Source organism: Anguilla anguilla, chromosome 9 (assembly GCF_013347855.1).
Source record: "Anguilla anguilla isolate fAngAng1 chromosome 9, fAngAng1.pri, whole genome shotgun sequence".
NCBI classification, from domain to species: Eukaryota; Metazoa; Chordata; class Actinopteri; order Anguilliformes; family Anguillidae; genus Anguilla; species Anguilla anguilla.
Window position 1 is genome coordinate 28,901,797 of NC_049209.1, and position 138,817 is coordinate 29,040,613.

Genomic DNA, 138,817 nt, shown 5'->3' on the forward strand with positions numbered 1-138,817 from the left:
GGTAGCTTGTGTGAGTTCAGACAATTGCAGACCTTTGAATGCAAAAATGTGAGCAAAGGTTGTGCACTTAAATTTCTGTGTGTTACTAAAAACCAAAAATCCCTGTGATTCAGGGATGTGTTTAAAAAGTAGTGCTGCAGGAAACAGATGTGTGAAGCTAACTAAAGACTTAGGCTTGAGGAAAGTTTTTGGCGTGCATGTGTGTGTGCATTCTGTAGAAGATTTGGTTGTTTTATTTTCTTTGCCATTAATTAAAATATACTCGTAAAGAGAGACTCTTAAAAAAGGCTTTGATTCTTAAAAATATTAAAATATTTTAGATGAAACCTCAGTTTTGCTAGTTGCTGTTTTCACCACTCCTGCATACAGGATGATTTTATTTTGTGAGCTAGCTCTGAGCTCTGCAACACAACTTGTGTTCCGGACAAGAACACCATTAGGCCCTGAAAAAAAGCCAGGCTTCCCCCTTGTAATGAACCTTACATCATAAGGGAGTTTTTCCAATATACTGGGAATTGCGTTTGTTACAAGGTAAGCCACTTCATGCCTGCAGATGGAAGATTCCTAGTAAGCCTGAGGTAAAGAAGTCAGTTTTGGTAACTTCTTAGTAACTCAGTACTGCAAATGTTTGTCAGACAGTGATGGGAAATTGAGTCTTCACAATGCCAAAAATGGGAAGTGCTTTGATCTGATCATTTATTTTGAGCCAGCCACTATATTCTGATATGGAAGAAAAAATGACTTTGGTTGATTCTAACAAGTTGATGATTGAGAGCTCTATGTAACCACCAATTATGGGGTTTGTGAAACACTCCCATTGCTACTGCCGGTTTCTATTGCATTACATTACATTACAGGCATTTGGCAGACGCTGTTATCCAGAGCGACGTACAACAAAGTGTATAACCATAACCAGGAACCAGGAAGTGTGTTGAAAACCCTAGAGAGAAGTATCGTTCCAAGTGCAGGGAACAACCGCATAATTCAACTTGGACCCTGTAGGTTAAACTGATTAACACTAACACAAACGAGAACAGCAACAACGCAGTCTATGCAAAAATACAAGCACTAGTTAAGACGAGTGCATTAACTAAGTCACCTACAAAACAGCTACCTAGTTACAACAAGGTTTCTATAAATGTATACCTTTTGTTGAGATACAGATAACCTAGATCAAATATTATTGCAAGTCCTGATGGAAAAACTAGACTAGAAGCTTGGTTCCAGCCTAGTTTTAAGCTGGTTCAGATGGTTTGGAGATGGACAAGCTGGCAACAAGATGGATGAGATAGCAACCATGCCAGCAAGACCATTCCAGCTGGTGGAGCAGCTTGGTACAGACAACCAGATGGTATTCAGCTGGAGCGGTAGCTGGTTCCAGCTGGACTCCATCTTAGGCTGGTAGCTGGAATTTCCACCAGGGAGATATTTAATAACCTATGACTGTATATTTAAGTCATGTTTACAGTATCCAGTGCTGAATAAGTATGTTTGATACACCAACGTAAAGGCTACAAAGAGAACTACAAAATGCACACCCCTAAACTGTGAGAGTGGGAGAAAAAGATGACTAATGGATGGATTACGTAGCTAAGGACCCTGGCATGGAAAAGATGATTAAGAAGAAAAAGTACCACACCGGAGACTTGCACATCATCATCATCAGAAGGAAAGCAGCTCCATGTCTGCACCTGTGTCTCATAAGAAGGTAACAGCTACAATAGCTAACAGCAATAAGATTTAAGTAAGAATGGCCTCAAAATAGGCAAAGGAAGAAGTGCTTGAATGAAGGAGTGCAGAGGCCACATCAATGAGTGAGCAGCTCTCTAGCTCTCTATGGGAAATATAAATGCTCAAATGTACCAGAGCAAGGCTCAAAATAACAGTAATGGAGTCGAGAGACACCACAGTAAGAGATTCTGCATCCACATTTTCAACAGGATGGAAATGGGTTCCAAAAGAAGCAGTCCAGCAGGCAAATCAGCCCTCAGACATGAGGACATTGCTGTGAAATGGTTTCATATTTACACTCCAGGATCTATAACCCACAAGCTCAACGATATCATGGTGACACATCAATCCATGCAGAAACTTGGTAGAAATATTTTCTGCTTCTTGAGATGCAATTTAAAGTCTGGCCACTAGATGTAGCTCTTGTCACAGACCTGTGACTGGGCACTCAAAGGCAGTGCTCAAATTTTCATTTAGCTGTAACTGCCTTTCAACATAGCAGTAGTTTTACAGAAGCTGCTAAGTGATTTTACCAAATATATTTCCCCAGTACCTTCCAACAGCTGAATTACAGATACATGTGTATATATCCAAATATCCATCCGTCCATCCAAATATCCATCCGTCCATCCTTATTCGTCCTCATATCCATCCGTCCTTATTCCTGGTCGGGCTCGCAGCATGCATTGGGCGAAAGGCAAGAATACACCCTGGACAGTTTGGCAGTCCATCGCCGGGCGCACACACCATTCACTCATTCATATCCAGGGCCAATTTAGACTCTCCAATTAGCCTAACCTGCATGTCTTTGGACTGTTGGAGGAAACTGGAGTACTTGGAGGACCTGCGGACATGGGGAGAACATGCACAACTCCACACAGAAAGGCCCTAGCTAGGATTTTAATCAAGGACCTTCTTGCTGTGAGGCAATTATCCAAATATGAAGTTATTATACATGTGTGATGTGTGTGCATGCTGTTGAGAGGAGGGTTGCAAAATTCCATGAATATTCAAAATGGGAAATTTTCCATAAAACTAATGGGTATTTATGGAAACTAACAGGAATTTCAGGGCATTTATGGTAATTTGTCAATTTCTTTGCACATAGCTTTTCCCCTCCCATTAATTGAAATATACTTCTAAAGCCAGACTCTTAAAAAAGGTTTTAAAAATATTTTATTTCATAGCTTTGAATTTTTATTAAGTAAAAATACTACTTGACCATTTGTAAAATTCTTTCACTTGTTGTATATCCTCTTGACTGTTTTACAATTGTTATTAGGTAAATAAATAAAAAAAGTAAATGTACTGCAAAATGAAAATATCTGAAATCAAGGGTTTTAAAAGTAAAACGAAACTTTAAAAATGTGAAAGAAATTTCAGTTGCTTCCTGGCTACAGGACCCCTCAGGAACCCAGTCTGTGATCAGGGAGCGATGATTACTTTCAGCATCGCCATGTCAGTGGTTTAATCCACCCAACTGTGCTACCTACAGATGGGAAATTTATATATATATATATATATATATATATATATACACACACACACTCACTGGCCACTTCATTATGTACACCTGTTCAATTGCTCGTTAACACAAATATCTAATCAGCCAATCACGTGGCAGCAACTCAATGCATTTAGGCATGTACACATGGTCAAGACGATCTGCTGAAGTTCAAACCAAGCATCAGAATGGGGTAGAAAGGTGATTTAAATGACTTTGAACGTGACATGGTTGTTGGTGCCAGATGGGCTGGTTTGAGTATTTCAGAAACTACTGAGATTTTCCACTTTACAGACACTCTGCCAGTGAAGCAGAGAACACAATTAGCTTCTGTGGTGTAATGTAACTGGTTGGTTCAATTTAAACTATTCAGGCTAAGTAACAAAACATATTTACATAGTATAGATATTGATTATCTTATTACTTCAAAAGTTCGCAGGACACTGCACAAGCTTGTATTGAAATTTTAAAAAATGTTGTATGGGGGAGGGGGGGGGGCGGGGGTTGGGGCTGTGGTATGACTTGTGGCCAAGATAGGAAGCTTATCATAAGGACAGTTAGAAGCTTTTCCGCCATCAGTTCCTTTCTCTCACAGATACATTTGTCACACAGATTTGGTGCACAAGCAAAAGTAAAAGGTAAGAATGACACTATTTTCCTTTTCCTCTGAAAATGTTTCCTTCCCTGTTCAAATGCATATTTTGAATTTTTTAATTCAAAACATTTTTACAAACTGAACAAATCTGTGTTTGAATGTATTAAAAAATTACTGCTGACCTCATTCTTAGGACTACAATTAATTTCACCATTATTGGAGTTACACAGTGTGTCTGAGTATTACAGTAGCGTTCTCTGTATTAAGACATACATCGTCTATGTGAGTGTGGAGTTATGTTTTAGTTAACCTAAATACTGTTTGAAATGGATCTATTAGTTCTGAATCTGTGGGCAAATTGATCGTTGAAATAGCAGGCAAAAATGTATTTTTTTCCCCAATCCAGCTCTCCGATCAAGATTGATATCTAGAATTAACTTTCCTAATTGACCTGCTGTTTGTTTACTACATACTCATACATGTTAGTTATGTATACATACATACATATTCCAACATATTACAACTGATTGGGTTGTCGTAGACATTGATTCAGCTTTGAGCTCCTTGTGTTAGTGCATTAAAACCACTGTCTAATTTAGCTCTCTAGATTTCTAATTTTATGATCAGAGCCAGTGTTCAAGAGCAAATAAAGGCTCTGCTGCTGACGAAGTTGAAATTTTGAAAGCAATTGTTCATATTTCCATGAAGCATAACTCCAGCAGTTTAGTGTGTCTGTGTCATGAAGACAGTGCCTCCTTTACAAGTTCTTACTGGCATTCATAAGTTTGAATTCGAGAACACTCCTGGCCTCTTTAGACAGAAGCATGATTTAATGAGTTTATGGATGTGTTCACGGTGCAAGACCCGTGATGCATGACTAACCCATCACTGTCTTGGTGATTCACTGTGTTAAACCACACATTGGTTTGCAGAAGTGGTGTTTTTTCCCCCAAGAGAGCAGTCCAGATGGATCACTGCATACATATGCATATATAGTGTAGTATAATGAATTTCCGCCCCTGTCCTGCAGAATGCTGCATTTCCCAGTAGTACCGGGACAGTTTGGTCCGGAGGCTCGGGAGCTGGGTCTCAAAGGCTGGAGGGTGGAGAAGATGAAGGCCGTTTCATTGGACCCCTCGGACCTGGGGGCTTTCTTTACCGGGGATTCCTACCTGATTCTGAGTAACCGTGGAGACGAAGGAGCTGACCTACACATGTGGATCGGTAGGTATGATGCCTTGTATGATGGCATTGCAGAACAACTAAACGTATTTAACTCATTTCGGAATGGCCCGCTGAGGGCTAGGATATCCCATGTGAAATCACTTGACTAGCTAGACAATTATCCATCAAATTTGCCATAGAGCCTGGCCCCACCCCTTAGAAAGACTGGATTTTTATATTATTTTTAAAAAACAAAGCGGGCATGATCAGACAGTATGATACAGAACATTGTGGGTCTACCTGTGAAAATCATATCAGACACTTGTATAGTAGGTATAGAAAATTCAATTCAAACCTCAGCCCCACCCCTCCATAAAAGTCTGTTTGCACCTCATCTACATAATCCCCAGCCAACAATTTTGCTTTTTGGGTGGATTTTGAGAGAACATATCATTTATGAAATATTTATCTGACCTGGTAACACTGTAATCAGCCTCTTCTATGTCTACATGACTGGTCCACTTGTATACTCTGGTCTGTTATTTGTTTCACAAATACTATACACAGCTTTTCTTTAAACAGACGAGTATATGGTATCAGAATTAGTCTGAAATAAGTATGCTTATTTTCTTTCAGAGCAATATCCTGTATTTCACAAGTGACTTACATCACTTGGTCCTTTGAAAGCAGAGAATCAATGAGTGGGAAGTTTGCATTAGGTGATTGGCCAATTCTCTCAGTTCCTTAATTCATTAGCGATGGTAAATGCTACATGTTTGTGTGCCAGTTTTCGTAGATTTATACGGGCTTAGTTTACTCCAGAGGTTCTAGGTGGTGAACCTTTGCTTGTTCAAACTGTGCACGTGTTCTGAGAAGAAGTGTCTGTATGGAGCAGAGCTATAAGTCTGCCCAAACAAGTTTGCTTGGTGCATGTGTGAGCCACTTCACTTCAGTTTAGTGGTAGGAATAGACGAGCAGTGTTGTGCTGAATGGCCTGTTCTCGTCTTACGTTATGTTATGTTATGTTATGTTATGTTATGTTATGTTATGTTATGTTATGTTAAGTGTTGACCTATACTGGGTGGAGAATGTGACAACTGAAGCATCAACACTATTGACAGTTTGTGCAAAAAAGGAGAAGTACTGAACTGTATTGAACTGCAGTTTGCACTGTACTCCTAGCCCTGCACCTTTTTCAAGGCTGTCTTCTTAGCAGAGACCTTGCTGCTTGTTCCATCCAACAGTGTGGTAATGATCACAGGGGGTATATCAGGGTGATTGTGTTGACTCTGACCCATGCTCCTGTAAGGAGATAATAGTGGAGTGCGCTGACTGCCCACATAATGGCTCTCCGTCCAACCTCACACTTTTTTTGGCTTGGCAGTGAGCTCTGTGTACTGCTTCGAGATCTTCTGATTAGGCAGCAGCATATGCATAGGTGGGGCAATGTGCCTGGTCTATGAGGTGCTGGAATGTGTCAGGAGCCCCAAACAGCAAAAAAGATCACAAATTGGCATAAACCATACAGAGAAGAGAAGGACTTTTTTTCCTTAGATTCCTGAGACAAGGGAATCTGCCAGTATCCCTTGGTCAAATCTTTTGGCATGGCTGTCAGGTGAAAAGAATATTAATTTGAACCTGCAACCAGTTATAAGACCAGTTTCCTAACCATTTTACTACACTGTCACCCCTCATGCCTGCACCTACCCTCTCCGTCCCTCGCTGCCCCGCCTGTTTTTGTACAGGTGAGAAGTCCTCTCGAGACGAGCAGGTGGCCTGTGCCATGTTGGCCACACAGCTGGATCACTTCCTGCGCACAGACCCCGTGCATCACCGACAGGTGCAGGGCTATGAGTCCCCTGAGTTTATGAGCCTCTTCCCCAGGGGAGTCAGCTATAAGGTGGGTGGAGAAACAAGGTTTGGAGGGGGCAGGGTTTCTTAAACAGGGAAACTGCCAGTGATGCTATCTTCCACCTGGTGACAGACACTTTCTGGCTATGCTTTGGTGATTCATTTGGGAATTACCAGAAACTATCCATCAGTCACCATTGCCATTTTCTATTGTTGCAAACATGATTTGTGTTTGGTGGAGCTCCTCTGTTCTTCTATATCAGTAAGGTGACATTTGTTTCCTTATTTTATCCCCACAGGGGGGTGCCATGAGGGAGAGGAATGTCAGAATCTTTTCATTTGTTCATCTCTTATCTCTCATTCAGTTACATTGCTTCCCCAAAACTGCCAGAAAATAAGAAGCTTGAATATGTTGAAGAGTTGGTGCAGCTTTTCCCTTTTTGTTGATGAGAGAACCTCTCTCTCTCCCTCTACAGCTTCCATTCAGCTAAAAAAGCTCTCTCTCTCTCTCTCTCTCTCTCTCTCTCTCTCAGGAGGGTGGTGTGGAGTCAGGGTTTAGGAAGGTTCAGTCTGGTTCTGCTCCAATCCACCGGTTATACCAGGTCAAAGGCAAAAGAAACATCCGAGCCAGGGAGGTAGAACTCAGCTGGAAGAGTTTCAACAAGGGCGACTGTTTCATACTGGACCTGGGAGAGGTAAGGGGGTGAAGGTGTGAACAAGGGGACAAAGAGGAGAAACAGGAAAGGGTTTGTGTTTGGACCTCCACATGTTGTTCTGTATTCTGTGAATGCGATTTGCAAAGCTAATGTGTATATCTTAATGTTTTCAATTATTTAACCAGCCACAATCCTTAGTCACTTTCCAAATCTATATATTGATGCTCAGAAAACCTGGCCTTTTGAAACTCTGTTTTGGTTGTTTTAATACAGACCACTCCAGATTATTATTATGTTTTACTTCAGTACAAGCCCAGTGTAATAACCACAAGTGTTTCTCCCGGTTCAGACAATATTGTCCTGGGTCGGTTCCAAGGCCAATATGTTTGAGAAACAGAAGGCACGGGAGATTTCCATGCTTATTCGGGACGCGGACAAACATGGCAAGGCCCGCATCTTTGACGTGAGCGAGGGAGAAGAGACGCCCGAGATGCTTCAGGTAAAAACACCTGGCACAGGGACAGAAACCAGGGCAGACTTGGCCCACCATACCAACTCCACTGTATAGCTACAAGCTCCATCTGTAACAGGGCTTAACTGCTGTATTTATTTTCTACTGAAGTAGTTTACATTAAATACTGAATTCATTTGGCTTAGCATTGATTTCTTCCAAGTCCAAATTGCTGAACACCACACTAAAATTAATTGTGGCGATGTTGTCAGACAAACCAGAATAAAGCAGAAATACATTTTTTTTTTAAACATAGTTATTGTTTGTTAGTCATTGTCACGTCTCACTACTCTGACAGGTTCTGGGCCCTATGCCAGAATTGAAAGAGAGCATCCCAGAGGAGGACACCCAAGCTGATGTCTCTAATTGTGCCTCTTTATTCAAGGTGAGCGCTCCACACACATAAATAGTGAGAGAGAGAGAGAGGGAGAGTGAGAGAGATTCAATATTTTTTATTCTTCTTATAGTAGTGGTGTGGTTGCCGCCAACGCAACGTCGACTTTGTGCTGAACAGAGCGAACAGTTTCTGTAGTATAAGCAGAGACAGAGTATTGTGTACATGCTATAACATCACGGAAACGAGTTTATTTGCGACACATATATTCAGAGCTAATTGATCCTTTCATCAAAACTTGAGATCTCAGTGTTTTACTTGCGGTATGCGGTGACGAGTGACGGCGAATCATAAAGCTAGCTGGCATGTTCAGAGGGTCTTGGAAAAACCCTACGTCTACACTGCGTGATCGCACCATTTAAAAAAAGCAAGACGGGGCTAGGGAGATTAATTTGATTGATTTATGGTTTTGCGTGAATTTCAGCTCATTTTTACCACACAACTAAAAACATTTAATTGGGCTGTAATTCAGAGTCTAATCTGTTATCTCTGAGACCAACTCGAGTAGCCTATTACGTGTTAGCCAAGCTGAATTTCCAAGAATGAAAATGAGGCGAGAAATATGTGTTAAAAGATTTGCATTTCATTTTAAATACAGCTTCTGTGAATAAGTATCGGCTGGTAGCCAGTACTACTAGCTTCTGTAGCAGCAAGGGGTGCATCAACAACATGCAAGTGGAGTTGTGTACTTTAGCAAACGCGTTGGGGTGAGAAAGCGTTGCTTTCCCTGCTACAACAGACTGAATGCGTAATGCAGCTCTAATGAGACCAAAGTTGCCAATGCACTGGGATATTAAACGGTGTTACAAAATTAAAATTTGACATATTATACATAGTTAGAATGCTTATTCTATTCATTTTAAATACAGCTTCTGTGAATAAGTATCGGTTGGTAGCCAGTAGTACTAGCTTCTGTTGTAACGAGGGGTACATCAACAGACAAGCGGAGTTGTGTACTGTAGCCCTGTGGTGAGAAAATGTTGCTGTCACTGTTACAAAGAATGCGTAATGCATGTATAATGAGACGAACCTTTCAAATACGATGGGATATAAAACGGTATTACAAAAGTAAAATTTGACATATTATACATAGTTAGAAAGCTTATTCTATCACCTGTTGGATCGATGAAGTGTAGATCAAGCCAGTTTGTACTACAAAGTTCGAGAACACCCAAAGCAACATGTGTGGTATTACAAGCTGACATCTTTTTCTGGAGTAAGACCGGACCAGAAGCTGCTGCACACATTTTGTTGACGGCACTGTTGCCCTTTAAAGTATAGTCTGGCTTGATTGAGAATTCATTTATTCAGTAGGTGAGAGCATAAGCTTTTTAACCATGTATAACACGTCTAATTTTGGTTTTGGAATATCGTTTTATAGGTCAACCGAAAGTTTTTTCATCGTTGCGTTCAATGCATGCACTCTTTGTTAGCACTAGCATAGACGCTGCACCTGACGAAATGTTGTCAACGATTTTGCGTAATATGTTGTGAAATACTATTATTATTGAGGACTTCTGGGTATGCCTAAGCCATATGTTTGTTGATATACCTAGCTGACAGCGTTTTCATTTGTAATTTTTCATTTGGAATACCGTTTTTATCGCGTTCACTTCTGCATTCAGCTATATCCACTCTGGTGGCTAAGCCGCCAGGAAACCTCGGTTGAACAACACAATCCGTGCATGTACGTCTTCGTCAAGGTTTTATCTACATTGTGGTATAAATCATTTGAAGTTTACGAATGTGTGTTTTCTGTAATTACGACGAAAATGGAGATATGCACCGCATCTGGATTCTACATTTCCTGTAGATGAAGCCGGTTAAAACCTACTGCGTCACGTGTGCTAAGCCGACCAATGCTGTAACTTCACCGCTCACATATGTATGAGGTCACATTCCCCATTCATCTCTATGGGAAAAAAAATGTCCATAAAAAGTCATATTTCTCAAAACCCGTGCAGCGAAACTTTTCACAAAAAAATAATAGCCTTCGATTCCCAAAGAAGCCGGTCAATTTGACATATGGCACGTGTATGTGGTGTGAAAACTTTGGGAGGACTAGCGGTCCAAAAAATGGGTGGAAAGAAAGAAATAAAAATAATAATAATATGTGAGATAATAGTAGTGTGGCTGCCTAAGGCAACCACACTAATAATAATAATAATAACAACAATAATAATAGTAATAATAATAAAATTATTATTATTGTTGTTGTTGTTGTTGCTGTTATTATTATTGTTATTAGTGTGGTTGCCTTAGGCAATCACACTATTATTATCGCACATATTTATTATTATTATTCCACCCATTTTTTGGACCGCTACTCCTCCCAGAGTTTTCGCACCACATACACGTGTCAAATTGACACGTGTCAAATTGACAAATTTGACATATGTCAAATTGACCGGCTTCTTTGGGAATCGAAGGCTATTACTTTGTGGAAAGTTTCGCTGCACGGTTTTTGAGAAATATGACTTTTTATGGCCAATTTTTCCCATTGAAAATGAATGGGGCTCTGACGTCATAAAAATGTGAATTATGAAGTTACAGCATTGGTCGGCTTTGCACACGTGATGCGGTCTGCTGTACGTCCTCACCAGCCACCAGAAAGGATATAGCTGAATGCGGAAGTGAACGCGATAAAACGGTATTCCAAATACAAATGAAAACGCTGTCAGCTAGGTATATCAACAAACATATGGCTTAGGCATACCCACAAGTCCTCAATAATAATAGTATTTCACGAGATATTACGCAAATTCGTTGACGACGTTTCGTCAGGTCCAGCGTCTTTGAATGCTAGTGCTAACAAAGAGTGCATGCATTTAATGCGATGATGAGAAAACTTTCGGTTGACCTAAAAAAACGATATTCCAACACCAAAATTAGACGTGCTGTTATACCTGGTTAGAAAGCTTATGAAACGAATTCTCAGACAAGCCAGACGGTACTAAAAAGGGCAACAACGCCGTCAACAAAACGTGTGCAGCAGCTTCTGGTCCGGTCTTACTCCAGAAAAAGACATCAGCTTGTAATACCACACATGTTGCTTTGGGTGTTCTCTAACTTGGTAGTACAAACTGGCTTGATCTACACATCATCAATCTAATAGGTGACAGAATAAACTTTCTAACAATGTATAATATGTCAAATTTTACTTTTGTAATACCGTTTTATATTCCAGCGAGTTGGAAACTTTGGTCTCTTTATAACTGCATTACGCATTCAGCCAGTGAAAGCAACGCTTTCTCACCCCAACGCGTTTGCTACAGTACACAACTCCACTTGCTTGTTGATGCACCCCTCGTTATAACAGAAGTTACTAGTACTGGCTACCAGCCGATGCTTATTCACAGAAGCTGTATGCAACTATTTTAACACATATTTCTCGCCTCATTTTCTTTCTTAGAAATTTGGGTCGGCTAACACGTAATAGGCTATCCTCTGTCTATGAGTTGGTATCTAAGGTAACAGATTAAACTCTGAATTGCAGCCCAGTTAAATGTTTTTAGTTGAATTGTAAAAATGAGCTGAACTTAACATAAAACCATAAATCAATCAAATTAATCTCCCTAGCCCTGTCTTGCTTTTTTTAAAATGGTGCGGTCACGCAGTGTAGATATAGGGTTTTTCCAAGACCCTCTGAAGTGGCCAGCTAGCTTTATGATTCGCCGTCACTGGTCACAACATACCGTGAGTAAAACACTGATCTCAAGTATTGATGAAGGGTTAATTTAGCTCTGAATATGTGTGTTGCAAATAAACTCGTTGCCGTGATGTTATAGCATGTATACCATACTCTGTCTCTGCTTATACTACAGAAACTGTTCACTCCGTTCAGCACAAAGTCGACTTTGCGTTGGCGGCAACCACACTTCGCAATTTCTGCAAGAATTGTCTAGTTATTATTATTTGGGTTACTCTGTTAGACAGAATACTCACATGCACAACAAACTGACTGGCATTGTGATTCGGTCCACAGGTGTCTGATGCCACGGGCAGAATGACTCTGACCAAAGTGTCAGAGAAGAGTCCGTTTGGGAAGGACCTCTTGGTCCGGGATGACTGCTTTATCCTGGACAACGGGGCTAACGGCCAGATCTTTGTGTGGAAAGGTGAGAGGCTGGAGGGGCCAGAGGAGTGAGAGAGGATATGGGCGGGAAATGGAGAAGCAGAAGGTCAAGGAGAATGTAATGGGCAAAAGGAGGGAAATCTTTGAGTAAAAGGGGCAAGATTCAAAAAGAGGCATTGAAGGGAAGAGCTCAAATTGGGCAAATGAGGAGAAAGGTATATTTGTTTAAGGATTTATGGAAAAAAATTATGCCACTGTTTAAGCACCTGTTGTGTTATATTATCTTCTGTTCAAATCTCTAGCATTTAAAGAATGAGCCAAGAACAGACTGATTATCAACGTTAAGTTTGTTCAGATGAATATTCATGCACGGATTGGGTAACAATATTGATTGACAGGGAGCGGAGCCAATCCAGAGGAGAAGAAAGAGGCACTAAAGATGGCAGAAAACTTTATCGAGCAGATGAACTACCCCAGAATGAAGACACAGGTGTCTGATGTGCACACACACACGCACATACACAAGCACACCCATGCACACATGTACACACACACACAGCAGAATATTACTCTTATAATACTCCATCACTGATGAAACATTGTAATACTGCGAGTCAATGTGTACTGATTTTAAACCACTGAAAACTCCTGTGTGAAACGCAACACAATACTCCATAAATTCTCCACAATGAAGGAATCAGATTTGTGTTAATTGGTATATTGTTGTTAAATACATTTGATTTGTCCTGACTCGCTGCCAATCTGTACAGCACTGAATTGAATGATAACATCTTCATGTGGTAGTGTGTAGTAAAACGGCATTATTTCCTATGCAGAGTATGTAACAGCCTTGTTAGGTGGAGAGTGCTATCCTGAGTGTGATATTACATAGCAGTGATTTTATTTCACAAGTTAGCAGACACTCTTATCCAGAGCAACTTACAAGAAGAGAACATCATTGTTAGCCTCAGGAATACAAAAGTGCAGTATCACCAAGAAGGCTCTGGAGGCACAAAAAGTGTAAAGTTAACAGAACAAAGCAACAATTATTTTTAAAACAAAAGTAAATATCACTATATAGATAACCTATCTTTGCACAACTGTATCTATTACATTCACATGTAACATCTCAAAAGGAAATCCAAAAAATTGACAGACAATAACTGAAGAGGAGCAGATTTGCAGTCTGAAAAGCTGGGTCTTCAGTCTATGCCATAAATTGGGCAGGGCTTGGTTTAATTTAATAAAATCCTTATTTATTGGTGCTGTGAATTTGTGGGAAGGATCCAGGAAATCAGTGTGGGAGTGTTCTTCACCCCACCTATGAAACTCTCCTGTGTGACTCACCTGGGTGGACTCCCTATACACCTCACCTGTGGGTGACCTGTGTAACTCTGCTGTTGCAGGTGAAGATTTTCCCCCAAGGACGAGAGACAATGATATTCAAGCAGTTCTTCAAAGACTGGGACTAACCTTACTTCAGAGGTCAAGATTACTCAATGGCTGACCTGGAGACATTGTATGTCTACCTCAACAAACAGCATACTTTGCATACTGTAATCCTAAGGTTTATCATTGTAAAATCTAATTAAAGTAATAAAATGCAAGTAAAATGGTCACTTTCCACATTACTGCAAGTGCCACTGCAAGTAATAATAATAATAATAATAATAATAATAATAATAAGACACCAGAAAAAAAGTTGCTGGTTTCATACAATATTTTGCAATGTAATACTCATACCTTCGAGAACTGATTAAGAATGGCCTCCAGAGTTTAGTAGTTCAACATAGTGCAACAAATTAGTCTGTTTTGACAGGTGACAACATGCACGAATCAAACACTGTAAGTCTCCCTGGATATAGGCATGTGTGTAAATAAACAGTCTTACGTAATGGAATGATAACGTAGGGAAGAGATGGCTGGTATATAAAACTGGGTATCATCCAGTTAGCCAACTATGCATAGATAATGGTGTTGAGACAAATATAAGATTTATATTATATTATGACAAGGCTGGGTTCATACAGTGGGTCAGGTATAGAGGGAGGATTGATTAAATAAGGGTGTGGTGTGTGTGTGTATATAAACATATGAACTTTATCTGGGCAAAAGAGGGCAAGGTTGGAAAGTAAATATGGTAAATAATGGTATTTCAACTGTAACATACAGTAAAATGACATCATATGGTATCATAGCAATGTAAGGGCAGTAAGGTACAGTGATATTGTTGGATGGTGCTTTTTAAGCATGATGAGACACCATCAGTATGACACAGTGCAACTGTTTGCAAGATTTCTTTTTCAAATTCAAGAAAACCATGTTAAAGCCACATTAAATATAACAGCAACACTCAATGCAGAACTCATTGTCTTGCCTAGTCCTAACAGTAGATACATGCACACACAGACATAGCATATCATTGTTGTCCTGACTGTATTGACAGTCCCGCATTAAGATGACGTCCTCATGGTGATTTGTTGGGTTATTTTAGCAATGCTGGCACCCTCAGTTTGACAGTCCAACATTCACAAGATTTTTTTTCAAATTCAAGGAAAGCACAAATGGAGCAAAATACCTGTATAAATATAACAGGTACAATAAATGTAGAGCTCATTGTCTTGCTACAGAACTGTCTGTGATTTTTGGTGAAGTTTGGTCAGAGCCTTTTCTCAAGAAGTTTCAGTTCCTCAGAGAGATTCATAATTCATGGCTTTTTTTTTAACAGACCTTTTATCTTTTTACAACTGGCCTTTAATGAAGCAGCACACTTCCTCTTTCAAAGGGGAACATCTGACTTATAATTTGTGTATTCACTATATAGTTATTTTTAAAGCTGTGGTGTGAAAAGTACACCCGCTTTCAATTCTATGGTTTTACTCAATAGGATATAACTTTTATATAACTTTTATTACATAACCCTTTTCTAGTCTTCACCATTACGCATACATGCTCGGTTTTTACATCTTTTTTCAACCTCAAAATATGCCAACATGCAAAAGCCATGTGTGAAGCTTACTGCTTCCATATCAATTAAGATGGTAATTTGAACCTGGTGCTGATGATCAAGTGTACATTTATCAGAAGCACTAGCACCTGTATATAAAAGCAGAAACTTTGACAATTTCATCTTGAACATTAAGGTTTGTGCCAACACAGAATGGCAAGGACAAGGTTGGTTCAAAAAGTAACAAACAACTAGACAATTCCTGCAGAAATTGTGAAGTGTGGTTGCCGCCAACGCAACGTCGACTTTGTGCTGAACAGAGCGAACAGTTTCTGTAGTATAAGCAGAGACAGAGTATTGTGTACATGCTATAACATCACGGCAACGAGTTTATTTGCGACACATATATTCAGAGCTAATTGATCCTTTCATCAAAACTTGAGATCTCAGTGTTTTACTCGTGGTATGCGGTGACGAGTGACGGCGAATCATAAAGCTAGCTGGCATGTTCAGAGGGTCTTGGAAAAACCCTATATCTACACTGTGTGATCGCACCATTTTAAAAAAAGCAAGACGGGGCTAGGGAGATTAATTTGATTGACTTATGGTTTTGCGTGAATTTCAGCTCATTTTTACCACACAACTAAAAACATTTAATTGGGCTGTAATTCAGAGTCTAATCTGTTATCTCTGAGACCAACTCATAGACAGAGCAGCCTATTACGTGTTAGCCAAGCCGAATTTCCAAGAACGAAAATGAGGCGAGAAATATGTGTTAAAATAGTTGCATTTTAACTCATTTAAATACAGCATCTGTGAATAAGTATCGGTAGGCAGCACTACTAGCCTCTGTTGTAACGAGGGGTGCATCAACAGGCAAGTGGAGATGTGTACTGTAGCAAACGCGTTGGGGTGAGAAAGCATTGCTTTCAATGCTATCACAGACTGAAGGCGTAATGCAGTTATAATGAGACCAAACTTCCCATACGAGGGGATATAAAACGGTATTGCAAAAGTAAAAATTTGACATATTATACACAGTTAGAAAGCTTATTCTGTCACCTATTGGATCGATCAAGTGATCAAGCCAGATTGTACTACAAAGTTCGAGAACACCCAAAGCAACATGTGTGGTATTACAAGATGACATCGTTTTCTGGAGTAAGACCGGACCAGAAGCTGCTGCACACGTGTTGTTGACAGCATTGTTGCCCTTTTTAGTACAGTCTGGCTTGATTGAGAATTCATCTATTCAGTAGGTGAGAGTATAAGCTTTCTAACCATGTATAACACGTCTATTTCTGGTTTTGGAATATCGGTTTTAGATCAATCGAAAGTTTTCTCATCATCGCATTAAATGCATTCGCTCTTTGTTAGCACTAGCATTCAAAGACGCTGCACCTGACTAAAAGTCGTCAACGAATTTGCGTAATATATTGTGAAATACTATTATTATTGAGGACTTCTGGGTATGCCTAAGCCATATGTTTGTTGATATACCTAGCTGACAGCGTTTTCATTTTTAATTTTTCATTTGGAATGCCGTTTTTTCGCGTTCACTTCAGCATTCAGCTATATCCTTTTTGGTGGCTGGTGAGAACGTAGTGTGCTTAGCCGACCAATGCTGTAACTTCACCGCTCACATATGTATGACGTCACGTTCCCCATTCATCTCTATGGGAAAAAATTGGCCATAAAAAGTCATATTTATCAAACACTGTGCAGCGAAACTTTCCACAAAGTAATAGCACACGGTCAAAGAAGCCGGTCAATTTGACATATGGCACATGTGTATGTGGTGTGAAAACTCTGGGAGGAGTAGCGGTCCAAAAAATGGGTGGAAAGAAAGAATAATAATAATATGTGGGATAATAGTAGTGTGATTGCCTAAGGCAACCACACTAATAATATGTGCGATAATAGTAGTGTGATTGCCTAAGGCAACCACACTAAATAGCAAACACAGGAATAACATAGCATGTGGAGACCCCAGTCGACGCGAAACAAGTGTTCGAACAGCCCAAGTTGCGCCATATTTCTTTTGTATTAGTAAATCTGGGCACTGATCTCATGCCAGGGTATAATATATCCCCAGGGTCTGAGCAAGAGCATCATATAATCACGTGTTTATACAGGACAGTCATAAAACAGTCTAAAGATCATGGTGATATCATACCACTAGAAGAATCACTGCACACGAATATCTCGCTGGTAATTTCCTTCTACCCTGCTCTCCAGCACACGGGTCTGTCTTTTCAGCCCTCAGCTGTGGTGAGTGTAATTTATTTACTTAAAAAGCCAGGAAAGTTGTTCTCATTCATTTAGAAAGCTGTGTTGAAGAATTTTTTTGGGGGGGGAACTTGATTTGACTGGTTTCTAAACTACTATATGAAAATTAGTTTGTGTTCTTAACTACACGCTACTTATTTGTTGCTTATTCATTTAAACACCTGTTTCGCAGTAACTTCTTACTGAAACATTTTAAAAAGAAAGAATAGTGTATGTATTTAGGTATTTATGCATTTCAACATGTTTATATATGACTATATATATATATATATAGCTTTACTTGTGCTGTTTGCAGATACTTCATGAAAGACATTGAGGACTGACTACACTGTTTACAATGAAGAGTATTCTGAAAGACAAAAACATCAGTGAGTATTGTGGTTCCAGTTTAAAATAAAAATGCACACCGATTTAAATCAAATGTTTCAATAAAATAATTTATATATACTATTTGTAGACACGTGTGCACGTACGCACACATCACCCCCGATTGGATTCAGATGTGTGCATGTGTCCAAATGAATGACCGTGTGTGTTCTCGCATGTGTAAGTGTGTTCGTGTGTGTGATGTGTGTGCATGCGTGTGCGTGTGTGATATTTGTGCATAGCTGCATGCCTGTTTATGCACTAGCTTGCTTTCCCCAGAGGACCCCCGCATGCGGGTGAATGTGGAGACCGCTGGCCAAAGCCACTCCATTGGGGCCGTGCGCTGGACACACCTGGAGGATGACCTACAGGCACACAGCAGCGTCCCCAGCACCAGCAGCTCTGCCTCTAAGACTAAGGTGCCAGTGTGAAGGGGGGAAGGAGATCGAGCACGGGACAATGTGACGCAGTGAGGACAGTACAGGGCGTCAATGAACAGAGATTATCTGTATTTACACAAAGGGTAGAGTAAAATGGTGAAAAGGGAAGGAAAGAAGAAAGATGTGAAAGACAGGGCTGTAAAATGTGAAAGATGTTACCCTAAAATGGGGGCTATGTATAAAATATGCTGTCATTTCTACATAGTGAAACAAAAACTCCCTATAAACTGAGATTCTGCACTTTAACCACATGTGAATAGTTTGATTACAAATCTAAAACTGTGGAGTACAGAACCAAATCAAGAAAAAAAATATGACTTAGTCCCGAACATCATGGTACCATACATGTCAATCTCACAAAAGGAATTTTCTTAAAAATGGACAATAATAGAAATCTTAATATCAATCTTTGAGGTGCAGGTCAGTAGTCACAGCCATGATGCTGCTTATGTTGGCTTATCACGTGTGGCACTGATGATTTGGAATGGGCTCTGCTCATTGCCTAAACCTTTGGGTTTGCACTTACTGTATTTACAGTAAGTGCCTTGGGATTTGAGCTTCTCCTAAATTACTAAATGTAAATATAAGTGCACCTCTTTTGTCTATGTCTGTAAAACACAGGATCTGAGAGACCTGCGCAATCTGCAGGAGTGTGTTCAGTTCATTCATCAGTGGAAGAAGGAGGTGGACCAGCTTTGCAAGGTGGGACAGGGGTTAAAGGCCAGGAGTGGGCAGGGTCACAGGAAACCTTTTTGGGTTTCAGCAAAGTGATGTGAGTGAGGGGGTTATCGAGAAAGTATTCCAGTTGGGGTGTTGTTGAGTTTGGACAGAGAGCACAGATTTGGAGGGAAATTTTGGTCCTGGAATATTAGGAAAGCTGGGGTAAATATTCCCGTTCCATTTGATCAGTTTTCCTGGACTTTCCTTGAATTGTATCTTTAAGTCTCAAGGAACATCACAGGAATAGTCTTAGAACTTCATTCAACTTTGTAATTCAAGTTCAAAAAATAATTTCAATAACTTCAGGCATTAATATTTGGTAAATGGACTGCATTTATATAGCGCTTTTATCCAAAGCGCTTTACAATTGATGCCTCTCATTCGCCAGAGCAGTTAGGGGTTAGGTGTCTTGCTCAAGGACACTTCGACATGCCCAGGGCATATTTAAGGGGTGTTGACCATTCTCAGTATCAGGGGGTATTATTTTACAGAAATAGTTCACTTTCTTAAAATCTGCTGACTTTATAATGGCTGGTTTATAGGCAAAAATAGCAGCAACTCTAAATTATCTTGCAAACTGAGATCGCTGCACTCAAGGAAGGAATAGTATAAAAATGAATGTTTATAATTGGGAATAAATGCTATAAAATTATTCTGTACATATATCCTGTACATCAGAGTTACTTTATGTTTTTGTGGTTTTCTTTCAATCTTCAATTAAGGGCTTGAGCACAAGGTGTGTGTATTTTTTAGCCAATAACTTAAATGTTCTATGTCTTCACTGTGTTCCCGCTGGTTATAGGCCACAGACATGCAGTAGACTAATCAGGGAGTCTAAATTGTCCGTAGCCATGAGTTTGTTAGTTAATGGTGTGAGGCCCAGTGATCGACTGGTGACCTGTCCAGAATTCATTCCTGCATCTCGCCCACTGCATGCTGGGATGAGACCCAGAGTAGAAAAAAGGTGTTTTAGAAAATGGATGGATGGATGGATGCATTTTGAGTTAATGTTTCAATGTTTCAGTGATGTGGATTATTTTCATTTGAAGGCTAAGACAAGGTGTGGTGGTTCTACTGTTTAAAAACTAGCCAAGTCTGTGGAGGGAATTTTAAAGAAACAGAAACTGTCATTACAATATATTGGGTGGAATGGAAGTCCACATACAGTAGAATAAGGATTTTATCTCTTCTATGACTGAATTACAGTTTTGTTTATTGCTTCCAATTACATTTTAGCTTGGTAAGCACTGGGCAACAGTTCAAGCATGTCATAAATATGACAGTTATATCAGATGCTACAGTAAGTATCCAACACAGGACCTTTGAGTTGACACTGTTGCCTCTTGGTTATCAAGGAATCTACATATTGCTCTTTGTACGATGGGTGTATCAACTTATTTGACCTGTAATAACAAGTAGCCTTTAAACACCTGGCTTGGAGTTGGGAGGAATTAATATGGCTTTTTATTGTATTTTTCGTGCAGCTTATTACTACTTGAAATTCTATCTCAGCTTAAGGTTCCCAGGTAAAAGAATCATGAAATGATTAACATTTATCAAAAATAATTCTGGCTCTCTTCTTAATATTTATGGACCTCTCTGGGCACTGTCATGGTAACCCACTCTGAGAAAACTACTGTTTTTAATAGAAACATTTTATTTTATGTGCAATGGACCCTGGGTCATGAGTGCCCAAGCTATAAACATCCGTGTAAGTCAGATGGCACAAAATCGTTCATACAAATATCACCGTCCCAGCTCAGGATCAAGTGATAAGATGTATTACTTTTAAAGCAGGGCATTATACTGGCTGATATGATTTTGCAGTAGGACTGGCACAAATTAAACCAGTGGTGCATAACTCTGGTCTTGGAGGGCCAGTGTGTTTGCTTGTACATTGAACCACAACAATACATTTGTACCCATGGGTACAGCCTGCAGCAAAAATGTCAAATAAATTATTGGGGTAATTAAAAAGGAGCACGAAGGGAAATTGCCCCAGTCTATTTTTTTTATACCATTGTTAGGCCATTGTTTGGCTGGTTTGATTTGTGTTACCTGTTTACTGTTAAGTGACTTTCTTGTGGTTATTGTGGGGCTGTGTAATTTTATACCAACATGTGGAATGCTATGTTGAAAGCCTGGCAGTAACACAGGAAAAGGCAGTAAGAAGGCAGAGAAAACAGACCCTCATACTGAGCACAGCAAGGAGGACTGCCGAAAACTCATCCTGAAGTGGGCAGACGAGCTCAACAATGTGGACATGGTGAGCATGCTGGGAAGCTTCAGAGAGAGACAGAGAGAGAGAGAGAGAGAGAGAGAGAGGGGTGGGGGTTTAGAGAGTAACACTGTTCAGTAATGGCAGAATTCATTGAGCAGACAATTGGATTTTGATGCTGCATTATCTTGCTGACAGTTACAGTGGCTTTGGTGATCTCTCACACTGTGTGGCAGCTGTTTCAGCAGAGTCCATGGAGACAGGAGACCGCTGCAGCAGAGGAGCAGGAGAGCAAGGCTGAGGGCATGGACCCCAACCAACAGGGGCAACTGAGGATCATGGAGTGGGCCAAAGAGTTACAGAGCCTATCCAAGGTAAGGGGTGGTGCTGTCTGCATATTTATGTTTGTGTGTGTGTGTGCACCTGTGAGTGCATGTACAGCACATGTGCATGTGTTTGCATGTATGCTCACATGCATTGCGTGCATGCACATGTAGGTGTGTATTTGCTTGTGGGCACATAGGTCAACGGTGTGACAAGGGAGGATCTGGGTCTGATGCTGCACCAGCTAGAAGTGAGAAAGAGGAAACTGGCAAACCTTCTTCCCTTCCTGGAGTTCATCACATGGTCCTTGCTGAAGGATGACAATAAGGTAATTTTCCTCACAAAATTACCTCAACCACACCTTAGCACAGTGATATTTTGTACATTGGAATAATAAATGAGAAAGAGAGGATGTGGGGGAAAGCTGAAATTAAACTGAAGCCAAACTGAAAATAAAATAAAGTTTTTCATGAATTGCTTTTAGTTTCAGTTCTTGACCCGGTAAATAATTTAGCAGTGGGTGGTGATTATGTCACAAGATGGTGATACCTGAAGCCCTGGCCTGCTTCGATCCCTGCTGTTCTTAACGCAATTGCAAGGATTTAACTGCCACCATAATGGCTAGTGGGAAGGCCTGTTTCAGCTACTTTCAGTGTAATGCGTTGGCTGACCAATGTCCAAATGCATTGCTGTAAGCAGTGAAGTATGTGTCATGCGAGTTAAAGGAAAAATAATAAAATGAATAAAACAAAAATAAAAACTAAATAGGTAAATGCAAAAGGACTTGGCCAGTGACACGATTTTTGTTGTTTTCATGCAGTTGTTTTCTGCACTTCAGCACATTAGATTTGAAATAAGATTTGAAATGGATATAGTTTAATTTGAAGGTGTTTACATCCATATCAGATCATTAGTGCAACACATTTACATTGACATTGCAATTTAAAAGCTGATTAATATGCACTGTCCTTGTATAATAAACTGTTTAAGTGAAATAAATATCTTTAGGGAAAAATATGATCTTGTTTGTGATTTTATTATATGATACAATACCTTTGATGTGTATTTCCATGTTAATTAATTTAGTAACTGTGAATATAAAATGAATTGTCAGTTCATTTTATGCTAAATTTATATAGCCATATTAACATTCTTACACGTTAGTGCAAAGCAAGTATTCTGACTATGAGTGCTATTTATTAAAAAGATGGTCTTTGTCTTTCAAAGTCTCATTCATACGTGCAATTCTAACAAAGTACTGTCAAGTATGGTATTTGCAGGAAAGATTAATACTGAATTGCATACTGTAGATGTGCTCTGACTTGTAAACATTTCCTTATTTCTGGTTGTCATGAATCTCTTTTTGTCATTAAGGGTGTTGTACCCCAGCTGTGGTTGTTAACAAAGCAGCGCTCATGGAAATTAGGTAAATATTTTCTTTTTTCTTAGAAAATGTTTTGGACTGACTGGTCTCTTTCAATTCAATTCTATGTAGTTGAATTCACTCCAATGCTTTTACTTAATCGTCTAACCTCAAAACACCACCTGCACAGTTCTAAGGTATCTTACCAAAAGTCAAATTTATTCATTTTTTAAGTTTAATTTTAATGTATACAGACCAACTCAACCTTTCTTGCAATTTAAATGTGATTAAGATACTTTATATTTCACGCTTGGCAGCACAGTACAGTGGGTAGCACTGTGGCCTCATAGCAAGAAGGTCCTGGTTCAAATCTCGGCTGGGGCCTTTCTATGTGGAGTTTGTATGTTCTCCCTGTGTGCGGGTGGGTTTCCTCTGGGTGCATCGGTGTCCTCCCAGAGCCCAAAATGCAGGTTAGGTTAACTGGAGAGTATAATGGATGCTAGGATGGGTTCTGGTGACCCTGATCAGCAATAAGTGGGTTATTAAATAATGGATAGATGGAATATTTCACTGTTTTGTTTCTATGTTTACCTTTTGTATTCCATTTGTATATTTATTTTTCGAATTTTTTTGTTGAACCTGTTTATTTGAAATATTTTTATCCTTTTAAATATGTATGTATATATATATATATATTTATTGATTTAAACTGCCCCTAAAAGACAATCTAATCCAAAAAACTTTTGGTTTTTATTCCAAACAGGAATGCCAAAATACATCCCAAATTCAGGTAATTATTTTTTTCTCCCTGTTTAATGATTTTGTTATAAATATTATAAATATATAGTTAATAGATTATCAGTTTAATTTATTAATGAAATTTATAATACATATAGCATATAATTATATTATATACAACCTTATATATAATATATATTTTGGTGTAAAATACTTAATTTTTTAAACATTATTCTTATTTTGCTTTGTCCCCAGTCTGGTGCTGGATCTACAGCGCCAAAGGTAATTCATTTCCCTCTTGTTTGCAGAAGAAAAACAGTTATTTTGTTCTTTTTTTACCATGATCATTGAGGCTCCTCCCACTCAATGACTTTTTCAGTTTAGCCAGTGTGAGGACATTTAAATGCAGGAATACTAATTGCATGTGCTTTATGAGATATGTAATGTCTATGCTACCCTACTCTGCTAATATAAATGTCTTTGTGAAAAATCCTCAACTCTGCAATGGTACAATGGTGAGAAATCCAGGAATGTTTAATGGAGGTGAATGAGGGCATTAGAAGTTCTTTAAAATAGATTGTATAAATAAATACAAATATAAAATAAAGTTATACCTGTAAGTCCCTCTGAACAAGAGCATCTACTACATACTTAAATACAAAACAAAACATATATGCATTTTCCTTCTGTGTAGCGAATGTAACTCTGGACCCCATGACCAACCACCCCTGGCTGTTGCTCTCTGATGACTGTAAGAAGGTCCAGGAGGCCCTGGCCGAGGCAGAGGTGACCTACAGCAAGCAACGCTTCGACAGCTGGCCATGCGTCCTTGGCTGGGAGGGCTACTCCAGCGGCCGGCACTACTGGGAAGTAGACCTGGCCAACAACGGCTACTGGAGGGTGGGGCTAACCACAGGGTCCTCCAAGAGGCAAGGTCGCTTTCCCATGATCCCCAGCGAGGGCTACTGGACCCTGTGGCGAAGCACTCGTCAGTTCTATGCCTGCACCAAGCCTGAGACCCCACTCCCCCTGAATCAGGTGTCACGTAAGTTGGGAGTTTACCTGGACTACGAGGAGGGCCAGATATCCTTCTACAACATGGATGACAAGTCGCACATCTTTACGTTCACTGACAACTTCCGCGAGAAGCTCTACCCGCTCTTCGCCCCGCTGGATGGGCGTACCCTCATCACGGTCTCTTCACCCAGTTCGGATCGCTCTCTCTCATAACCCAATGGCCTGAAGCCCATAACCCCACAACCTCTCATGTTGTGTCTTGATGCACCCCTCCCTCTGGCTCCATGTAAAACCAAAGAAAAGGAGCAGCCATGACATTTCAGAAATCATGATTTCATATGAGCAAACAAAAAATAATGGCAACCTTTCAGTCAACCTATTTTCGTCAGGCTGTGTAAGAATGGAAATGTACTCTTGCATCATATTCACATTAGCATTCATTTAAGCAACTGGTTATAATGATTTTTAATTAGTGGTGCATGCAACTTCAAGGAAACTCCCTTGCTGAACCAGGCAGTAGTGCAAATGTGTGCAACAGTGAGATGTATGTCATGTGGTCAGAGGGTACAGTCACACCCAGAGAGAGGCGGTGCACATCTATTCATGTGCGTAATCACCAGAGAACAAGGTTTAAGGTTGTGAAACCCCCACCTAAATTTAAATTCTTTTGCACTAAAAACATTCCTACCCTCTATTAGTATGCCTAGCAGAAGGCACAGCAAAGTGAAAGTGTAATGTTCTCGCGCTATCATAGTTTCAAACACAAGCCACATTACCAAACACTGTCTCGATGCAAAGAACAGGCGTAGGTGCATTTTGATCCTTAACCATGGGGCCATTGTTAACTTTATTCATGCAGTGGATGGGGTTTGGGTTTTCCCCTACAGGGTGGAATGTGATGGGGTTTGGGTTGGAATTGGGATTATAATCGCCGTTTACAAGGCCTTTGTTCAATGTTTTCCTATTACCTGTAACTTTCATATGCCATCAAACAATTACTATGACTCAGTGCACAGATCGGCATAGTAGTTAGCACTGTTGCCTTGCAAGAAGGGTATAAGTTTCGGCTGGCCGAATCCATCTGTGTGGAGTTTGCATGTTTGCATGTGATTCTGCCAGATACTATGGTTTTCTCCCACACCAAATGACATGGATGTCAGGATAGGTATACTCCTGCCATTGCTCTTGTCCAAAGCACTGGCCTCAGAACTGGAGTTGGTCCCAGACCACTGCACTGTGGCTGCCCACTGCTCCTAAGTACTGGGTTCAATGCAGAGGACAAATTACCCCATGGGGTTAAATAATGTATTGTCTTACTGCAAAGCAGGTGATGTGCGAACGACGCCAGCGCCAATTCTGCATACTCCAGCCTAATCTGGATTCAATCCTGGACCGTGGAGGGTCATCGACGCACGAGAATGAGAACTCTGAGTACTCTGAAACCCAAACCAAGTAAAACCAATGGCCTGTGATAGTACTAGAGGAAATTACCTGTTTCTAATGGGAGACCAAGATTGTGATTCACTGCAGTCAGCAAAGGTCCCTCAGCAGTTAACTGAGGTGGAAAGGATGCCCTTGTACCCTGGTAAAATTCCAAATACTGCTGGTTTGCCTTCCAAATAAAATCTCTCCCTTTATAGCTGATTGTACATGCAATCATTTTCAATCCCCACTTCTTGTTAAAACAGAGCACAGAGCAAAACTAAAGCTCTACGACTATAGAGCAAAACTAAAATAAATAAAAGGAATACATCGTCTCTGAGATCATTATTTGAGTTGACGTTGTGTTTTCTTTCCATTCAGAGGTGTATATTTTTGGTCTTATATTATATATGGCAAATTATTTTTTTTCTTATCTGAGAAAATAGAAATTTATAGATTAGATGTTCTGCTTAACTGAAATTATATTGTTAATTTTTTAATGAACTTTAATGAACCAATTTAACGAACCTGGAAAACCCTCTAGTGGAACAACTGTCCTACTGTTATCTGATGAAATATGCTGACTGGGTAGAATGCATGGCTCCATCCACTGTCTGTATTTTGCACCTTTGCACTTGTGTACTTCTGGAAACACCAGCAAGGCCTCATTTTCAAATGAGCAACATAAAGACAAATAAAATCTGCTCATCAGAATTATTGGTCAGACCCAAGCAAGAATTTAATGTAGAATGTTTGTGCTATAACTAGCGTTTGTAGCATAAGTTGAACATACTGTACGCCTAAACTTCACTGTACTAAACAGACATTTCATAGCTATATTACTATAACTCCATTTCTATCTAATGCTGATGATTTTTTGCAGGAGAAAAACGTACTTCTGATCATATCATTTGCATATACTTTGTTTGAATAATCTGAATCTCTTTCTCAGCTGGGCTCACACAGACAAGTGGGTTCACCATATCTTGCAATAAAGTTGGTTATCTATGGCAGAGCCAACAGCTGCATGGGGCGGAGCAAGACCGATGGGGCACAGCGCACAACAGGCACAAAAGCTGAAATGCTGACACTGCTATCTCTTACTGGCATCAATATGAATGGTTGACTGAAAGGATATTTAACAATCATGGAAAGCTATGAGAAAATATTGTAGGAAGGAAGGATTGTATAAAAGAAAAAATATTCATTACTTGAGGGCTCCAATGCATTTTTGGGAGGTGAATTATTGCATTATATTACATCACATTTATTTTGCAGACGCTTTCATCCAAAGCGACGCACAATAAGTGAATGCCGAAGGTCATTGGAACAACTACAAAACACAGGTCCGATAAAGTACAATACTCATTATGTAAAGGTTATCCACAGCCATGAACACACTAAGTCCAGTTCACACAGTAAGCAGCATTGCTTTCATGTATTGTGTTCAAATATTGCAAGTTAAAAAGTTGACACTGGCATAAACAGCAATGCAAACTAAAAAGGATATTTTTCTACACGGTCATTCCATATTTTTCATGAAGGATATCACAAGGACACACTGTTTACACAAAGTATAAGAGAATAAAAAAACAAATACCTCAGGGCTCAAAAGTGGCGCTTCACACCAGTGCAATGAGCGGTTGGACATGGACCATGCTGGTACCAGCTGTAGCCAGTACTCGTGTGGGTCAACACTACTGGCCACAGCACCAACCAGTGGTGCAGTGGTTCAGCTTGCAGAGTATGCAAGCTCTCTGCATTTCAGCATGCAGTCTGGCGCTCTCCTGAATGTACAAATGATATTACAGCAATGCAACAAGTTGCAACCGGGGTGAAAGAAGGAAGAAGCCACAGGTTATCTGCTATATTTGAAACCCAGGTTCTGTTACTGGTACCCGACTAGCTTTAGTAGGCAATTGAGGCCAGGGGCACCATTAGAACAGAGACATTTCAACCCTTCTGCAAAATGGCAAGAGATTTCTAAAGCACTGTTAGACTGTGGCCACGATGGTTGTAACGGCTCAGTCTCTTTTTTAAATGAAATATACTACAATATAAATACTATACATTTCAACATATGGGAAATATACTAATTTAAGACATTGCAAAATATACTTACAAAAAACATTGTTAAAAAACATTTTCCCAAATCATTGGTCACTGGTTGAAAACACACAAAGAGCCACATATTTTTTTCATAAATTTTATTTCTAGTTTTTCTATTTCTTGAAAAAGACAACAGTGTTACCGCAATGAAGGAAAAAAAGTGTGTGCGCATGTGTAAATGTTTTGTTAGTGCGCCTGCGCATATAGCAGTGTATACTTATAAAAAATACGAAAATAAAATGAGCTTGTGTGCACCATCTGTATGTCTGTGTGGTGTGGTGTGTGTGTGTGTGTGTGCATGGGCAAGAACATTTTATAATGGGGGGGAAAAAATCTTTAAAAAATCTACAAACTAAAGTTTTTTTTTAAATGTAGGGGGGGAAAAAAAACTGTACTACAAGAGAGAGTTCAGTCATCTCTCAATCGGCATAAACGCTGATAAGAGCAACAGCAAAGATGATCTATGCTCTGACAACATATTTGGTTGAAGGACAACTACTCGTCCTCTATCCTCTGCAGTTCCTGGTCTGTGGTCCTCCATTGACGACTACATTGCCAAGACCACAGTGCTGTATGCCTGGTCAGTATCTGTGTATATTAACAGACTGTGAGATTCACTGGTATATTAAGACTAGGTGAATCTGAAGACAGTCACTCCTGGACAATACAGCAGATTTTAAAAATGACAGATCTTCACAAAAGGGAGAAGAACAATGTCTTAGCTTTGATTTGGTATATGAGGATATCATTTTGTACAATAAACAGACAGGCAACATCCTTAAACGATCAAATCAAAGCCTTTCTCAAGGTGAACACAGACTTTGTCCTGAGTTGTAAAACTTGACCACACTAATAAAAAACATGCAAATGTTTATCCGAGGATATCTAAGAGGAACTGTTAGTATGCGTAACTATAGCTATACTGTTGAAAGTTAGCAACTATTTACTAATCGTATAAAAATGGCAGTGTACAGTACGGCATATTTTCAAAGACAGATGCCCATAGTAATTCTGAGGGTAAAATGTATTACATAATGCTGGAGAAGTGTTTGGGGGGGAACAAAGTGTTGACGAAAATCAAAATGCCACAAAACGATTGGTCCAGCAAGCAATATACCCGAATCCCCCACCAAAGAAAAAAAAAAAACAACAAATAAAAATAGCTTGTGTCATTAGAAGACGGGACACATTTGATCCAGATACACCATATGAAAGAAATGTCTAGATCTGGGAAAATATGGCAGTGAAACAGTACACTTGATTAGCCTTACTCTGAAGAGCTGGGAAAGTTCTCATAATACTCCAAGGATATTTTGCAGACTACAATACAGAAGGGAACTAAAAAGTATGCTAATTCAGACTTACGAATAACGCACTAAAAAGTAATGTGTCCCACAACCCTACACCCTACATATCAAACTGGGTTGGAGTCAACTCAGTTTCAACTAGGTCAGATCAGGAAATTCTGTTCACAAATTCAAAAACATGCCCACCTTGCTCAATGAGAATTGTTCAGTCAATTAGCTGAATTTCAATTAATCTTCGGAAATGACTGAATTGACATGGAACTGACCCCAACCCAGAATAGCAAGTCAAAGTTGTTCTTTAGAAATCAGAGGCAGTGGAACAGAATCCTCTCCCCCTTTCCCAGTTTCCATTTCTTCCCCCCTTCAATCAGAGTCGCTCTTCTCCTCCTTCACAAGAAGCCTTTTCCCTTTCTTGGGCTCCACTCCTTCGCGTTCCCTCTCTCGCTTGCTGGTACTCTTGGAGTGCCTGAGAGAGGGGGGCATGGGGTATTTGTGAAAAGACCATTTCCCAGAGTGTCAGATCAGCGGGCGGGGCATGGCGAGGCAGCTCTGCGATCGCTGGAAAATTCACGCCAGTCCGGAGGGGACGCCAGATCAGGCACCTGAAAACCAGCTTCTGCCAGCTATATAAACTGGGAATATTAAATAAAGATTTGAGAGAGAACCTTTCGCACAGTATAACCCCTTACCCCGTGTTCATACAGCAAGCAACTCTGTGATGGATCACTCAAGTGTACTAGGCAGAGGGAGGGGCAAGACCTTCCCGTTGTACCCTCTTAGTGGTCTCACGCAGTGACACAGTTTTGAAGAGATATTGGCACCACAGAGTGTATCAGATGTATACTTGCCATATAGGCTGTGTGTTAGTTTCTATAATTACGTTGTGAGACTGATAATTATTTGTTACTGCAATCTCGCTAGCTAGCTAGCGATATTGCATCTCTCAATCGCTCTCACTAGCTAGCTACCCAGTTAGCGATCACTATCTCTCTCAATACTTACTATTATCTGGCTAGCTAATGAGATATAGATAGATAGATCGCTAAAAATAGCCAGCTCTCTAGTGGTGTATAAAACTCTGTATTTTGTTGTCAATGTGACTGATTTTGGTAAAACAAGTCACATAATTACCATATAGACTGCTGCCTGTCCTTTTTTAAGTTTTTAGCTGCAATGAGTGAAGTCAGGCAGAACGATTATTCAGGAAATGGTATCATATTGGTAGGAGAAAAAGGAAGCCCGAAACTGATTTGTCACTGATTTTGTCACAAGTAGCCCAGTTACTTGGGTTTCTGGCAATCACTCATCTACAGAGAATGAATGGACTTCCAGCAACTGCTCAACCAAATCACTCGCTGTGTGAACGAGGGGTTAGCCTATTACTTAACCTGCAACACAGGTTTTCCCTTGAGGTAGAACTCACAACGTATTTTTATTCCCAAATCCACCATCTCTCCCCAACTCATCTCCACTTTAATTCTGTTTCAATCTGTCTTCTCCGTACTGGGGAAGTTAACAGCCTTGTCCTCAGGACCAGGTGTGGTTCCATCACAAGAATATATTCAGAAAAACAGAAAATCAGAAAATATTCAGGTGGTGCACAGTGTCTTGATAAAATCCCATTTCAGATTAAACTTATTCTACTGAATTGACAAAGTGGAAAAGATAAAATGTTTGTGCATGTGCGTCAGTGTGAGTGCCTGTGCTAATTGGACATTTGACACAGAGGAAGAGGAAGACTAGCACTTACAGCTTCTGCCGGTACTTGTCCTGATCAGCAGCTGGCACCAGGTCTTTCAGCTCCAGAGAGTCGTTAATCATCTTTAACATCTCAAACCTCTTCTTCCCACGAACCTACATCAGGAGAAGTTCAATTATACGCACATAAACACACATGCATGCACACACAAACATGCCCACACACACTTCAAATTCCTTCAGACATGCACAGTAGGACACAGCGTGAATTTCCTCTAACCTGTAGGGTGAAGATCTCTTCCTCATTGCTGGAGGTGGTCTTGGTTTTTTTGCTGTCTTCCGGCTGTGAAGATGGCAGGGAAGACTCTTTGAATGCTGGGAAGACAGGAAGGAAAACTGAGGGTTAGTGTTCAAAGTCACACCTGGGACAGAACAAATAGAAGAATATTAAGTTAGAACATTGTAAATACAAGGACACACAGTGTCATTAATGTTAAGCACCACTCTTATGCAGCACCCCAAATTTCAGCAACTTGAATGCCCCCTTGTGGAGAATCTTCAGCCTGCTAAATGTGAGTGAGTGAGGCATTCAGCAGAAGCTCTTATCAAGACCAAATTGTACAGATAACATTATTTTACATAAAATCAATTTATACAGCTGAATATTTACTGAAGCAATTCAGGTTAACTGCCTTGGTCAAGGGTAAACCAGCAGCATCCAACCGGAGACTGAAACCCATAACCTAACAAGCCCAGTGATTTTTTTCCCCACACTTCTGTTTTTCAAACTATGTTGACTTTCTCATACTGTGTTATTAATTCGTATTTCAATATATAAACCATTCAAAAGAAGAACAACAAAAGATAGAGAACAAAGAGAACAAAACCAAACTAGGTTGTCAGACTTCACTCAGTGTCACTAAAGCATGAGCCCAGAGTAAAGGAATGCGGTGCTGTGACTCCACCCGTGCCCCATCAAGCAGCCCCGTCCCTCTCTTACTGCGCTTGGCGCCGCCGCCGGTCTTGGTGCCGCTCTTCTCCTGCTGCTTCCTGTGGTTGTCCTCCTCGGTCTTCCTGTCGCGACCCGGACAGGCGCAAACACGGACCTCAAAACTGCGCCGGCCCAACACCTGACCTCTACGGGACGACAGAGGTGGGAGGGAGAAAGGGAGAACTTTCTGGACTGTGCATAAAGACATTTGCATTGGTTAAAAAACGTAGACCCGGATAGGTATTAATAATACATTTTTTAATTGTACTGTGCTCTGCTTAAAAGTTGTAAACTGGAGTATGCATACACGCATATAACCAAATTTTCACAATGTGCCGACAACTTATACAGCATTACATCATCTAGCGATTTCTAGCGTCATATCCACCAATAATTACATACAATGGAAAAACATTTGGCAACGCTGCACACTAAAGGGGATGAGCGTCCATGACAGACATACAGAACTCTAGCTGAAAATACATCATTACAAACTCACTCCTGTGTCTCCAAAGTGATGATGGTGAGGATGGGCCTGCGATTCATCCCGCCCATGCAGCTGCTGTTGCACATGAAGTTGTAGAGGACAGTGGTGCACTCTGAACCCAGCTGTGGAGTGAAGCAAATGTGCACATTACTTTTTTGAGGCCCCACAAATGCAGAAAGGTCCTATCAAAACTGCCCTTTTGATTACAATTCCAGCAGCAGACAGCATGTCCAACCGCACATTGCACTAGATATTCATGGTAGAAATTCAAAGCCTCCAACACAAAATGGAGGTGTTTTGAAGTTTCTGGCATGGCTCTAGCCTGTCTGTAGGGGGTGGGGGGTGGTGGGGGGGGCTGGGGGGTTGGAATAACCTCAACATGTAGGCAGTACACACTTTGACCTATCCCTTTGCCAGTTATTTCTTTAAAAAAGCTTACAGCTTACATACGGATCTGCTGGCAAGAGCTTGTTTGAGTAAAGTAAAGGGTCCCACCCCTAACTTGACACAATTTGCCAAAGCAAATTTCCGCTTGTAACAATAAGGATGGCTGACTGTCTAAGTTGAACATCTTGAACAGTCAGGCAACTTCTCCAAGTGTTCACTCAACACTAAAGTTCAACATCTTAGACAGTCAAACACCTCCACCAAGGTGTTCACTCAGATCTGGCATAGATTCACACAGATGTGGGGGGATACCTGTGGAGGCTCATAGGGCACCAGGACGCTGTGTCTGAGGGTGTTGCTGTCCTCAGTGTACCAGGCGCGCTGGCTGCCCTCCACCCGAATCAGGTGACTACGAGGGGTGGAATCTGGCAGGGAGGAGGGGGAAAGGAGCGCATTTCAGGCAAGTGTTGAATGATTCCATTATGAGTTTCTCCCATTCTCCTTCCAAATGACATTGGGACATGTTGCTTTCTCCACCTCCGTCTATGCACTCTATGTACAGTGTTAAATTGACTAACATTTATGTATCCAATAGGGACAACATGTACTCAACTGCACTCTTCACCAACCAACAACAATGAGCATTAGTGTCAGCATGTCTGGGCATTCAAATTTTGGGAGAAAAAAAAAGTATTTATTGTACATTAAACCATGTAAAATATCCTTCAGCTCTTGGTTTCAAATGTAAAAAAGCAATCATAAATCTGTCAACAAACTGTTCAGAAACACAGCATTCACTTCTGCTAGTCAATGTTCATTACTCGTATAGCTTCCCACGTCCAGAAACTGCAAAGGGCACTCATAATTTCTTACAGCAGTAAACTCACCCCAGCATCTCCTTACCACGATTACCAAAAAGAACAGACACTTATAATAATGATGTTACCCTATTGTGCTGGTCAAAGTCCTAATTCAGGCTTATTTAATCAAGTCATTTAATTAAAACTCCTATGAGATTAACGGCCATCTCAGCCACTGCTGCACTGAAGTTGCATTGCCACAAAATGGCTACCGAGGACTGCTGAAGATGGTGAGGGTCTGCAATTCGCTGGTCTTCACAACGAACGCGTGCGCATGCGTGTGTGCTTGTCTCCCTCTCACCAACTTTACCGTCATTGTTTTCGGAGGTCCTCTCGTGGTGGGGGCAGCGGCGCACCACCTCGGCCACGTGCTCGGATTTCTTGTAGACGGCGGTGGCGCGCAGGACGGCCCCGGGGGGAGGGGTGTGGGTCACCTGCATCTGCACCGGGCACGTCTTCGCTAGCTGACAGAACAGCTTATTCAGCTCCGGCGAATACTGGGGGCAAGGGGGGGGGGGGGGGGGGGGGGACGACGACAGCAGAACAGCCTGTTCAATATTGAAGAATTTGTTCTGAGATGATTAGTAAGCACTGCACTTTATTCATTATACATGAATGAAACACCCCTGAGCCCCCACTCCCACCCACGCAGCAGAAAAATTAGTAAACTTCTTTAGACATAACCAGCGCATTCAAATGGCCTGAAAATTGGCCTCAACTCTCCAATCATTTCCACCCTAAATCTTACTGCCTGGACACGAAGAGCAAAGGAAAATGGCAGCTAGAAGACAGGAGCCCCCAAATCTGCTTGTTACATTCAGCTTGACTTCAGCACTTTTATTTTAGACTTCCAGAACGCTTAAGACAAATCTCATCTCTGAACTGTTCAGCCTCACTGCACCCGCTCATAGACACCTGAAAATGCATCAGTGAAATACAAGCATTATATGAAGAGAAACCAGTGTACAGCAGCCAAGCCAACCACTGCTTACCTTCTGAAAAAGCCTCAATATATGCATTAGCCAGCGCACCACGCAGACTTCGGTAAAGCAACATGTAGGCACCATAGCCCAGCTCTTATCTGCATGCAAAACTGTCATCTCTACTTATTCCACATCAACAGGGCAGTCCCTTGTACACTTTCATCTGAAGGTTCCTTTTGGTCATATCCTATTCTTATCCCACTTCCTTTACCATCTTTCCTGTAAGGACATCCCAGGATTATGTTCTTTTAAACATCCCTGCTCCAATCCCAGCGCTCAAACTGGACATGTATGTTCTCTTCTGGGAAGTCCCTCCCCCATCACATTCAAACAAGTCCTGGCATGCCTTATAGCAGGGCTCCTTTAAAACCAGCCGAGTCACAGGCTAGCTAATGAATGATTTGTCATGTGTTGAAATAAGGAATTACAACAACAGGAACTTGTTTTGTACATATAAATACATTATTCTCCAATATTTCAGTTATTATTCCCTTATTGTGTGATCTTAATGCTTTAGTGGGGCATGTCTTGTAAATATCACAAGTCTCAATTTTCACTCAAATTATGCATATTTGTGAGCATACCCAATTGTAATTTAGACAGTACAATACTTAGACCTCCCCCCCAAGACTCAAACACAGTTTGCGCACATTAGAAAATAGATAACCATTTAACTTTACAATTACTTCTGCTGCTAAAACAAAAAATACATTTAGTCCAATTGATACAAAACCTTTTTTTTACATTTTTTTTTTTACCTTCAGCATTCTTTAGGAATGTATCACGTTCTGAATTTTATATTCCCATTGGCTACACAGAACTACAAAATAAAATGTGATAATCACAACCTACAAATAATTCAAGATGGACAAAGTATCACTACTGTAATTACAATAAATTATTTTTAAATGTACTGTTAAATACTGCTTATTGTTCAAGCAACTAAAACTGATTGTGCTTATTGATCTGCATTTATTTTAAAAGGAATTTCCTGTTTCCTATCAGTCAGTTTGGACCCACGCTGTCCCTGTCACTTGCGCTGAAATATAAACTAGCATGTATGCATGCACACACACCTGCATTTTTATTTATCCTTTCTTATGGAATAGTCTGCCCTCTTTTTGTTGTTTTATTTTTGCCTTATTCAGACAGCCAGAGAAGGACCCACAGCCGAGTGCCATAGTGGAGAATCACGCCCCTCCCCTCACAAAGAGGAAACTGCATATGGCTGAGAGGGGGGCTGCCCTGCGGACGGCGCCAAACATCCCACCACTGCGTGTGCGTCTGCGTCTGCGCAGTTTCATCTCCAAACAGACATATCTGCAACTTTGCGAATAAAATATTAATCTCTCCATTTCGATGAGTAAAGAAAATTTAGAAATGACAAATGCGACAAGGAAATTAACCGAAAGAGAGAGACAATGGAACGCACATGGAGAAACTGCATTGGCAAAGGCGTGGAGGGGGGAGGGGGCGTGGCACTTTATTAACCCCCTCCTTGCCGGAAAAAGACAAAAAAAAAATTTGCAACTGCAGGACATGCCCCGTCATGTCTGCGCCATGCTTTGCTAAACGTCATAGGCTGTTAACGAAACGGCGGGGGGGCTGGACGGGACCTTCCCTGGCAATACCGTCCATCCTCCAAATAATCAATGTCCCATTATCGCCCACCTATAACCCTTCAATCGCCATGGAGATGTTAACGCAATCCAAAGCCACGTATCATGGACTTTGGCTATGCTACGGCACACAGACAATGGACAGAACAGGACCGTATCGCCATTGGACTTCTGCCTTCAAACAGGTATTTCCTTTTGATTTCCATCTTTTAATTTTATATGGAGACCATGCGGGATGTGTGGGGGTCTGTGCGAGTGGTTTTTTAACAAAATCAACTAGTTAATGCTAATAGTCAAAAAAAGAAAGTAAAAAATCAATAGTGCAGCTTACTAAATTTATGACCTAAAACTATTTTTTAAATTATGATGAGATTTGTAGTGAACATATTTTCAATAAAGTATTACGGGAAATTCTATCATTATTTCCTATTTACTTCACACATAGAACTGGTTTAAGAAAAAGATCAAATTAAATACGTGGCATAGGAAACCACAATGAATGATGCTTGATTCAGATGACATGAATTATGGTCCTACACTTAATGTACATGTTTAGAAATATTGCAGTAATGGGAATTACACATGTCTAACACATTTGGCAAACCATTAGTCTAAATGTTTCTTTCCAATATTATTCAAATATTTATTTTAAGTGATTCTAAAAAATAAAAAAAATCAACCGTACAAAATGATAAAACAGTAGGAAGGAAAAAAAAATGAATGGTTAACTCTGCCATACACCAAGTTTATATTTATGCTCCATTACAGAATTCTGAACTTTGCTGCAATTTAGTTTTGAAACATACAATTAGATGTATTTACTCTCCATTTGGAGTAGCATGCAAAGTCTCTTTTTTTTGCATTTTTTTGTGTGACAACTGATGGAAAGAAATAAAACTGGTGTTGAATAATGAATAAAACACTACTATTGTGACTCACATATACACACGTGCGCACGCAGACACACACATACATGAGCGCGCACAGACACACGCGTGCGCGTGCACACAATTCAGGTGTCCACGTATCTGCAAGACAGAGGTGTGGGGACTCACGGTGCACGTCACAGACTTGGCAGTACTTGACTTTTGAAAGCGCAGCAGGAACCCAAACTCGCCGGGGTAGTCCGTGGTGGTTGGGACGGTGGAGGCAGGGGGGGCCCCGCTGTCCAGGGCGGAGCCCGAGGGCTGAGGGGGGGCCGGGGTCGCTGGGACGTCAAACAGCTTCTCATCAAACCCGTCCTGCAGAGGGCTCCCCACCAGGTACTGCTTTTCAAAGATAGGGTCCCCCTCCAATGTTAGCGTTAGCATAACTCTCATATCTATTAACCAACAAGCAGTCACTTAGGAACCCTGCATTTCCTAACTCCGGAGAATGGGTATAATGAGGCATGGAGGAATGTGGACAAATGTGGGCCTAGTGAGCCATCCTTGATACAGTTCCCTGTACTTAAATGCTCTGTGACAACATCCGGTTTTGCAGGATAGTGTTAGTGCAGGTTCAAGCACCCCTTACATGGTTTGGGAATGGATTAAATAAACTTTCTTCCAAGTGAAGTCATATACATGTATGAATCTGTACCGCTTCTGCCACCTAGGGGTATGTCCACATTATACATTTACAATTTGAACTGCACACATGGAAGTCAGGTACATGAAAATCCAACATTGTTTCAGCTAGTTAGATGGCTTACAAATGAACTCATTTGATAATTGTGAAGTAAAATCTATGTCCTGTAATAATGTAGCAATTTGCAGACAAATAAATCTATATACTGTAAGCTGATGTAAAATATATGTACACCAACTAGGAATGTGGGCACATTTCCCGGTTGTTTTAGCAGAATCTGCAAACAGTTGTGTAGTGCTCAGCGGTCATTTCTAGCGTTTACTTATACCAGGGGTCCTCAATTTTATCCAGAAAGGGCCATTGTGGATGCAGGTTGTTGTTAAAGGTAAAGACAGTAGCAAAAGTAAAGACAGTAGTGATTGACTAGTAGAATGAGGTGTGTAACTGCTTGGTTGGAACAAAAGCCTGCACCCACACCGGCCCTTTCTGGATAAGATTGAGGACCCACAACATATACTTTACGATGATTGGTAAGCATCACATAGACCATCTCTGCAGCAAAAGGCAGTTTGGTATATATGCTCTTGAATAGATTTGAGAATTCACACATTGGTGCGATTTCAGAATCCAAAAAAAGCTCCAAAATGTTTTTTTACGAGAGCATGACAAAGACGGTACAAATGTCATAAATTATGAGAATATGATCAAAGATGCATCGTTTTGCCAATAGCTTTCCAAATGTTTACGTACATAAGACCATCTATATGACCATGTCGCTAGAATCTCATGTATATCACAAGGTTAAAATCTTGATGCCAGGCTTTTATAAATACACATTTTCTAGCCAATGAAGAGTTTTAAATTGAATATTCACTCAATATCTCGGAGTACAATATCACTTTATGCAAGGTTATGGTGGGGTTTGCTTTTGTAGTTGTACTGCATTCAGAAGTAACACATAACCAACCCACCAATATTTAATCAAACAAAGCTGAACAAAAGAACTGATTCTGTGCTGATACATTCATATTTCAGCAGACGGTTTGAGACTATTTCTACACAATACAAAAATAGATTCATTTTCCAGATATATACTTCACCTGGAACTGCAAATGGTCACAATTCAGTGCATCAGGCACACTTACATTATCCAGACTTCCCCAGCCCTCATCTTCAGTGGGAACAGTCCTAGAAAGAAATTAATAAAAAAAATAAAAATAAAACCATGACTGAGAGCAAAACCTGCTTCACACACCCGATAGCAGTGGTGCCCAATCATATGCCATAGAGGGTCGAAACTTGAAAGTACGCAGGTTTTCGTTCCAGCCAATTACAACACCTGCTGATTTCACCAATTAACACACCTTCAATCAGAGAGGAGGGAATTCAGTAGTGTAATCAACAGGTGAAGTGATTTTTCAGGATTTCTTTCCAACCACTCTCGGCCCTCCATGACACATGATTGGGCACCACTGCCCTAAACACTAAGGGATGCGATTTCTCTCGATTCACTCAGGGATGTCATTTTCCCAGTATTTCAGGAAATCTTCAGACAGACACTTTGGATTAAGGTATGCAATAAGCACACACAGCAAGAGCAGCACTCTCTCACTGCTGATAGCAGAACCTTCAGCAGTAATGCCAAAAACTAGTAGTGGGCCCTATAGACATTCATGGCCTGACTATTTGTATTTCCTGATTAATCAGGAATGACCACATCCCTGCCACTGGGGATGGGAAACTCCCATAATTCCCAGCCATGCAAGTCGGTGCCAGGTTTTGCAGCAGACACATCTACAGTGGAACTAATGTGACTGCAGCTCTAGTGCTGGTCATCTTATATTAAATGCACCTTTTGCAAGTCAGTTTGGCTAAAAGGGACCACCAAACACCTTCAGGCAGATATGCGATTGTGTGCATTTGTGCCATGCAGGAGGGAGGACATCCATGGTGAGCTACATACACAGTGTTCCACAGGGCCTGAAAAGTCTCGTCCTGGCTCAGGCTGTACTCCAGGGCCCCAGTCCCCTCCTGCTCAGTCATGTTGGCTTCCACTCACGTGTGCTTGACCGCAGAAGCACACAAGCCAGGCAGGCAGTGCCAAGCTAGTGAGAGTATACAGTTAGAGCAGGGAAAACTTGGAGGGGAGAGCTGTCAATGTAAAGAGATTTAAGCACATAACATTTCTATTGCTTTACTGTAGTTTGCACGCAACATCCAAATGTAGAATAGCGATAACATGCATCTACCTGATACAACACCTAACAGCCCTGCTGAAACCAGCCTAAACTGGTCAAGCTGGCTAAAGCTGTGTTTGTGACACTACTAGCTGGATGACCCAGATGTTCCCCAGCTGACCAGCCTATATAGTCAGCTAGTCCACTAGTTTACTCTACCAGCTTTGTCCAGGTAGAGACCAGCTTTGATCAGCTATAAGTGTCGAAAACACAGCATAAACCATCTTAGATTTTTTTTTTTTTTTTTAGAATCCCAGCTGGTTTTAGCCAGAATCTTCAGCAGTGAGTTGTGGTAGCTAACGTCAGCTGTACACTAATAAACTATAAACTAAAGTTAGCCGGCTAGTTAGCATGCCACCTGCATGCATTGGAAACTACTTAACGACTAGCTACGTATGATTCGGTGAATCTAAATTAGTATCCTTTGCAAAGCTGTTCAATACTCTAGCCATGTTAACTAATTAGCCAACCTAAATAACCGAGCGTGTTGACTTAATATTACGTAGCTTTCCAGCCAACGTTACCAACTGGGTGTCGCACATCTTAATCGCTTGCAAAAAGTTTCGTTTAAAATTTTGTGCTGATTTTCTAAAGACTTCTTATTCTCCGTTTTGTTTTGCGATTGGCTGAACGTAGCTTCAGTGTAAGGAGTGTCAGCTCAAAGCAGACAGGATTGGTGCTTTCTGATGTTGGCCAAAACAGCATGCATCCTCAGAACCAATAACTGGCCAGTCCCCAACCTTGCAAAATTTTAAACCGGGGAACAATGCAGTTGTCTAAATTTTCACCCTCATCATGCTGTACCAACCAAATCGAATATGTAACAGATTTAAAATATTAATGCAACTGGATGTTACATGATGTCAAATTTGGTGTGAATCACCAAACATGGAAAAAAAATTAAGAGACCGAAAACACTAACAGGCAATCCTGTTTTCAAAGTTTCCTGGCTTGCACTACTAAGGAGAAATAGCAGCAAAGATAATCAAAACAAAGGTGAACGATTATTTGATAACGTTGTTTAGAAGTAGGGTGCCTGTTCCACACTGCCATCAGTTTTATGTTATAAACCAATTTGATTAGATAGAAGAGCAAAACGTGAAAGGGCCAACTAGTTGACTACAACAAATTAGGCCGAACCCATAACTATACCAATGGCTAACTATAAAGAGACCTAAATTATCAGAGTAAAACGTCGTCTCTTAACGTGAGCTAAATTAGCAAACTAGCATCAACCCATACAAGTGATAATTTTCGCTAGTTTGTTTTGAGGCCTGTTATACCTGCGATCATAAGGGGTCGTTAGTATCCAAAAGCTAATAAATCCAAAACATTTACTGTGAAAACGGTTTTATCTAACGATATCTTGGTTAATCAAACTTTACTAGTTAAAGTACGCTAACATTACAGATTAGCAACCGCAGCTCTTGAAATTGCTGTTGTCGAAGCTTACTAACGTCACCTAAACGTCCACGACTCGAGGAGACAAGACATACAAAGCCAAACATACCCATTTAACATTGCATCATTTAGATAACGTTAGCTAAAATCACTTCAGATAGGCTACAAACAGAACTACACCAACGTTACTCCTAATACAAAAGACTAACGGCCAATAAAAGTAGACGTTAGCTAACAAGCTAATCTAACCAGCAACTTTACATTAAACTAACTAACGTAGATGTTGCTGGCTAACGTTGACTACCAAACAAATATGATTCCCCCCCACCCCATAAGTTCACTAACCAAGAAGTAGACCAACCAGGTTTTCATGGGTAATAAAAACGGTACTAACCCTCACTCAAGGCCGCTTACTAAAAATGTGGGCCAGGTAACGTCAGCTAATTCAACTTCTAGTTTGCGAAATGTTAACTAACGTTATTGTAAAGTATCTAACAGAAAATTCAGTTGACTTTCAGATGCGGGAGGCTACCTCGTCTTCCGTGGAGTTATTTCACGATCGTCCGATGGAAGAACGTCGAATGTTTTGATTTCGTTAAAGGGTAAATACACAGACCTGCTGGATGAATAACCACGCTTTGGGGATTCCCCGAAAACTGACCGGATAAGAGGGAGGAGTTATTAAGTTTTGTCACGTGACCGTCGACTCCTTCCAACCAGGAACAATGAAACGTGACATCGTATTTTCAAATTAAAAAGCGGTCGATTTAAATTAAATCGTACATTATGTCAATAAGGTGTGACTGAATATTTTGTAGTCGGTCATTTACGATTTAATTGGCTAAATTTTCCATCAAAAAATATTTTACTATTTCATTACAGCGTCGGGGGCAAGTGCAGTTGTCTTCCTTGGCCAACCTGTACAGGGTTCATTTTTGAGTCAACCAGTGGTTTCTTTCTTCAAGACTTTCCAAACTGCTGTACTTGACATATGCAGGTTCTGTGTTATCATTCTTAATGAATTCTTCTGTCCTCTTCGCTTACATATGAGTTGTTTTCAGCCATAGGGGACACCTGTGCAATAGTTAATACCTATCAGTCATCCTTTAACTTACTTTTTCCACAGCTGAGAATGGGGGGACTCAACACAAAAAACAATAGTTTCTGTAAAATGGCAAAACATATACGCATGTACAGTAAATACCATGAAACAAAAGCTGGTTGTCTGTATTTTTGTCTTGAATCCATCTTTTGATCTACAATGCAAATGCCTTACGTATATAGCAAAAATAAATTTCTTTAACAGGCTAGCCACCGGCATCTCCTGAAGTGAACTGCTGACTGGGGATCAGGGTATGTACAATGTTTTGCATTAATATTACTGTATCATGGGGATTCACAAATGTGGGCTTGTGAGAGAAATGCCTGAGAGCCATATTATGCCATGTTTTAAAATGCATTTTGTATATTGAAAGCATATTCGAGGGGAAAGTGGGCATTAAATGAGCAATAAATAAAAAATAGTCATTTGTTGTGCACAATAAAATTTATGTTTAATGCATTTCATGACACATCACATAATTAATCACACCATCAAAAATCCATCAGCAATCCCACCCCCATCAGCCAAGAAGTCATCACCCATGACAGGAAGGAATACTCAGTCCTGATGGATAATGTCAGATATCTTGCAACATAACAGGGACGAATCCCAGGCCTACTAGTCTATAGATATGGGTGGGATCAAGGCTACTTTTAGTTTAATCTGATGAAAGTTGGCCAACAGAAAAGTGGAGGGAATGTTATACTGGGTCCAGCCACTAGAGGGCCGAGAGCAGAAATTTGACATGGGAGCTGACAAATCAGACAATAGCTGTTTGTCAGTAGAAAACCCTTTAAATAAATCTTGTTCATCTGGGAATTGATTTACTGAATTAAAGTGATATGATGTGAAGTGTACACAAGAAGCTCCAGTATATAATAGGTCAAGAGTTATGGCTTTTTAGGAGGTGACCGCATGTCAAGTACCAGCATCCAGAATAAAAATGGGTGAAAAATCTTGGGACACAAATGCTTCGTTTGGCCAAAGCCACTGCGATATATCAAATCTTTAACAGACAGAGAGAGAGAATTAATTGTGATGGAATAAGCATTGAAATAAAAAATGAAATGATTGTCCCTGAAAAAGAGAAAAAAAGAAAGAGAAAAGAGGTGATAAGAATCTCTGCTTTGAATGTACGTCCAATTCCCTTCCCAAATCTCCCTCCCAATTCTGACAGCAATTCAAAGCTCTTCTTGCTGTCAGTACTAATTCACACTTGTCTCACCGAATGCCTGTCATACTTTGTCTTATTTTGTTATATTGTTTTTGTCACCATGACAACCTGACAACACACACACTCACACACACACACATTAATAAAACCTAGTTGAAACTATGGACCAGGAGCCTGGCCACAACTAGTTAATTTCTTTCAGGATTTTAAAAAGATGCTTTTCACGGAATGGCTTGTTTAAGCATAATCTTCATTGGATCCAGTGCTCTTGGTTAAAATGTTAAATCTCAGTTTACAAAATAAATTGGGTTGATATGCCTCAAATGTAAGTTGATATGCTTCTAATTATATTTGTCCCATATGGCTAAAGAAGTCTTCCTGATGTTAATTTGTATGTTGAATCAAAGGATACCCAAATGAGTCATGCAATGTATTAGGGGTGTGTGGAAATGAGAGACAACAAAGGGGAGAGAAAGTTTGAGAACTTGGGATAGTAAACGGGGGGACTCAACACAAAGACAGCTGTTTCTGTGAAAATTATACAAATGTAAATACCATGACATGAAAGCTGTTTGTCTGTACTTGGTCTCATACTCAGCTTTTGATCTCAAATCCAAATACTTTAAGTATATATAAAAAAATAACAAATTTCACTCTACTGATCCCATACTTCTGTAGGGCACTGTATGTTTTTCCACTGCTGAATATTAAAACACTGTTTTTGTACATTTAGGAACTGTACTGGAGCCTATCCCACTGTGTGTTGGGTGAGAGGCAAGAATACACTCTGGGCAGGTCGCCAATCAAACACAGAGGACACACACCTTTCACTTGCACACTCAGACCCACAGGCAATTTAGAGTCTCCAATTAGACAATCCTGCATGTCTTTGGACTGTGGGAGGAAAACAGAGCACCCAGAGGAAATCCACATGGATACGAGACGAAACTGGGACCCTCTTGCTGTGAGGTGACAGTGATATCTACTGCACCACTGTGCCGCCCCCACTCTTTATCTCTTAACTTTTTGTCCTGTGTTTATTTGTAGAAGATTCCATATACATACTCCCATTCCCATTCTTTGCCATAACTGGTTTTGCAACAGTTTACAATTATAATGACACTGGACTGTAGTAGACACATTTTCAAAAACATGAATCATGTTTTGATCAGAATGATAATTTTATGCTTTTGCACATTCTAAAGGAAAGCTGGAAGTCTGGGACATTAGTAATATATTCATAACAATGTATTTAATAAGAAACATGCTAAATAGGTTTAAAACATTTTTCAATATTTAAGATATTTCCACACACCGCCTCCCATCCACTGCCCCCCTCTCAATCATTCAGAACAGACCCACACCTGTCCTGCTGTGCAAATATAAGTCCAAGCAGTTGGTCGGTGATAAATTAGACATCTCGTTGGTATTGCGCCACATTATTTGGCAAAATCATCAGTGCCTGCGTTTTGGGAAAAGAACGCTCCGTCTCGCGTTGTTCCCTCAGCAAAATCTCGCTGCCTGGCCCCCACTTTACCTCGCTGCCCCGCCCAGGCTTTCTGCGCATAGGTCATGGGATTTATGTTTCACTGGCCTATATTTAACCTATCGGTCGGCTCCGCAAACGGTCAGGTTCCTCCAGAGGCGACCACCAGCCAGTGCCTTACATATACTGAGCTTTTTAAAACCTCTTGTAACTCGAGTTAGATACATTAATGAGAAAACCAAGAGTACTTTAATAATCCTCTCCCAATCATTTGCACTTTTTACATTCTATAATTTAGTCTTGTTGACACCCCTAGAATGCATCCAATACATATTCTAGTTTTTTTGCAACTACTACAGATTATTCTGCTATCTTCAATTTCAAACAACCGCTAGCTCTGAAACCGCTATTGACCATACCTTGGTGTTGTAGTCACTTGCGGGAAACCTCCCCAAGAAGGTTGTTTGCCATCAGTGCAGCCAAGAATGAATGGCTAGGGCCCATGAATACTCGCCCCTCATACCTGCTGCTCATACTGAAATGAATGGGGGAAAGCATGACTTATGTCAAATCTGTAGGTATTGTTTTGTCACTATAAATTACATTGCCACAATATATTTAATCATTCATATTTCATTACGTCAAAATAAAAAAGAACGCACGGGCAACTGAATAAATATACTAGATGTCATGTCCTGCCATTATGCTTTTGCTCCTTCTAATGGAATGCTGGACAAGTGGGATATTACTAATACGCAGCTTACTCATGCAAACATGTACAATATGAAACAGGCAAAAAAGTATTAAGCATTTTCCAATAGTTGGGATATTTTCTGTTACTCATAACACACCGCAGGCACAGAGCCCCCCCCCCCCTTACGAAAATGTACGCGACTGCGCAGTTGGGAGGCCATCAGTTTGGTATTTTTCATCCTGCTTCTGATTCTATGGTTGACTGGGGGAGTACGAGTGTTGACCGAGGGTGTGCTTGAGTGACTCCCAGTCTGTGTGAGTTTTGGGTCCATGCTGTCAGGCTTGTTGCGACCGCAGCGTGAGTGTTAAAATAAAGGATAAACAGAGAGATACGGAGAAAGGAGAGAAAAGAGATAGGAGGCGGCTAGAAAAAGACGGGCCAAGAGGGCAGAAGAAGGCACCACGGCAGACGGGAGACAGTCGGAGACGGGAAGAAAAATAAACACCAGTGGGAGTAGAAAAAGATAGCCAAGAAACGCATTAATATTGGAAAGGATTGTCGACCGGGTAAGTAACTTGTTAAACATTATCAGCAATGCGTGAGGACATCTTCCTCTCCCCATCCACTTTCTCAGTGGTTTCTGTAGCCTAGCCTACTGTCATTGCATAACCATAAAAAACTAATTTGGCTTGCTACGTTAGCTATTTTCAAGAATTAAGTTAATTATCATTCTCAATTCTTATATTTGTTAGAATTTTTCAATTCGCAAGTTTTGTTTGCTTTCTCATCAATCATTCAGTAAAACCGTTTCAAATAGGCTAACGCAAATAGGCTCTGATGACAGTTAACTCAGTTTACAATTCATTGCCTATATATTGCCGTAGGTTCGATTGCCTACCACAAACAAACTCCCTTGCAGACTATGTAGCCTATTATTACTGTTATTATTAAAGGTGTAATTCTAGCGGATAGTTGCATCTTTAAACGTGTAGCAGCATCTAAAAAAATTAAATCATATTAAATTGTCACATCATCCGCGAGTTAGCCTACTTGCGGTATGGGGGTTTTAATAGACTAGGCTACACTGCACAGTTTATATCAATGCTGGGAGCACCCGTTATCATTACCTGAGTCTATCTAGCTAAATCTCGTGTGAACACGTGTGCCGCGTAGACTATCAATTCTGTAAGCACCAGTAGCCTACTACAACCGATAACCTCGGGCAAAGCTCCCCTCATCGTGGGCCTCAGTACCCTGATCAACGCCGCTGCGCTGTGACGGATTGCCTGTTCATTACCAGGCCGTAAGAAAAAGCACTGTCCTCTGGGATAGCTGAAGTTGTATGAACCTCCGCCTAAACGAACGTTAATAATACTTATTAACGTTGACATAATCGTAGCTGTGAAAAGACGTAGCTTGCAATGACTACGATTGTGTCAAATGCAGTTTGCGGATTAGTTCTGCTTCGATCAGTAAAGCGCAGCCCTGTGGCATGTAGTTACTAGGCTAGCTGTAATGCCTGGATATGAAGCATGGGTCACTATGTTTGTATGTTATTTTCAATTGCTCGTTTCCTACGTAAACGAACGAGTTGTGCGAATTAGCGGACTTGTTGTGGAGTCACAATTATCGTACACAGTAACTGTGTACCCCTTTTAACTGTTTGACGGCGATTTTTTTTTTTACAACGTCATGGTTTCGCAGCTGTGTGGCTGCCCGGGAAACGAATGGCTGGGGCCTGGTGGCGTGGTGCTTTATATGTTATTCTAATCTAAAACATTTTTTATCTCCATGAATTTATAATTTAGGGTGTTTTCGAGGTAACGAGACTTCTTACGCCAATCTTACATAAACTCCCATATGTTGCAGACTGATGGCTGGACACGTTTGCAGCTAAACTGCATGTCAGGCAGTCACCAGTTAACAGGTGCCATCCATGTTCCTGTTGCTTAATTTAGATTTGCTCCTTCTCTTTCTGATAGCGCCATTAACCTACCTATAGGCTACTTGATTTCAAGCGAAGTTGGTTTTGGCGTTATTATGCGCAATGCGCTTTTGTAATACAGGCAGCAATCAGCAGGTAGCTAAATGAAACGAACTTGTTTGAGGTTAGATTCCAGTCTACATTCTATATGCCTATTTACCATGCTTCACCGACTGTCTGGATCAGCGTAAAATAGTTACATTTGCTTTGGAACGAGTAGGCCTAAATTATTTCTACCCTTGTTTAGTGAACACCCTGCTAGGAGTTTTTTTTCTTTATTGCAAGCATGGATTTGCAGCTAGTTTAATTACTTATGTTCTATAAATTACTCATCGTGTTTTGTTGAAATTAGCGCATTACGTGTAATCTAGACTATGTATCCACGCGTCACTTAAGTGTTTGGCCTTTTGAATCGGTCATTACTATACACTTTTCTTGTCGCTTACAAAAGCTTATAGTAGTAGTTTATTTTATACCATGGTCTGAGTGAGTACTTGTTTCTGATTGGCTGCAAGGTGGACATTAAAAACTACATTTTTGTGTCATAAGCGCATACCAATGGAAAATAGTTCCAGTCAAATGGTCTGATCACCGTTTTGAATTCATGTGCTGGCCATAATATAGCTGATTAAATCTGAGGTGTGATCATTTGGACTGCTGGTTTGTGTTACATACCCAGTGATTCATCTTAATGACCAGTGGCGCTTCACCTTTTACTTTCTCAGTGCTGTCATGGCAGACGCAGCAGATTTGGACTTCCAGACAGGTGATGCAGGGGCATCTGCCACCTACCCCATGCAGTGCTCTGCCCTGCGCAAGAACGGATACGTCATCCTGAAGGGCCGGCCCTGCAAGATCATGGAAATGTCCACCTCTAAGACCGGCAAGCATGGTCATGCTAAGGTTAGAGCTGTTTGTGGGAGAAGAAGTGGTACAGTTGTTTGTGGTGGAGGGTATCTGTTTGGAAATGAAGAGAATCAGTGCCAAAGTAAGGTGGTGGCTGGATGTAAACAGTATTAGGTGTGTGTGTGTGTGTGTGTGTGTGTGTGGACATGTGCAAGTTGCAACATTGTCTTGTCTCAGGTAGGTCAGTCATTGGTCAATCATTCTGTGTTCCTACAGCAAGCACTTGAGGTTTTGACTGAGGCTGGCGAAAGCAGCCATGGAGCTGCCACCGTCTTCCTGTTAGGGGTTAGGATCACAGAGTAACTCACAATATAATACTATCACGATTATTGACCACAATATGATGGTGTCACGATATGTGATTCTGTGATACACAATATATTTTTATTTTATTTATTTATTTGACCTTTATTTAACCAGGTAAAATCAGTTGAGAACCAATTCTCATTTACAATGATGACCTAGCCAAGAGGCGTCAGCAACAGAAAATAGGTAAAATAAACACAGTCAGGACACAAAACGACACATACAGTACAGATACAGTACAGTACAACATACAGTATGACACGACAGTACATAAGAAACGGCAAAAGACGCCATAGGTAAATAAAATAAATCAAAAGTCAATAAATAAAATCAATAAACCAATAAATAAACACTATGTGCAAGAGAAGGTGAGTTACTGGATATTCTTTGAACAGTTGTAACGGGAGAGAGAGTGAAGAGAGGGCTGGTCAGCAGGTGCAGCAGTCAACTATGACCTGTTGCAGATTTTGTTTGAACATGTTGAGAGATGTGAGAGCTGTGAGTTTGAGTGTGTTTTGTAGTGTGTTCCAATCATTTGCAGCGGCAAAACGAAAGGAATTACGGCCAAAGACGGTACGGACTTTTGGAATGATGAGCATTATGAAATCACTGGATCTTAAGCGGTAATTGCTGTCGGAAATGTGCAGGAGGTTTGAGAGGTAGCAGGGTGTCTTTCCCAGGAGTGTTTTATAAACTAATTGCAGCCAATGTTGTAGCCGCCTGGTATGAAGGGAGGGCCAATCCACCAGTTTGTAGAGATCACAGTGGTGAGTGGTGAAGGGTGCGCATGTGGCAAAACGGATTGCTGAGTGGTGGAGTGTGTCGAGCTTGCTAAGGCTGCCCTTTGATGCCATTTTATAGATTATATCACCATAGTCAAACAGAGGAAGGATAGTCATTTTCACAAGAGTGTATGTGGCGGAGTGCGTGAAAGAAGCCTTGTTTCGATACAGAAAACCAAGTCTAGCTTTGACTTTAGCCAGAAGGTTATTGATGTAAGTGTTAAATGAGCGAGATGAGTCCATCCAGAGGCCAAGGTATTTATAGGAGCTGACAAACTCCAGTTCCAAGCCATCAGCACTGAAAATCTTAGGGGGGCTGGAGATGTTGAGATTTTTCCGGTCAAACAGCATACATTTGGTCTTTTTGGAGTTGAGAAGCAGGTGGAGGTTGTGGAAAGACTGCTGGATGGAGGTGAGGCTTTGTTGAAGAGTGGACACAGCAGCATGGAGTGAGGGGCCAGCTGAATATATGATAGTATCATCAGCATACAGATGTATCTGGGAGCTACCAACGGCCTTGGCTACCTCGTTAATGTAGATGGAGAAGAAGGTTGGGCCTAAGATGGAGCCTTGAGGCACACCTTTAGTGATGGAAAGTGGTTCCGACGTGATGTTTTCGGTCTTCACCCTCTGGACACGATCAGCAAGGTAGCTGGCAAAACAGTTGCAGCATCTGCTGGACAGGCCAATGCTACTAAGTCTTTGCAGGAGGATGTTATGGTCGACTGAGTCAAAAGCCTTGGCTAGGTCTATAAAAGCAGCTACACAGACTTGCTTGTTGTCCATGGCGGTAACGATGTCGTCAAGGACCTTCAGGGTAGCGGTGATGCATCTATGGCCTGTCCTAAACCCAGACTGCAAGTCAGACAGAATGTGATTAGAGTCAATGAAGTGAATTAGTTGTTTATGAACCAGTTTCTCTATGACTTTGGCCAGGCAGGGCAAGATGGAAATTAGCCTGTAGCAGTTCGGGTTAGAGCCAGAGCCTCCTTTGAAGAGGGGGAGAATCATGGAAGATTTCCAGTCAAGGGGGAATACAGACAGTTGAAATGACAGGTTAAACAGGCTTGTAATGGGGGCAGCAATAATATGAGCGGCTGCTTTTAAAAACACAGGGTCAAGCCCATCAGATCCAGCTGACTTGTTTGGATCTAACTTAATGAGTTCATCCAGGACTTCCAAAACCATTACAGGTTGAAGGGAGAAGCTGTTAACGCTGGATGATGAAGTAGGAGTATGAGTTGAGGCAGTGTTAGGAGCAGCTGTATCAAAGACATGAGATGACTTCACGAAGTGGTGGTTGAGGAGCGTGGCCATGCGTGGTTTATCATTAAAAACAATTTCACTGAATTTCATAGAGGTGGGTAGATGAGGAGAAGCAAGTTTGTTTTCCATGGACTTGACTGTTTCCCAGAACTTCTTGGCGTCAGATCCGCAAGTTGAGAATTTCTCTTTGAAATGATTTATTTTAGCTTTCCTGATCGCCTGTGTGGTTTTGTTTCTGCATTGTCTGAAGGCCAGCCAGTCGGCAGGAGACTGAGAAGACCTAGCTCTCCGCCATAAGGCATTTTTTAGTTGGATCAGAGCAGCCAAATCTTGAGTAAACCAGGGGCTATAACGATTCTTGGTCCGGAATCTTTTAAGTGGGGCGTGTTTATCAATGATAAGGCTAAAGGTATTCTTGAAATAAGACCAGGCATCATCCACAGAGGGGATAAGGTTGATTCTATCCCAGTTCACAGCTGCAACATCATGTAGGAAGGCTTGATTGTCAAAGTTTTTCAGTGAGCGCTTGGTCATAATCACTGGTGGGCGTTTGACAGAGAGGCCAGAGCGAACGCATGCAATGGCACAGTGGTCACTCAAGTCTTGACTGAAGACTCCAGTTTGATAGTTTGATGGAGTGTTAGTGAGAATAATATCGATCAGTGTGGCAGATGAGGGTGATTTCAAATTGTGTCTGGTTGGCTCAGTTATAAGTTGAAAGAGGTTTAAAGCATCAAATTGCTGTATGACTAAATCTGGGGGGTTGATCATATCCCAGTTTAGATCACCCAGAAGGACAAACTCATAGGAAATGTGAGGGGCCAGAAGTTCACCAAGAGCTGTTAGTGTACATGCTGGAGCAGAGGGTGGTCTATAGCAAACAGCAACAGAGAGAGTGAAATTTTTTGACAGTTTAAGTTTCAACAGTAACAGTTCAAATTGCTTGGGGACTGACTTAGACAGTGTTACAGCACAAGACCATCATCTACAATACCTCACGATATCTATGTAACTGAAGAACAAATTCCCCTACAAAGGAAAAAGATATTTTTCAAAAAGCAGGAATCAATCATATACTATGTTTATTCACTGCATTTTTAAGTAATGTCAGGGTCAGTCACCACATAGGCACTCAAATGAATGAAGCTTTGCTACTCTTTTGTGATAACTGTATAGCTGCAGTTTTGAAGCAAATGGAGTAGGTGGCTAGCTAGATATCCATGATGGAAAACATACTGTGAGACCATTATTACCCAAGATCTAATTGAATTTTAAGATACACGAGTGACGGAACCATGCGCTGGCTTGCTACTTGACTAGAACGAGAGGGGCTAGATTTGCTAGATTGCATGGACTGGTTGCTAGATAGTGTGATAATTAGCTTGCTAGGTAGGCTATGTCAAAACTGCAGAATTTGAAATTCATGCCACATTCAAATGAAAATTCAGTACATTTTACTAGATTCCCATTGGTAAAAATTCAAAGAAGTGTTGAAAACCACATAAATTAGCAATTAATGTAATGTAATGTTTCAGCAGACATCCCACCCCGCCTCTGAGTTAGCATCATTAATTGTTTTGGATTCTGGGGAAAACTAAGTTAAGGTGGAATGGTGCAGTCCAATTTTGCTTGATAGTTAATAGTTTTGCTTAATGACTAATAATTGTTAGAAATCTAGTTAAAATGGCAATACAGTGAGTTAAGAAAAAAACTTGAAAGCTATTGTTAATGTTATCAGGACAGCTAAGACTGGACTTCTAAAACTAATGAGAGGCATTTGATTTGCCTAAAAACAAATGGCTATTTTGCATACTATCTGTGCATAGGGCTGGATATTTCCCTAAAGCAATTAAGCTTTAGTATTTTGCTCAAAGGTACAACGGCAGCGCCATATCAGAGAATTAAACTCACAACCTTTGAGTTGCAACTGTAGTTCCAAAACCATTATGCTATACTGCCACCCTAAATTGTTGCTTATTTATAATTCTGGGCATTATAAGAGAGAAAAGGATTATGTGATCTTGTGCTATAGACGCCTTTTATTTAATTCACACCACACACAAGGTGTGCATTTTATCAGTTCCCCCTCATTGTTAAATGAGCATTGCAGTGTTTAAATTGTCTTCACAGGTGAACTGAAATGGAATGAGCTTTAGACAGCTCATTTCTCTGGATAAGTGCATCTGCATCTGGATAGTGGCATAGTATAATGTAAATGTAAGAACAGATCAACCTTTTAACTGTATTTTGCATGAAACCAGTAACAGCTGTTGAGGCCATGACTTGAGCATACCGAGGTATATAATATTACCATTACTTTAACTACTGCTGGGAATCCAGCACCAGAGATTACGATTGTAATGTCATTATTCAGAGTATAATTATTTTGAGTGTTATTAGCATTGTCATTTATTTTGAATACTTGCGTTTTCTGAGGGGGAAGATTTATTCTTTTATTTTTTTTTTAAACTTTGTGGAATTAGCTGCTTCTGTACTCAGTTACACTCACTCTTCTCTCTGCACATGCCCAGTTGAAGGGGGCCACCTAAAAATATTTTCTGCCCACACCAGTTATGGCTATTTCAACATGAACATGGCTTTTTGCTTCGATCCGGTATCCTTGCCGTAGCCTTTGACCATGTGCAGATATTCCACAAACTATTTTGTTTCAGTGTTTTGGGTACCAGACTCTGGTAAAACATATTTTCATGTACATTATCACCACCAAGGTTTTTATCTCAGTGTGACTTCCTAGTAGAATAAAGTTTGATGATGAACTATTCCCCTGTGTGAGATTTATACTGTACATCTGATTGAGAAAAGGAGAGGACCGATCTCTTCCTGCAACTTGAACTGCTGCAGACAGTTGGCTCTGAGCCTGCTGTACATGAGACCCGGGTCTCAAATACTTTAATCCTACAGACCCCAGTAAAATCCCTACAGATTACTGACAGCTTGAAAGGAAACGTCCATTTTCATTAATATTCAGAGTCAAATTCCTTCCATATTATTGTATGTTTTAGTTACTGTGCAGTTAACAACATGTTTGAAAATTCAGAAGGATCTTCAGGAGTGTTTTTTTTCATTTTAAATCTCAAAGCTTAGATATTTTGAATTATGTCTGCTGAACAAATTGCAGTTTGGTGCTGAATGACATCATTTTAATACTGTGATGAATGACAAAGGTTAATTCTGCTACCTTAGTGTTTTTATCAAGCACTTTAATCACAGGTCTGATTGAATTGAAGCCTGTGAAATGAGGTGTACCTTCCTTTTCCCAGTACAGTTTAATGAGCTGAATGACTGGCATGGCCAAAAAACCCTGAGCACACCAGTATTTCTATGGAAATGTAACAAATGTAAATTGACGTGGTGTCACATTCAGAAATGAGCTGCAGTTCAATTTCTTCTGGAGCAGCCATGGGTGCAGAGTGTACTGAACACAGGTGTCTGTCAGTGAAGGAATGGTATTTCCCGCAGAAGTGTACTGGTCTAGATGACAGTCAGTGTTAATTTATCGCTCCTTGACTGTATAGTTCTTTGGAGACAGTGGATTTTCCCCAGACGTAACCATGCCAAAATTTTGTGTATGTCAATGCTGGACCGGTTTTGCCACATTTTTTTCTCGGGCCTTCCTAGCACATAACTGCCGGCAGTGTTGTGTAATTGTCAGGGAATCAGGCTTGTAGAAGTTGCAGGTTTGATTCCCAGAACTGCAGTCGTACCTGTACCCTTGAGCAAGGTGTCTGAATTTCTTTTGTAAAACATTCAACGTTATGAATGGGTTGTCAGTTTAAAAAAAGAAAAATGTAGGCTGTGGAAATTGCTCTGGATAGTAGTGTCTGCTGAATGCCTAAATGTTGTAAATGTGTTAAACAGTGCGGTCTGACCCGGCCCATTTACCAAGTGTGAATCAAACACAGGATATCTGGGGTGTTTTGAATCAATGCAAGTCGTCTGGACTAAGTCTCACTAAACAAGGGGCCTGTATCATAAAGCAGGACTACTGAGTTAGCTGGATAACTGCACTGAGTAAAACCCGGAACTCTCCCAAATCTGGAACATGCAGTAAAAAGAGCTCTTCCGGGTTTTACTCAGCACAGTTATCCGGCTAAATTGGCAGTCCTGCTTTGTGATATAGGCCCCAAAACATGAATTATGAGAAAGAAATAAACATCCTTGTTATTCCAGCGGCACATTGGATGTGAGCTCTGTTAGTGGCAAATGGAGGACACAACTCTCCAGGGTTCTTCCTTTTGGTGTTCCCTAGCATTGGGCCAGGGTTAAATTAGCTACCTGCCCGGTAGCTAACTGGAGTTGTAATTGTTTGTCTTCCCTTTTTTCCACTTTGGCGCATTTTGCTTCGGCACACGCTAAAGATTTCTCAGTGCAGGAAAAACCCTAATCCCCTCTGATTGGATGATGAAACTTTAATATAGCATAAGTACCTCAGCATTGCATATTGGTGCATTTTCTCTCTGCCTCAGTAATAAACCACTTTTACTTTCCTTTTTTAATTAGTTGCTTTTTTTTTTTACTATGTCTCTCGGTATTTGGCTTATTTATTTGTAAACAGATGTGACATAGACAAGCGTAGGCAGCGTGAGAAATGTTCAGCACTAAATATATGTCATCCTCTGCAGCACTTGAGCAGTGGGTGAGACTCGATCAGCTGAAATGCAAATCTCCATGTGTCTGTGGAAACTGGGCTTTTCTCGAACAGGAAGTAGCCTACAGGAGAGTGAAGCAGGAGTTAAAAGTATTAGGCAGCAGACTGTGTGGGTGTTGGTGTTCAGGGCCAGCGCTGCCCGTTCAGGGAAAAAAATGCCTATTTTTCGTTTTTCATTTCTGTTATTTTTTGTGTGAATTGAAATGAAATGGAAATATGTGCTGATCTTCAGTGCAGGGGTCTGTCAGCCTGATTCTGCAGAGCTGCTGGATGTGCTGGTTTCTGTAGTTGTTCAGCGCTTATTTGGTCAATTAAAGCAGTTGGTTGAACTCAGGTCACCTGGTTTCACAGACCCAAAGCTCCAGAACCAGGACTGCAGGGGGACCTCTTACCTGTGTGGGATGTGAGATGTGGAATGGTCTCTGTGCTGTCATAAGCGTGAGGGGGTATTGTTTGTTCTCATTTACAGGTCCACATGGTTGGAATAGACATCTTTAGTGGGAAGAAGTATGAGGATATCTGTCCCTCCACTCACAACATGGATGTCCCCAATATCAAACGGGTGGACTACCAGGTACGGCCCAGAGATTATATAATAGAGAAGGAAACTGTGTTATCTCACTCATAGAAAACACAGATTCAAAATTCACCAACCACAGAGTACATTGGTAACAACTGACAGAACAACGTTGACAGTGAGCGGTTGACATTTTCTGGCTACTTTTTGATAGTCCTCACAGAAATCTTGGAAACAAAGCCAGAGATTGTCCAGCCTGCAGCTTTGGTTAAAAAAAAAGACCAATAGGTAAAATTATTACCAATTTATTTTGAAATAGTATTACTGATCTCACCTAGGGAGAAAGAAAGCAAATTACCTAGCTAGCTAGTTTTCTGGGTGTCCTCCTCACTGCCAGTGTTTTGGTGGTGTATTGTGAGCACATTCATTGGCTGCTGACAGTTACACAGAAAGACATGTCACTGCATGTCAGACACGACAGGCGACAAAATCAGACCAGCTTGAATTTGTTTTGGGGTCCCCCGACAAATTCAAGACTAGTCCCTGACTGCAACTGTCGCATCATTGACCATCTCACACCACAGGAGCATTAAAGCTTGACTCGTACTGAGGTGGGCAAAAAAGATTGTAGGTTCTCTGCTCTTTTTAGTTTGAATGAACTTCAGAAAGGCATGAAGCTTCAGGAGCTTGCTACAGTGAATTAGTTTAGAGCCAAGGTCAAAGGCATTGAATGAAATGAAATGGGTGGATGTCAGTGTTTTAATTGTTAGGTAATTATATAATTTATATCCTAATTAGAATTTATCTCTGCTCTTTAATCTTTAATTAGGTGCTTAACAAATGTTTAATTTGATATTTCTAAATGATTATTTTTATTATCTTTTGCTATTGTAATATCTTGATGTTTTATGTTGTCATTGTCTGAAACTGTATGTGCTGCTTTTCTTGGCCAGGTTTTAAATTTTTTATGAGACTAACCTGGTAAAATAAAGTTTAAATACATTTTTATGTTTTTAATTGCTGACAGTCTCTAATGAATCATTTATTTTCTCTGTACCGTGTGTCCGTCCCTGTTCTTCCATCTCCCTGGTTCTCTGCTCTTGCACCGTGGCCCCTCCCAGCTGATAAACATCCAGGACGGGTACCTGTCCCTGCTCCAGGACAGCGGGGAGGTGAGGGAGGACCTAAAGATACCCGAGGGAGATCTGGGCAAGGAGATCAACAGCAGGTTTGAGGATGGAGAGGACATGATGGTGAGTGACCCTCTCCATCCGCGCCCCGCACCAGTCTCAGGCAGCACAGATTATTTGAGAAATGTGAATGTAGTCTTGGAATCCAGACGGTCCAGTTTTTGTGTTACTGTGTTACTGCGCTGAACGGCTCGTCCTGTAGCACCGATGGGTCATGCCAGGAACGTGCCAGCTTAGTCACAGAGCTGAATAACAGAGGGTGGTTTGCAGTAGCGTGAAGTATTTGACACTTGCCTCCTCCCTGTTCAACCACTTGCCTGTGTCTCATAGCATTAGTCCTGCCTTCACTGAGGCGATGTGATTGGATAGAAAATATCAGTTACATCTCAGAAAATGGGCGGGTTTATGGTTCTAATCGCCTCATCTTTTTCCAGGTTTGTAGTGGAGAGGTATATGCCTGTCACTGAAGGGTGCTATTAGAAATACAAGTGTGATGAATGTACATGTTCATTGAAGAGCTCTGCACCTCTCTATATCAGAGTCTAACTCTTTGTCTCTGCTTCGTCTTAGATCACTGTTCTGTCTGCAATGAACGAGGAGTGTGCGGTGGCCATCAAAGCTGGTTCTAAGTAAAACGCTACAGGTAAACGGTTTATCGGTCACCTCTTGCCATCGACAGCCATAACATGCACGTTGGTAGCCGCTGCAGAATGTCAGTCACTGTGGATCAGACCTGGGTCAAATACGTATTTGTTTTGGATTCAGATAATTTTCTATGCTTTACTGATCTTGTCTGGTGTATTGGAACCAATGAAATACTCTCAAAAAGTGCAGCCCACCTTCTAGTCATATTGGCAGGCTCAATTACACCAGGAAAGATCAATAGAGCATAGAAAAGTATTTGAATCCAAAACAAATACGTATTTGACCCAGGTCTGCTGTGGATGTGTATTGGTTGTGGGTTATGCCAGATTCTATTTATGAGTAGTCAGTGTTAGTACTGGGTGATAGTTTGTAGCCTGAAGTGATCATTTTTTTAAATGGATTTGTTCTCAGTGTGGTTTAGTTTCTCTAATTTTACACCAAAATAGTTTATGCCACTTTATGAATACCATCCCTGCTACTGGGTTAGAGCTCTGAGAAGGTTTAGATATGGGGGAATTATTCTCAAAATAAATAAATGTAACTGATCCACAAATAAATGTAGGTGATCCACAAATAAATGTAGTGGATGCACAAATAAATGTTGCTGATCCACAAATAAATACTTCTGATCCACAAATGTAGACGATCCACAAATAAATGCAGTTGAGTTCACATTTGTGCATCGCCTATTGCTCACATTTATTTATTTATTTATTTTTAATCTCTCAAAAATAATTTGCATTCTAATGCATTCTAATAAAGCATGTATAGCCTAAGTGTAGCGCTATTGGCCTATATATTGCTATTGCATCTTTTAATGTTGGTCGCCATATTTTATCCTTGTTGTCCTTATTCTTCTTGACTGCAGCGCACACAAGTGATACAAAACTATAGGCTTATGTGGCATTCACATAAAATGAGCCAAAATCTTTACAATATCATTGAATTTGCTTAACGGAAAAGGCCTGTTGAAGACCAGGAAGACTGAAAACGGCTTGCCACGGCCTGTAGCCTAAGTCTTCATCTTTATCTGTCCAAAAATGATTGTATGATTGTACCAGACTTGTGTTGTCGCTGTTTGCAGTAGCGAGGTGCTCTGGCACAACCGCCTGTTCCCCTGACCCACCTCCTGACCAGGAGAACAGCCTGGCCTGTCCTGCTGGTCTGTGTGAAGTAAAGCAGGAGAAAGTGCAGATGTCCCACCCCTAGTTTAGACATCCTTCCTGAGAAAGCAGTGTGCACGGAAAACATGATCGTTGTCATGGTGACAATGGCCAGGTGCTGACCAGCAAAGAGTGCCATTTGCACGGCTGCAGATACAGAGGTTTAGATTTATCTAAACCTCTGACGGGAGGGGCATTGTAGATGAATTTTCATTCTGAAAGACAAAATCACACTACAGTGCTGATGGTGATGTCATGGAAAGTGTGTAAGTGTTGTGTGGAAGTGAGATCACACAAATGGGTAAGAAGGGACAATTTTTCCACTCCACTGTGATAACATTCTGTCTACATAGAATTACTTCACAGCACTGCCCCCGCTGGTCATACTGTGCACTGCATCACTGTTGCACTCATTGTAAGTCGGTTTGGATAAGAAAATCAGATAAATGCCTAAAATGTAAATGTTGCAGTTCAGTGCATTTGTGTTGCAAGTGGCCCAAACACTTTCTACGTCCTGTTTATAGACCGGTTTGCACACAAGCAGTATGTGGATAGACATATTCTTAAAGTCCATGTGGCTATTATCACACTTACAGTAAAGTGTCATCGTTGCCTTTTATTTGTTATTTTTACCATTCGTGGTAAATTATCAATTTAGGACATCTTAGTACTGACAAACAAAACTATACTGAAACAAATCAATGAAGGAAAAAAATAGTCAGTTTTGACTTGATTGTATTTATTTCACAGCTCTAATTTGTTTTGTGAAAACCCAGATACTGACATTGAACATAATTGTATGTTTTGATACATATTATTACATCGGTTTTTGGTTATTTCTCAGTGGTTAGAACATTAGGCCAGGGTATTTGGACCCCAGGTCACTAGTTAAGTCATGCTAGTGTACAGTATTCTCAAATGTAATGTATTAAATGCTTGTCTGCACTGATGTCTGGGTGTGTTTACTGTTGCGTAAAGACTTTTGGATTATGTTTTTTCCCAGTTGATCTGGAAATTCAGTTTGCTGACTCAACCTCTTTCGCTCTTCCCTTTCTGTCTCGTCCTTTTTGGTCTTCTGCTCTTCTCATCTTCCAGGGGTTGGCGAGATGCATTGGACCCAAAAAAAAGAGAGAATAAGACCTCAGCATTGCTATTCTCCCGCTCTTTCTTTCTTAATCTCTCTTTTTCACTTTCATTTCTTTCTAGCACCTCTGGGTGAAATTAGAATAAATGTAATGCATAATTGGTAATGGTATACAGACAAGACGTATATGTATATATGGTAGCTATGGTTTAAATATATATATATATACACATATACACACTACAGATAGAGGCAGGAAGGAGGGATCTGTATTTTCTCACACTAAACCTGCCCCTGGGGCTGGGGAGGAGACCTCCTGTGAATGCAAAATGGCTTTCCTGTACCGATTTTTAAGGGCTTCTACATGTGACACTTGTCTTTGTTCTCTTCAGATCTATAACCATTGCAAATAAGTTCTGCATTTTCTGTCTTCAAACCCATCTCTCTGTGTCACCCTAACCTGGCGATTAAAATCATTTTTATTGCCAGGGTCACAAAAAATGAGCGTTCCAGTAACTGAGCTAAACATTTGGCTAATTCTTTTGTCAAGTTTTCGATCCTTCTGGAAGTTTCGGTTTTTTGGTTCCCAAAAAAGTCTGCAGAAAGGTTAAAGCATGGCAATTAATTCAAGTTTGCCCCAACCCACCGTTGTAGTACCTGAACTTTGCAGTGCTCTTCACTGCTCACTGCCTACATTATCTGCTTTGCGACACCTCTTATCAGTTAAAGCAAACATTGCTTATAGCTTCAGTTATGGAGAGGACCTTGTGGGTCACCCTCCCCATACAATTTGGGTACTCTGTTCAGCCCCTAATTGGGTACCGACAATACTTAAGTGATTATCTGATCTCACTATAGCAGGTGTAAATATTCCCTAAAAGTCTCTACAATTCCCCAAATTAAGTTCTACTCCGAGCCTGGACAGCACTGGTGGTATACAGATGCCGCTGTGAACTCACAAAAACACCTGAAGTTTGGATCACGGGACTAAGGACAGCTCAGAATTACAGACTTGTTTTTGCTTTTACTTTTACTTGTTTCTTTGGTTCTTCAATATCCTCTGTTGTAATTTGGTCAAACTTTTTCACTAAAGTTTGTCCTAGTGGATTCTTAAACCCTGGCAGAATTTAAATGTTTACTGTTCACCCACTACTTCAATTGTAAAAATCACAAAACTAGTTCCTTTTAATGGAGAGTTGGAGAACATTGCATTTTCCTTTTTTTCAGTCCATCAGGGTGAAAGAGCATCAAAGGAAAATCCTTATGTAATTCCGTGAGACGAAAAAAGAATTATGCATTCAGTGTGTAGTTGAATCAAAGATAATGTTGAGATCAATGCGGTTTCTTTTTCTTTAAATTGTTTAAAAGAAAAAAAGCAGTGTTACAGAAACGTTATGAGAATGTTGAGTGTCTGCTTGAGTGCTTCCTCTTTTAGTGTACCTGACCAATGTTTCTGTCTTCACTTCCATCTGTCCGACTGGCAGACCCTGTGCTATGCAGTCACGGGTCCCTCGCTCACTCTAACAAGTGTTATTGCAAACCACTAAACTACTGTTTATATATGGAGGGGTGTCCTGGATTTTGGGGCGTTTAAAATAAAATTTTGACAGCACAGTAACACGTGACAATCATTCTGAGATGATTCCCCTTCCTTTACTGATAACTATAAAACACAATGGACAATGCGATAACCCAGATTTTATGCTAGTTTTTGTTTTCCAGAATTTTATTTGTGGGTTATTGCTTTTACCAGGACACACTGCATATGCTGAATAGTGACAATTATCCATAGGGTCCCTGCACCAAAAGAGACTATATTAATTTATGTATTAATATAATATGTATTCATTTATTTATTCACAGGACGTGCAGAATGAGGGACACATTTCAGTGTTGCACTGTTCTGGAGCATCTCTTTTTTATTTATAAACCCCTCAGCTCAGACATTTACTGCTAAATATCTCTGTATGACAACATTGGATTCAATAAAAGAAACAATGTGTGTTTCTGTAGACATTTCTATTAATTAAATACTCAGTGGGAAGGACATAAGAGTGAGACTGGTATTAATGACAAGATCGGAACAGAATGTAAAATTCTGAGGGTATACACACGGGTCCAGCGAGAGCTATGTGTCAGAGTTATTTTATCCACCCACTGCAGTCATTGTAAGATGCTTTTAAGTAGAAGCATCCATTTTTGATCTGTGCATTGTTTATTACCAATTAAGCTCAGCTGTTTTTTTTTTTTTTTTTTTCCTCTTTCTGAAAATTCCTGAAATTTAATGGTTGGCAAGTTTTTTTTTTTTTTTTTTTTTTTTTCCCCCTAACACAAGTTCTCTCATGTCATCCTCAAATAAGTTGAATAAAACTGGTAATAAGCGGATGGAAACAAGTGGTTGTGTTATGAAATTACAGCACGTTAACATTCCCATGCTGATGTGGAAAAAAATAGACAAATATAGTTGGACCATCAGCTGAGCAGAACCCAACAGAATTACATTATATTTGTGCTAAAACTCTCCACTCATTGATTTGATAACATCTGATGTGATAACATGTACACCCAATTACAATCTGTGTATTTTATTTTTACCCAACGGGTCCTATATTTACCCCATGTCATGCACATTGGTTTCTGGATATTTTCAGTTTTGATATATGTGTGATTACCATAAGAGAAATGCAGAACTACCAATTCAAACCAATAGATATAATTGGCATCACCCTAAGCTTTTAACCACGCAGATGTACTTTTTAACTTATTCAATAATTCCAATAGGAGAACAGTTGCACCATTCGTGTTTGTGTCATCAAGATGGTTCATTTATACTTAATGAGAACTGCTCTGCTTTTCCAGTAGAAATTATTTTATAAAGTTGAGAGAATCATTATATTATGGATACCATACAATGGATGAAGCTTTTTTGGGAAAAAATTAAAAAGCAAAGTATACAGCATCCCAATTCAAAAGAACTTTTGACACCTTAAGTAGAGGCTAATCTGCCACTGAACTTATTTTTTTAAATTGAAATTATCCACTTTAATTTCCTCCGGAACAAGGGAACATGCTAGTGGTTTTCAGGCATTTTGTCATATTTGCCTTTACAATTGTTGTACCGTTACAAAAACAAGCATAAAATAAAACTAAAAAACAAAAGGCTTTTTACACAATCGTTTAATAGTAGATACATCAGTTAATCACAAACTAGAAAATAAATGTAAATTTGATGTCTATTTGGTTTATAGTGCAATCATGAATCATGACAGAATAATTTGTAAAATGCTAAATCTGATGTTAAAGATGGCTCTCTCCACTTCGTGTGAAAGGGAGTGGGGACGCCATGTTGTTGTTCATGGGTATATGGGAGACTACTGAATTCAAAAGAACTGTACACTATTAATTATTAGAAATCTCATAGCTACAAGTCATAAATGTACATATACTGTACACACACACAAATGAAGAAAATTACTTGAAAATATTGACTTGAAGAAACTTTTCCAGAATGGTTGCATTTTTGAGACTCCCAATAAAAAGAAAAAAATTAGTCCTTAACCAAATTGCCCTGAAATGGCAATTCCTGCATTATCCAGGATAACTTCAATAACTTACAAGTTAAATAGCCCTATGTAGGCCTTTCAGTTTAAACAGGCCTATGTAGATTTGAATCTTCCATCTGCTACTTGTGACTGAAATCACAGACTAAAATATCCACTGTGTCCCTGTGTGCAAAGGACTGAAACAATGAAAGATAACATAAAGCAAATCATGTCAAGCAAATCTTGATATCCATTTCAGCAGTGATCTAATTTTTACTGATCAATCAGGAAATACAGATTTTTCTAATCCTAAACATTTCAACCATAAGCAACAAACATGGAGAGGTTCTGCAATCTCTGACAGATGAGATTAAGAGAGGACGCTGAGCAATAAAGCCAAATACTAGGGGCCCCCACAGATATTTAGGGTCAGCACTACCTGATTGGTCTGTAAAAAAAAGATCACATCTCCTCTTGGGATCAGAAGAAAACCAACAGACCATGAGATTATTCTGCCCCCTCCACCTGGGTCACAGGTGAAGAGATTACTTGCTATGGTGATAGAACCTCTGCCCTGATTGGCTGTGGGAAAGGTAGGTGTGGCGAGGAGTCTGCTGTGGAGAGCTCTGGAAAGTAGCCTGTTGGGGAGGAGGAGAACAAAAATCAGATCCACGATGTCACAGCAGTGTAAAGTAAAACTCATTTAAAAAAGCTTGTGGAACAACAAACAATACTTTTTACCCCTTTGATATGGATGTGTTTGTGAGTCATATATGTATTTCTGATATGTAAAAACTGAACATAATTGATGGCAAGGTGATTATAACGTGAGAGGAGGGGTGTCTTCTGGACAACTCACCGAATGTGCCTGCTGTGGGGGTGTCCCGTGGGGAAAACTCCCGGGAGAAGCTGGGCGGGGAGGGTGGTTGTATGACAAACCGGACTGTTCCAAAACACAAAAAACGGGTCAGAAATCCAGTATGATTTTTTTGTGTATTATCATAGCACACCCCCAGAAAATTGGGCAGGCATACCTCATGTCCGACCTGTCAGGTGTGTGTGTGTATCTGTGTGTGCATGTGAGAGAGAGGCACGCGGGATGTGGAGGTAGGCTGCTACCTTGGCTGAGGGAATCTGGACAGCGATGGAGGAGCTGGGGAGGAGGCCTGCGGCACTGGCATGGAGAGCCTGGGGGTGCATGGGCCTCTGCAACACAAAGCATCCCTGTTACAGAGCACTACCCGCTCCTCAGGTCTGTTTCATTCAAATACAAACATTTCATGTCACAGCTTCTCTTCTCTTTTTATTGCCAGAAATCCCATTTTTAGTGGATTTGGCTTATTCGTGGCATATTTCTATCCTCGTCCTGTGTTATCCTACACACTTGTATCACACTGCATTTTTAACTATAAGTCTCCGTAAACTGTCAACACCTATCAGCGACAAATGTATGAAAGGTGATATACAGATATTATTATTAGTATTATTAAAACCTGAGCGAGATACTGAAACAATTTTAAGAGAAAATGTACTAACCGAGTCAGTAAAGCCAGACTGTTGGTTGGCATGTTCCAACTGCTTTTGGAGGGGTATGCCAGCACTGGGGATAAAACCTGTGGAGACAGAAGACAGCCAATAAGAGGCAGCCAGGGTCTGCGCTTCATCGCTATCTGGTGAACCCCACTGGTCAATTGGGCGCACATGGGCTTAATGCGCATGCACACTCACAGCTGAGAGCCGGCACACAAACACGCACAGTCGTGTCCGCAGACACACCCTTACTTGGCTGAGAGGTGAAGTGGCTGTGCACTGTATAGCCCTGCTGCTGGTGAGGGAGGTACTGCATAGCCTGGAAGGCTGAGGCCCCTGAGGACAGCAGGCGAGGAGAAAGAAAAGGAAGAGAGATCCCCATTAGAGAGGAAAGACACACTGACCCCACTGTCACTCCAAACCATATACAATTTTTTTGGTCCTACAGGTGCCTCTTTAAAAATCCTGTCTTTTCACAACTGTACAGTGTATCTACATTTTGGTGTCATTCCAACTCTTATGGGACATTCTTGAGGGTAGTAACGATCCTGCAATTCATTTTTTGCAATAATTTAGAGCTACCAATGTCCCACTCAAGATTCAAGCTGTCCACAATCAGGATTGTACATCACTCTCTCTCTCTGACCATCAACAAATTCACTTCAGGACCCCAAGAAAGAGACTGTCTACCCTGCTAAGTGATTAGACTTGCTTAGCATGCCAAAATAAAGAAAATGTATAGTTCATATTATCAGTTCCTAACATTGGGCAAAAGGAGACAGGGGTGGGGGAGATTCCTAATGGACATTCCTTATAGAAAATTTTAGGAAAATGTGAGACATCAAGGTCATTTTGCATCCATGCTCACAGAGAATGTCCCAAAATCCATTTTATGCCTTTATGAAATCAGTTCAATTCCAAAATCAGCTAAATTCAATTCATTTTAATTATCCCCAAAGGTAAGAGCAGTGGCCCAGTTATGAGAAAAGCAGCTCTGCTCTCTCACATTTAATAGATACAATAATAATCGCTGTCTGAATAGAACCTCTGACATGTAGTTCAAAGTGCTTTATGTTACATTACAGGCATTTGGCAGACGCTCTTATCCAGAGCGACATACAACAAAGTGTATAACCATAACCAGGAACAAGTGTAATGAAAACCCTAGAGAGAAGTACCGTTCCAAGTGCAGGGAACAACCGCATAGTTTAACTTGGACCCTGTAGGTTAAACTGATTAACACTAACAAACAAGAACAGCAACAACGCAGTCTATGCAAAAATACAAGCAGTAGTTAAGACACAATGAAAATTATGTAAATTAAAAGACCACAATGAGGCTCTACAGTACTCCCATTTTAGGAGCATTGGCTCCTGAGCATTGATGTGTCCTAACTGAAAAAATAATTTAGGAGCACATCTACTAATTCAGATGATTTTGTGTGCTCCTATTCAAATAAATAAGCACATGTGGTCCATGGAAAAATGTTAGCGTAGCACTCTGCACAAGTTATTAAAGAAAGTAATGTAATAATTGTGAAAATTACAGTAATGAAAGTGGTAAGAATAAAAATAATCATAACAACAACAATAATAATAATAATAATAATAATAATAATAATAATAATAATAAATCTGTACTGATAGTGCCGTGTGCACTCATAGACACGCAGGTGTACCTCTAAGCTGGGAGCTGCTGGCGTAGCTGACTGGGACAGGCTGGCTGGGGGCATAGGGGGAGGCGTGCTGAGGCTGGGACACTCCGTAGGGCCCATGCCCAGTCTGGCTGGCTGAATACTGCCCGTGTTCAGAGCTCCCAGCATTGAAGCCAGGCTGGGTCGGGAAATGGCGCCCCTGTCAGGTGACATTTCAAACCAATCAACTGTCACATCACGCTGCCCACCAATCAGCTCTCACACACATCAACAACCATAGCTGGAATCAACCATAGTCTATTTTCCAGCATAGCACATTTGTAATCAAAATGTATGGACTCTGCAGTGTAGAGGACACCCCTGGTAAGGACACTTGAGCCCACTTGAACCCTTTTGACTTTTTCTAAGCAATGTCTAGGTGGGTTTCCAAAAAGGCCATTTGGAGACTCCGAAAGGGCACTTGGTAACCAAATGACAGTATGGGTCTTTAGAGGTGTAAAATACTATATACTATATGTTAGTGGAAATCATGTAAGGAAATTAGCTCGCTTTCCCTCTGCCTGTCACCATCATTACATTTCAGTCCATTTCTTTTCTAGAGCATACAGCAGAAAGGTAAAGAAATCTTCTTTATCCACAATATGCACATAGCAGTCTATATTGTGCTCTGAACTCACCGGAACGACAGGGGACTGAAACAGTTGTTTACTGCGTTCCCCTAACAGAGCCCCAGGCCGACCATGACTCACTGGACTGCCTAGTGGGAGGGAGGGAACAGGAGGGAGGGAGGGAGGGGTAGAGAGAGAGATGTCAGAGGACAGACATTTAGAAGTTATTCTGAGAACTTTCCCCCCCACAAATCATTAACACAGAAGGCAGTCGCTACAGTCTTGGGCAGGTACCCCCCTGCGGAGATTCTCTTCCAAGTTTGCTTTCCAAATTGGAAAGAGCCCATTTTTACAATCACCTGACTAAAGTTTCTCAAAGCTAGTGTTTCAAAGTCCACATATAATAACCACATTTTTTCTGAATTCACTTGATGGAGTAAAAGATTGCAGTGTTGGACTAACATCAAAATGTGGTTGCTTACTAAGGAAAACATTATCCTATATACCTTTTTGGGAACAATCTTACACTCGACAGTCTGCTACCAATACACTCACTCGCCTTTGGTCAATACCACCTGTTATATAAGTCACCTCCCACGAACCAAACCAAACCCCAGCCCATTAAAGAATTACATTATAATTCATGTTATATCCTATCATAATGGGTATTGATGAAAGAACCCAATTTTTGCCATTTTTCTGGCTGGTGGGTTTGCTAATAATCAAAAAGTTATAATAGTGTTGTGATTATTATGGTTTATTTTTAGACAAGGTGGCTTCTTTGTCTTGTGAGAGTCGTCAGAGCTGCTCAAAGCTTGTTTATGACTGAGGGAAATGGCTGCTGAGCAGAGTTGTGTGCATGTGTATGTGATCGTGCGTGTGTGTGTCTCACCTTGCATGCTCAGCAGGTGCTGTCCTGAGTGGATGGCCATGCTGGGCTGATAAGTAGCAGAGGTCAGAGTTGTCATGTCACTGAAAGACATGCAGGGAGAGACATCATTAATGAGCAATGTTAGCTGTTATGACATCATATACATCTATTTATGAAAGGACCCTACATACTGGCTAAAAAAACTTTCTCAGACATAGAAATGAACTGTAGCTAGGTTTTTGCACAGTCTACCACACTACATACACTGTATGCACTACATAGCACAGGGCAAAGAAAGGCACTCCAATTAGCCGCTTATTAAAAAAACTCAAGAGAATAAAACACTTAGATTTTTGTAATCCAAGAGCAAAACCCCCCTCCATCTCTCCTCTTTACATGCTTTTTTCTCGGACTCTTCAATTTTTATCTGATCATTGGTCTTCTTTTCTCTTTCCATTCTATGTTTTTTTTTTTTTCCTCTACTCGTTACCTCTGGTCTTTTTAATTTTCATATTTAATCTGTTCTTTTGTCAGTGCCATTTACCCCAACTTTTTAATCAATTTATCCTCTTAAATCTCTGCTCCTTTCACAGTAAATGTTTGGGACATGGCTCTCTCTCCCCTCTGTATTTTTCTTTTTCTACAGTTTACCTCAGTTCATTTTTCATTTGTTCATTCTCTTTACCTCTGCTCCTTCCTCCGTCTCTTCTCCTCCTCATGGAGGACTTTCTTCAGCTGGAGGAAGAGCTGGTGTTTCTCCTCCTGCAGCCCCTGGAGCTTCTCTCCCATTTTCATGATCTAAAAGACAGAGGGGGATGAATGTAAGGAGCAAAGAGACAGATGAGGGAGAAGGGGTGGGTAAAGAACAATTCATATAATACAGGGAAATTGTTTTAGTGTTGTCTGCTGAGTACAGTCACAGGCACCTGTTGTTTCACCAACTCTTCCACTTGGTATGAGTCTTGTTCCTTTCCTCAATATGATTCTTCTGTTTTTTCCAACCCGGCCTTCATCCCACTCTTCCCTCTCACCTGATCTTCAGTCTCCTCCAATTGCACCCTCTCCCTGTAACTGTTCATTCACCTTCCTATTTTCACCTCTCTATCTCACCTGTTCCTTTGTCTCCTCCAGGGACATCCTTTCCTCCATCTCTTTCTTCCTTTTCCTTTCTTCTTCTTCTTTCATTTTCTGCTCCATCATTTTGTCCACTTCTTCCTCCTCTGTGCAGCAAACAGAATGAAATAGTCACTGGCTGGGAATGTGATAGAAGGCTCCAGATCAGTACAGATGAAACCGGGAAAATAAAATAAGCAGCAGTGACAACAGACCTTGTTGTTCTTGAACCAGAACAAAGCCCTGGTGAAAGTCAGAAATAAACAAGAACATTGGGTAATTAAAGTGTTTAATCATTCAGTGTTCTCCCCAGATATACAGGGTGGTGAGTTTTATTCTTCTTTCTAGTGATACATTTTTCCCCAAAAACCTACAGTACACTGTGTTTGATAAGATATGAAAACATTCGGCTTTTTAATAACAGGTCATTGGCGGTGAGGTTGCGGGGCTCACCTTGTCTTTTCCGCTCCCTCTCTCTCATGATATGCTTGTGAAGGGCCCGCGCCATGGCGTTGGACAGCTTGGGTCTCTCAAGAAGTGCTGGCATGATGGTTATGATGGTTGGGCCAGCTATGGAAAAAACAAGAGTCAAAACATTAGGATCTCGCTTTGTGCAAGTTTTCAGTATCCAAACACAAACTACTGCACCAATATCAAAGGATTCACATTCACACACTTCAAAAACAAGTCACTTTCAACGGATAATCAGGAGGACTACAACGTTCTCAAATACTTGCACAAAAATAATAAATATAACAACTTATGAAATAACTAGCTTGTGTGTGTTACATGACGATAACACATATAATTGGTAACTTGATGTTTAATTATCTAAACAACGATAAGCTTATTTATTGCTTTTTAAACTAAAAACAAATTGATTAAAAATCGGCTGCTGGCTGGGTGGCGACCAACATTAGCATAACAGTAGCAAGTAACCAGCACTTTCTCCCGGAAATAATATTTTACCCTCACAGCCTCGACTGACTAAAAACTTTCATAAACGTTACCTAGACTGGTAAGCTGACTAGCTAGCTACAACAAACTAAAAAACATAATTGCAATAACACTTGATTATGTAGCTAGCTACAAGCTAGTCAGTCTTATAAATCGCTTACCAGACTAAGTCGCAACAAAAAATAATTGCATGAAATTTTCTGCGGATCTGTGTTCAAAAATTTTTGATATGTCTGGTATCGTTGCCTTCGCACGAAACTACAACTTTACGTGATCTAAGCAAGTTAACATAACACACATTCGCTCAAGTGGACACGGATAGAAAACAAAAATGTTTTGAGACCTACAGGCGCATTGAACTTCCGGTGTCACTGAAAAAGCACTTCCTGCCTTCGGTTTCCTATGGAATCTTGGGTTTTGTGGTTTTCTCCAAATTGTGGCGCAATCACCTTCGGGACTTCGCTCTGTTTCAGTGAACCGATCCAAGCACCGTTAGCACACGAGTAAGTCTAGATTCACTAGCGAACTATAATTAATAAATTGTTATGTCTTCGATTGTCATACTGATGGGGGCTGAATTTAAAGCTAAACACGTAAGCTAACTTGCTAATACCCAGCAGCAATGGCAGCATTGTCGCCACTGTTGAACCACTGTAGTTATTAAATATGACCACTTGGGTGCTTCCCACAGTGGATAAAATGGTGTTTGCACATAGGGCAGTCCTGTCTGGGACGGCATACAAAATGCTGCAAGGATATATATCAGCCACATTCACCTGAAATTTCCCTGAGGACAGTTTGCCCATACACCAAATTTGTGTGTGAATGGTTTACTTGGGACCTTCTGCTATCCAGTTCAGTGGCCTGAAGTATGCTACCCATACTAAGCTGTTATGCAATATACTGTGAATTTATTCTCATATGTACTTTATATTACATTACTCAGACAATTTCCTTAAAGAGCTATAGTCTGGCTTTTAGCAATAGCAAGGCATGAATGATTTGGGTACTAGAGTTACACATGCATATGAATATAAATTACTTGAATAACTCTGATCAGTTACCCATTAAAACCATTTATTTGATTTAATATAAACTATCACACATCATTCTTTGTGTTTACACTTAAAATGTAATTTCTAAGACCATTTAAGGATAATATCCCAATAGAATCACTTTTTTTTAATTTTTACAAAAAGGTACTCAAATTCTTCTTCATAATTTGCAAAATGTATGGCTTCTTCTGTACTCTGTTTGTGTAATCTGACACATATCTACTTATGAGACTGGTATGTATCTTACTCTAGACAGAAGTTGTTTACCTTTTACATGTACCCCTGAACTGATATTTAAAACTTGTTTGCTGAAATACAGAAGTAAGGACCTTTGAGAATAATAAACATTGACTGAGTGCTAATACCACATGGTTTATTTTTCATAAACAGCACCAATAAAGTCAATCTAGTCTTTACTTCAGTTTGGTCCTGTAGTTTCTCATGCCACATTGCCATTAAAAACATGTTATTTAGTGCGCAATTATTGTTAAACTCTGGACTATGGGGTTGGGGGTTAACAGCCTGTGTAAGGCACCACCACTGCAGTTAAGCAAGTTTCTGTACTTCCTGTTCTCCTATTTGGCTTCAGCTGTATTGTCCGATGAGACCGAAAACATTCAGCCCATGTAAGACTAGAATTTTCCAGTAGTGTTGGAAGAAACCATTTATGCTCAAATAATTATTGGTGTTACTTGTACATAGTTAATAAGCTGTTGATTATCCGTAGAGAAAATTAATAAATGATATCTTAATTAACAGCCATTAAAGTTCCATTTAATTAACTGGATTCCACTTCCCTGACTGACGTTGCAATATTTAACATAAAATGTTGCAGAAGTACACCCTGTGAAATATTTGAGACTATTTGTCTGGGTTTCAGGATGTCAGGCACATTACCATAGAATACAATCAAAATTATTTAACAAATTAACTTATAAAGGTGGAGTTGGCCAAAATGTATTCATTATGTGCAGCCATGGCTCAGTACTTACATCTGTGTACATATCTATATTCATATGTGTCTCTTCATGCAAGGCAAAAAACATACTAGCATTTAAAGTAATGTTTCCTTTAGAGATCATTACTAGTTGCATTTTGCTCAAGGTCACTTTAGTATGATCCATGTTTGCTGTTCTTAAGGATAGATGTCAAGCACTACTTAAAACAAGACCAGGTCAAAACCTAGTATATGACTGGACCAGCTGACCAATGGTGTATCTTCATAACTCGACCAACCAATGGTGTAACTTCATCACTCACTCAGTCACAGACATTCGCATTTGCAGGGCTGGCCCCGCTGTTGCAGTCCAGCCAAAAACATAATTTCAATGTTAGTATTTTTTCAAACCCATAATATCATTCTGGCTGTTCCGTGTCCATTATTGATGCTCTTACATGATCACTGTTGTTGCAGATAATTCTAGCTTAACTTTGTAGAAAAACAAACGTATGTACCCTCCTCCGTTTGAGTAGATGAAATGTTTATAAATGAACTACATGAAAGACTACCAGCAACTGAATCCTAAGGGTTGTTTAGTGTATAATCTGTTCATTCCTTTGCTGACAGGAGTCATGTGTGTAGTAATCACAATGATGAAAAAAGCCTTGGATTTGTCTTTCTCAAGTTTATAAATGGTTTTGAGTGGATGGCTCCAGCAACACAGCTGCATACAGAGTTAAAATAAAATAATCATAATAGAAGGGAAAAAAACTCTGCAAACAATAAAAAAAGAATAGTACCCAATAATAAGAATAATTGTAGCATTAAAGCAGAACCATGATGAAAAGCAGAAACATGGCTGTTCATTCTGTCTAAATTTAAGCTTCAGTCAGTCTCAAACTAAAGTAATCTTATTTTAAGTTGTCATTCAGGTAGCCTACATACATAAGCATGGTATCCTGCTACACTGAATTGAAGAGGTCGAAAGCACCTCTGTTTTTGTTTCACCTTAAGCTTAATCCTAGATTTTACTGTTATGAAAGACTAGTACTGGCACGGACCTCGGTCTGCGATAGCAGCTCAGGAACTCTCAAGACTACCAATCTCTTCAGCGGTGAACATTAAGGCTGAAGGAGTAATATAAGAGAACAGGAGAGAAATACAATTCAGACTGCCTGAACAGTGATATAGGGATGGGAGGGAAGGGGTATGCAGGAACAATACAGGAGGGTCGAGGAGACAGAGAGAAAAGGACATGGAATTGCATTTGATATCTCTGAGCTGGTGGATTCTAGCTGACTGAATCTGAATGGAGTCTAGGTATTTGGTGGGGTGAGGTGGAGGTGTCACATTTCCCTTATGCCCCCTCCATAGACACTTTCATCACTGTACGCAATGTAGAGGAAAAAGTCTTCCTCGTGGTGTTCCTGAAAAGGAAAGCAAGAGCCAGTTAGATATGGGAAACTGAATATATTGAGTGCAGAAACCAATCTAGTCTGAGCAGCTGTTTCACAGATCACCCTGGTGGCTTAATTACAACCCTCATTCCAATGAAAATGCTCCTAACTTAACTCAAAATCAAAAGCCAGCCTCAGTAACATAATTCAAACCTGTTATGGCAGAGAAGGGAAAAATGAATAGAGAAAAAAGAAAGAAGCCAAAGAAAGAACTGTGCTGTATACGAGGGAGGAGGAGAAAACACAAGAGCACAATTCAGTGGGGAGTAGTGGCACAATTCAGATGTGTGAAACTGTAAATCACACATCACGTGTCCTCAAATAAAACAGCACAAAACACACAAAACACATGCAACATGCATCATGTAACCTTCACCCCTCACCCCCCAAAGTAAAAAAATAAAAACCTGAATAAACAAAAACCAAAAAATGCAGGGGAGAGAAAAGGGAAAGATGAAGAAGACCATCACCTGGTAGAGTAGCCCCATGGTGGCTGATGTGGGGGGAATGACATTGTTCACAAAGAAGAAGAGAGCATCCTCAGCACGCAGGTGAATTCGTTTCCGGATGAGGAAGTAGAACTGGCCCACTTTCAGAGAGAAATGAAACGTGCATTATGTGCCTAGCCAGGATTTGGCTACCAATCATATTTCTGCTACTCACACATATAAATGTGTATACAATTTTGTTAAATAAAAAACAAGTGAAAAAACATTGATTATTATTGTGTGTGTGATGTCACTTTTTTTTTTGAACAAAACACTTGCCTTAGACAGTCAGTCTGAATGTCAGAATTATTCTTAGGCACTGAGCTGTATATTTACATCTGTTGTCTGAGGTCTGGACACACATTAAAATGGCCACAGAAATGGATGTGTGTCACACATCTAAGAGTAATCTTGGCAGTGCCATAAATAACATTAGTCAATCTTTGGTAAATGTGTTCAATGATCAACATCAAGGAAAATACTGCAGTGCAGCAGTATTAAATAGCCTAGACTGCTATTCACCTGTAAGGTCAGAGGGGACCAGGTACTTTTTCTTGTCCAGATCTCCTATTCTGGCTTTAGGAGCTTTTTCCACAATCACCTGAAATCGACAGAAATAAAAGGTCATTCAGACGGACTCACATAAGCTCGAACACCTCTTGCTCAGTTCTACCTGTGACGCCATAAGTATTTGGCATAAGTCCGAAAACGGTATTGTACATACATTGAAAACGAAATAACTAAATGTCAAGGTAAATATGCTGTACTATGAAGAGTAAGCACTTCCGCTTGTCATACGTACACTTGCTATTAAGTAGGTACGTGGCCATTTGTAGATCAAAAACAGTCAGTGAATTGGTGTTGCTTAACCAATATCACCTTTCATGGGGGTATGGTGTATGTAAACACTTCCAGTCTGACGAAAACAACTGGACTACCAGCCCAATTTCCTCACACTGCCAGCCGGCCTATCTAAATCAATATGTTGTCTTAATGCTTAACTATATAGCTAATTGTACGAGTAGGTATTATAACTTGTGAAACAGAAAATTATAAATAAGCAGCTTATACATGAAAAAATTACGAAGCAGGCTAATGTTATAGCCATTTGCGGCCCGGCATTTACCAGCTAGCTAGCAAGGTAGCTTACGACGCGGCTGACGTTAGCTGCCGTACTTACCTTGTCAGCTACGTGAATTTGCTAACATTATAGTGAAAAAATGAAGCTATAACCACGAGCTATGATAAAGGCAACTACAAGAGTTACACAAAATTCACAAACTAGCTAACAAATAATTATCCGCGTAATATTAGCCAATTAGCTGTTTGGCTAATGGTAAAAAGGGGTCGATGGCTAGCTAGCAACTGAAAGCAGATGGATACTCACTGGCACCCTGTCTGGGTACTTCTTTCTTATTTTTTCTCCCTCTGACCGTCTCTTCTCAAAGGGATGTTCTTCTTTGTACAGAAACTTCATTTTCAGTGAATAAGAGGGCTCCAGAACCAGGGTCTGGATCTCTGTTCGGAACTGTTCTCGCCCTAGGTTCGATAATAAACTCTAGATGTTGACTGACGAATGTTACTGTTCTCCTAAGCACTGCAGCTACGGCGGACGAATACAATAACAACACTGTAACGCTACGAGAGCATGTTACGTGAAAATGGCTATTCACAATGCTCGGCAAGTCTACGTTCATTTTCGAAACCGAATCTGACGCAGTTCGGAAATTCCATCCATGTAGAACGGCCTTGCTGACTTGATAATGAGTTTAACCCACTTTTCAAGCTAGAAAAATACTTAGGATATGGGTGTTTCTCTGTTGTTTCGAATTAGATATCTTTAGTAGTCAATGCAGTCAGATTAAATTATACCCACCAGCAAAACCTGTGGACAATAACTATTTAGCTATAAAATCAATATAATAAAATGACAAGTGTAGAATCACACGAACTTCATGTAAATAGAGAATCATTATTATAATAACAAAACGGAAGGTATCAGATTATTATTTTTTTAAACGTGGACGTTTGACATTTAAAGCACAAACACTATACGCAGTTAAAACTAGTATAAATGTTGTATCCACTCAACCATTGTCGAAACCTTTATATTAGTACATTACAAAATTGGTAATTAAAAATGAATTAATGCATGCTGATTGCACATAAATAACTACATCGCAAGGCTTTATGCGGTTCAAAACATAAGCACAAAATACTTTTGGAAAATTTCCTTCTAGCTTCGGAACTAGCGGGCTGGCCATCAACATCTATTTCACGGAAAGTTAAGATACAGTTCTGTGGGGTAGATCAGAAGGAGCGCAAGAATATAATATAAAGGAAGTGGTGATAGGGCAGTATGCCTCCTCATGTGATCCTATACGGAAATTGTACCCATAGCGGAAAACCCCATCACGTGATGGGGGCCAAGACCTGTGCGCTATTTGAACAAGTTATACTATTTTAATAAGCTTTTAATACACAAATTAAGCGTCGTTTATTTTGTAATAGGAAATGACCTAATACCAGCTGTCTGTACAAACCTAATATTAAACGTTAGTTATTGGTCAAATCAATGGACTGAATAGCCACTTTCCCAGTGCTTGCCAGGGTCAATAATTAACTAGTTAAATAGATGTCCTCAATTGAGGTATATTTTTTAGCAATATGTTATTTTGTTGTTTGTTTTTAGACTAAAGTAATACAATAACTTCACATTTGCGTTACATGAATGACATGTTCCACCACCTGGCTTTCATTGCACAATAGGTCCAAACACAAGTTCTTTTCCAAACTTCAAACTTTGGGCTCAAACAAGGGAATCTATAAAATAATACAAGAGTCTTGTACCAATTATGCACACACACACACACGCACGCACATGTTCGTATTGCTATACTTGTGAGGCCCATTGACTTACATTCATTCTGTAACCTCTAACCCTAACCCTAACCCCAACCACTACATGCATAACCTTAACCCTAACCTTAACCTAATTGTAACCCTAACCCTAAGTCCTAACCCTAAAACAGCCTCTTGAACTTGTGGGGACCAGAAAAGGGTCCCCACCTTGCATAATTTTCCTCCTCTTTCTATCCTTGTGGGGACATTTGGTTCTCACAAAGATAGTAATACATGCCCACACACCAGAAACTTTTCACACTCCATTGATTATTTATCCTTTTTTTGTATTGCAGTCAAATTAAAATACATTTAAACAGCTTTATTTTCTACTCCCAAATAATTAACTCTATAATGTCAAAATTAAAGTGGTAAAATGTAAAATTAAATAAAACATTTTGATCTTCTTCATAATTATATAAAAAATAAAATATAAAAATGACTTCACTGATAAATCATTTTGCCGAGGTAGTTACATGCATTGTACAAGAAAATTGCACTGACTTCTGCTCCAGGCTGAAAACATGTTAATTGACCCACACTGATCATTCACTATGTCCTGTCTAATGGGACTGCAGCTATGCATTGGACTGCCTCCTATTTGTGTGGATCAATCAACAGATTGACAGGCTCCAGGTGTAGTGGAGGGCAGTTAGCAGTTAACAGTAGTGTAGCTGTTGTGAGTGACATCACTCCCTGAGACTTGAGAAGTGGTTGTTATTCTCATAGCTGGGTGCATGCGCATTGAGCCAAATGGGCTAACACACTTTTCAGGAGTGAGGTTTGGTGTGTGGGGAAATCACGGTTTGATTCCCCTTGCAGAATTTCTCCTCTTATACAAGGCACAGGAAAAAAATAATTATCACATATATTTCTTCCCCAAATATTCCAAGAGACTGCGTGTGTGTAATTCTACACAGTGAAGACATTCAAGTCATAACTATTCCAGAGAACACAGGATAGTAACATCTCAGACTGCACCACCAAGGGTGTGTCTAGTGCTGTTAATGTCCCCTCATGGCAGACTTTTCAAAAAGACAAGGCAATTAAGATTGGAATGCAAACAAACTTCCCCCATTTAGTTACTTACCTAAATATCTATTGCCGGGGGAGAGAGTTGTCATGTATGCATACTGCAAATAAATGTGGCTGTGTTGAATTGACTGTTACTTTCTTTTGATTTAGACCAGGGAATTTAATTGCAATCCCACCCATCTGTTTTGCGTATCATTGTGACATTTTGTTTTCAAATGTCTGTAAAAGAGATATTAATCTTTAACCCTAAACAATAGCTTCATTGCATGTAGTTGAGATTACACCTCTCATGATAAAGTACAGAAGACAAACACAATTTACTGCTGGATCATCAGACTCTCCCAAATAGTTATGCTTTAGCATTGACAGTTAATACATCATCATATACGAATGTGCTTATGGCTGTGCTTAAGTAGTTAATTCAGCATGAAAACAATTAGGAGACTAAAAGTAGTTCATTTGAAGCATATACTATATTATGGAGTTGAATTATCAATACTGTCAACTGCATATCCATTTCTTGATTTAATGCCAACATTTGCTATAAATGACTTCAGCAGCTCAGACATTATGGGATGTGAATTTATAGCCAAATTTATTTGAAAAGCTCATGGATGACAAGCTGACATGTGTTCTTTTGTCCCTATATGAACCGTTTCACCATAGTGTAATCTTCAAGGTAGTCAGTGTTGGCATGTACAGCTAAATAGGTAATTGAGGCAGGGTAACTGGTGGAAACAAAAGTCAGAAAGGAATATGGCCTTCCAGGAAAGGGGTTCCCCACCCCAGCCTTAGACTATACCTGCCTTAACAATGCCTTCAAGCTAGAACAGCTTAAACAGTACCTCACTGACAGAACAAACTACGATTATAGTATGGGGGGGCGGGCATTCTCCCAACAACTGTAAATGTGTACACGCGCACATACAAACACATATTCTGCCAGGAAATATACAACAGACAAACTGAGTTTGAACATTAGAACTCACGTACAAATAATGCATTCCTTCCATGGAAGCATCCCCTTCCACCTCCAAAAAAAAAAACAGAAGTGGGTGAACAGTAATGGACAAAGCAGTCAAGTGGCCAGAGAAAGTGATAGTGACAAGTGTTTTATTGGTAACAACACGCATAGACCTGGCGACTTTACCCAGAGAAGTCGCCTGGAATCTTGACAGATTGTTCAATAGGCATTTGGGGTTGAGGGGGGGGATTTATAATTGGACGGGGAGCAGAAGTTGAGGGAGGGGTGGAGGGGGGTCAGTCAACTTAAAACTATGACAAACAAAACAAAAACTAAGGTCAAGATAATGAAGTGCAAGTTTTTTTTTTTTTTAAATAGAAGGACTAAAAAACACATTGAGCATCCTTATTGTGGGTGACAAGTTTGCATGTTGGAAAACTGCATATCCTTGGTTATGGAGGCTTGAGGTGGACCAGAACAAAGAGATGTCTGTGATTCTTCTCAACAACAAAAAAATTTATTTTTGCTAATGACAAAATCAACAATTTTTTGGCCATCCTATTACCTCGTGGGGCACATTTGTCCTTTCTCAGCCCTTCAGATGATTCAGATAATTAATTAGGAAAAACATGTTTTCCGTGGAATTAAGTGATAAAATGAGGCCTCTTACTCAGATTCATTCACCTTTTCCCCAAATATTCCAAAAAACCTGACACATATTCACTTCCACCTCTACTTCTTAGCCAAATTTCTGATTTACCTTGCTGTGTCCAGCTACTCTATGGCTCTTAGTAGTGACTCAAAGTCCAACTGACGCAACAACCTAGCTGAGGACAGTGAGAGAGCTTCTGCAATGAGTCAAAGACTGCAAGAAAGATGGTAAGTGCTAGAGAGGGAGACAATAATACCTTTTAACTAAGAGGGAGAGAGGGAGAGAGAACAAGTGAAAGAGAGAACATAAAGGGTTAAGGTTTCTGGAGGGGAAAAAAAGATGTGAAGGAGGGGGGCCATATGGTTTGGGGGGTTTTCTTGCCTCGTTTGTTGACGGCTCAAAAAAAAAATTTCACTGAAAACAAAAAAACAAATGTAGGCATACTCCCCATACATCCATGTATGCACATATCAAGCTTGTACACTCTGAATCAGGGAACTATAAGGCAGACTCCATTTTGGAAAAAAAAATTACTAAATTAAAGCTGGCCTCTCCACTTGTTTTCAGTTTCCCACAATCACTCTCACCCCAACTTCAGCTTTGTCTCTTCCCCATCTCCTCGCTCCTTGTTAAAAGAGATGGGATTGTCAACAGTGTTGGGAAGAAGGGCCAACAGCCAGCAGGGAAGATGTTTTTTTTTAAAAGCAGCAGGGCCTGGTCATCCCCAGTGGGCCATTCACTACAGTCAATACTGGAGAGAGCCCCAGTGGACCAATCACCAGAGCCGATACTGATGGAGGTACAGCAGGCCAATCACCAGAGCCGAAGCTGGCGAGAGCACCAACAGGCCAAACACCAGAGCCAATGCTGGAGAGAGCACCAAATGGCCAATCACCAGAGCCAATGCTAGAGAGAGCACCAACAGGCCAATTCACCAGAGCTGATGTTGGTGGAGGTCCAGCAGGCCTATCACCAGAGCCGATGCTGGTGAAGGTTTCGGCTGAGGACGGACCGGACGTCTGAGGTGAACCTGAGATGGGGCAGAGGAGAGAAAGAACCAGAATGAGAGAAAGACAGAAGAGAAGGGGGTGAGATAGATGTGTGAAAGAATGGAGATACTGAGAAATGGGTCAAATTGTAGGACAGCAAGACAGGGAAAGGGGGTCAAGTTCATTTTCTTTTAAACTCACCTTAGTGCATCAAGCATGGGTAACAAATTAAGTAGTGCCGTGTCACTAGGGTCACTGAACCACGACTTTATAGGTATTGCATTGTCTGTAAGGCAAATATGATGACTTAGTAAATGGTGAGGAGAAAAGGAACAGATTAGACGACAAACCTGTAAGTGTACATACATTCGGGCACATAATCAGACTACAAACCTGTAAATCCATGTACATTCTTGGCACAACCACAGGGGTAAAGAAACTTGGGTGTTGAGGGTCTTTTTACTGGTCAATATTTCACCTCAGATATTTACTCTGAAATCCTTTAATGGGTACAAAATTAACCTTTGATTATTGGCATAATCTGTATAGTTCAGAAGTGAAGGTTCCAAGGTTTACATTTTTGGATTATAAAAGTGTTTCAGAACATGCTGGACCATTCTGGCCTTCTTGTCTAATTTCTCATTTTCATGCCAATCCTTGACAAGGGGACTACGCATTGAACCGTCTAAACCTGGATTACAGGATGGAGCAAGATCAAAAGCAAGATGTGAAACCTGGTCCCCTTCACTGTAAGGCACTAAAAACCCACAGCAAAAATTGGATGATACATTCAGAACCAGAGGTTCACGTAGGGCCACCTGACACAGAGATGCGTGTTCAACTGCACTCACCTGGATGGCTACGGTAGGCTCCGGGCGAGTTGTCCAAGATGACTATACTGGACAGATCACTGTGCACTACAGACAGGTCTTTTATATAACTACCCAGGTCCAGTGTGCAGTGCTGCAGGGAAAGAGGGAAGGAGTAAAAGGACAAGGAAGAGGGGAAGATGGAGAGGAAGAGGGAAAAAGCAGTAAACTGGAAATCCAACCCAAAAAAAAAAAATCACCATTTGGTATGTTTCATCTCACCCTCAGATTCTTCTGGCCTGTATTTCATGTGTCAAAACCAAATTATTCTATGTCTGCAAGGCTGTTTCAAGCGATGATGTCATTGGGGTAAAACTCCACTTATCATTTAAGTGAATGTAAACTGTCTCGCCCAGGAGAATACTGTGTGTCTGTGACTAGTATATACCATTGTATAACTAGTCTACTTATCCCCCATTCATTTTGCTAAGAAGCCTAAATTAAAGTGCACCTCAAAGGGCACTAATAGCATTAAATGCTCCACTTATGTGTAGTGTCAGTGTCATTTTTGTAGTGAGAGGACATCTATCTTTTTTATTGTGCAAGTACCTAGCTCTATGCATCTGCAGAAAGAACTTTTTGAGTGAGTGCAACTATTTTCTTCTGCAATTCTGTACTGCAATGGATAATCAAGATTCATGCTGAAATAACAGAACAGAAACTTCTGAAGAGGGAACTTAAATGTGTACTTAATGTGTAGCCGATGGTGACCTGTGGTCACAGTGCGACAACGCCCACTGTAATAAAAAGCCACCCGTTCAAGCTGTTTGAGAGGATGTCTGAATCCTTGAATAGTCCCGGTGAGCAGTGAACAGAAGCGGTCAGAAATTAAGCCACGTGTGCAGCTGAAAAACAACGGCTTTCCCGCGACCCGTAGCAGGGGACAGGGCAAGAAAAACACACACACACAGAAAGAGACTAATGGAGACTGACAGCCACTAAGAGCAGCGTGTAGATGGGATAGCCAAGGAGTACAGGATAACAAGGGTAAGGAGAAGAACGAGGGAGGGAGGAAGGAAGGAAGGGAGGGAGGGAGAAAAAGAGGAGGAGAGAGAGAAAGAGAGTGAGAGACAGACAGAGAGAGCAAGAGAGAGAGAGAGAGAGAGAGACTGAAGGAAAGGATCAGGCGGATTACCTGTCTGTAGTATCTGCGTTTCAGTATTCCCCTGTTGTTGTCCAGCTTGTCGGCCACAGCAGAGCCGTAGATCTCCATGCTGGCAGTGAACACCACTAACTCATACCACTGACTCACCTGGCAGGGATTGTATTGAAGGTCATTGTTAAGACAGAACCATAGTCATTTACTATTTTAGAACCGTAACGGTCAATGGCCGATCAGACTAAGGCACAGTGCATCTGCACATGATAATAAATGCATCCCTTTTTTCCTGTGTCCCCGTTTGCTTTTCAGACGGTTTATTCAAAATAATCCCTTTTGCACTAAACATATAGTAGATCCATCAGATCACAATGCAGGGCATGAAATGAAACTTTGTCATCCACTAACCAGGGTGACTTATGGATTCTGAAAATCACCAGCCATTTTCAATGTTCCATCAGCCACATTACCTTTTACAATGTAGCCTGGTTGATTACCTGCCAAAGTGGCTGCTAGACTAGAAAATCAGCCACAATCAAAATTTTACCAGCATTTGGCTGGTGGCTGATGATAATTTTATATCCTGTCAATGTGCCTTTAGCATGTGCCACTAGCAATTTTACCCATCAGAAATCGTCTGATGCGACCGTCATGATTAGATAACAAATGTCACATTAATCTAGACTGGCAGAGTAACTGCATTGATCAATAAATAGGAAATTTTCTTCCTTTTGCTTGAGCCGGGAAATCATAAAAACAAAATCTCAGTCCCACTGTTGAGCTACTTGATGTTGTTCATTCGAATAATGAGCTTAGCACGGATCATTTTTTCTGTTAAATCAGCTTCATTGTCATTTTATTTCACAATTCAGAGTCAAGTGTCAGGTAAGCCGTACATCAGCCTCTTAGATATTATCAAGTACAAAATTGTGGGTAAAAAATACTGCAATGAACTTCAAATGCACAGCAATATCATGCAGGCATGTGCACGCAGCCATTCTCTCTCTCCCTCTCCCTCCCTCCCTCGCTCTCCCTCCCTCCCTCAATACAGACAGTCGGAGAAAACTGCCTCAGAGACAGCAGAGGGGCTTACTTACCACTTCTAGGAAAAAGTCGACATGTGGTCTTTTATGTACAAAAAACCTGACTGGGTGTTTGTCTATTACCACCTAAGGGAGAAAGAGTACATTCATCAGTTTATCAATTACTGAACTTTACCAATTACCAATATTAGACAACACCTGCCCATGATCATGTTCTCCCTGGGTGAATTAGCTGTATTGTAAAACAGGCCCTCTTTGCAGCAAACATGAGCAGTACAGGGTACTGTACACTCTGATCTCTTCTATACAAGGTGTGCAAGGCGTGTTTACCTTGCAGATAAGCTTGTAACAAAGTCCTGTGTGTGGGACAGACTAGTCTGTATGCAGGTCATATGTGAGAAAGTGTGTGTGTGCATGCGTTAATGTGTATGTGTGTGAGTGAACTGGACTTTATAGCCCATTTTCCACCGCAGGGCCAAACGGTTCTGAGCACGGAGAGGAACAGTTCCAATGGTGTTTCCACCTGGAAACGGTTTGGCGCGGAACGATTACAAACCGTGCGCAGCACGATATTTTCGGCATGGTTAGACAACTGTGCTCAGTGCAGCAGAACCGTTCAGGTGGGCAGGCTTAATGACGTATTCACTGATTGGTTTCACATTACGTCAGTTTTGTGACTCCGCATATGGTCTCTTCACGTCCTCTTCCGTAAGCTAGGTCGGTGGAGAAGCTAATATAATTAAAAATGCCAATCAAAAATCGTATTCCGTCATAGCAGCAAGATAAACCCGATAATAGCCCTAAGATATGCCAATACAGCAGTGAAAACCCTGCTCACTGAATAACGAAATAAACGGGACAAAGTTTTTAAAAAATGATACCATGTCATTCTACAGTCAATATCTGGGACTAAATATTGAATAAATACATAACCTTACCATTGGTTTTATGCGTAGAGATGTCCCTTTTGAGACTGAGTGGTCATATACTGTCTTGGACAAGCCGTTTATGAATATATTTTGCGCATTTGTGATGCCTGGGTACGTTCAAAATAGCTGTGCATAATACCACACATATCGTTTACGGCATTGTCGCCCTTTTTAGTACAGTCTGGCTTGATTGACAATTTATTTATTCAGTAGGTGAGAGTATAAGCTTTCTAACAATGTATAACATGTCTAATTTTCCTTTTGGAATAGCATTTTATAGGTCAGTGTAACCGAAAATGTTCTCATCATCGCATTCACTTACGCGGTATTCACTCTGTGGTAGCAGTAAAAGACGCTGCACCTAGCGAAACGTTGTTAACGATTTTTCGTAATTTCTTGGAAAATACTATTATTATTGAGGACTTCTGGGCATAGCTAAGCCATATATTTGCTGATAGACCTCTGACATCGTTTTCTGGAGCAAAACAGAAGCGGATTGAACTCGTTGATTTACTGTCTCTGTCTCCATCTACTGAACACAGATAAAATTTCATCATTGCTATGTAAGTATTACTGCTCAAAACATTTCGGTTATACACGTTATTTTTGGACTGAGTGTCTTTAAATAGGTTAGTGGTATTATATAATGTGGATATTTCACACTGTAATGTAAGCGTTAGTTAGTAGTGTAATAGTTTTTGTGATGCATGCAACAGTTATGGTCAGTGGAGGATACGCAAAAAAAAAAAAAAAACCAAAAACAGACCAAAATACACAAAATCCTCATCTGTTTCATCAGCCAACGAAACATAACAAAAAACAAACATTATGGGGAGCGACGACAACAACTGGCGCATATTTATTACATTTACAACAGGACGCCGTCGCTGAACCACCGCGTCACTTACTGTCCTCACTAGTTTTTCTTAGATACTTCCTAGTCCTGGTTTTAGCAGCCCGACGGTGGAAACAGAAACGGTAATCGTTCCCACGACTACTGAGCAGCGCGGAACGGCACGGAGTGGCCCTGGTAACGGTTCGTCCCTACGATGGAGAAGCGCCTAATGTGTTCTTGGATATGAATAACTGTACAAAATGAGTATTGGACCTGTGTTTTGTAGTTGTTCCAATGACCTTTGGTATGCAATTTTGTACGTTGCTTTGGATAAAAGCAACTGCCAAATAAATGTCATGTAATGAGTGTATGTGCACGTGTGTGTCAAAGAGGGAGTGTAAACGAACAGATTTCAAATGTGTAAGGAGTGCGTGAATGTAAAGTGTGTGTGTGTGTGTGTGTGATCGAGAGTGTGAAAGAAGAGGTTTCAGATGTGTTTGTGCACGTGTGAAAGGCCCGTGTCTGTGCTCTCTCCACCTTTAGGATGAAGTCAGGAGGTGTCCCGGGCCGCACTGTGGGCCTCAGGACCCCGTCATGGTGAGAGTGGATCAGTGTCTCGTCCAGATCCAGAACCAGGATTTTCCTCTTCACCGTACCTGGGGAGCAAGAATCAGAGTCCGCTTACTTACTCACTCTCATTCATACAAGCACTCACTCACACACAGACACACACACACACACATACACATTCAAAGACAGACACACTTATTCCCTCTTGCTCACAGACACACACACACGCAGGCCTGGATCCTGACTGTTGCCCATTTCAGGCCCTTCATTGGTTCTTCATCCACTGCCTGAATTGCACAAGCTCTGATCAGCATGCTCTGCTGACCTGGGTTTACAGGAAGAGGTACTCACTGAGCCTGTTTCTGGAGATGGGCGAGAGAGGTAGCGTGTCATAACGCACTGTTTGGTACTGGATTATCTGCAGCAAGAAGGGGGGAATTTTCAGTTAACTACAGCAAAATGAAGTTTCACAGAAATGAATATGATATATGCAATACATTTGTAATTCAAGTGCAATTTATTGACATATCAGCTGTACAAATAGCTGTATGAGACACATGAACCATGTGGGGATGGACTAATGTATAAAGAATACAACCAAGAATACACCCAGGTAATTTTCTGGTAGCAATGTTTCCCCTAGTGTGCCCCCTTTATGGCCAAGTAAAATGAATGCCCCTCTCATCGCTCCAGCTCTGACTGGACCATAAAATGATGACTTGTGAAATCCTCCTTCCAGGCTCCTCCCTCACCCCTAACGTCACTACACTGTCCCATAAATAATGGACACCCCCGAGTGAGCACACTTCTGGCTCTCACTCCCACCATTCACCCTCTTCACTGCTATTTTTGGAGACCCAGCTGTCCAGGAATGTCAAAGGCTCAGGACTGAGGGGTGGGTGGGGGGAGGGAGAAGGACACAGGGAGATTAGCTGGGTGACTTTCAAAGATTTCGGTTCCCTGCGCACCCCCCCCCCCCCCCCCCGCTTCCACACACAGGGCAAAACCGGCTCCCTCTGCAGTCCCGCCATAGAAAGTGCAGCATGCAGCATATCTCATTTAAAACCCCTGAGCCAGTGTTCTGCTTCATGGGAAAATAGATTTGTTTTGCTTGTGTTACATTAGTTATTTAGGCTACTATTACTTGGAACCTGTTCAGCATCCAGTCTAACACAAAACAGATTGACCTCAAAGACCTGCACTGTTTACCACCCACAGTTCTTTCAACAGAATTCAATCCATCTTGAAAAACATACATGCCAATACATACAGCTCCAGCAGGCCTCCAATGGACCTGGCCTGAATTTTTTTTTTTTACATAAGGCATTTGAGTGTTCCATATGAATACAAATGTGTGCACTACACAACAAATAAAAATGATCTTGTGACAATAAATGATAATAAATGTGAGCTTTCAGCAATAAAATGATAGCTTCTATTTTATTTTTCCTTTTGTAGCAAACATTATTCTTATTCCATGATCTCGAAACAAGGATTTCCAGGTCTAAGCTGATAAAATGCAGAAAATATCATAGGCCCGGAGACATATTCTTGCTTATTAGACACTCTGCAGAATACACCTTTATGAATAAAATAGCAAAAGTAGAGCAAATTTACATTAATGCACAAAACACTATTATGTGCATTACCTACCTAGGGCCATGGCAGTGGGGTTATAGCCACAATTACAACATACATTAACTTTTCCTGTGACACGCATGTCCAGCAACAGAAGAAACATTATTGCAACTCTGTAAACATGCTAATGTTGTAATTTACAAATATCCACTTAGTCAGTGATCATGGGCCATCAGTTCTCTGCAATTCAGCTGTTATAATGGCTTTAAGAGACATTTGATCTTTGACTGCTTGGGCTTCACTAGAGACAGTTTGAAAGATACCTTTATCTGTTGTGAGTTTCAAGGCTAACAAATGTGCACCTTATGTAATTGTGTGACAAATACAGGAGTGCCATGTTCAAGGCTACAATTTCCATGTTTCACCCATTATTACGATCTAAAAACGTCCATGCCTTGAGTTCAGTGTCCTGTGATACAAGACACTACACCCATTTTATGCATTCAAGCATCACACTAACGAAAACAGTTTTAATTCACACTAGTTTTTCCACATATTGGGCATATTCTTCAGAGACAGGCCTACTTAGTTTTCGATATACAAAATACCTACAACAAAGTTAGAACTGCGGAATCGCAGTCGCAATCTGAAACGACTGGAAAATATCAGATATGCTCTTTCTACACACCCTCGATAAACTTGAACTGATCCAGTAACATTTGGTAAATCGATAAAGAAGGTTTCTGGGTTTACTTGAAGATACTTTCAACTTGAGGAAGGATTAATATGGGGAAACTCCGCACCTCAGTCACAACGAACTAAGGCTTTCTCAACAAACTGTCTGGTTACATAAACAATAGGAAAAGACAGTCTCAAAATGCACGGCTAGTAGTTAGCTAGCTGTGAGTGACATTAAAAACGTGTGTATCCTCTTCCCCGACATTGAAAAAATCTACCGAATCACGGCATAACAATGCTAAATCAAGACCACGTGGGATCATAATAAAGAATGCCACGAGCAAACAACAATATTTCCGCCTGACAACAGTAGCTAAGACTTATATTAAATAGCGAGGCTAGCAAGTTACCATGTTGATGCTGATATTCTATCAAGACTTATATGTAATGTAGCTACTCGTTTTTTAAAACTCCCGTCTCTTAAAAAACTTTTGGGTAGCGAGTGAGAAATCTAGATTTTAGTAAATTTGCTGCAGACAAGACTCATCTAACGCCAACTGTTAATTAGCCTAGCTAGTCCATATGATACATTTTGAAAGTTGCCATGTTAGTAATCTAACTACTGTTAGCCCACATTACCTCGCAGAACTAACAACAGACAGCTAACTACCGAGCTATCTGCAACCAGTGTAACGTTACCGGTATTGCTAAGACAGCCGTCTTGATGCAATATTCGCTTGTGTGGTACTGGGTCTTCAGCTAGCTACCAAACGCCATTCATGCCAAGGCTTACTTTTAAGATCATTTGCTAATTTTGGCTCCATTTCGTGTCTATGACTAACGTCATACAGACATCTATAACATGGCATGCGACTACCATTAGCTAACATTAGTTTCGGTGGCAATTTCAAATGGAGTAGCTAGCAACATTTAGCAAGCTAGCAAAATATATCAGTCAGTCTGGGTAACTTTGATTGTACTAGCGAGCTAATATAATCTGATTAACCACTTCGATAAGTAAATGAATGAGCACATTCATTCGCGTTAGCTGTGAACTTGTTTGCTCACCGTTCGTAGGTGCTTCCTGAGAATATACAAAATGAAGCCCCATATTCTGGACGTCACTCCGAGGAAAGTCCGAATCCCAAGTAAACACTGTCGGGTCTTCAGCATGTCGACAGCAACGCCAAAAACGACACAGGAACCAGGCGCAAAGAGGGGGTACAGCACTCTCAACTGTCAGGCCAGCGACACCGACCAAAAAGCCGGGACCCCTCACCCCCTCCAGAACCTCGCAAGCGGTAGCTAGCTTAGCAAGCTAGCTAAAAGTACAAACTGCCGTGTCGAATACGTCCGAGCAGGAGACAGAGCGAACACGAGAGTGGCTTATGGCCACTCAGAAAACGTGTTCAGCTATATATATATATATTAAAAAGTATTTTAAAAAATAGCAAAAATGAAAGAAGGGAATCCTGAGCTACAAAGTAGCTAGCTGGCAACCAAGCTTGCTATCTAGCAAGTTGGCTAGCAAGCGAACTGCCTGGGTTTTTAACCAAGTAGCTGTCAATTAACAATATTAACTTCTTGGATCCTGTATTTATACTGCTAATATCTCTCTGTTCTTAACAAAAATGAACCCAATCGGCACCAAAACACAAGAAGTCCAAGCAGTCGCCATCAACACCGCTTCTCAGCTCACAGCGAATCCGGAACCGAACTGTGAGCGGCCATCGTAGCTCTGCCGTCACTTCCGTGTAGAATAATCACTACGCTTGTTCAGGCCAAGGATCGTTTAGGGCGCTGCATAAAACATTGATCCATGTAATATGGATTCATCAGTTTGGTCATCCTAGTTCACTGTCACTCACTGTCGATAAATGCAAGTTAATTTTATTCGTACTTGTTTCTAAGTGTACGCATGATTGCTCACTATTTTCCAACTTTACCAACTACTGTAGTTTCAAGATATTAAAACGTGGTTCCATTTAGGTTGACGACACTCAAGCCACATTGAGCTATTGTCTGTCCGTATCTAAAACAGCACCAAAAATCTAGGTTGAATGAGGATTACAGACGCCATTAAACAGTGACCGGGAGGATTAATTTGGTTCATATACTTTTATTGCTATTTGTTTTCCAGATATGGCCACAAAAGTTTCAGCAGACCACCGCAGAATTTCTACTGCCTGATACCACAAGAACGCAGGGTTGCCAGTAGCTGGCTGGAGCGAGATATTAAATTTGAGACCGTCTTGGATGCACGCGCACAACACGGTTAAAATTCAGTTATCAAGTTGAACATGGAAACGTGTCCGTTTTGTGCTGGCTTATATCCAATTATTTTATTGCATCAAACTGTATGTCATCTGTATGTATGCTGCACACATACAGTTACAGTTTAGTTACTTGGTAGTTGCTTCTAGCCAGAGTTAGTTAATTTATTTACTTAGCAAATTTCATACGCGTCTGGAATAATTATTGCGTCTGCTTGTATGTTTGTATTTACGTAGCTGCTCTGCTTTCTTGGCCAGTTGACCAAGTTAACTCAATTGACTCTCTGGGATGAAAAGGATCCATAAAGAATAGTAATAAAAAACGGAATAAAACAAACTTTACCACAAAATAAAAATGAGATGTTTTTTTTTTTTTTTTTGAGACTTCTATCTCACCTGAATACTTGGTAATACCCTGTCTGTTGCAATGTATTTATGAGCTGCAGTAATGCAATGACAAAGCTAGGAAGGCTGTAAAACAGGGAGTTGCATTACTCCAGTCTAGTTAAAATAGAAGCATTTGGGGATTTTCTTGGTATCTGGCTGTGAAAAAAAAAAAAAAAAAAAAATCTTATCTCAGCTATATTTCTAAGATGCTAAAAGACAAATGTTTTGAACGTGTGATTTCATACTTGAGGCAAAGATTACCACCAGTTTTATAACTTCAATCTTCAAGTGATATTTTAGAAATTTGTTTTATGTAAAACCATTCTCTTTGCTTCTTTGAACCTATACCAAAAGTGCCTTTTTTTGTCAGTTGAAGGAAATTTTGTGTCTTCCATTTTATTTAGATCAGCAAGACTTTGATAAGAATACCACTTACACTTACATGCAGGTACAGTTGTGTATCATTAGCATAGCTATGGACAGACATGCCATAATATCTGAGAATAATATCACCAAGTGGGAGCCCTGTGGGACACCACAAGTAACATTTACTTTCCTTGACATGGTTGCATCAAAAACACTTTTTTAAATCAGTGAGATAAGACTCAATCCGTGTTAAGGTCATTTTAGATAATCCTGCTCTATTTTTAAGGTGTTTTGGTGGCAAGAAAACACCACAAGGAGTAGAGATATGATTACAATCAAATCTGTGCCATCAAGGTGCATGCCTCAATACAAAATAAAATGAGAGAAGGTTGTGTTAATTTCTTTTATTTATTAAAGTATTGTCTGAAAAAAGTATGATTCCGGATGTTTGCAGAATGTGCAAATCTATCTTCCTGAATGATTGGGGAAGGTCGTTCAAACATCGGAGGATGAGGGGGGAGAAGAGCTGCAAAAAGCAGCTACAGGGTGCCCAAAAGAAATGGAACAGCCACCTGGGGAGAGCAAGCCAATTTGAGAGGGCTGATTGGAGTGTATGGTGGGAATTATTAATCATACAAAGTAATCATTGTCTGAAGATAGGGTTGGGAAGTCCCATTGACAGCTTGGCATGTCAGTGTGGTTTTAAATAAAAAATTAGGTGAAACATTTTTTTTTAAAGGGTGTGATCTGTGAAATTACAAGGGCCAAGTAACTGAGCGGACATTTGGGTGGGGACGAGGCAGATTCTCTTGATTGTTAATAAAGTAACAGATTTTGAGGTTTGATGGGGAATGGAGTCTGGAGCTTGAAAAGTATGTTTCACAATCTGAAGCTCTGGACTTCACCTCCCATTCTGCTTTCTAGAAATGTTTTTGCTTTTTTATGCAATGTCCCGGATGTCTGCCTGTGGACAGACAAAAAGCAGGATTATTAATCCCACATGTCATGCAAGTACTGTGCTGTCATGGATAAAAAAATATATCATGGAATTTACACTGCCTATCTGGATCACATTTCTTCTTGGCTGAGCCTACGAAAGTGTCCAGTCTGCATACATATCAGTGATAGCGCATGGTCGTATTCAACAACACTCCCAAACTATGCCAAGTAATTTGGCATTTTACCGAACCCACCACAAGGGGCCACCCTTTAAGTAGATGGAAGACTGTGACGCTGACAGAAGCGCGCATAACTTTCGCTAGTTAGCTAGCAAACGTTATCTCACTATATGTGAAAGAAGAGAATCGTACTTAAAATACTTGATTCTTCAGTTCTGCCACCACGTAAGTGACTGGCTACTCGTTGATGGATTACCGCCCTCGTTGATCTTTTGGATGTGCAAAGGAGTTAGAGATACGTAGCTGACGAGTTAGCTAGGAGCTAGTCTGCTAAAATGTTTCTAACGTTATGATGAAGACATTAGCTATCTTGCCAACGTTAGTCAGCAAGTCATTAGACGTATGTTCTCAATTTTAGGATTAACAGCCACTGTTCAAGTTGAAGATTCGTTAGATATCGTTACTCTAGTCTAGGCTGAAGCGGAGGACTCAAAGCAAAACAGTCAATCCTAGTTACACGTCGCCGTTGCTGTCTCTTCCCCCGACCGGGGCTGCAGCTCCGGAGAGCAGGGGAAAACGCGCCGCTAACGCCGATAATGCTTGGAATTATGGACAAGCAACAAGGTAAATTTTTGGAAATATTAGTCTTGTTAATTTCCTAACGTTAACTATAATTAGTCGCGTTAGACCCATTTAGTCGAGAATGACGTTTGCCGCGATTCATTTGGCCACCAACCGCTACATATAGCTAAGATAACGTTAGCTAGGTAGCCTATGGTATGTAGCACTAGATTAGTGTTTGACAGATTGATTTAGCTAAATTAGCTGGCTAGTCTAATTGTTCTTAGTGAGCCAAGCGCTGAAACCCCAGTTTAACACTCACTAGCTACTGTTGGTTGTTACATTGTCTCTTCGTTTGTGTAGTGTTAGCTAAACGACGGACAGTCAATCTTAACTTTACAAGGTCAAAAAACTAGCTAGGGGGTTTAGCTTCATAGTTCGTATATTAAGGTAGCTGACGTTATCGCGTAAATTCATAATCTAGCTAGATTTTTATTTATTTTTTGCTGCTAAGGTTTGATGTGGCTATGCTAAACTAGTATGCTAGAAAGCTGCATAGGTTTAGCTAACTACTTGGCGAACAGATTACCAGATAGCTAGACTACCTAATATGCTGTAGTGTAGCTAGTTAGCTAGCTTGGTGTCAACCTACGTTGGGGCTCGGTCCAGTTCTGTCGTTTTGAGTAGTTTGCCAGTTGACATAATCATAAAATTTCGCCGTTTAACGGTATGGTACAAAACGATTGCTTAATATCACATTCACTTAAAGTTGACAAACTGTCGGTTAACTAGCCAACATTAATTCGATCAGGAAAGTGGTAGCCAATGTTTCATTGTTCGCCAGGCAGCTTTTTCCACACGCATGCCTTGTGAGTAGAGTCGGTTGATTTAACTTGGCTGCGCTAACGTTAGACGTCGTAATGCAAGTTTTTTTCCCCCATTTATTTTTCAAATATAGCGTTGTTTGCTACGGTTTAATTTGGTATTTTCACGGGCGCTAAACTAGCCTGGCTATCATTGCCACCAGTGTGGACACTCACTCTTTAATTTAATGTCAACGAATTTAGCTAGTCTAGCTAACTAGAGACTTACTAGATAGTCAGACGATGTTATAGTGGCAATTTCGTTAAAGGCTAGCTAATAAAACAAGCGCCGTTAAAATACGTTCTAAACACATTATTAGATTCCTAGTTGTTTTACCAGCAGCTCTAAGCTATTAACGAAGTGATACAGCGATGACAATTGTATCGCGTCGCTATGTTCAGACTGGGGGAAGAGGGGGAGGGGGCTGCTTGCCAGTGTTGTTGCATCAAATCGTTCTTGTTAGCTAACACAGCTAGCTAATAACGGCATCAATTTCTCATTTCTAAACAGATACAATACGGAAATGCAAAACGGAGCCTTTGGTAAGTGCACTTATTTTAACGTTCCCTGTAGCAAGCTTCTACTAGACCGTTTTGTGTTGATAATGCATGTTTGCTAGCGAGTGTGAAGTTATCCATCCGACCTAGTCCTGTCGACCAAGCTTCTCGTCCTCGACGAAACGCAGAGCGAATGATTGCAAAGCAATTTCCTATCAATACGTACGATTTGCCGGGTCTAAAAAATAATTATTTGGGCTCGCATACTTCCTGTCGTGTAACATTAGAAATCACACATGGTTTTCGCTGTTTTGAACTCATTGTAGTATCGTCAAATCAAACAGACCACATAAATTAGTACCGCTTCGAATTACACTGCATAGTAGTAGCCACATGCCGAGGGAGTTAAATAAGTGCTTGCTCATTGTAAGATCGCTTGCCCAGGAAGCAGAAGGTAATAGTGCAACACTTTATTCTGTCCCACACGAAACAGTAGTTGTTGTGAACGGTCCCACAAACAGTAACGCAGTAATTCTATTACTCGAAATCGATGATAATGTGTAGAAGGGATAAACTGTTTCTTGGTCTTGAGATTTAATATTTATTCTAAACGAATCCTAGTTTGCTTCATATTATTAATATCGTATGAAACATGGTAATGGTTTGTCATGCTTCGCCCAATCGAACCTTGATAATGTTCTACCTGCTCCTGCTCCTTATCCAGAATGCTGCGGCTCGCTTGAATTCTTGTTACGTTCACTTTCTCACTGTTATTGGAGTGTCGCCTTGTTGATGAAAGCACTTGTGTTACTTCATTTCGTACTTTGCTCTGGATAAGAGCATTTGCAAATGAGTACTAATCAGCTTTATTGGGGCTTGCTACCTCATCAACATGAATTATTTAGGATTATTTTTTGACACCCAAGGTTAGATGTTCTTTTAAATTAAAATGAAAGTTGAGGGGAAAAGTAAACCTCACCAACCTCATTAGGGGCAGTGTAGTTTGCAGTGTAGGCCACAGATTCGATTCCTGGATAGGCCACTGCTGTTGTACCCTTGAGCATGGTACAACATTGCTTCAGTATATATCCAGCTGTTTAAATGGATGCAGTGTAAATGCTATGTAAAGTTAGTCACTCTGGATAAAAGCGTCAGCTAAATTCCTTTAATGTAATGTAATGTCATCAAAGACAAAGTCACAAGAAAATATAGTATATAGACTCACCACCTGCAGCTCGAGTGGTGTTCCAGCTTGCTGCTGTCTCTACTTTACTTCTCTCTTGTGTCCTCTCTGATACTTTTCTGAGCCTTTTATATCTTGTCTGGAATCTTTCCTCCTAGCCACTCACATATTTATTTAATGTCAGTCGATTTATGCATTTAAATAGTATATATCAACCTCGTTTCTATGACACCCCTCAGTCACACCATAATTTATCTATTGATTTGTGGTTAATTTTTTGCTGTGAACTTTTTCGAAACTACATGGCAAAAAAAGAAAAAGAAAATGAATAGTGCCACTCTGCAAACTACCATGGTTTCGAAAGCAGTGTTCTGCTTTTAGAGCCTGTTGTGAAATGTACTGTCTCTATCTCTTCCCCTTCCTCCCTTTGTGGGGTGCTCTACGTAGGCTCTTTCTTCTTGCGCAATAGTTTTCAATATCCATGCTTTTATCACTCTATATGATCTTACCTTCAGCACATCTATAACAGACTGTGCGGTCCATGTCCTCGTCTTTCCTGTTGACTTCATCTTGAAGTTGCTCTGCTCCTTACTACGGCATTGGGTACGATTAAAAATAAATAAATAAATAAAATAAAAATAAAAAAATTGGGTGGTGTTTAATATCGGGTCTGATTAAAGAAAAAATTGGGGCTGCTGGCTGGCTCATTCGGTTGCGGCACTACTACATTGCGTACATTGCGACCAGGATATGGGTGGGTTCGGTTGGCCTGCGTTCATCTGGTGACTCCATTGGGCGATTTGGTGCCCATGGCCTGCATGCTTGCTGCATATGAGCTACAGTCTTCCTTTGATTCCGCTCTGTGTCAGTTGGGCAGTGGAGCACAGGGACATACAGGTGTCTGAGCCACATGTTGTGAAGGAAAGCCCTTGGTCTGCACTGAATCTGTTACCCATGTGTGTCCCGTGCAGTGGGGTTGCTCCTAGAACGTGGTTGGGGTGATAATTGGACATTCAAAATTAGGTTGGCAATTGGACATACATAGCCCCACGTTGGGCATTCAGTTATGTACAAAGAAAAAAATCTGAAAGATTGCAAATTATTAAAATAATAAATAATAAAAAAAAAAATTAAAAAAAAACGTGATTAGATATATTGTGTATGGGTACAGTGTATTGTGTAGATGTGTATTAGATATTTACTGTTAGCATGTCTATGTTTCAGCCTCTGGAGAAAAGGAAGAGGACGGTGGAAGACTTCAACAAGTTCTGCAGCTTTGTCCTAGCCTATGCCGGCTACATACCCTCTCCTAAAGAGGTAAGGGGTGAGTGTGTGGTCTGCAACTTTGAGTGATGGGAGAATGAGACTTACTGAAAGAAAAAAAAAATGTGCAGAGTCAATAAATGTGATCTTTGGTCCACTGGTTTAAACTAATCATTGTTTCGCTGCTGAGTCTGATTTAATTCAAATAGTAAAATAAGTGTGTTATTGACATCTCATTGTAGCCCCACATAATGTAGGTTTCGTGAAACCCACATTCTCAACACTGATTTTCAAAATGGGCTAGAATGGCTTTTTAAATTTACTTATGCTTACTTATGCTTTTTTTTTTTTTTTTAGGAAAGCCAGTGGTCTCCATCTTCCTCCAGTTCCCCACATGGCTCTGGGGCTTCAGGGGATGGGGGCACCTCCACGGGGGGCAGCTGGGAGGAAGGTGGCAGCTCCAACCTCCGAACCATCCGGACGTTTGTCCAGAAGGCCCGTGCCAACAAGGGGAAAGGCCTGCGGCGGCTGCACTCAAACGGCTTCCTCCTGGAGAAGATGCGGCTGAAAGACTCGCTGTTTGAGGGTCAGACGAGGACCAAGGCTGAACGCAAGAAGGAGAGGAAGCTAAAAAAGCTCTCGCTGGCCACGGGAGGAGAGGCGCATGAGGGGCGTCACAGGGGTGCGAAAGGGGCGTCGACGAAGGACGGCAAAATTCCCAAGGCGGAAAAATCTCTGAAGAAGCTGAAAAGCTCTGTCAAGCGCAAGGCGTACTCTGGCACGGGCCCCGCCCAAAGAGAGGAGCATGTCATGGGGAAGGAGCTAAAGGAGAAAGTGGATCATGCGCAGGAGGTGCGGCTTGTGGAAGTACTGAGGGAAGAGTCGACCAGAGAGGCGGAGATGAGCTCAAGCGAGGGCGAGACCTGGATCGCAGATGAGGACATTATGGTAGAGTCTGGTGAGTGGCCTTTATGCTGGGACTCCAAGGATACGTTGATATGCAGTGCTCAATGCTTAGTGCAAGAAATTGAAAGTTGCCATTTTCACAACACAGTCAGTCCAATGGCAGAGGCGTACTTAGCTAGTATGGAAACGGATAATTGCTAAAGGTGGCATTTAACATGACCCACAGTATACCAATTTGATACGTAAAAAATGTGTTATTTATGTTATTTGCCAATATTGTTTATTTATTAACCCCAATATGCATTATTTATTAAAACTGCTGTATTTTTGGGTGTCTTTTTAGCACAAATTTTCCCTTCTTGTTCACTTTCATCTTTCCTTTCACCAGGCGATGACTCATGGGACTTGATCACGTGTTACTGTGGAAAACCCTTTGCGGGACGGCCCATGATCGAATGCAATCAGTGTGGGATTTGGGTGCATCTCTCCTGTGCCAAGATCAAGAAGTCAAATGTGCCCGATATCTTCTTCTGCCACAAGTGCAGGGACCGTAGGTCTGGCCCGAAGAAGGACCCCTAAAACGAACCTGCATCGCTCCCTCTAGACATCCTTTCTCCGTGTTCTGAGAGAGCTTTTCCACGGTCATGTTTCTGAAAAACTTTTCTCAGTCGAGCAAAGGTCACTTTAGAGATGCACAATGACTATGTGTACTCCCGCTTCCATTTAACAAATAAAAAGGAAGTGGGCATGTCCAATGCCCTCTACACATCTAGGTAACTATGGGTGAGAAGCCACCACTGCCATTTCTAAACAAGTTTATTTCTTTTCACCATAAAAGACGCACCAGGACACAATGGCCCAACCGGTCCTTTCCATAATCCAATCAATCTATACAGGGTGAAGAAACCAAGCAGCCATTTTGCACTAGTCTTCACAGCCCAGCATTTATTTAAAATGTTTTGCTCATACCCCCCCCCCCCCCCCCTCCACAAATACAATAACATCTGTAATGACTGTAGTATGGAAGGCAAAATGGTGCTTCACTCATTTATCTGGATTAATGGTATGATTTAAATTTGTTTAATTTCTAAAAGAACAGTGTTTGGAATGTAAGCCTCATGTTGTTATTTGAATGTGTTATGTGTCAGCCCTGCATGTTTAATTCCATACATTTTTTTTTTTTAGAAAACGGTTTACATTTATTTTTGTTTTCAGGGTAACGAATGGTGAAATAGTCATTTTTAATGATTACTTTACATGGAAGCTCAAGTCATCCTCAAGTTGAACCCACTCCTGCTCTCTCATTGGCTCAGTACTCAAAGGGTCTTCTCTATTGGCTGACCAAGATTATACATGTAGAATGGTCATTAAATACCCCCATGACAAACTGGCATGGCATACCTAGTAGGTTTTTATGAGACAAAAAAAATCTTGCTGGCTAGAGTATAGTGGGATTAATGCAACATTTGTGTTTGGCTGAAATTGATCATTTTTGTTGACAGGAATTAGTGTTATGAGTAGTGTCATTTCTAAACTGTGGGAAATAAGGTTAAGCAGTAGTGTCATGCCCTTTTGCACCTAGGTCTTCAGCACAGGGTTTAACAGTTTATCCTATATTGTTCTGAGCAGCTGCAACAGACTACCACTAAAGTTTCTAAGAGATGATTTTTGTGCCTTTTTCTGTGTATGCACAATGGTGCATTGTTATGTCCCTCTTCACTAACATATGGCACTTAAAGTGGAAATTGAGCTTCAATGAAACCTGCGACATATAGTGCTAGGTAATATTACAATTTGTCTAAATCTGTAGAATCTTGTCTACTAGTGCTTTTGCATGTCTTTGGTGTGAGTGCCCCGTGATTGCTATAGAATGTTGCCACCATTCTGAAGAATCTGATAAAAAATGGGCCATCCAGTTCTGCCACTTTGTAGTTTTAAGCAAATTGGAGATTCTTAACTTCGTCTCATCTGGTTACAAACCTCAAGGTCATCTCAAGTTAAAAGAAAGTATAAAACTTGAATGTGTGTTAAATTAAGGCACAGAGTGACTGGTTTGAATAGCTCTGTAAATGTTGTGTTTTTGGGGCTATTGCTTTGAATTTCTGCTGTGGAGATGTACAGAAGGAACATGGTGATTGATCCCAAATACCCTCAAATTCAGTACCCCTCAAAATCAATTTGTTTTTCTGCACATGCCCAGGTTCAGGTCAAGTTGACAGTATTAGAACAGCTTCTAGTAACTGTTAGTAATTTTAAGAAAGGAATTCAACTTAACTTCGTAAAAGACAATGTATATATTTGGCCCTCGGTATGATTAACACTTTAAAACAGACCATTGCTTGCCTTTCTTGTTATTTAATGATATGTTAAAGGTTTATAGAATGCCAGAGTGACTAAATGTCTTAACTGGTGTTGCATAACTTGACTTTAATACAAGTACAGCCCATAATACTAATGGCTGCAGTTTGACAAACTTTGCACTACAAGTTACTTATTGCATTGTCTCAAAACAAGGATGTGTAAGATATTTAAAATACCATATTTTCTTATTTTATGAAAATGTATAACCCCAATTTTCCTCTATCGCAGTATCTTCTTAAGAAATGTCTGCATTCTGTAAGGGGAGAAATACAGCAAACCTGTTAAGTTGCAGCACTTATAAATAGGAATGTATAAGATACAGTTAAGAATCGTATGCGAAAATATTTTGTTTAAAATGAATATTTTGCAGGATGTGAATCTGCTGCCGGGTGAGAAGCATGGAGAAGGAGGAAGCTGGCTGTTTGGTTATAATTTATTTTTTATAACTTTTATTTTTTTGAGATTTGTTTCTGATTTCTCTCAAATCAGTTTTAAGGATAGACAGACAACTCTGTAACTATACCCCTTACCAAACTCATTTTCCCCCAAGAAAAACTGTAAAATGTTTGTACGTTCATCTTTGTGTGCTGACGATACTGGGTTTTTGTGTCTTCGTTTTTCATCTTATTATTTGGCAAACCATATATGCTAATGCTGTATACAGTGGCTTCCAATGTATTGGTACCCTTTGTCAAAAATTTCATTTAACAGAAACAAGCTAATGTACAATCACTATGTTTTCAATGAAAGAGATATTCAAAAATACAGCCAACTCTGCATACAGCAACATGTTTTACAGTTGTGTGTTTTGAGCCAGTTATTCAATAGTATATGTGGAGACCCCTTCATGGTGTGGCACAGAGCACAAGCGTCAGCTACTACAGAACCCAGATTTTAACAACCAGTGCTGACAGAAAGTTTTAAAAATTTTCTGTCTTGAAAGTGGTTGACATTCTGTCGATTACCTTGATCTTAACACAGTGTGTTTATTTTAGTACAGGTTCATTAGAAATACTTTGCAAAAGGAAAAATCATGGGCTTGGCGATTGTTACAGCCAGCCCCTGACGAGTCACAACATAAAGCATGACAATCCGAATGTTTGCAAAATGGGGTGCATTGAGGTCTGTCTGGAGCCCTAAACCTACAGTGCACACAGATGGTAGACTACATACGCACACTTGCGTATCTTCGTTTCAGGAATTCCATTTCAATTCAGGACGTGAACAAATATTTGAATTAAAATTCCTCACAACATTTTGTCTGTTTGATCAAGTGTTTGATCAGTTTCTTTAAGATATTGGGTCCCTTCTCCAGTCATATTCAATTATTACTATCAAATTATGAACAAATACATTTTGTGTGTGAATTGAAATGTGTGATTTTTTTTTTTTTCCCCACTGTATTTTCTAGACAAAAATGAAAAAAGGTTTTTGATATACCTTTTAGTTATATACTGATGGTCCCCTCTTTAACATGCTACACAAATGTTATTGATATTTTATGATTTGATTAAACTATGATTTTAAAATGCCAAGATTGACAAGGTGGACTGCTATGACAGGACAAATCATCAATTATACAGACAATGACAAGACAGTTTTGTGATAAAGATGAAAAAAAATACAGCAGACTCCCCTCACACTTGGCTTCACCACAAAATTTGGCCTTAAACCTCCAGAATAATATGGGGTTGGGTTACGCTTGGGGGTTATGGTCAGGGTTAAAATGTAATCGAGTAAAATTGAAAGAACAGTGGGACATTCAGTTGTGATGAACTTTAACCACTATTCTGTTGAACCACTGAAATGCCATAGCTAAATAAGGTTCTATCCTTGGCGGCCCTCGCCCAGGCTGGTTTTCATGAGCGGTGGGTGATGTACCTGTCTGCAGCAATGCTTTGGCTCTGAAAGGAAAAATATATTTAAATATGAAATATACAGTTAAATTTATAGGCTACAATTTGTCATGAGGCCCATGTCTTTATGTTTTTTTATGATTGTGCAAGCTTACTCATTAATAAGGGTCATTTTGATATGGTTGTGCTCCATAATTAATATGGAATTAGAATGGTTTATGTTGTGGGGACGAAAGGCATGGTGATATTGACCCAACTATATGCTATTTAGTACCTGAGAAAAGCAAGCTGTATAAAAGGCCCCTTTAAAGTCTTTAAAATGTAAAATTATGCTTGTTAATTGCATAAGTGGACCTAAGTACATAATCATTTTAGCATTTTCAACAATGAGAAGGATTTCAGAGACAAAAATAGAATGCTACAAATAACTTTAAATTCGGCTTTACTTAAGCCTGTTAGCTGGTTCAATTGGTCTAACACGGGAAAACAGACTGTCGCCAATGCCGAAGCTTTGTCGCTGAGGTTTAAAACGTGTAGCGATGCATAGGCTACGCGCATGAACATTTCAGGTCTGAGATTAAAAAAAAAAAAAAAAAAAACGCGAACCCGTCATATTCCAAGAGGGCGAAGGGGCAGCGAGAAGCCACCAAATAGGCTGAATGATTCAGCCGACACTACAGTGTGTGGGCCTATTCAAAGTTCAGCCGTGTCTTCTCTCTTTCATTCTGATTTCCTCCGTCGGAAGTAGGCTAGCAATTCACCGATCACTGTCAGCCTTGTTTTTTAACACTGGACACGCATGTTGAAAAAAATTGAAACGTAAGTTGTTTTATATTTTTGTTTGTATTTCTGTTTGGTACATTATTACATTTTTTCCTCCTGATTTGAGTCACACGCAAATAACTTGTTTTTGACCGTATGAGCTACTAATCGTTTATCTTCATTAACCTTACAGTTATAACCCACTCTCCCAGTTTCTAAGAAAACTTCTTGTTGCAATGTGTATAATATTAATTTCCTGGCAGACGCAAATCCAAGACCGCTAATTCTGGTTTGTTCTGTGTCGACGACAACTGTTTCTTTACATGCAGTTACAATTAAGCTAATGGTCGTATTTGACAGGTAGGCTTCTGACACGCGGTAAAATATTCAGTGTTAATTCGACTGTAACTGAGTAGGCCTACATGGGCCCACGCTGGTCCGGAGCCGGGCCGTATGTAGGCTACGCTTTTAGAGTTCATTTAACACTGGACATTTTACTGTGCAGGTAGGACTATTAAAACCAATACATTTTATATAAATGCAATTTTATATTTGATATATAAAAACCAAAGGGACTTATTTAACATAAATTTAAATATTTATGTGAAAAATAGAAAGTGAAAAAAAACTCTAAACTTCACATTAGATGAATACACTTTTTGAGGCTTTAATCCTCATATTTCCATCGCCTGTCCGCATTTCAGTCTGAGAGGCATAATAATGATAAGTCAAAGTCCACAAGGAAGTGTTTCTATTTGAGCATACAACCTCTCCAGTTCTGTGTAATATGTAAAAACAGTCATAAAATATGTTGCTCTCATGCCCTGCCCCCATCCACCATTGCACAAATTTTCTCTTCTTTCAACATTGCACTTTCTTTCTTCACCTCGTCCATCTTCAATATAAACATATCATGTGGCTTTCATAAGCTAACTTAAGTTAACTTTTTTTTAGCATGTGTTACAGCCTTTTTTTAAGCTTTCCTCAGATTCAGATGTCTCTATTCTGACTGTAATCACAATGAGCTGTGATCATTAAAGTATTATGAATACTTTATTAATTTGTACTCTTTTTTCATCATTTTCCCTTTTTCTTTTTTCTCCCACTCAGATGATGCAGGCAGACCCAGACCACCACTTTGCTTTCCACCCTATGGGGGTACCACCTGGCTTAGAGTATCTTACGCAGGTGGGTCAGTGACAGTGGCACATAATTTTTCTCTTTGTTTTTTTTTTTCTCCCTTCCTCTCTCATTTCTCCCTCTCTCTCTCACCCCCCCCTTTCATCCTTAATTTTTCTTCCTCTCCCTCACCCCTTCATCACTCTTTCACTCCCTCTCCTCTCTGTCTGTGACACACTCTCACTCCATATCATTACGCACACAGGGATACACATTCCCTTTCACATACATTATAATTGATCTCTAAAACTCTATAATGCCCTTTTTTTTACTGTATTAGTCCCCAAGCATGCACCTCATACATCAATTTTTCAGAAATTCTGTTACTGTGAAATGTGTATGTACCAACCTCTTATCTTCTATGAAATTATCTCTCACTAATGATAGCCTTTCTAATTCATGCAGTAAAAAAGCACCACGGGTATACTATAGGAATGGTTCCAGTCCATTATAGCTAAATGTGAGGATGGCAAGAGCAAGAGTGTTTATGTGTTGGACTGTTGCTTTAAAACACAATTATTAAAATAAAGTCAAGTATTATCTGAGCCAGTGGGTGCTTACCTTTTCATTTTCAGTTTTTGGATATTCTCTCATTAGCTGAAGACGGACACCTGAGTAAAGAACCATGTTTTCCCAGTTTTTGCTTTCAAAGCCGAACTGAATGAACGAGCCTTACAGAAATGCACCATATGGCCTATAGTATGTGGGCATCTGACATCAAACATCTCATCCAAAATTATGGGCATTAGTATGAAGTTTGTCCACCCTTTTCTGCGAGAACAACCTCCACTCTTCTGGGAAGGCATTATGCTAGATGTTGGAGAACTGCTGCAGGGATTTGCTTCCATTCAGCCAGAAGACCATTTGTGAAGTCAGTCACTGATTGGGCGATTACGGCTGGCTCACAGTTGGCTTTCCAATCCCAAAGGTGTTGAATGGGGTTGAGTCAGGGCTCTGTGCAGGCCAGTCAAGTTCTTCCACACTGTTCTTGAAAAAACCATATCTATATGGACCTCTCTGTGTGCCCAGGGGCATTGTCATGCTGAAACAGGAAAGGGCCTTCCCCAAACTGTTGTGGAAGCACAGAATTGTCTAGAATATGATTGTATGCTGTGGCATTAAGATTTGCCTTCCCTGGAAGTAAGGGGCCTAGAAACCATGAAAAATAGCCCCAGATCAAGGGGTGTCCAGTTACTTTTTGTCATATAGTGTAAATTATTATGCTTGAATTGTGATGAGGCATATATCAACATGTAGTGTTTATCTTGGCTTCTCTATATCTATTTTCCTCCCTGGCCTGCAGATTGATCAGATTTTGATACATCAGAAAGTTGAGCTGTTGGAAGGTAAGTATACAATAACAGTTTCTTTATTACTTGCATGTTCATACTTTCCAGCCTGTTTTGAAAAAAACTATGCGACTAACTATGGATAAATAAAGGATAAAATCATTTTTAAAAGTAATAAACCTCAAGTTCGTGGAAGATCAAAAACAATTTTCCCCATTTCCCATCATCTCTCCTACCCCTACTCTCCCCCTTCTCTGCTTTCATACTGTTTTCTTGCTATTTTCCTTCTTTTCCATCTTCCGTCTTCCTCTCTTACCTGCCCTTGTCGTCCATCTGTGCCTCTGTCTGTTCCCTCTGACCCCACCTCTTTCCATTCCCTCCCAGCCTTGACTGGCTTTGAGACCAATAACCAGTACGAGATTAAGAACAGTATGGGACAGCTGATCTACATAGCCAAAGAGCAGAATGACTGCTGCACCCGCAACTGCTGTGGTGCCCTGCGTAGCTTCGACCTGAAGATCGAAGACAACAGCGGCCGGGAGGTCATCCACCTGGTGCGGCCCTTCCGCTGCTCTGCCTGCTGTTTCCCCTGCTGCTTGCAAGAGGTACCACTCCCCCCCTACCCCACACACCCCCTTCATGGTAGCCTCGCATGCTGCATTGTCAAAACAGATGTGTTAATAACATGTCATTTTTTAATACGCCTTGATTATAGTGCTGAGCGATTAACCAACGTTTCGGTGTTTTTTTCGGTGTTTAAATAATTAATTGACCGATGTTGGTTGTATTATTTTATTAATTAAAAGTGATGTCACATTTTGGAAACACAGAAACTAGTACTCACAGAACATGAATGATAGAGCTGGACTGTAGATCCAATTGATCTCAAAGGTGTTGGATGGGGTTGAGGTCAGGGCTTTTTGCATGCCAGTCAAGTTCTTCTACATCATTCTTTACAAAACCATTTCTAACCATTGTCATGCTAAACAGGAAAGGGCCTTCCCAAACTGTTGGGGAAGCACGGAATCATCTAGAATGTGATTGCATGCTGTAGCATTAAGATTTGCCTTCACTGGAACTAAGGGGCCTAGCCCAAACCATGAAAAACAGCCCCAAGAGAAGGGCAAGAGTGTCTTGAGCTCTTTACAGATTTGACTGGGTTCCTGAGACTTCCTCACACAGAAGAAAGCTGACATAAAAAATATTTGTGTACTCCAATGTGAGTGAAATGTCTTGGCTTATACCAGCACAAGTAAATTTCAAGCCACTAAAACTACAAAATGTAACATTACATTGCAGTAGGAAGCAGCCTAACAAAGATTTGGTCGTTAAGTAGCATGCTATTAACTTTTCAGTAAATTCAGTAAACGGTTAAAAACTTACCCTTTACTTAAATGGCTGAATTGTTTTTCATGAGGTTATTAGCTACAGCTGCAGGCTGCACATGTAACTTTGGTGAAAACATCTTACTGTGGTCTAATATAGAAGCAAACCAACATACTGCTGTTTTGAAAATTAACCTTGTCTAATTGGTTGGTATTGGGTAGAATAATGGCTGTTTTTGATGAGGTTTTCAATACCAGAGAACATATGTGGCTAGATCTGATCCCACAATTTGTCTGTGCCCATCTCAGATGGAAGTTCAGTCACCACCGGGAACCACAGTAGGCTACGTGGTTCAGGACTGGCATCCTTTCCTGCCTAAATTCTCCATACTGGGAGCATCCAAGGAAACGCTATTAAAGCTTGATGGACCATGTATTGCTTGCAGCTTCTGCAGTGATGTCTCCTTTGAGGTGAGTCTGAAAGACAGGGAAAAGAGAGAGAGATGTTAATAATGGAGGAGCTTGATTGGTGCAGCTCCTCTCAATGTTGTTGATCGGGTGAGCCACTCTCAGTGTTTTTTTTTACCAGTAAGTTGATGTCACAACTGTTAGTCCCTATTTTATTATCCCTGGTCAGCTGATGGGAAAGGACGGGTCACAATCGATCGGACGAATCAGCAAGCAGTGGAGCGGGCTTGTGAAGGAGATCTTCACTGACACAGACAACTTTGGAATTCAGTTTCCCATAGACCTGGATGTGAAGATGAAGGCCGTGCTCATGGGCGCTTGCTTCCTCATTGTGAGTAGACTTGCGTTCCTGGTTTATACCTTGTCACTATAAACCAGCCAATAGCAGTGCAGCTCAGAGCAATGAATCAGTTAACATCTCTTAATGTAACCAATATTTTCTAATCAATCACATCAACTCAGGAAAGGCAGATCAAAGGTAAAGGCATTGCACTGGTGATTCAAAAGTAAACATAAACATAAACACTTCTACAAAGCGCCCTTTGAATCTTTAAGCTGGCATATAGCTGCCACTACTGTCGTTGCAATGTCAATATATTTTTAAAATATTTTTCCAGGTCTGAGCCAAAGCTCAACTTTATATGTAGATTATATGTTTATTTTACATTGTTATGAAAATGATATACTGTGACTGAATTAACTAATTTAAACTTATCCTTTTGTGCATTTTCACAAGAAATTTCAGAACAAATCTGTACCTTTGCACAATGTCTCCTCACCAGTTTACCTTCAGTTGTTTGCATTCAATAGTAATTGTTTTTTTCTTTTTCCCCTTGACAGGATTTCATGTTCTTTGAGCAGGTTGGAAATAAGAACCAGCAATCCACTGTTTTTTCATGACAAAAAGGCAGATATGTGAAAGATTTACAGAAGTGGTAACTAAATGGTTTCCTCTGTATATTTACAGAAAACTGCAAATGTATAATTTCATTTTAATTGCATAAATATTTTTTTCTTCCTTCCAAATCTCACATCCAGCTTTTCTGTTGTCATTGTGCAAGCACATATGCCATCATTCTGCCTTAGCACAGTATATGACATCACTGCCAAGAGCAGTTTGGTTAATTATGACAATTTATCATGTCAATATTATCTACTTGTATTTCACTGCAAATAAATGTAATGGTGGTCTAAGAAAAGGAAACATAAAAAATGAATTGATATTTAATTATTTAAAAATATAGCCTTCCCCCAGATGGCACTACTGTCCATTTTTATCTTTGGGTTGTAATTAATCTATTTTTCTTACTGAGCTATGGATTATGCAATAATATGACCCGATTTTTCTACATCCCCTGATTGAAAGAATTTATCTAGCCTGCCCTTGGTGGCCCTTCTCTTCACTGTTTGGTTGTAATTGTGATTACCTGTGTATGTCTTGTCTAGTGCCTTAAGCAAAGCTTATTCAGCTTATTGAGCTTCTATCTGATGAAACAACATGTTTTGAACTCGAATAAAGCATTTTTCAATCACTGTTACATCTCCTTCACATTTTTAAAATGGAATATTACATTTCTCTTTTATATGCCATACATTACAATTTTTATCTATTAACTGTACAACTATCCAAAAAGATAACACATATATGTATATATATATATATATATATAAGAGAATAATGTGTAAATTTGTGTTCTGCATGTTGGATGTGCCAGGATCTCAGGGGTGCTAGGTCCATTTTAGTATTATGGGGTCGTTAAGGCGTTGAACATCGTAGAAGTATTAGGACTTAATGCCCCATAATGCTACGATTTTTAACATGCCATATTAATTTTGCCTTATTTTTTGTTAACAATTAGTATGTATGAACAGTCATCAATGACCAGGTGTCATTCCATATTGCTATTTCATACAACATTGTGATAATTGTATAGTTAAACTGTAATAATGGTATGGCATCTTAAATCATGCCATTTTAATTATTTTATTCCTTTTCATGTATGTTGTGTACACTGTTTTTTCTCGGAATACACGTATTCCCAAGAGTCCCCATCGTATTCCTGCGCAAATGTTGCCATGACATACTGGTTACCTGCTGCAAGGTTTATTAAGTAGCCTAATTACAACTGGTTTTGCATGCTACATTGCACCGTACAAGTCCAGCTTGGGCTCACTCACTCCAAGGAAGGAAGTCAAGGCATAGATGTAGAATCACTAGATGTGCACGTTACGACTTCCTTACATTTTATAATCAATATGTTTGCTATTTATGTGTGATATCAGCTTGACCATAACAATTGTTACTGTTTATTATACTTCGTGAAACCCTTGGGTTTGATGTCTTATATAACCATTCTACTTCTTGCATGTCTATCTTTTAATTGTTACCGTACTCAAGACTATTTACTGATGACGGTAGTGAGACGCGGCGGAAGCGGTTTGATTTCGTTTTAAAGAAGCGCCGACTCTCATTGAATGAGGCAGAATTTAAAGCAGCGTTTTGTTTTTAGAAATCGTTTTTAAATACACGCACGTATAGTTTGAAGGACATACATTTGCACGAAAGCTACGGTCCAACGGTGAGTTTGAGGATTTGCAGCCCGGCGACAAATGTGCAGCCGGCTGGCTTTTTAATATAGCCGACAGTAGAGCCGAGGAGGCCGAGCGCTGTTTTCATTATATGACACGCTAGCTTGGATAATATATGCTGTTAGTTTGCTGCAGTTAATGAAATTGTTGCTCTATCTTGCCTGCTAGCGTCTTAAATAAACATTTGATCCAGTGTGTTTGAGTTCCGTATGATCGGGCACGCTTTTATCTGACTAGATAGTTAGCTTACCCCTAGCAACTAGCTAATGCTAACTAGAAACGTACGGTCGCTGGCTAACGTTCGTTACCTGAAACGAGAGCACTGTTCAATACAAGCTAGCCGACGTTAGCTAGTTAGTCTACCCACAACGACAGGGCGAAATATGACCGAATGCTTTCGCAAAAAACAGTTTGCTAACATTTTCGTTTGAAATATAAAAGCAAACATTTCTTAATTAAATGTTATAGCCACCTACGCCGTCGAATTGCTTCCAATCCAACAATAACACAGTCGGAATTTGTCTTTAATTTATGATGCTATTGTAACGTTAGCTAGCCATTTGTCTTGGTTCAGTATTCTTGTATAAATGCGTGAGCTTTCGATATTGCAGTGACGTTCTGTGCCTGGTGGGTGTTGGGGGAAAAGGGCTCGATGGAGGCGCGAATGTTTGCATTCAGTTGCATTCTCGCAAGCCACGTTAGCTAGTCAAGCTAGACGGCTAATTCAATGTTCGGATAACCTTAGCTACCCAGGTCATACCAAGTAGCTAGCCATCTTTCCAGTCTCCAAAAGGTAGCTAGCTATTCCATTGTGTAAACCTTTAGTCCACATACTCATACTGCTTCGTGTGGATATTATCAATTACTACTCGTGTAATTGGCTCGATCTTTCGTGGATTCCAGTAATGTTTGTGTTGGCAGTTAATCTATACCAGTAAAGCCGGTATTTTAATTAATTTGGTAGTATTCCCCCGCATGACACTAATACACGTCAATGTGTAGTGTAGTAAATGACCAGTGCTCAAGAATGGGAGGTGCTGAGTTTACTTTCTCTCTCTTCAATTTTGAACCCAATTTTTAACCCTCTTTTCTCTGCTCTGTTCCTTGACACAGGTAGGTGGCGAGCTGGCGCAGGTTGTGGGGTGCCCGTGGACAATGAGAGATAGTGGAGGCAGTCTGACACAGAACCTCTGGGCCAATGAGCTGACCTTGCCTGGGGGCCAGGAGGGCAGTGGCGGTGGGGGGATGGGAGGGGCTCATCTCATGGACCCAGCTGCTGCCCACCACGCCCCCAGCCCCATCCACCTCAAACTAGGACAGCAAGAGAAGGAGAGGGTTTGGGATGCAGAGTATATAGACCAGGAAGAAGAATTGGAGGAGGAGGAGGAGGACTGTGATGATGATGATGATGATTATGAGGAGGGGGGAGAGGATGAGGGAGAAGAGCAGCAGGAGGAGGAGGACGATGACGACGACGAAGGCGAAGAAGATGAGTACGACGATAGAGTCGGTTGGGAGGTAGGAGGAGAGGGGGACTGGGGGTTACTGCCGTTGCCACGTGAACTGCATCAGCAGCAGCTACAGATGCACCCTGGACACGATGCCTTGGACTCTGCTGGCAGCCCCGCCCATACACGGCTGAACGGGATGCGGGGGCGGAGGCTGCAGCTGCGCCGGCGGAGACTGGGCCGCTACACCAGCCTGCGGTCCCGCCTGGCCCAGCACTGGAGGTCCTGGCGTCAGTGGGCCCAGTGCTCTACAGCCACCGGTGGGCTCGGGTGGGGGCAGAGGCGACGTCGACAGCTCGGGCTGTACCGCCGCTGGCAGAGCAGGACCCGGCCCACCCGGGGACCAGTGCAGAATGGGCAGACTGCTGTCCTGTTTGGGGAGTCGGGATTGATGGGTGAGAATCTCATGTTCAAAGGAGGGAATCTTCCCCCTTCCCTGATCTCTTATATAATGTCATAAGTGAATGGGATTTAACTCTTGCAGCTGCAGTTTGTTTTTGTATCAATGATTAAAAATTTTTTTATGTCTGTTCTGTTGGCAAAGGATACCAATGTTCTGTAGATTATTTCTCAGTCCTGGTTCTGGTCAGTCAAAACATGCTGGTTTTGGTTCCATTTGTGGTCAGTTGATCATGGTTGGCTGATTTGTTACTTGAATGCTGAACGGACAGCTCCTGGCAGGTATCTGAAGTAATTATGGAATTAAATTACTAGACAAAGGTGTGTTTATTTAGTTAGGAAGACTCACTTTATTTGTGCTGATTGGGGCCTCTTTTAGAGTATGTGATGGCTCACCTGTATCAGGATTTACAAACCCTGTATGTGAAGACTGCCATTTGTGTGCATTTTCATCTAATTCCCACGTTGCCTTGTGTGAAAATCATGGGAAACAGGTATTTGAATAATATAAATTTCTAATATCCCTGATAAAGGTCATTAGTGCTCCCCCTGTCTCCTGTCTCCCCTTAGGCCGCAGATTGAATGGCTTTTCTGGCGAGATTCAGATTGGTCATGTGGTCAGCATGGCGGAAATGAGGGGCCAGAGCTCACCTCCCGAATCTCCAGACAATGCCTTGCATCCTTCCCGGGACAAAGCCCCTCCTCACAACACACTTTCTGATGAACACATTACTTACATCCAAGGTAACGATGACATTGTCAGGGGCGGTTGACTTGCTCCTGTGTGCACACATATTTGTGTTCTGACATGGTGGCAGACACGAATTCGAATGAGTCTGCCCTGTTGTCACTGCCATTATTAATGTTGCAAATGTTTCTGAATGTTTTCGGCATGTGTATATTTGTCTACCTCTGTGTATGTCTGTGTCTGTATGTGCACTTGAAACTCTACAAAATTGAATTAATACTCTTCAAATCCTATTTCACTTGCAGTTGATTTTGTTTTTAGAAATAATGTTTTTTGTTTGTGCATAAACATAAGGTTGATGCGGGTTACGTGTCAATCCTTTGGCTTGGGAAAATATCAGTTTACTCTTCTATAACATTGATTAAAAACTATAGTAATATACATTGCAAGGAATAGGACTCCTTTAAAAACTATGGAAACAAATTTTAAATATTTTGTTGGAGAAAAATGTTAATGTTTCTTTCAGTGCATATCAAATCTTTCATACAGACAGTGCCCTGGAATTATTCACACCCTTGATACATATGAAGGAAGGATGCTTATGTTGAAAAGGATTTCATTCTTGTGCTGAAAGGTGGTGGTGGATCTTTGTTATGGGGTTGCTTTTTGAATCTTATGGTTTTTGGGGCTCTTGATTAGGTCAATGGAATCATTGACTCCAGCAAGTAGCAAGACATTTTGGTCAAAATCCTGATATCTTCACACCAATATTTTCAGACTTTGTTGCAAATGGATCTAGCAGAAAGGCAATGATTTTTGAAGTGGTTAACAGACTACAAAATGACTGTTTTGCAAATGGCCATCTCAATCTCCAGACTTGGAAAAATGATCAAAGATCCCCACAATATGTCCATAAAGAGCCCCCAATCTCATAATACGTTGTATCAGATGACTTGTGTTATCCTTGGGAAGGGATGGTGCACTGAAAACTGGGGTGTGAATAATCAACTTGTCTTTTTAGGGGAAAATATTATTTGTTAAACAAAATCCGTTTCTCTTTGCAGTTGTCTTAGTATAAAAGGATATCATTTCCTTTTTTGAGCATACAGTATAGCTCATTATCTGCATTGTTTATTGTATGTAGTATTGTTTTTTTGCTCATCTTTGTCAAGGTTGTGAATAATTTTGGAGATGTGTGCAGCACTTGAGGACAAAAGGTTTATTAGAAACTATAACAATTGGGGGGGGGGGGGGGCTTCAGATTACTTCAGGTATGGTAGTTGAGTCTGAACCAAGTTGTACATTGTTATGTTGTGTCAGTATGGGTTAATTCATCTACAGCTCTGGACTGGTTGTTAGTGGTACCATGAGTCTCTGTACTTTGCCAGGTATTCTGGAGGAGTTCCTGCAGCAGTACGGCAGTTTGATCCCCATCCACACAGATGAGGTGGTGGAGAAGTTAGAGGACGTCTTCAACGAGAGCTTCTCTCAGCCCAACAGGTCTGCTTCACCCACACCACCATCTGCACCACCTTGCACCACCACCTCCGCTCACCACCCTGACGGAGCACTGCAAACAGGCCAGCTTGTTAAAAGATGAACGTAGAAACATGGTACATGGAATATTGTACTAATGTACAATATATTATGTGCCACTCCATTTCTGCACAGTTTTTGAGTATATCTGAGGAGTACCCACACCATTGCAATCTTCCGTCTGCAATGGAGTGGGTGCTCTTCTGATGCACTTACCTATAAACCACAGACAACATGTATCTGAAGAGTACCCACTCTATTGCAGTGCCCCCTCTGCAAATTTGTGTTTTAAGTGATGACTTGAGCATAGTACCAAAACATATGGCAGATAAAATGATAAATAAAAATCATAAAAGCTATTTCTGTCAAGGGTTTCCAAGGGAAAAAATGCTTGCATTGAAAGATCAAACATTTTAAGCAATGCTTTGATTTATTCTCCCCAAAGGAAGATGGTGGTGCAACAGCAAATTCAATCCCACCAGCGGCTGTCTGGAACTGCCATGGTACGAGGGTTCCGCGTAAACTACAAGCGGCACGTCCTGACCATGGATGACCTCAGCACGTTGTATGGACAGAACTGGCTCAATGACCAGGTACATCCACACGATCAATCCTTACATTCCTAATCCTAACATTTTTGTTGTTACATATGTAACATTAATCTACTGACACTCTTATCCATAGCAATTTACAATGTGAGAGAACGTAAATGCATCCATTTGTTATTTGAGCACTCAGACCACCACAAGGGCAAAATTCAAGTGGAGGCAATGAAATGCCTCTAGTTAATTAGATGCTGGGCTGACAAGTGCATATTAGAAAGAAGAACCCGCACAATGAACTGGTTCTTGCACACCTTTTATTGTGACCTGTTGCTCATTCCATACCTGATGAAATGCATTCCTTATTTTACACTTCTTAGTTGCTGATCAAAATAAAAATCGTAAACTATTTATACAGCACTTGTTATATTATGGTCAAAGTTGTTTCCAAGTTAAAATAATTACTAAAATGTGTTTGCATTCTGTTTGTTGGCCTGTTTTAGTGAAGTAATTGGCTGTAGTAGAACCTTCTAATTCCATGCTGATAGTTAGTCTTTATGCCCTTGTAATGAAGGACTGAATTGTCTAAATAACTGCTGTTTGGTATAACATTTTCTGTAAATCTGTTTTTGATGCTTTTTCTATCGTGATTTGCAAGTCTGACATGGTCTAACAAATCCCCTCAGGTCATGAATATGTATGGGGATTTAGTGATGGATTCTGTGCCTGAGAAGGTGAGAGAGTGAACTCCTCTGGCCTTGCACATGCATGCTTTCATTTACATTAAGCGTTAACATTTAAATCGAGAAATGCTGTGAATTTAGCCAAAAGGAGAGATGAGGTCCTTCTCTCAATATATGTAGATGGTTGTGTTGAGGTCAGTATTCACTGCAACCCTTGTGCCACCCTTATTAATTGTCATATGACTATATTTTTTCAATTTTAAATTGTAACTGAAATTAGTGCTCAAAAACACTTTGGACATGGTTTTGCCTAGTAAATTGCAGCTTTATTTTATTCCTTATAATTAGCAGAAATCTTTGGCTTAGTGTAGATGTAGGAATGCTAATTTGCATTGTGGGAAGACCAGTCAGCCTACACTGAAAGGTGATCTCTGTGGGTACTTGTATCCATAGAGAATGGTTTGATCCAGTGGAATCCCAATAAAACACATAATACCCCTATTCCTGGGTGGGAAATGACATTGGATATCAAACACCAGTTTGTTGTCCATTTGTGTATCACAAGCTTATAGTTCAGTGCTGTTATTCTTGGTATCTTAACATTTCCCTCTGCCTTACAGTTATTCATGTGTGTTAATCTCCCCTTTTTCAGGTTCATTTTTTTAATAGCTTTTTTTATGACAAATTGAGGACAAAAGGTTATGATGGTGTCAAGCGGTGGACAAAAAATGTAAGAATGCTTTCATTTAGTTTTTTCCTTTACTATGGTTTTTCTTTGTACGTGTGGAATGCATGCTGGCCTTCTTACAATGTCTCTTCCACGTCAGTTTGGACAAATTATCTGGCTCATGAAATGTCAGTATTTGCATTTTAGCTATCTTTGTAAAATTATTGCAATAACAGAAACATGCTTAGAGCATCTCAAACAGCTGCAGTTTGAGTGCTTTCATATACACCTCACAAACCTCTTTCTCATGTGCTCTCTCTCGCTTTCATTCTTGGTCTCCCTTTCTCTCACATACACTATGGCTTCCTCTATCGCCACTCCTCTCACATACTCTCATGTGCCCTCTGTCTTGTTATTGCTCTCTTTCTCCCTTCCTCTCTCCCTGTCCTAGGTGGACATCTTTCAGAAAGAGCTCCTGTTGATTCCCATTCACCTGGAGGTCCACTGGTCGCTGGTGTGTGTGGACGTCCCGCGTCGAGCTATTACTTACTTCGACTCCCAGCGTACCCTAAACCGTCGTTGCCCCAAGGTAAGGGGGCCTTCCAGCGGAGGGGGTCTGGGGCGGGGTTAATAAATGGGACAAAGACGGTTACAGCATCACCTTACTGGTGTACACCAGAGAGAAGCTCCACCAGTCTGAGTGAACTGGGAGGAACCAGTATAGCGGTGCTTATGGCCATTGGTGGATACTTTCTGGCTGTGATCCCTGTGGGGAATTTCCAGGTAGTGGCTAGAAAGCATCCACTGTTGGCATTGTTTTCTCGGTTGTTTTCAATTTTACTCCATGATTGGTGGAGTTCTTCTCGATTTTATGTCATGTAAGGTGACGTCACAACTGCATTATCTCCATTTTATTATTCCTAATCTGTGAGGGAGGGGGACTTAATGGAGAATAGAGGTGTATCTGGGCCAGGGGTAATATGTTTTTCATTTATCTGTTTTTAAATCCCAGTTATGCTCATTATATGTTGACTAGCTCTCCCAGTTCTCAGACTTTGTTCTGCTTTTTCAGCATATTGCAAAGTACCTGCAGGCAGAGGCTGTCAAAAAAGAGCAGAAGGACTTTCTAACTGGGTGGAAAGGCTTCTTCAAAATGGTGAGCGTGGGTTCAGTGTTGGGGCTGCCTCTCAGACAGTCTGTGTGTTTTCTCGTTGCTTATTTGTTTTTTTGTGTTCCAGAACGTGGCCAGGCAGAACAATGACAGCGACTGTGGGGCCTTCGTTCTTCAGGTGGGTCTCAAGTCTGGCTTTCTATTGGTGGAGACTGGCTGCACAACCTGGCCCGGTCTATAAAATATTTCTGTCTTTGTATGGGACACTCAAGTTTGTTGACCCAGTTTTCAACAAATTTCACAATGCTTATCATAAATTTAGTCAATAGTAAGAGAGACCAGAATCCTTGATTTCTATATATTTATTTTGCCAGAAAAAAAATTCAAAATCTTATGGTAGCCACTGGATACAGATTGATACCCACTGCCTCCACACGCCTTTTCTGCTGTAAATTGCATTTCTGTTAGCTGGTACTTGTAGGGAAGCCTATTCATTGCATTCTGGTATTTTCATTAGAGTACCCTAAACAGAATTTTGCTTCAAACTCAGAGGACTGAGGTGCAAAAAGAGCCATGGAAAAGAAGTTTCCAGTAGGAAAGATTGTGTGTGGCAGGCTACATAGAGATTGGTGTGGCAGGCTACATAGAGATTAGTTCTCATTTTGTGAGTTCCTGAGCTATTTTGTGCAGTTTGAGTCGACTGTTATTGACTTGGAAAAAAGGACTGTACGCGGTAGCCCTATGGGAGGGTCTACTGCGTGTCTTACCCTCCTTCTAATTTCTTCTTTTGCTGCCTCCTTTGGTTCTTCTCTTATGAGTTACCTCCTACTGTTTGTGCTTATTTCACCTCCCTGACCTTCCTTTTTCTTCTTTCCTGAATTCCCATTCTTCTTGCACCCTCATGTGTACATTTTTTACTTTACTCTGAAGTGAGCTGCTTGTTTCTTTGTATCAAAGGTGCTCTATAAATAAATTATTATTTTTTTTTTCCCCCTCTCATTCTTCTTCTTATCTAACTGTGCTCCCATGTTTGTTCCAGTACTGCAAGTGTTTAGCCCTGGGACAGCCGTTCAGCTTTGGCCAGCAGGACATGCCAAAGCTGAGGAGACTCATGTACAAAGAACTGTGTCACTGCAAGCTCTCTGTGTGAGACCGGGACAACCAAGCAAGGGAGCGCAAGGAGAGACCCATCCAACCACTTTCACTTCCCATCCATTTTTTTTTTTTTGTAAAGCGTATATATACATTTTCCTTCCCTTCCATTTTTCCCCCCCCCCCCCCCCTACCCTTTCCTTTAAAATCCTTATTTTTTAAATTTGTGGTTGATTGAGGCCAACTGTACTTTTACCCATTGTCTTTAGGGAAAAAGTACAACAGAGGACATTCGTTCTGTGAGGAACTCTGAACTATCACTAGCCAATTTTCCACTGTAGGAACTGCTACAAGAGGCAAGCACTAGAACCACGAACCAAAAACAAAATTGGCAGGGTAACTTTTTTTTTGGCATCTCTTTTCACATGGCCAGTCTTTGCTGTTCTTTTCCTTCCCCTGGCCCAATCTGTAGAGAGAATGAGATTTTTAATTTAATCCAGTTGGCAGACAGACTACTGGGAAAAGTAGAAAAATAGACCTTAGGTGTATAACCCTTGAATTGCCTTTTTTGCCACATTGAACACTGCATAAATGCCTTCTGTCAATGTCCTACTGCCAGACTGTTTCCATTTCATAAAGCAGAGAGATTAAATAAGATGTACTTTATTAAAACCCATGGGGAAATTGGTTTGTCAAACATATAGCTTTAAACAGTCATGGGCCAGCAGTATGACACATGTGGCTTAGATACATAGAAAACTACTAATAATCAGCTATAAACTGAACATGTGATATTCTTTGTAAAATGAACAGCAACAAACATGGCTCTTCATTTTACTTATCTAGAAACTGAAAAAACACATGATTTTTCATGTGATTGGCTGTGTCTGGGGTGGCAACAACAATTCTGCCCATGGCCCTTGTTCTGTTATCTGAACTCTTATGGACCTACAGCTGCACAGTTCTACTTGCCTGGCTTTTCTTTGACTTGACAGGAGTAACCATGGAAAAAGCATTCAGAACCAGAACTTATATCTTGTTCCAGTTCCGAAAGTGGAAAAGCCTCTTCTGTTGGAGGTCGCCAAATAGTTTTTTTTTTTTGTCTTAATGTAACTGATAAGCTGTGTTCACTGCAAAAGATGGTGCATAAAGAAAGAATTACATTTCTTTTTACAAAATAATATCTGAAGAAGTATTGTCATAATGGACCACATCAGCTATATACAGGTTTTTTTTTTTTTTTTTTGTTTTTTTGTTTCCTTTTTATGTCAGTTTTTTGACTATGGCTGCCGTATCCGTAAATTATATGTTGCTGGATTATGGAAAACAATGGCCGAAGATTCAATTGTTTTTTATCTTTTGAATTGCATACGTTGTGGTATAAGTTGCAAAAATAAAAGAACAATTGAGACATGAACTTAACCTTTTACATTATTATTTAAATAAATTATTGGGGTATTGAATGGTTTCTGGGGATATTTTGTCTGTCTTCAGGACTTCCTGGAGTGCAGAGATAATATTAGAAGGAAAAACAAAAAAGCTTAATGGCTACTTTTTTCCCTTTTTGGGCACACCATGCTAACAGGTTTGTGCCAGTGTGTTCTTTATTTGCTTGCTAATTTTGTCCAATTCTCTCACTTTGAGTGAATGTTCAACTAATTTGGTGATATCCATAATATTCTATATGCATGTCCTCATTACGAAATGGCCATGGCATCTTTGGGCAAGTGCAAATCACATCCAACTGCTGCCACCACTTTAATATGATAGACACGTGCCTGATGAACACTTTTGTAATAAAAATTCTGCTCTTTCCAAAAAGTCAAACAACTACAATAAACGACTTGTTTCCAACCAGTGAACCGCTAAATTACACTCCTGTGAAAATTAATTTGGATAACTAATGGTACACACAGACTATAGCAGTAATGTTTTAAATATGATTGGCCAAAATATTTCAATTGCAGTATCTATGAACTTGTTAAATTGGTATTTGATATCTGAATGGTGATAATTAAGAGTAAATTTAAAATATATATATATATATATATTATTTACTTTGTTTCTATAAAGTAAAAAAAAAATTTTTTTTAACAAGAGCCTATTTCCTCTTAAACTGCTGTAGCCAGAAGGATATCCGTTATTAACTGATATTAATGGATTGTGTTTCTTCTGTCAAAAAAATCTCTTCAAACAGATGGAAGTTGCTACAATACTGTAGCTGGTTAGTTTGTCATGTTTTTCTTGCCTTATTGGTTAATTAAATCTTGTAAAGCAAGTTGTAAAATAATCAGGCTTACCTGTTAAAACATTAAGTAGTGATTATTTCATTTTCACATTTACAATTGGGGCAAATGGGCTTGTTACTTAAAAAATGTTTTTAAATGTCTTTTCCCATGGAGCTAATTCCATTGCACATACACTCTTGTGGATACATTATTAGGTACACCAATCTAATACTGGGGAGGACCCCCTTTTGCCTCCAGGGCCTGAATTCTTCACATTGTGGATTCAGCAAGTTCAGGTTCAGGTTTATTTGCATAGCAGGCTTTCAACAAGGTGCTGGAAACATCCCCTAGGGATTTTGGTCTGTGCTGATTTTAGAGCACCACACAGTTCCTGCTAATTTTTGGACACTAATACAAGCTGCAAAGCTCCGATTGCACTTCATCCCAAATGTGCTCTACTGGATTGAGATCGGGGGACTGTGCTGGCCTTTGGAGTCAACTGAATTCAGTCATGCTCATGGAACAAGCTTGAGATGATGACGTTCTGTGACATGGTGTATTATCCTGCTGGAAGTATCCATTTGAAAAAGAGTAGGTTGTGGTCATAAAGGGATGCACGTGTACAACAGCAATGCTTAGGTATGGTGTGGCATTCAAATGATGCTCAATTGGTCTTAAGGGGCCTAATGTGTGCCACAAAAAACATTTCCCACACCATTACACTACCACTAGCCTGGATTGTTGACACAAGGTGAGATGGATCCATTGGATGGATTAATGCTGTTTATGAGTAATTCTGTCCATACCATCTGTATGTACCAGTAGAAATTGAGATTCATCAGACCAGGAAACTTTTTTCCAATATTTAAATGTCCAGTTTTGGTGATCACGTGCTACTGTAGCCTCATCTTCCTGTTTTTAGCTGATAGGAGTGGAACCCAGCATGGTCTTCTGCTGCTGTAGTCCACCTGTTTCAAGGTTCGACCTATTGTGTGTTCAGAGATGTCCTTCTGCACACCACTGTTATAAACTGCTCTTATTTGAGTATTTGCGGTCTTTCTGTTAGCTTGAAGGAGTCTGCCCATTCTCCTCTGACCACTTTTGTTAACAAGGTGGTTTTGCCAACAGAACTATCGCTCACTGGATGTTTTTGTTTATCGCACCATTCTCAGTAAACTCTAGAAAATGCAATAAAATCCCAGGAGGGTAACTATTTAACAGATGCTGGAACCACCACGTCTGGCACAAACAATTATACAATGGTTAAACGTCTTTTATGGTTAAAGAAAGACTTAAATAACTACATTTTATTTCTTTGATTTCTACAAAATGTGTCAAATAAGAATTTTATTCCCATCTACTCGCCAAAGAAATTAATACCTTCTTTACTACAATTACATTCTCACAAATAGGGTTACATAGGAATCTGGAAATAATATTTTGTACTTCGATTTCTGTCGTATTTGCAATGAAGTGAAATGGCCCCAATATCGTCTTTGGAGAACAAACCAATGAAAGAAATCTTCATCCTGTCTGTGTCCAATGAAATTAATCTAGGGGAAACAAAAACGATGAAGCCCGCCCTTTTTATCTTACATGGAGAATTGAAGGCGGTCACTGAATTGTAAGTGACGTGTTGCTACACCAATTAAATCTCAGAATGAGTGGCCCAAAATCTGAATGATGGCGCGCTACTGCAATCAAAAAGCTACTCTGGTGACCACGTTGAACTATATAACACATTTTCACCGCGAACTCACCCTTTGTGATAATGTCGGCAGATTATGAAGAGAGGTAAGGAACGCATTAACTTTTGATTCATTTTACGTTGCATTCTCCTTGGTTGATCGAAATTCGGTGTGTAGGTATATCAGATATGTAAAGATCTTACTCTGAATCCTAATGTTTTCGATAATTTCACACTGCGTATTTGAGTTAATTCTTAAAATGGGATGACTAGCTAGATGGCTAACTGTTAGCTAGCTAGTTACCTAACAGATTTGCATTCTTTAGCTAGATGGCTAACGTGGCTTAGTTGCCTATCCATTATTTCAGTTAATCCTGTTATGTGCTGGTTAACGCTGTCATTCGCTTGGTATCTAACTGTAGCTTGCTAGTTATGTTTTGGCATCTCATCTGCTATTTAGTTAACATGACATTCCAAAATTATCATTACCTAGCTAAATTGCGGGGGAAGCGGCATCTGCCATCTGGGAGATAAAGGAAGAGCGTAATTTCCCGTAGTCTAAGACATTAGCTAGCCCGTTTATAATTGCTTGATGATTAGGTATTGTCAGTTGTGAGCGAATTTGGTTCGATATTTTAGGGTTGCGTTTATAGAACTGCATCTTTTGAAAGTTTTCTCAAGGTAGACTTTGTAGCTACTGTACTGACACAATGTCCGCCGGGTGGGTCTTTTTATGGCTGTCTTACAACACCAATCGGGGGTATTTTGTCGGCCAAAGAATCGAGCTAATTTTATACTCACTGCATTAACGCTGTTCAAGTTCACATTGTCTAACGCTAGTTGCCTAGTGGTAGCGATGTTTTCATAGTTTATTTTGGGAATTGGCCATATGAGCTGTATTATGCAGTTAACGGTTAACCACTTCTGGCTAATACCGTTACGACCACCTTTCGAACAAGCCAACTAGCTAGCTGACGTTAGCTGGGCGACCTCAGTTGGTTCTGAAAATGGCATCGAGTGGAGCACATGGTCTGTAGCTATTGCTTGCGAAACAAAGACAGGCCGCAGACGTAGCTTGTTGTCTTAGTTCCACATCTAAGAAATATCTTCGAGCGATATATTAAAGTTGAAATTTTTGTGTATGGATTTAATAAAGCTCTGACATCTCGTGGAAGGATTTTGGGTAGATGGGTAGCTGCGATGGCGTGGTACGTCGTAAGGTTCCAAATTGGGCCTAGCCAAATCTTGGTACTCCTACTTCCTGTTACGTTAATCCTACTTCCTGTCACGTTACGTTGAGCTGGCTATTTAATTGAAATGCTGTATCCACTTTTCTGTTTCATGCTCCGTATATTTTACGCAGAACCAGAGCACAGTTAATATTTTAATGCAGTTTGTTATCAGTCTACGGAAACGTGGGTGTAACGTTGCATTGAATCGTTTTAATTACGTTTACACGGTTTAGCCGTACTCCTGTGTCTTCAAAACGATTATGAAATTTACTTTTCTTAAGTTAACGTGTCCCCAAAGACATTTGTCCCCATTCAGTTATCCAGCGTTAAGCATTAATGGACAGTTTATATTATTAGTTGGTTTTAACATTTGAGACCAAACGCTTGCTTTGTAAATTCAGTAGGAGGCTAATTGTCGTTCTTTTTTAGACCCAGAGACAATGGCCCCGAGGGCATGGAGCCGGAAGGAGTCATTGAGGTGAGTCCCTGAAAATGAGAATTCTTTTATATTGTTATGTTTGCCCATTGTGGATTGCATACAAAGTGGAAGCTTGCAAATTTGTGCCACATGTGTGTATATAACAATTTTCTGTTGCCAAATGCCAGAATATAGTATCTCCTGTGAAATCTAAATGTTTGTTTTCTGTAAAGTGATGCTGAATTTGAGGCATTAATCATTTGTGCCCTTCATCCCTGTCATTGGGCAAGGCAGAATCTGTGTGTGGTTCTGAGTCTTATATCTGGCAGGGGTATAGGAAGAGATGTCCATATTCATCCCAGCCCACTCCAAACAGTGAGCACTGGCTGGTTCATGCTGTGGGCACAGATAAGCTTTTCTCAAGTTCTTAGTGTAAAGTTCATTGTCCACATTGGCGTTGTATCAGCATTCATAAAAAAAATAATAGTTTTCAAAATGTCAGACTAACCAAACGAGTGCTGAGCTGAATGAAAAGCTGTGGGTGTGACACTGTTATGCATGTCATTGCATTGTGTGACGATTAAATGGGATATCAGGCTCAGGTAATCTCCAGAAAAGTAAAACCAGTTATTCACCCACCCCCACCCATCTGCTTTCCACAACAGAGCAACTGGAACGAGATCGTGGACAGCTTTGATGACATGAACCTGCGTGAGACTTTGCTTAGAGGAATCTACGCCTATGGTTTTGAGAAGCCCTCTGCCATTCAGCAGCGGGCCATTCTCCCTTGTATCAAGGGTAAGTGGCACTGGCGGTAAACCAGCACTGCTTGGCTAATGTAGTAGTTCGCTACTATGGTGGTGCAGCTACCGGTAATGACCATGGTATCTATGATTCTGCATTGTCGTAGGTGGTTGTCTTGTGGTACTGGATGTGCTGTGCAACCCCCCCCCCCTTTTTTTTTTGTTGTGCATGCCTGTTCCAATGATCTGTAAACATCCTTGGGTCTTAATATTATATATTATATAATATAGTTGGGCAAAGGTGGAAGTTTCCTGAAAACATTGATTGCCTGCCTGCTATGTCAAATCAGGCATTTGGATTTATGTGGTTAAACAATGCAGATAAATGGCAATGTTGGTTGTGGGTTGGCCTTTAAGTGGATGTATCCATTAGTAATCATCCTATTAATAATCCTGCCATGATGCAGGAACTGAATTTAAACACACTGGTTCTATTTAACACTGACATTTCTGTGTAGCTGTTTTTAAAATGTGAACCAGATTAGGAATATTTTCCCTTTGCTGTGTGGTTTGTGTAATTGTCACTGTCTTAACTGAAATAAATTAAAAATGAAAATAATCTAGCTATTCATATAAAACTTGCTACTAGCTATTCTTTTTATGGTTTGTTTTACTTTAAGAAATTACAAGCTGATTTGTTTTTGTTTTTACTCTTACTCTATTCTGGGAATTGAGGATACACAGAATCAGTGCTATGATCACAGACAGTTAAAAATGTTGATAGTTTATGGCCATCGTGGTTTTGCTTAAACCTATTACCAGAGGTAGGTGGCAAAAAAAGTTTTGCATTGTCCCCCTGGACTGTCAAGTCAATTTGGTAACCATAATTTCTAGTGGGCAAATTTCTTGAACCTTTAACAAAGTATTTGCTGTATTTAGAATTGTCTGGGTGTTTTCCCACCCAAATAGGTCCATGCATTGCTTTGAAAGGAAATGTATTTGTGTGAAAATTCTCAAGCGTTAAAAGTGCTTTTGAATGAATGCTTATTACAGCATTGAAAGTGAAAACAGTATCATTTTAGGCCAAGACAATAAGCCGTGCATAAATCTGTGTTTTTCTTAAAGGGGGCAGTTCACTGTAGTATGTTTCCACCTACCCAGAGTACTATATGCATCCAGATAGTTTTTCTGAAATTTGACCAGTTTTCTAGATGCAGGTCACCTTGATCACCATGAACACATGACATGTACTAATATACATAAACCTGTGTCACGCGCACAGTGACGTTCAGGCTTTTTTTGTATATTGGTTGCGTCTTGTTTTGATCTAGACACATTGCAGTTTTCCTGTTACATTCATATCTAAACGGTTAATCTGGTGAGAACTTGTTTACTCGAGTAACCTGTCCTACCCTTGTTCATGAATACCTTTAATAGTACTTTCTATTCCCATAATCTGTGAATGGGTTAAAAGGATATTTAACACAATTTTGTGATGACCTTTGTGATCGACAACTACTTCCTTTTTAAGGGTTGTAGTGTCTGAATGGATTTTCCTCCAGGATGTCTATTCCCCAGCAGTCGAGCTCCAGCAGTAAGCATTCTGCTCGTCTTTCTGCAGGGTATGATGTGATTGCACAGGCACAGTCAGGCACAGGGAAGACCGCCACCTTCGCCATCTCGATCCTGCAGCAGATCGACACTGAGCTGAAGGGCACGCAGGCTCTAGTCCTGGCCCCCACCAGAGAGTTGGCTCAGCAGGTAGGTTTATGAAATAAGGTTTCATGAACTAAGGGTAAGATGGTCCTGATGTCACCAACCAGCTCTCCAAATCAAAGCATGGTGGTAGCAACCAGTAGAACAACAGTAATGGTGATGCCAGGACACTTTCTGGGTTGTTTCCTGCCTTCCTGTAGGTATTGGTCAATGGTATTAAAATGGTAATAAGATGGTCTTGACATCTTTTACTAGTGGAAAGCGGAAAGGAGCTGTACCAACCACAGAACACATTAACAATAAGTGGGAGGTTGCCAAAGGTGACTTTCTGGCTGTAATTCTAAGCTCTCGAGGTATTAGCCAGGAAGTGGTGTCCACCAATTGCAGTTCTGTCTTATTAACCAATGTACGTAGCGACTAGTGCAAGTTCTCTCCTTTTCTTTGAGTAAAGTGATGTCACGATTATCTTATCCCTATTTTATTACCTGTGACTCAACCCTGCTTCTTTGTGGTTGCTTTTCGATAATCACTGCCTTCAACCCCCCTGTCACTGGGCAAGGCATTGTCTCAGAGTGGCACTGAGTCTTATATCTGGCAGGGGAAGAGGAAGATGTCCATATTCATCCCAGCCCACTCTGAACAGTGAGCACAGGCTGGTTCATGCTATGGGCACATGTCATCCATCTGCAAATATACAGAACTGTTTTGTAGATGTAATATTCATATTAATTTAAAAGTACGTAATATTACCATGGCAGTTATTTACATAAATGTGGTTAATAACATTCTTAAGTACAGTACAGTTGCTTGTAAATCATGATTCCCACATGTCCTGGAAAACATGGATTTTTTAAATTATTTCAGTCATGGAAAATGAGAAAATAGCTAATGTCCTGTAAATCAATTGTGCTGGAACATGTTTTGTGCAAAGTTAAAGACCAAGAACTTTGTGGTTGCACCCTCCAACTTTCAATTTTACCACCCCCCACACCCCCAGTCCGCATTCAGCTGGTTGTTAACCTGGAGGTGGTGTTCCTCGCCCCTGCAGATTCAGAAGGTGATTCTGGCCCTGGGTGACTACATGGGCGCGTCGTGCCATGCCTGCATCGGGGGAACCAACGTGCGGAACGAGGTGCAGAAGCTGCAGGCGGAGGCACCCAACATAGTGGTGGGGACCCCAGGCCGCGTCTTCGACATGCTTAACCGCAAGTTCCTCTGTGAGTACCGCAGCTTGCCTGTGCGGCGCTGCTCTCACCCCAGTCTGACGGGCCGCCCTGATCCCCCCCCCCCCCCAAAGAATCTGCTCTCAGTTTTGGTACACAGAAAAGATACTGCAATCTTAGTTGAGCGGAGGTCCACAGCTCTCTTGTTTTGTCAAAGGTGTGACATCACAAATGTGATTAGAATGTTCATAACTGAACATTCTAATGCTGATGTAACAGTCATTATGGGTAATTGTGATATGGAGTTCTAGAACACTGACTTCAAATTAAAAAAAAAAAAAAAAAAAACCAAAAACCTACTTTTCAAAAGGTTAATCTGCAACTAGTTCAGGCCCAAGTAACCAGATTAACTGTGTTAACTGTTATCAAATGCTTTACTTGCTTGATTAAGTGCTGAATAAGGACGAAAACTAGCAGACTAGAGCTCTCCAGGACCCGACCCCAGCAGCAGAGGATACCGAGAATTGCGATGAGCAGTAGAGCGGTGGTTTTACTGTCATGCCGATGGTAGAAAATCATTCTAAACTAAACTCCCATTAGTAAACTTGAGAATTTCAGTAAAGTGGGTTTCCAAGTTCTCAATTCCCATTGCTGTAGCCTCTTAGCCGTGTTTCTGTAATGGAACAAAATGAGAATTGAGGATTTTAACACTGCTATCTGTGCATGCGTAACCTTTTGGATTTGTCCATGTAGGAGAGCAAGGCGACTGAAAGGGCGCTTTGCCACACATGCGAGGGTGGTCTGGAAAGGGAACTTGGACTGCCTCGTTGCGAAACTCTACAGGCCGGCAGGTCACAGTTCGTTCATTTTTTATTGGATTTCACTGTGCCTGCTCTCTGCTAGAGGAAATTTGCTGCAAAACTTGCTTTTCACAGCAAGTGCTCTAAAGAATTCTATGCATGAACTCCTGAGCACTACCACCATATGAATGTGGTTGAAGTAGATTGATTGAAATTCTCAAGTTGCTTTATTGATAAGAGCTGTAGTCTGATTTACCATCTTCATTTGGGTATGAAGTAAAGCCACCGTTAATGGGGCATTCTTCTTTGGCTCCAAGCTTCCCCATTAATGATGTGATGGAAGGTTGTATGGGGCATTGCGCATTTCTTGATACCACAATGAGTGCACATTAAAAGCCAGTTCAGATCAAAGTGGTAACAGCAGGCCAGACAAGAATGGGTAGTTTTCACATTTAAAAAAATCTTAAGTGATACAAAAAAATACTACACATTACACCTCAAAACTGGTAAATTGATCAAATTACTGGTTGCATTACAAAGGGAATTGGTTGAGTTGATTTGCTGTAAAGTCTCAATGCAAGATTTGTTGCATTGAATCCTAGAGATGACAGCAGGCGTACTCAAGCTTGGTAACGCACACCGGGTATTTCTTCTGAAATTACTCACTTGTTGCCTGATGACTGATCTGAACTGGTCTTAAGGTCCCCTGCAGTCTCTTGTCCTCCCCAGGGTAACGGCCGCACAGGCACTAGAGAGAAACCCATTTAAAAATATCTAGAGCCCTGTACAGCTCAGATCTGGACCTGGTGGAATGGATGCAACCAACGTGTGGGGCCATATTTTCATTCCCTTGGAGGAAAGAGCTAGATTTTATTGTTTTTTAAAACTCATTCATTTGCTTTTGTCTTCTCACAGCTGCCAAGTATATTAAGATGTTTGTGCTGGATGAGGCTGATGAGATGCTGAGCAGAGGGTTCAAGGACCAGATCTACGAGATCTTCCAGAAGCTGGCCACGAACACGCAGGTGAGAGAAACCAAGGGTTTCCATCGGTTTACATCACATGAAGGCTGGTTCTGATGGGAGAAGTCATCAGCGGGTTTCACTTGTGGGATATTTTCAGTTTGAAATAATGCTGCATTCCAGACAGAGTCAGATGTGGGAAGTTCCGACTTCTGACCTCAAAAGTGTTCCAGGGATCGGTGCTCAGAGATGGTGTTTAAGCAACAAAAAAAAAAGTCTGAACCAGAGAAGCTGATGCTTGTTGGTGATTAACTGTGGTTATACACCTTTCTCTGTAAGCATAATGTTTTAGTATCCTGCCATATAGGAAATTTTACTCAACAATAGCTTAAAATTGTCTTGACGGTTGTTTACCATTCACGGTGTAGTTCACCATCCATGCCACTGTTTGTCTGACCTCATATGACACCTCTCGCTGAAGTCGGGTTTGTTGAATTCCGCCTGAGTTTCTAGTTGGAACTCCGATATCAAGTTTGGCTATCGGATGTCATATTTGGATATCATTGTTTAGCTTTTAACCTCAAGATTATAGTTTTGAATTGCGCCAAAGTACCATAGAAGTAAAGCTAATGTTACTTTTGACTCCAAATTTTCTATAAAGTGTTTGTAATTGCTTGTCAAACCGTTACTTATCCCTGCCACCAGGTGGTGCTGTTGTCTGCCACAATGCCCCTCGATGTGCTAGAGGTCACCAAGAAGTTCATGCGAGAGCCTGTGCGCATCCTGGTGAAGAAGGAAGAGCTGACGCTGGAGGGTATTCGCCAGTTCTACATCAACGTGGAGAAAGAGGTCAGCTTTCAACCCTCTACTGATGTCTCATGGGCCACCCTGCACATATTCAAACCTTACTATGGTTCACGTTTAACTGTCAGCACCCACAAATTAGAGTAGCTACTTGTCCTCCTCCTCAGTGATCTTGTAAATGGGACATTGCTTAAAAGCGAGTGTCAAAATGAGCATGCTGTCAGATCACTGCCTCCTGGAGCTGAACCAATAGGCATCAGCCTGCTTGTGTACTAATGCACAGTGGGCTATTCCCTGCTAATCCTGGATAACCACTGCTCTCCTCTCAAAGTGCAACCTACAAACCAGCCAAAATGTTTGACCAACAAACGGATGGGTGAAGCCTTATTTTATTTTTTATAAGTGAGACCAAACGAGTTTTACCCACCCCCTGTCACTGGGCAAGGCAGAATCTGTGTGTGGTTCTGAGTCTTATATCTGGCAGGGGTATAGGAAGATATGTCCATATTCATCCCAGCCCACTCTGAACAGTGAGCACAGGCTGGTTCATGCTGTGGACACAGATGTCTGCTGTATAAAAAAATAATAAAAAGCCCTGTTTTTTTTCCTCTTCAGACTTTTCAGAGCCTTTCCCTCAACTCTGGGCAAATCAAATCAATTTGGTTTTGACAATGATTTTTCCCTTGTTTGCTTGTGAAGTCTGCTTCTGGGCTTATGAGGAATACATGCTAAATAATATTAATAGCTTCTGAAGGGATGATCGATCAAGCCATGATACGCAACTTTGTGAAAGGGATTTATGTATCATTCTGTGATACAGCCAGAATGTAGTGATTTTTCCAGTGTGGTATTGAGCAGTGTGTCATAGAACTGGGTAAAATAAATAAAGTTTGGGTTAGTGCTCTTAGGGCAACTGAATGTTTTAGCGGAGCTGTCTACATGGTCACGTCAGCAGTTTACTATGCTCATGTCACCCCGCAAGCTTATTCAGGTAGTTACAAAAAAAAAAACAAAACACTTTTTCAGACAATAGCCTTTATGGTGACCCCCCCAAAAGTGAAACTGCACTTTTGTACGTCGCTTTGGATAAAAGCGTCTGCTAAATGAATGTAATGAACCCTTTGGAGTAGGGGCTTGCATGTAAGAACAAAGGCAAAACTGCACATTGTGTAAAAAGCCTAAATTTTCTAAACCCCTTGCTTTGACTCTTCCTCCTGAGAGAACTAAGAGGCTAAAGCAAGTGACCAGTCAAGCATTCAGGCCTCCGCTACAACTGTCAGTCCGACCTGTAGTTCATACAGATTTATCTTTCACCGGTTAAGGCCCCCTCATCTCGTCAGCCCCTGCCAGTGCTCTGATGCTGGGGCTAATCTCTTCCTGCATGTGTTTTAAGGAGTGGAAGCTGGACACCCTGTGTGACCTGTACGAGACCCTGACCATCACTCAGGCCGTCATCTTCATCAACACCCGGCGGAAGGTCGACTGGCTGACCGAGAAGATGCACGCCAGAGACTTCACCGTCTCTGCCTTGGTAAGAAACGCCACATCCCTTGACTGGTGGGCCTTTTCCTGGTTAATCAGTTAGTACCTGTTTTCAAAACCCAAATGTCTCTGGTGTCTACTAGTATTTGGCTGTATTGCTGAAACTGAGCATAATTTCTCCCGAGGACAACCTCATTGACTGATGTAGGGGATTGGCCTTTAGCTCCCCCCAACCCCACCCCCTGTCACTGGGCAAGGCATTGTCTCTGAGTGGCACTGAGTCTTATATCTGGCAGGGGGAGAGGAAGATGTCCATATTCATCCCAGCCCACTCTGAACAGTGAGCACAGGCTGGTTCATGCTGTGGACACAGACGCCCGTATGCTGACTTGGTGTCTTTGTTGTTTTGGGGTTTGCCTGGACCTGCAGTTGACTTGTGTTTCTGTTGAGCAGCACGGAGACATGGACCAGAAGGAGCGCGACCTGATCATGAGGGAGTTCCGCTCAGGGTCCAGCAGAGTCCTCATCACCACTGACCTGCTGGTGAGCCCGCGCGCACACACACTCACATTCTTACGCACACGCACTCCAAAACAGCGACTATTCTGATGCAAGCTGCCAGTTGGCAGGGAAAGATTTTGTCAGCGATCGTAAGAGCTCTGTGGGCCATGAATTTACCTTGTAGTGTTATGTCTAGTAAAGGAAAGTTAATTTTTTTTTTTTACTGATTAATCCAGAAAAACTGAAGAACCACATCCCTGAGGGTGTGGAAAAATGACAAATTTGGCACCGTTTGACATCCCTGGGGTGCATATAAGCATTTTGGTTAGTTTTGAACCCCCCAAAGTTCCCTGTCCCCTCAGCGTGTCTGTGCTGCAGGAGGAACGTAGATCTTTGGTAGATGAGCTTTGCTGCTCTCCACAGTGACCGGGCCCATCTCACTCCCTCTCACTACTATAAAGCAGCTCACAACCCTTCATTCAGGGGCACACAGTTCTGCTCCTGTCTTCCATTCCAAGCCTGCTTTCATTGGAATATTCCTGCGGTACATTCTAAATGGCTGTAAAGACCAGTGCTGGTCCACCCATGTATCAGACCACACTAATTCCTTTTCATCAAGGGTGCATGTAAGGCTGAATTTATCATAATGTCAGATCAAGTGATTGAATGGTCTAATAGAGCTGGAGCTGGCATGAAATCCCTAAATGGATTGCCCCTAGTTGTGCACTCCTGCCTTAATATATGCCTACAGCAGTGTTGGGATCCTGTTCCTGTGTCTGTTATTGGACTCCAGGAAGATGTATGGTCTGCCATGTCATTCATGTGATCTAACATTTTAGATTTAATTTATTGGCAAGCTCATGAATGATAGCTGAAGACTGTTCTTGTTCTTGAGATTAAATGTTCTGCTTTTATTTAATTTGCATGTGAGCTTGCAGGGGCCTGTACAGTTAAGTGGCAATTTGAATCAGAGTAATTGGTGATAAATGTGCCCCCTAATAAATGTCAAATTTGCGCTGGTTTACTGGAGAGGTTTAGCTTTACACACTAGGTTTTTACTTTAATTGAACTATGCCCCTTAAGAAGTGGCTGCTGACCGTTTAACCAAATGCTAACGTTTGCCGTTTGTCTTACCAGGCCAGAGGAATTGATGTACAGCAGGTGTCCCTGGTCATCAATTACGACCTTCCTACCAACCGTGAAAACTACATTCACAGGTGAGGCCAGATCAGTTTTATGATATGCCTATGTTTTGGTGAAGTCCATATTGAGCCATGTTGAAACAGCCTTGGGGGTGGGGTTGGGGGGGGGAGTGTGCATGTATGTGTTTGGATTTGTTTTTCATTTTTATATATTTACAGTTGACATATTAAATGTTTTTTACCTCAGCTGCCAGACCCTGTTCCTGAAGATTTACCCTCCTGTTGGTTTTCACTCCAACCCTAACAAAACACCCCGTTTGACAGCTAGAGGTCTCATTAAGCTAATGGGTAGAATTGGGTGTGCTTTACAAGGGTTGAAATGAAAACCTACAGGATGGTAGCTCTCCAGGAGCAGTTTATACATTCCTACTTGTCTTTTCAGTACATTTTATATGTACTTGCTAATGATTCCCCCCCCCCCCCCCATGTCTGTTCCTTCAGGATTGGCCGAGGGGGTCGTTTTGGCAGAAAAGGGGTGGCCATCAACATGGTGACTGAAGACGACAAACGCACACTTCGTGACATCGAGAGCTTCTACAACACCACCGTGGAGGAGATGCCCATGAACGTGGCCGACCTGATCTAGAAATGTCCACTGAACCCCCTCACAGGAGATCACGCTCTTGTCCCCCACCCCACCAGACACAAGCATCCTTTAACCTCTCCAAAGACCTCCTCCCTTCTCCAAATTTGTGCTTTGATGCAAATGCAGAAGCCATAAATGTCCCCCTTGGGACTGTGGATTCTATTACACGCTGCTGCCGTTGAATAAAATCCACAGTTCTCTAGGCTGGCATCAGAACCTGGCCAGTGTGTTCATCCATTATTCATTTAGTCACCTTGCCTGTCCAGGATATATTTTTTCTCTCTCCTGAAACTCTTAATCTCCGCCACCCCCTTCCTACGCATTAATATTCCGGAATTTCCAGCACCCGTTGGAGCACTTTGAGCCTCCAGGTGGTGCAAAGAAAATGGACGCCCTTGTAGGCCAGTAAAAGTGGCATCACATCCCCCATATTGGCTCCATGATGGCCGCTCTTCAGTGGTTCCACTGCCCTTCGTTTTCTCTGTTGACTTCCCCAACACTGGTGTGTTACTGTTGCAACTGTCTGGGGGTGTTGTAATGGAGGGGAAAAATGGGGTCATTGCACAATTTTTTTTTTTTTTCAATATACATTATTACATATGAATGTTTTTACAGTATTCAATAAATGATTTAAAAAAATGAACAGTGAGTCAAAGTTTGCTGTGCAGGGTTATAAAGACGAGCAATTTTCAGGCTTGAGCTGTCTCAGTCCCGGTATTGTTTTACCATTAGTTTTTTATTTTTAATCTAAAAAGTTATACCATGCGATTTGTAGATTAAAATTTTCTATTGGGAGTGGGGTGGGACACGAGGGGCAGTGGACCTGCAGAAATGTGGTCATCAGAAGAAAATGCCATTTGAGCTGTGTGTTTACAAGTTTTGTTTTAACTTTAAAAGTATGAAATGGTGACGTGTAGTATTTCTGCTTTTGATATTGTGTAGTCTTAAATAATGTCCCAAGCTAAAAATGGATGAGTTTAAATATTAAATTTAAAATTAAAAAGGACACTGCTCATTACCGCCAGGGGTGCTTTTAGTGGTCTCTTGAGATTTTTAGAGGATGGGGTCCTACATCTGTACTGTGGAAGTGGTGCCAGACTCTGAAAGGTGTTTGGACTCCTGCAGCAAACCCATATAAACATGCACACCGCCTCAATATTCACATATACATCATTTTACAAATTTGCGGGTGGGGTGCAACTTCAATAAAACTGCGAATGAACAAAAACTATGAATTGGTTTGTTTATATAAATGTCACCACCCTTTCTTTTCCCCCCTCTTGATCTGCATACTCCAGTATCTTGCTAGTGCTGTTGTAATACTTGGGTCTTTGGGGGAGAAGAGCAGAGAAACCTGGATCAATAAGTTTTGGGTGATGCAATCTAAATCCCACCAACAATCAGTCTTGGTCTTCAGAATTCTTTTGATTAAACATGTTCTGAACCGATGATGAAAGTGGAACACGAGTACAAAGTAAAATGGGGTGTGTCACCTTGGTAACCTACCTCAATATGACAGGATGTTTAGGGAGGGGTCTCTGCTGTATGGACCAAACCAATTTTGAGTATTACATTTTTTTGTTTTAAAAATGAATGGGAGGGGACAGACTGGGAGTTTCATTGAATTTATTGTGAAAATGTTAGCCTGTTTTTGAGACAGAAGCCATGTATTAATTTTTTTCTACATTGGATTCTGTATAGTATTTATTCAGCGGTCTTAAAATAAAAATGACATCCTCTTGTTCCTTTTTAGAGTTATATTGTTTCTGTAATGTCTGATTTGGTTGAGCACTCTCTGCCTGACTTCCCCCATTTGGTTTTTAAGACCAAATGCTGCAATGGGGCTAACAGGAACTAGCACCTGATGGAGAGAAGTTTCCAAGCGCTGTTTTTTTAGGGTTCCCAATAAGAGCAGTAGTTACCTGGACAGTGGTCAGGCTTCTGTCACAATACCTGCTTCCACTACCTACTTCCTATTAAGCAGGTGAGAAAATATTTGCCAACACTTAATGACGTGTGAAAGCTTTTGAGCTAAAAAAAAAGTAACAGAAGCCAGCGGGTATGGCATGCATCTATTAGTGAAATTAACAAGATAATTGTCAGAAATCAAGCACTTACCCTTTAATGAATAGTACCGCTGTTTCAGTTGGATTATACTCAATATATGCTAGCCTGGTGACATGCTGAGTATCAATTATTTCATTATTTGAATTAGATGTTGGTGGTTGTTTTTGGTGTGTTTTTTTTGTGTGACAATTCTATAAGTGTTACACCATCTCGGTTGTAAGATTTAACCTGGTCAATCAAGGCCATTCCAACTTAATTCAAGAGAACAACGGCTGCATTTCCATCGTCAGGCCAGCCAGGGTGAGCCAAAACCTTGAGTGATGCACCCATATCCTCATGCCAAAGATTCAGACTGTTGGCTCATTCTTGTCTACTGTAGTGGCAAGCATAGGTGCAAGCATCACTCTAAATCCCTCCCACGCAACGGGACTCTCGGTCAGCCGTGTTCTCATTATGGCAAACTTCTGCTCTCTGCATACTCCTGGGTGGGTGGGCAGGGCCAAATGCCACCAGTCTGGCTTTGGAAAGACAGTGGGGATACCCTGGGGCTTCCTGGCCCTTTGCTGAAATTCATGGCTCTTAGTTCCTATTTTGTAGCCCAGGGAAGTCAAGCTCCAGCCCTGGAGGGCCACCATGTCTGCTGGTTTACGCTATTTTTCAGCAAGAGTGATTAAAGTCATTGATTGGCTAAAGAGTCCACACACCTTGTTCTCAATGCCTCAACTGGCTGCTGGTTGAAAGGAAACCACAAATACCTGCAGCCCTCTGAGGACTGGAGGTTGACACCTTTTCTAGTCCAAGGCTCATATCTCCCAAGTGGAAAAGTGGGACAGTTGCACATGAAGTGCTGGTTGGCCGTATTAGAGGCAGGGAGCTTAAGCAAGTGGGAGGCAAGTAAAAGGCCTGCCAAGGTCTTTCTGCCCTGTGACGGATGGCTATGAGGCCACAGGCATTTACATGACAACGGCAGAGGAAAAGGAGAGAGAATGGAGCGGTATTCAATCAGTTTGTCAAGAACTTTCTCAACAACCCCCATCTGTTTTTGTTTTCTGCTGCTATCCTCTTTTTCTCTGTCTTCTTTCTGACCTTACTCAGCTCATTTTGCCTCGTCTTTATTTTTTCCCCCCATCTATCATTTTCAGCCTCTGGGACTTTTTGTTACAAAAAAAACTTATTCTCATATTTTTTCCAATCTGTATTTGATTGCTAGGAACTTTAAAAACAAATTTAAAATATACTTTTCCTTTTTAAGAGGCCCACTCATTTCACACCTTGAAACACACTAATTACAAAATGCAGATGCAAGATTTTCTTTCTTTGCCCATGAAACCTATTGACTTTGTTTTCCTCCTATAAATACAGGCAAAAAGTTTTAATGTTTCAGGGAAGTTACTAATCTAATAAACTCATGTCAATGTTTAAGCTCTCAAACGTATCAATCATGACGAAAGAGTACTATCTACAATCTTACAAATTGTTAATGAAATTCAAGCTTATCTAGAGACACTTGCACCCACTCTTCACATTCATCCCCACAAGAAGAGCAGCACACAATCCAATGGCATACAGTGGCTTCAGAAATTTATTCACCCCCCCCCCCCAATATTTTAATGCATAGAAATATTTTTACCCAACATAATAAATTCAGCTCATTTATGATACAAAAATTATATTCAATATTTTTTTATATAAAAGGTATTTCTAATTTATAAGAGTATTCAAATCCTCACCCTTCCACCCAACAATTACAGATCTGAGTCTTCTTGGGTATTTATGTTCTCTAAATGAGGCCTCAGGTATGACTTAATGTTGGCCTTTTTCATAAGTGACTTCCATCTTTACCCACGCTCCCAAAATCTGTGGAGTACTTAAGAGATTGTTGATCTCTGGACAGTTTCTCCCATTTCAGCCAATGAGCCCTGCAGTTCTGTTAATGTTGTAGCTATTTTCTTGGTCACTTTTCTAGCAATTGTCCATCTCATCCCCGTTTTTCTTGCCCAGTTTGGTATGACAGCCTAATCTTGGGATGTGTCTGGGTTGTGCCATATTTTTCTTTTTTTAACAATCTCAAGTTAAACTTCTCAAGTTCCACAACAGTTCCTCAGCCTTCCTGACATGTCTGATCTGATCTACTGTTTTAGTTGTGGACCTCACAAAGTCTGTGGTATTCTGAAATCACTTTATGACATCTCTCAAGAAAATGGAACACCCCTGGCTCAAATTAGGTTGTTAATACAAAGCAGGTGAATTCTTATCTGAAATCAATTCCAGAATTTATATGATTCAGAGGACATCTATACTTGCACATTTTAATTTGACTTTTCAACACAGCAAAGGGTGTCTTACCAAACTGGGCAAGAGAAACTTGGATGAGAAGGGCAATTGCTAGAAGTAATCAATGAGTGGTGAAAACTTTCTGAAGGAACTGTATCCGTCTCAGTCATTGATCCACAGG

At 40.6% G+C, this 138,817-nt stretch overlaps 11 protein-coding genes across 18 annotated transcripts; 7 read left to right on the forward strand and 4 right to left on the reverse strand.

Moving 5' to 3' along the window:
- Positions 1-3,789: 3,789 nt before the first annotated feature.
- LOC118234964 (macrophage-capping protein-like) lies at positions 3,790-15,103 on the forward strand. The gene is made up of 9 exons (XM_035431857.1): positions 3,790-3,873; positions 4,861-5,054; positions 6,740-6,894; positions 7,379-7,540; positions 7,851-8,000; positions 8,311-8,397; positions 12,392-12,524; positions 12,880-12,971; positions 13,888-15,103. Exons 2-9 carry the CDS (start codon positions 4,862-4,864, stop codon positions 13,951-13,953), a joined length of 1,038 nt encoding a protein of 345 aa, XP_035287748.1. The 5' UTR covers positions 3,790-3,873; position 4,861; the 3' UTR covers positions 13,954-15,103.
- Positions 15,104-17,308: 2,205 nt separating this feature from the next.
- LOC118235845 (E3 ubiquitin-protein ligase TRIM21-like) lies at positions 17,309-26,673 on the forward strand. Its single transcript, XM_035433698.1, has 11 exons — positions 17,309-17,699; positions 18,013-18,085; positions 18,363-18,502; positions 19,145-19,225; positions 21,384-21,509; positions 21,698-21,835; positions 21,985-22,113; positions 23,160-23,211; positions 23,912-23,938; positions 24,142-24,168; positions 24,581-26,673. Exons 2-11 carry the CDS (start codon positions 18,055-18,057, stop codon positions 25,114-25,116), a joined length of 1,287 nt encoding a protein of 428 aa, XP_035289589.1. The 5' UTR covers positions 17,309-17,699; positions 18,013-18,054; the 3' UTR covers positions 25,117-26,673.
- Positions 26,674-28,513: 1,840 nt separating this feature from the next.
- tp53 (tumor protein p53) lies at positions 28,514-42,644 on the reverse strand. 4 transcript variants are annotated; one of them, XM_035433699.1, is made up of 11 exons: positions 42,506-42,644; positions 40,299-40,440; positions 39,436-39,523; positions 37,822-38,034; positions 34,475-34,661; positions 33,617-33,729; positions 32,930-33,039; positions 32,440-32,576; positions 31,720-31,814; positions 31,492-31,595; positions 28,514-30,207 (listed from the first exon to the last, which is right to left on the reverse strand). In XM_035433699.1, exons 2-11 carry the CDS (start codon positions 40,376-40,378, stop codon positions 30,105-30,107), a joined length of 1,230 nt encoding a protein of 409 aa, XP_035289590.1. In that variant the 5' UTR covers positions 40,379-40,440; positions 42,506-42,644; the 3' UTR covers positions 28,514-30,104. The 4 variants fall into 4 exon arrangements, with proteins under 4 accessions (XP_035289590.1, XP_035289594.1, XP_035289593.1 ...); XM_035433703.1 differs by having other exon boundaries at positions 29,829-30,207; positions 37,822-38,031; positions 39,481-39,523; XM_035433702.1 differs by having other exon boundaries at positions 29,829-30,207; positions 39,481-39,523.
- A 3,988-nt stretch (positions 42,645-46,632) lies between these two features.
- LOC118235848 (eukaryotic translation initiation factor 5A-1-like) lies at positions 46,633-62,953 on the forward strand. 2 transcript variants are annotated; one of them, XM_035433707.1, is made up of 6 exons: positions 46,633-46,995; positions 49,139-49,316; positions 56,812-56,916; positions 57,981-58,112; positions 58,620-58,692; positions 59,779-62,953. In XM_035433707.1, exons 2-5 carry the CDS (start codon positions 49,146-49,148, stop codon positions 58,680-58,682), a joined length of 471 nt encoding a protein of 156 aa, XP_035289598.1. In that variant the 5' UTR covers positions 46,633-46,995; positions 49,139-49,145; the 3' UTR covers positions 58,683-58,692; positions 59,779-62,953. The 2 variants fall into 2 exon arrangements, with proteins under 2 accessions (XP_035289598.1, XP_035289597.1); XM_035433706.1 differs by having other exon boundaries at positions 46,634-46,995; positions 60,953-62,953.
- A 1,147-nt stretch (positions 62,954-64,100) lies between these two features.
- On the reverse strand, positions 64,101-71,882 carry gps2 (G protein pathway suppressor 2). 2 transcript variants are annotated; one of them, XM_035433705.1, is made up of 12 exons: positions 71,564-71,882; positions 70,713-70,829; positions 70,257-70,366; positions 69,832-69,944; positions 69,168-69,247; positions 68,345-68,424; positions 67,692-67,866; positions 66,266-66,349; positions 66,020-66,096; positions 65,603-65,689; positions 65,343-65,426; positions 64,101-65,121 (listed from the first exon to the last, which is right to left on the reverse strand). In XM_035433705.1, the coding sequence occupies exons 2-12, from the start codon at positions 70,804-70,806 to the stop codon at positions 65,029-65,031; spliced, it is 1,077 nt and encodes a 358-aa protein (XP_035289596.1). In that variant the 5' UTR covers positions 70,807-70,829; positions 71,564-71,882; the 3' UTR covers positions 64,101-65,028. The 2 variants fall into 2 exon arrangements, with proteins under 2 accessions (XP_035289596.1, XP_035289595.1); XM_035433704.1 differs by having other exon boundaries at positions 71,378-71,570.
- Positions 71,883-73,880: 1,998 nt separating this feature from the next.
- LOC118235849 (gamma-aminobutyric acid receptor-associated protein) lies at positions 73,881-77,403 on the reverse strand. Its single transcript, XM_035433708.1, has 4 exons — positions 76,544-77,403; positions 75,679-75,757; positions 75,139-75,257; positions 73,881-74,638 (listed from the first exon to the last, which is right to left on the reverse strand). The coding sequence occupies exons 1-4, from the start codon at positions 76,631-76,633 to the stop codon at positions 74,558-74,560; spliced, it is 369 nt and encodes a 122-aa protein (XP_035289599.1). The 5' UTR covers positions 76,634-77,403; the 3' UTR covers positions 73,881-74,557.
- Positions 77,404-80,188: 2,785 nt separating this feature from the next.
- On the reverse strand, positions 80,189-96,923 carry LOC118236651 (CTD nuclear envelope phosphatase 1A-like). 2 transcript variants are annotated; one of them, XM_035435190.1, is made up of 9 exons: positions 96,590-96,923; positions 96,348-96,457; positions 87,394-87,460; positions 87,010-87,128; positions 84,763-84,834; positions 83,702-83,818; positions 82,549-82,660; positions 81,899-81,983; positions 80,189-81,738 (listed from the first exon to the last, which is right to left on the reverse strand). In XM_035435190.1, the coding sequence occupies exons 2-9, from the start codon at positions 96,426-96,428 to the stop codon at positions 81,678-81,680; spliced, it is 714 nt and encodes a 237-aa protein (XP_035291081.1). In that variant the 5' UTR covers positions 96,429-96,457; positions 96,590-96,923; the 3' UTR covers positions 80,189-81,677. The 2 variants fall into 2 exon arrangements, with proteins under 2 accessions (XP_035291081.1, XP_035291080.1); XM_035435189.1 differs by lacking the exons at positions 96,348-96,457; positions 96,590-96,923 and adding an exon at positions 90,367-91,065.
- Positions 93,538-102,332, forward strand: LOC118236650 (PHD finger protein 23B-like). The gene is made up of 5 exons (XM_035435188.1): positions 93,538-94,066; positions 95,378-95,409; positions 97,772-97,864; positions 98,168-98,768; positions 99,105-102,332. The coding sequence occupies exons 1-5, from the start codon at positions 94,039-94,041 to the stop codon at positions 99,293-99,295; spliced, it is 945 nt and encodes a 314-aa protein (XP_035291079.1). The 5' UTR covers positions 93,538-94,038; the 3' UTR covers positions 99,296-102,332.
- Positions 102,333-103,536: 1,204 nt separating this feature from the next.
- plscr3a (phospholipid scramblase 3a) lies at positions 103,537-109,490 on the forward strand. Its single transcript, XM_035435191.1, has 7 exons — positions 103,537-103,752; positions 104,806-104,883; positions 106,178-106,220; positions 106,548-106,768; positions 107,798-107,959; positions 108,126-108,287; positions 108,797-109,490. The coding sequence occupies exons 2-7, from the start codon at positions 104,806-104,808 to the stop codon at positions 108,854-108,856; spliced, it is 726 nt and encodes a 241-aa protein (XP_035291082.1). The 5' UTR covers positions 103,537-103,752; the 3' UTR covers positions 108,857-109,490.
- A 666-nt stretch (positions 109,491-110,156) lies between these two features.
- senp3a (SUMO specific peptidase 3a) lies at positions 110,157-120,188 on the forward strand. Of its 2 annotated transcripts, none has more exons than XM_035435185.1 (11): positions 110,157-110,535; positions 111,659-112,448; positions 113,023-113,196; positions 114,529-114,640; positions 115,122-115,269; positions 115,905-115,952; positions 116,554-116,631; positions 117,020-117,157; positions 117,641-117,724; positions 117,807-117,857; positions 118,719-120,188. In XM_035435185.1, the coding sequence occupies exons 2-11, from the start codon at positions 111,701-111,703 to the stop codon at positions 118,827-118,829; spliced, it is 1,692 nt and encodes a 563-aa protein (XP_035291076.1). In that variant the 5' UTR covers positions 110,157-110,535; positions 111,659-111,700; the 3' UTR covers positions 118,830-120,188. The 2 variants fall into 2 exon arrangements, with proteins under 2 accessions (XP_035291076.1, XP_035291078.1); XM_035435187.1 differs by lacking the exon at positions 110,157-110,535 and adding an exon at positions 110,703-111,338.
- Positions 120,189-122,687: 2,499 nt separating this feature from the next.
- Positions 122,688-135,526, forward strand: eif4a1b (eukaryotic translation initiation factor 4A1B). Its single transcript, XM_035433919.1, has 11 exons — positions 122,688-122,793; positions 124,348-124,396; positions 125,002-125,134; positions 126,701-126,840; positions 127,844-128,012; positions 129,674-129,783; positions 130,426-130,569; positions 131,918-132,055; positions 132,460-132,549; positions 133,645-133,724; positions 134,151-135,526. The coding sequence occupies exons 1-11, from the start codon at positions 122,771-122,773 to the stop codon at positions 134,293-134,295; spliced, it is 1,221 nt and encodes a 406-aa protein (XP_035289810.1). The 5' UTR covers positions 122,688-122,770; the 3' UTR covers positions 134,296-135,526.
- The last annotated feature ends 3,291 nt before the right edge of the window (positions 135,527-138,817 follow it).

Excerpts from the sequence above, each read along its gene's own strand:
- LOC118234964 (XM_035431857.1), top strand. The coding sequence starts at position 4,862 with ATGCTGCATTTCCCAGTAGTACCGGGACAGTTTGGTCCGGAGGCTCGG. Across the intron at positions 6,895-7,378 it reads CCAGGGGAGTCAGCTATAAG|GAGGGTGGTGTGGAGTCAGG; the intron begins GTGGGTGGAGAA and ends TCTCTCTCTCAG. Across the intron at positions 8,398-12,391 it reads ATTGTGCCTCTTTATTCAAG|GTGTCTGATGCCACGGGCAG; the intron begins GTGAGCGCTCCA and ends TTCGGTCCACAG.
- LOC118235845 (XM_035433698.1), top strand. The coding sequence starts at position 18,055 with ATGAAGAGTATTCTGAAAGACAAAAACATCA. Across the intron at positions 18,503-19,144 it reads GCTCTGCCTCTAAGACTAAG|GATCTGAGAGACCTGCGCAA; the intron begins GTGCCAGTGTGA and ends TGTAAAACACAG. Across the intron at positions 24,169-24,580 it reads CTGGATCTACAGCGCCAAAG|CGAATGTAACTCTGGACCCC; the intron begins GTAATTCATTTC and ends CCTTCTGTGTAG.
- tp53 (XM_035433699.1), bottom strand. The coding sequence starts at position 40,378 with ATGACTGAGCAGGAGGGGACTGGGGCCCTGGAGTACAGCCTGAGCCAG. Across the intron at positions 33,040-33,616 it reads TGCCCTATGAGCCTCCACAG|CTGGGTTCAGAGTGCACCAC; the intron begins GTATCCCCCCAC and ends TTCACTCCACAG. Across the intron at positions 31,596-31,719 it reads AAGAGATCTTCACCCTACAG|GTTCGTGGGAAGAAGAGGTT; the intron begins GTTAGAGGAAAT and ends CTCCTGATGTAG.
- LOC118235848 (XM_035433707.1), top strand. The coding sequence starts at position 49,146 with ATGGCAGACGCAGCAGATTTGGACTTCCAGACAGGTGATGCAGGGGCA. Across the intron at positions 49,317-56,811 it reads GCAAGCATGGTCATGCTAAG|GTCCACATGGTTGGAATAGA; the intron begins GTTAGAGCTGTT and ends TCTCATTTACAG. Across the intron at positions 56,917-57,980 it reads TCAAACGGGTGGACTACCAG|CTGATAAACATCCAGGACGG; the intron begins GTACGGCCCAGA and ends GGCCCCTCCCAG.
- gps2 (XM_035433705.1), bottom strand. The coding sequence starts at position 70,806 with ATGCCAGCACTTCTTGAGAGACCCAAGCTGTCCAACGCCATGGCGCGG. Across the intron at positions 67,867-68,344 it reads TTCAGTCCCCTGTCGTTCCG|GGGCGCCATTTCCCGACCCA; the intron begins GTGAGTTCAGAG and ends GTCACCTGACAG. Across the intron at positions 65,690-66,019 it reads AGTCTGGCTTTACTGACTCG|AGGCCCATGCACCCCCAGGC; the intron begins GTTAGTACATTT and ends TTTGTGTTGCAG.
- LOC118235849 (XM_035433708.1), bottom strand. The coding sequence starts at position 76,633 with ATGAAGTTTCTGTACAAAGAAGAACATCCCTTTGAGAAGAGACGGTCA. Across the intron at positions 75,758-76,543 it reads AGTACCCAGACAGGGTGCCA|GTGATTGTGGAAAAAGCTCC; the intron begins GTGAGTATCCAT and ends TGTCGATTTCAG. Across the intron at positions 74,639-75,138 it reads CCATGGGGCTACTCTACCAG|GAACACCACGAGGAAGACTT; the intron begins GTGATGGTCTTC and ends TTTCCTTTTCAG.
- LOC118236651 (XM_035435189.1), bottom strand. The coding sequence starts at position 90,471 with ATGCTGAAGACCCGACAGTGTTTACTTGGGATTCGGACTTTCCTCGGA. Across the intron at positions 82,661-83,701 it reads AACGCAGATACTACAGACAG|CACTGCACACTGGACCTGGG; the intron begins GTAATCCGCCTG and ends CTTTCCCTGCAG. Across the intron at positions 81,739-81,898 it reads CCCATGCTTGATGCACTAAG|GTTCACCTCAGACGTCCGGT; the intron begins GTGAGTTTAAAA and ends GCCCCATCTCAG.
- LOC118236650 (XM_035435188.1), top strand. The coding sequence starts at position 94,039 with ATGCTTGGAATTATGGACAAGCAACAAG. Across the intron at positions 95,410-97,771 it reads AATGCAAAACGGAGCCTTTG|CCTCTGGAGAAAAGGAAGAG; the intron begins GTAAGTGCACTT and ends TCTATGTTTCAG. Across the intron at positions 98,769-99,104 it reads GGACATTATGGTAGAGTCTG|GCGATGACTCATGGGACTTG; the intron begins GTGAGTGGCCTT and ends TCCTTTCACCAG.
- plscr3a (XM_035435191.1), top strand. The coding sequence starts at position 104,806 with ATGATGCAGGCAGACCCAGACCACCACTTTGCTTTCCACCCTATGGGG. Across the intron at positions 106,769-107,797 it reads TCCCCTGCTGCTTGCAAGAG|ATGGAAGTTCAGTCACCACC; the intron begins GTACCACTCCCC and ends TGCCCATCTCAG. Across the intron at positions 107,960-108,125 it reads GCAGTGATGTCTCCTTTGAG|CTGATGGGAAAGGACGGGTC; the intron begins GTGAGTCTGAAA and ends ATCCCTGGTCAG.
- senp3a (XM_035435185.1), top strand. The coding sequence starts at position 111,701 with ATGAGAGATAGTGGAGGCAGTCTGACACAGAACCTCTGGGCCAATGAG. Across the intron at positions 113,197-114,528 it reads ACACATTACTTACATCCAAG|GTATTCTGGAGGAGTTCCTG; the intron begins GTAACGATGACA and ends GTACTTTGCCAG. Across the intron at positions 117,858-118,718 it reads GTGGGGCCTTCGTTCTTCAG|TACTGCAAGTGTTTAGCCCT; the intron begins GTGGGTCTCAAG and ends TGTTTGTTCCAG.
- eif4a1b (XM_035433919.1), top strand. The coding sequence starts at position 122,771 with ATGTCGGCAGATTATGAAGAGAG. Across the intron at positions 125,135-126,700 it reads CATTCTCCCTTGTATCAAGG|GGTATGATGTGATTGCACAG; the intron begins GTAAGTGGCACT and ends GTCTTTCTGCAG. Across the intron at positions 128,013-129,673 it reads GCTTAACCGCAAGTTCCTCT|CTGCCAAGTATATTAAGATG; the intron begins GTGAGTACCGCA and ends GTCTTCTCACAG.